At 36.6% G+C, this 113,457-nt stretch overlaps 4 protein-coding genes across 4 annotated transcripts; 3 read left to right on the top strand and 1 right to left on the bottom strand.

Annotated features, from left to right (window-relative positions):
- The first annotated feature begins 22,659 nt into the window (after positions 1-22,659).
- LOC123546725 (spondin-2-like) lies at positions 22,660-28,156 on the top strand. Its single transcript, XM_045333225.2, has 4 exons — positions 22,660-23,198; positions 23,850-24,061; positions 25,122-25,596; positions 27,119-28,156. The coding sequence occupies exons 1-4, from the start codon at positions 22,958-22,960 to the stop codon at positions 27,325-27,327; spliced, it is 1,137 nt and encodes a 378-aa protein (XP_045189160.2). The 5' UTR covers positions 22,660-22,957; the 3' UTR covers positions 27,328-28,156.
- A 6,557-nt stretch (positions 28,157-34,713) lies between these two features.
- On the bottom strand, positions 34,714-37,765 carry LOC123547827 (E3 ubiquitin-protein ligase TRIM71-like). Its single transcript, XM_045335076.2, has 2 exons — positions 37,251-37,765; positions 34,714-36,665 (listed from the first exon to the last, which is right to left on the bottom strand). The coding sequence occupies exons 1-2, from the start codon at positions 37,598-37,600 to the stop codon at positions 35,315-35,317; spliced, it is 1,701 nt and encodes a 566-aa protein (XP_045191011.2). The 5' UTR covers positions 37,601-37,765; the 3' UTR covers positions 34,714-35,314.
- A 4,964-nt stretch (positions 37,766-42,729) lies between these two features.
- LOC123547826 (uncharacterized protein DDB_G0287625-like) lies at positions 42,730-45,340 on the top strand. The gene is made up of 4 exons (XM_045335075.2): positions 42,730-42,886; positions 43,116-43,316; positions 43,913-44,028; positions 44,593-45,340. Exons 2-4 carry the CDS (start codon positions 43,163-43,165, stop codon positions 45,088-45,090), a joined length of 768 nt encoding a protein of 255 aa, XP_045191010.2. The 5' UTR covers positions 42,730-42,886; positions 43,116-43,162; the 3' UTR covers positions 45,091-45,340.
- A 4,708-nt stretch (positions 45,341-50,048) lies between these two features.
- LOC128559235 (multiple epidermal growth factor-like domains protein 6) lies at positions 50,049-61,385 on the top strand. Its single transcript, XM_053550464.1, has 4 exons — positions 50,049-50,085; positions 54,303-54,425; positions 57,293-59,846; positions 61,343-61,385. The coding sequence occupies exons 1-4, from the start codon at positions 50,049-50,051 to the stop codon at positions 61,383-61,385; spliced, it is 2,757 nt and encodes a 918-aa protein (XP_053406439.1).
- Positions 61,386-113,457: the final 52,072 nt, after the last annotated feature.

Below are 113,457 nucleotides of genomic sequence, written 5' to 3'. Positions count from 1 at the left end.
GAAAATATTGCCGGTTCATGATACATTAATTGTAGACAAGAATGACAATTAAGACGTTTAACAGAAACTCCTTACAGACGACCAGTACTGAATTACTCCGGAAGATGACTAGGTAGTGATTTTGATGACATTAAGCTTTCTTCACATATAAGCTAAATTGTACTCTACTTCGAGCGTTTCTAATAATCCGTCAGATTGTTTATCTAGTTTTGTACTTTGTACCTTTCTTACAGAAACGACAAACAGTACATAAAATTACCTGACGGAAGTACGAATTTCATACAGTAATCCTTGAAAAAAAAACACGGTTAAAAGTGAGGTCAAAGTGGAACATCGCATTAAATATACAAGAAAACACTTTTATAAGTAGTTCAAGGAAAAAGGATTTCATAAAACTTACACGTTCATTGACCTTTGAATCTTGTTTGCAATTTAATATGTCTGAATTAATTCCAAGCGTGTGGAAACAGAGGTGAGGAATCAATGTGAAACGTATTAGAATATGTCTCAAACTGTTAAGTACAATTCACTAAAAAGAAAAAAAACGGAAACAAAAAGATTGCATAAATTCACTTTTGTTTTATGATTCATACATGTATGATAGGACAGAAATGTGTTTTCACAATGACACAGGCTGTAACTGGTCAGTGACCTATTGCATGTTTATTATGTAACCACATATTAATAAATTTTATAGCTGTAGAGGTTTGTGGACTATACGGTTAGGTTGCAAAAGAAATGGCAGTAAAAGTCGTCATAAAATTATTTAGTCGTACATAGCATCGACTTTGCCAATCCTATGGTTTTATCAATTTTAAGTATCATTGTTCCTTTATCAACCCGATTCCTTTTGTATTTATGTTTGAATAGTACTTTTTAGTATTATACATGTACTTCTTTTTTAGATAAATTTTACCCATAATGTTTGTCACAGTACAGTCAATGTCAGTGTATCATTTACACCGCAATCATACGTGATTTTGGGTATAAGCAAGAACATGTTATGAATTCAGTGATGCATGGTTCATAATATATGTCTTATTTACAGATTCTGATTAAAATCTACTTGTACATGGTCAGTAAAATAACACTAAACCAGATAAGCTAAACTTTTAAAGATTAACTCTCATTTGAACCCATTGTTCTTCGGTACAACTGATCATTCAAAGTTCAGCAATAAATTGGAAACAGTTTTTGTTACTTATGTTTTCATAGATCAAGCGTTTAACTTTGATATTAACTATAAAATAATAACATGCTAATGAAAGAAAAACGTTGAAAGTTTATTTTCAAAGATACGATACATACAGATTTTATACATTTACAATCATGTGTGCACAGGTTTACTCTGTAACATTAAACGAGTATGTAAAGCATATCACAAATTTAAAGTAAAAATAAACTACAGACTTTTAAAAATGAATGAGTAAAAGATATGTGTCATTGCAAATTTAAAACAAGAATTCCCCCATTTATGTAAAGATCGCGACAAAACATTCTAATTCACTTAATTAATATTCTATGACAAGTCTATTTAGGGATGACATTTTACGGCTGTGACATCCAGCGCTCAAATGACAGCTGTAGAGGCATTTAATCAAATCTATAGGAATATCCTTCTGAAACACTGATGATCAACACAAACATGCGTTAGAAGATACTGCGCCCCTTTTCGCAGAATTATTTCTATATTGTTATGAAAAAGATTATGGTTGAATTTTTCTCCATTAGGCACGCAGACCTTATTACTGCATGTGTCATTACCTCGCGCTATCTGAATGATATATAAAATAGGGATTTTCTGTATTTTGCTCGTATGATAGATACTGTTTACCCCGGTATCTCCAGTCAAATAAAATAGCGATTCGGACACCACTGCATTGTTTTATTTATTTATTTAACAAATAATAAAGGCCTTCGAGCTGTTTATCGTCTGATTTACCACGGTTCAGAGTTCAGATGCGTAGGAATTGAACCACGAGGGCGTTAGCCCGAGTGGTTAAATACTGAAGCATCTGAACGATGCATACTTTAGCTGAAGTTTGTAAACGTAGAAATAAGAAACTATTCTGTTGTTTTGTTGACTTCCAGAAAGCCTTTGACTCTGTATGGAGAATCGGTCTTTGGAGTAAGTTAGTGTGCTATGATATAGATGGTAAAATGTTACGTATCATAAAAACATGTATAATGGCATAAAATCATGTATTTCTGTTAATAATAAATTGTCAAATTTTTTCCCTTGTGCAAGAGGTGTGCGTCAGGGTGAAAATCTTTCACCGATACTTTTTTCTCTGTTCTTAAATGATTTGGAAAACTATTTGGCGGGGCATAATAACGTAAGTGTAACTATATCAGATGAAAACTTAGATATGTATTTAAAATTAATAGTTATACTATACGCAGATGACACAGATGTCTTTGCCAATTCTGAAGAAGATCTCACGTCTGTATTACATACTTTTAATGAATATTGTACACTATGGAAGTAAGACATTAATTTTGATAAAACTAAGGTTATGGTTTTTAGTGATCGATTTCATAGAAATAGAAATATTGTTGTCAATAATCACCAGATTGAAGTTGTAGATACATTCAAATATCTTGGTGTGGTTTTCTCAAAAAATAGAAATTTTGCAACAGCTTAAAAGCATATTGTTGAACAAGCACGAAAGGGTTTATTTAGCCTGTATAGAAAGATAAGAAATTTAGATTTATCAATTGACTGAAACTATTTGATTCTACTATACTACCTATCTTGACTTACGGATGTGAAGTCTGGGGTTTCTCGGATGTTAACTTGTTAGAAAAAGTGCATACTGACTTTATGAAACACATATTACATGTTAAACGTAGTACTCCACACATTATGCTTTATGGTGACCTTTGTAGATACCCTATTTGAATAGCTATTAAAAAGAGGATAATTGGATTTTGGTATAATATTATTACAAATAATGATAAACTATCGTCTTATGTATTCGGACAACATCAAAAACGACAAAATGTACAGTTGGTTATCATATGTAAAATCTGTTTTAGATGAATGTGGTTTAGGTTATGTATGGCTTAACCAAGGTTTCAATGGTTCTAGAGAGCTTTTATTAGCTAAAATTGAAAAATGTCTTCAAGACCAGTATATGCAAACCTGGCATAGCAACGTTTTTGAATCAAATAAATGTTTAAATTACCGTATGTACAAAACCGAACATAAATATGAACATTATTTTGATGCATTATCACCATATTATGTTCAGACAATTGCCAATTTTAGAATGTGTAATAACCATCTACCTATTGAAAAGCTAAGATGGGGATGTATAGAACGTAATGACAGAATTTGTAATGTTTGTAATTTGCGAGAAATAGGTGATGAATTTCACTATTTATTTAAGTGTACTCATTTTAATCAGTTACGCAAAAAGTTAATTCCTGAACGGTATCTAAGAAACATTAATTGTATAAGTTTTGACTCTTTGATGAATGAAAAGGATGAAAATATTCTTTACAAGTTAGGCAATCTTTTAAATGTCGTTATGAAACATTTTAAGGAACCACCCGGCAGGCAACATACAACATAATTTAACTTTTAACTTGAAATAGTGTAGCTCAACTTGTTTTCTACTACTGTTAAGTGTTAACTTATATTACTCTCTTTTGCAATCTGTATTATATACAACCCGCAGCCTGGTTAATATGTTTGTAATTATTGAATTATTATACCTCTTATCTCATTTGTATGTGCTGAGTGTACTAATAAACTGAAACTGAAACTGGAAGTTTAAATCTTTATAAGGCTAGACTTCTGTAAAATATAAGAAAGGCACTTGTAGATGAAATAAAAAACGATTCCCATTACAGGCGTGTATAATTGTTGTTTTTATATTGATTTTATCCAGTAGTTGCCATTTTCCGTGTCTTCGAAGTATATACTGATGCTGTTAAAACGTAGGTCACAGCCACAGATCCTTCATGCACGGTGGCATAATAAAATAAAAGGGTCGACCAGGTTTTACAAAAAGCTTAAATTCTGAAGTAAACATGATGAACTCCTCCAACATTCGTCTCCCAGGAGACACGGTGGAAACAGTACCTTTTAAATTAACTGCAAAGACCAGCTTGTGTTGAACTCGCAACTAATGTATAATCCGTGCGTCGTATCCTTTCATTACGGAATGAATGAAAAGTCATAATAATAATAATGAATGATGGTCGGGGATCAAAATTGCTATACACACATTCATTCCGTGTTGATTATGACGTATTTTAGTCATCAGAAATACAAAGAAATACTATTACTACAATTTGAACATTCTGATTACCTTTACAACTTGATCGTATGCTCCTTGATTTACCTAAGTACCTATACGAACCCTATAAGTTCCATCGGGTTTTCAAGATTTTATCAATATATTCATGACTGTAATACTGTAGCTTCTTGCACTCATAGATGTGCATAACTAAAAAAGAAATATATACTTTTATAATCGATAACTTAACTTTGAACGTTCACATTCGGAGTCACTAAGACTTGTGTTTGGATGTCAATACTTATAAACTTATTTTATTCAGAAAATACTTCCAAAGAATTTTTAGAGTCTGCAACATAATGTGTGTAGACAGGTGACATCAACTCTACAACGATTATTCTGTCTGAATTTGCCATAATAATGTTTAGACTGGAAAAACTGTTTTTCCTACCCTTTTCGCAACAACACTAAAACCCAATACAAACTTTATTCTGTTGCTATGAAATAGACAGACAGGCAGACAGATTGACAGGAGGCAGATGTATAGAATTACATAGAGAGGTCACTTTTCATACACTACTTAAGGGAAATGTATACAGATATAAAAATAATTGTTTCGCTTTAGATTGTCAATATATTTATCAAAACAGAACGAAACATGGTTATATATCATCAACTATAGTTTCAACAGCATAGTTGCAGAGCGTCTGTTGCAAATACGGGGGATCAACTTTCAATCCCCTCCTGCAGCATTCACGTACGCGGAAAAATGTTGCATTAGCTCCCACTAGACTATGCAAAAGTTTTTTGGTATTTACTCTATGTTCAGGCCGGGAACACACCTTTTCCAAGTAAACACCAGACGACTTCACTCTTTGCGGTAGATCTGGAACAGACGAAAATTAGTTTAATGGCTAATCAAGTCCAATTACAGAATATGAAAATTCTACTCTACAAGGCCGATGACACACCTGCTTATCGTATTACAAAAAATCTGTTTAGCCTATTTGCAAGATTAACCCACTTTTTGATGGCCATTATCCAAATCTTTAGAAGAAATGAAATTCGTCATCAGGTGTTTTTGTTTTACAATATTAACAATTTGCATATATCAGCGGATGGTTTATAGTAAATTGAAAACAGATAGCGGTGCTTATGTTCTTCCAATACTGGCTTTCATGAAGGTCAAAAGTAAACCTTGATCGATCGTCGGCGTGGTAGGGAAGAGACAAACGTCTTTCACATTAATATTTTTACTAGTAAACGAGTGCATTAAACTATTCGAACATTGCAACTACGTAAATGTGCGAAGTATTAAATTGGAACTGTGAAGTATGCACAGTTGCACATTGTGAATATTGAAATAAAAGCTTATATTTGTCTGTTTATTTCTAACTGTTTGCAGTGCATGAAGAATAGCGTTATGGTGGTATTCCTATAAGTTGCATTGTACGAGTTGTTTCTGTGTATGATTTGTTCATATAAAAAAGTACAGTAGTGATAATGTAAAACAACAGGATAAATATCTGATCAGTTTCATGATAATTGGTATCATAAGCTTCAATACCTCAAATACAAGTATACTAATAATTTTATAGGTTTTAAATGCAAAATAGATTGTTTGACTTCAAAATTATCACCTTATATTTCTATAAGTCATTAATAAATTTCCTATCCCTACTAAACACATTTTATTGATCATGGTGTGGACTTAAAGTGATTACTTATCGAACTACGAAATAAGCAATTTTTGTACCAAATGATAACAGATTGTTATGACTTCAAAATTATCACCTTATCATATTTCTGTAAGTCATTAATAAATTTCCTATCCCTACTAAACACATTTTATTGATCCTGGTGTGGACTTTAAAGTGATTACTTACTGAACTACGAAATAAGCAATTTTTGTACCAAATGATAATCACATTTAACATATGTTATATAGATACAGTGTCATATTTGTTTTTCTCTCTCGAAGATAACAAGATATTTGGCGCCAAATACTTTGCAAAACACTAAGGATAGAACAAACCTTTTCAAACATGCAACATACATACTTTGAAACTTTTATAAATGTACTACCTGAAGTTACTATTTGTAACATCCGTGTGTTATACCACTACAATGGGTAAATGACGGTGTACATTATTTATGTTTATGCTAATACAATCTTTGACTTTTGATTATTGTATATTTTTGTGTATTTTCGTGCAAAAACATGTATGTTTTGGAGGATATCAGTATATATGTAAGCATACTGTTACAGGACATCTGATGTATTATGAATATAAAAATAAACCACTTTTTATGATACGATACGCCCTACAAATCTAGAATAACTAATTATTCTTATCAAAATTCATTAAATGAACCTTTGACGATTTGAAATGCTGACCTGTTATAGGCGTGATATCTTTTTTATTTTTATTGCAATAAACGAAAAAAGGCATAATTTAGTTTGTTCGCAGATAGCATGCTATAATTCATTTCAAACGATATGTTTTACATAAATATTCGGTTTTCTGATACATTTTTCAAAATTCTTCAATGTGCATTTTGTTAGAAATCGTTTATTACTCATGAAAAACTCAATACATACAGAAAAAATAAACATTATCTTTTAAATTCAGATATTAGTACAATTAAGACAAACATTAAACTGGTGTAACATAAAGCCAAATCTTTCTTGATTAAAAATTACATCGATAAAGGGTTTTATTAATTCACTTATCAATTCTAGTAAAGCTCACGGTGGCGTAATTAATTATATTGTAATTAATGTAGACGTGCTGAACTCCTCAAACATGATCTCGTCTGCTGTTGTCTGGCGAGAAGCCCGGAATATAGTAAACCAATGACGTCATAAGACAATTCCCACAATAAGCAGGTGATCTCTGTGAACTTCCACTGTCTTATTTAATAATGTAAACAAAATAAGCTAGACACAGTACAAAAGGTAAAGTTTTAAAGGTCAGATACAATTGATATAATTATACTCTCTGTATTTCAAATTGTCAAAAATTGCTTAGACATATATATTTTGTTTGCCCGTACAAAACTGGGCCACACTTTCCCTCCGAGGTACATGTAACAGAGACGAATTAAGAACTTTTGCAAGAGGCAGATAGTCCATAATTAGTCAAAGTCCACCGCAAGCAAATAGTTTTAACTGTTTCGAAAATATTCATGAAATAACTGATTTTTTAGCAAATAAATCTGCAACAAAAATGTTAACTAGAAAGAAAACAATTATTGTTACAACCGTTTGCTTTGAACAATCGCAATCTATTAAATTACCGATAAGAGGGTATTGGTTATCACGAAAGTAGTGCTTTTGATTTTTAACATCCATAGTCAAATCATTGAAGTTTATTTAGCCCTATAAAAGTACGGAAGGATAGACGGAACCCGTATAATATACAAATGGTAATAAAGCAGACACGTGGTATCTGATAAACGTGTGTGGAATATATTTTTTACAGTCATATCTTTAAAAAACGATAATAACTTACCCTGTTTGTATGTAATTTGGGCTTTTTTTTCAAGGAAGAATAAAAACCCTATTTATTGCACGTAACATTTATTGTTATTACATCTGTAATTCTACTAGGGGATGTGCTTCGACCCTTACTAGTCATTTGACAGAGCAAAAATTTTGGGTTACTTTTATGTAGGGCCCTAAAAAGTCAAATCAACATTGGTGTTATAAAACTTGTGAGATACTATCAAAAGTTGCGATTCATCATTTATTGAGCGTTAGGTTATGACTCCATAATGATCCAGCATGTCGTTTACTAACCGACACCACTAGTACACATTTTTAAAATAATTGTTGCGCACTGCGTCAGAAATAATATATATTCACAGACGACCTATTACATCAACAAATGGAGATGGCCACAAAGAGATTCACGAAAATACGGAACGTTTTGAATAACCTAATATTATGAATAAGTATTGCCTTGTTTTAGAAATCGACTATCGTCTGCATCATATTTAAAGTATATAAACACTGCCAGACAAACAGTTGTGCATTTGGTGCATTCAAAATGAAATTATGTGTATCACAATATCAAAGACCATCCGCCTTTAACTTAATTATTTTTATTTTATGTACCGAGCTGCTCCCAAAGGTTGGTCTACTGACCGACAAAGCGTATGCTCGTGTAAGCGTACCTTTAGAAGGTGGTAAATAAACATCAATTTTCTGACAAACAATCGGGACATTTGCAAGTAGTTATTCATAACTAGATCTTTTTTATAAGCTGATTTACTGTTATGGTTTCTTCCAACATTTCTCTCACTGCTAGGCTGCTAGCCAAGTTTGTAACCAATGATGACATCTCTGGGACACTTCGGTGTGCATCGAACATGTTGATGAACCCAGGATAGGTGCCACTAAAAGGAAGGTGATGAGAACTTAGACTTTTGATGCTCTACCGCTCTTTTATTGGAAGGAGAGAAAGAAAAGAGCGTGTAACGAAACACTTTTGAAATGTTACTCGTAAGTATACAACTGTCCATCAGTTTCAAATAAGCCGTAAGAACGGCATGACTGGACTAGACGGAAACGTGCCAAGTGTTTTGTCTGTAGTAACCTCTAACATATCGATAATACACTCACTTGAAAAGAAGACATTATTGCTATGCAAACAATTTGTAATAGAAAATCTTACGGTTGAGAGAATTAGGTAAATGCGATGTATAAGTCATGTTACACAGCAAATACTATCATTTTCAGGTTCAGTTAAATCAAAATATGTTACAAGCACATGTATAATAAAAAGAGGTTTGAGAAAAGAAATTGAGATAAAAAAAAGGAGGCCTTGCCAGTTTTTAAAGTTAAACATACAATTTTCTTGGAAAATAATTAGATAATAAGTCCGTCGCCAATAACTAAGATGTCTGATCTCGCATTTCAATTTTTCCTTAACTAATCTTAGTAAACGAAAACAAACATTTATTAGTATTTCTGTCATTTCTTTCTTCGTTTTCTTTAGCTTCAATGCGGTAACTGTTAGCCTTTATCATCTTTAATACTTATTTTTCCAGTTCCAGTCTTTATTACCATGTTAAACAATCCCACAAGAGGGAAAAAACCATAAAAAAGCAATAATCGAGAACAATTACTTTATTCTAGACACTTGTTAATATAGTGAAGGTACCAGACATCCAGTACAATTCTACAATTTTATGAGGTAGCTTATTTACAGAGGCCAAGTACATCTGGGTCTTGAAAACAGAGCTACAGTGCCCTTTGACGTTTTACCTGGCAAAAAAGTCGCCTATCTCTGCAACGTAATTAACATTCAGTTATGACGTAAACGTTGTCTAGTCATAACATACAGTGATACGGTTGCCAATATCTTATGCTAAGCAGGAGCGTGTTATGAGAACAACTAAAGCCAAAACTTAGCAGTACATCTTCTCGTCTTAATAGTAGCAAAGGGAATATCATGTTAACTATGAAATACTTTGTTTCTTCTATAAACAATTGACATGTAGATTCATTGTACACTTATTGGTAGGTTTTAACCTTTAGCCTGCTGGAGGCAAGTGGTTTTGCCTTTACGACCAGTGCAGACCAAGATCAGCCTGTATATCCGTGCAAGCTGATCATGGTCTTCACTGTTTGCTATTCAGTTTCAGTGAACACCCCTTTGAATAAGAAGTGGTACTTCCCAAACTGAATGATGGACCAGTCCATTTTAGAAATTTAGCAGGGTAAAGGTTAAAGAAACAATGCTGCATAAGAGGTTTCTCACAATTCTAGAACGTTCATCTATTTTACATTGTGTTAGATTTATGTCCTACATCGAAAGTTCCAATATACAAATGTAGTTATATTATCAATGATAATAATAATATTGATAATAATAATAATAATCGGCAATACTAATAAACTCTTTAGTCAACGAACGAGGACAACATATTTTTAAAGTCATTCTAACACATGGTCACATCAAATTTCAGTTCTTAGTCTTTAACAGAATTTTTGACAGGCAATCAGAATGGTTATTTGTTTCAAGTATTTATTACTTACGCGGTTGTAATGGAAGATAGAACATTTGAACAGCGCCAGACATAATTTTTGACAGCCACATCATGGATTTACTGTCTGATTGCAGAATGATTGCACTTACTTGCATCAGCTCTCACAAAAAGTTAATTATACAAAATAAAATGAAAGTTCCTCTCTATATTATGTAGAAATTACAGGATTCCTGTATTTGTTTTTGTATATAGGCCAAAGTTTGTCTTTGATACTGATATTTTCGAATAAAACACCAGACGATTCCACTGTTGATATCAGATTTGGAACAGGAAAACCACTTGACGAAAATCAGTTTAATGGTCTATCATGTCCAATTATAGAAAATGAGATATCCGTTCGAACAAAGCCGACACACCTGCTTAACGTATAACAAAAACAAGCATGCATAGCATTTCATTAATCCATATTTTAATGACCATTACTCAGCCTAATCCATTATCAGTTGTTTTTGTATTGCAATATTAACAATTTACATTTTCATAATTTACAATTTCATGGAGGGAATGTTTGGCAGTAAACTGGAAACGGATATTGGTGCTTATATTTTTTCTGCAGTAGAGGTCAAGAACGGAACTTTGATGTTTAACACAGAAAATATCAGAGCGGTAGAGAACAAACAAACGTATGAGGTTAATTACTGGTACACGTCATCACATATCTTGATAAATGCACTGAACTTAAACTGTTAATGTGCAAATAATACATAATAAAGCAGAAGAATATAGGGTTGCAATTTTGTTCACATATAAATAAAAGTAATATTCATCCCTGTATTCTTAAATGATTGCTTCATACGTAGAATATACTTGTATACAAGGTGTTTTACTGAAAAAAATAACTATGTAAGAAATGGAAAACTAGAAAATCAGCATTATTGACATAATATAATTTTTGCATAATAAGTAATTGTAAATTCTGGAAAATCGTTGTTTCTTTTGTATTCCTTTCGGAACTAGAAACTAGCTTGAACCGAATATAGATAGAGATGCAGTTTATGACGCTTGTTTTTCATAAAAAAAACAATTATGGTAAATTTCTATGAAATATTTCTGCTCGATTTTTGTCATCTGGAATCGCCATACAAGTATGTATATGGTAACGTAACAAATAACGTACCTAACTATAAGGCCAAAAGACCGACCTGCACATGATTTTCACAGGCATAATTTATCATATTAATAATTTCTAAAGGGAGGGTATAATACCTACAAATATACGTCAAGATGCATCAAAGATGTCCTTCTATTCAAAATGTTTCCATTTGAGCATGTCCCCTTACCTCTTTATATGTCGCAGCTCATCCATTCACAGTTGACTATGCCCATTGTAGCTCATCTATTGTTGAAAAATCAACATCTAATTTACAGAAATACGTTAATAGCAGATTTGAACTATTTTGCTTATTTCATATGACAATAGTGGTCCCACTTAGAAGATATAATTTGGGTCAATACCTTTTTATTTGACAGTTTAATCAAATATGTATGAAGACGATAAGGTTTGCATAGTTATTTCATATTATTAAACTGTTTACTCAGTACAGAATGTGTCTTTTTATCGTGTTTATTAGTATGTATTGTAATAATAAAGGCAGAACGAAGATACTTTTAAAAAAAGAAAACATCTTTTGTTGACTATGAACAAAATCTGGTCGTCAAGTTCTTAAAACATTTTGGCTTTCATACAAAGCAAATATATTGTTGGCTTCAAGAAAAATCCACTCCCCTAACCCCTAATTTTAAATGGTTGGCTCCTGCTAGCAGTCTTTGACGTCATTCGGAGAACTCTGACATTCTCACTGTAGTAATACATTAAGACATGTTGTTTCTGCCTGAAACGCTAAGTTTGTCAGTAGCTTTGAACTTAACCTTTGTCAAAACAAATGTTGTTTCCAGTTCATGCAGTCCAATTTTGCAAGAACATAATTTTACAAGTGTTTTGTGTATGTAACTCATTACTATGTTAATCACACAGCTTCATTTTTCTTCGATAATTATTTAAAGATTGCTGATAATACTCTAAGTTAATTACCGAAACATCTAAGAAAACTGCACAGAACTAGGACAGTAATCTGGATAATTTTCATATTTTTCACTAACGTATTCTTGATACTTCGCGTTTCTATCAATACAAAAACCTTAATTTTCCTGTCACTATTTTCGCACTCTGTTGAACTGTTTACATGAAGAATATCAGTTTCAAAGACGAAAATTGGTAGGATCGATTCCCTATATATAAGTTTTTAGGTCTTGCCACAAGGATTGTTTAGCGTACGAACTAAATCTGTCTATCAATGTGGGCTGTAGGCAATTTGATTCCTTCGGACGGATAAAGGTGTATATATTGGTCAGTTTGTATAGGTCCTGTCACAAGGTTTGTTGAGTGTGAGTATGAACTAAATTTGGTCATTTATGTGGACTATATGACCAGAAATGTTGTTTAAATTAAGGTTCAAAGTTTGGAGGTGAAGGTCATATGAGGATCAAGGTCATTTATGAATAAATCAGTTTTTAGGTCTTGCCATAAGGATTGCTGAGTCATTAATGTGGGTTGTAGGCAATCTGATTAGCACGAACAGATGGAGGTCAATGTCATCTATATATAGGTCAGTTTGTAGGTCTTGTCACAAGGTTTGATGAGTGTGAGTATGAACTAAATTGGGTCATTTATGTGGGCTGTAGGATCAAAGCTATTGTTTATTATTAATTTGGAAGGTTGCAGCAAAACCGAATAAAACAACAGCAGCTCTATGCTGAATAGCATTAACACTGCTGCATTCTTCATTTGACCAAATTATTGCACCCTATGCAATAATACGTACAGCAAAACATTTAGACGTTGGGATTTGCCAACATTCATGTATATGTAAATGAAAATACACCAGTTTTCAAGATTATTTAAAAGACAATTATAATATAATGTAATCACCATTTAACAGAACTGAACAGTTATACACTATCTATATCAATCTCTTGTTCAATAAATCGATTTTAATCGCAAGGTCAGTGATATAAAAATTAAATTGCATTGGTATTAACGTACATTTCTTAAGGTATTGGACCCCTAATAGTAATGTTTAAAAATGGCATTTGCTTGGTATATTCTTAAAGTTGACCATGTTTCACACTGTGTTGCAATTTTAAACAACTTTTACCGTGCCGTTTTTTGTAAATTTTGTATAATTTATGGTATTTCCTCACGCTCAAGAAGAGACAAAATTCAATGTGATGGCCACTGTCTAAAACGTTTGCAGAGAATTTATTACAGCATTAATTTTGATAAAAGAAACACCAAACTATTGTTAAACAGTTATAAAAAAAAATAAAACTGTAAAAATCATTTTTGTCTAGGGTGCCTCAAGTAAACAGATTTAATGAGACAGAATTCTAACTCCAACATTGAAAAATTAATGTCGAATCCTGTGGGTCTGTTTTGAAATTTGCTCACTTCATTCAAAAATAACCTTGGGGCAATAGTAAAACCTACCTGCATTTCTTCCACAATATGTAATCTAAAGAATGAAGGCAAAATAGAGAACTTTTACCGCACGTAACTCAGTATTTTTAAAGATGTTTAACTTTACCCCTCCTGATTCAGAGGTAAATTCACATTGAACAGCAAAAAATCGCATATAAAATGAAAATTTTCCACTTTTGTACAATTCATCCATAATTAGTCTTGAAAGAAGTAAAAACTTACTAGAAAAAATGGAAAACATGGAAAAAAATTGGTCCCAGTGGGGTTTGAACCTACGCCCTCCTGATAATTGCAGTCAAAGTAGGTTTATGGTAGGAATTGAATACTCTTCAAAAAGGAGATACTCTATTACGAGTCCAATACCTTAAGCGAGTTTTCACATTTTACATAGAACTAGCTTGTAAGATCCCATACGTGCATGAGTACGTTTACGTATAGAACGTAAATCCCTGTACTTTACAACAATTGTCCGGTAACCCTGATGGAACCGCTCGAAATAGGTAAATCGTACACATTTGTTTTTTAAAAGAAGAGTTGAACCTGCAGGGCGTACCCGTGCAAGTATAAAATCACAACCTCTTTCTTGTATATATTATCTTTTGAATTAAAGTGAAAATGTTTTTATAGAAATCAGTAAAATGTTATGAACAGAAATAAGATGGCAATTTCAATAAGCTTCTGTGCTAAAACGATAATTGATAAGAGATATCAAGCCAAGGCAACAGATACAGATATATGAAAAGTCAACCAAAATAAACCAAAAACTATCCCAGTCTAATTACCTTGTATATCTATACAAATATTCTTCAACCAATGAAATTTTCCTTATTTAAACAAACTTGATGCTTATTTTGTCTTATTTCCGAAGAAACTTTGTCTGATTTACACACTATTGTACATATATGAAAAGTATATATTGTAACTGAATATTGTAAACGACACACATGAGGCGTTCATTTTGTTCAATGTTTATAAATATTGTTTCTGGATACTTTGATTTACTCTGATATTACTGTCAATTAATGGAATGTATTAATGTAATTGGTAAATGCTTTACTTTAATTACAATACTACAATGTTTTGATATTTTAAACGGTTTTTGAAAAAGCACTCTCGTAATGTTTCTTTTCTTCACTCAGTCACACATTTTAGTTTGAAGTCTTCTAACCTTTTGTTAATGTGACATTTTGTAAAAACTAACTGCCATAAAGATTGCTCAGTATCTGCAAAAAGTAAAGAAACAATGTTTCAAAAAGCAAGTTACATTTTTCATATGTAATTAGGGATGTTGGTATGTATTCGAATGTTTCATTTTGTTTTGGCCTTTCTATACCGTTACATTGTTCGCCTCCAAAAACATGTACCAAAGGCTGTTTTATTGCTCATTAAATTATCAGTGTACAATATTGTTATTAAAATGCAATAACGTATAAAATTAATGGAATATATTGATGTAAATGGTAACCGGATATAATTTGAAATACGTATGCGGTGTCTGTGTCGGATAATGTATACAATCAGGTGTAAAAAGTGCCCTGAAAACCGATAATGATTATTTATTCTACCTGAAATTGCTGCAACAACGTTTAGACTGATTGGCGTATTGCTTCGGTCGCTTCCGTCTGAAGCATTTTGTACTCTCTTGATCAATCGAAACATTGTATATATTGATTACATTGCATATAGAAACGTATAACTATCTAAATTCAAATAAAAACGTCGTTGACACGGTCATTGTAAACTAAAAGGACACTCAAAACATTTAATAGAGAACTCCACATAGATGATTATTCATATGACATTCAAATTTTCTTCAGAATCGACAAACCGTATGAAATTCTGTTCAAGAGTCAGATGTAGTAAGTACGTTGTTGAATCCCTTTTGACGTTGTCGTTGGCGCTTAAAATGCATAAACATTTGTGGTTGTTTCTGTATGTCTGTCAGATTGTCATAGTTGTGTACCTTTCTTTTTGAGAGATCTTTAATTAACGACATACAGTACAGAAAAGTGCATCATGACAATACCAGAACCTATGATTTACTTGGAACTTCACATATTGAATACACACTTTCAAGAAACTTAATTGTTACAATAAATCATGAAATGTATATGTTTACTAAACTTTGAGCATTTACCCTACTAGTAGGTGAAAGGTTATAATTATTTCAGAACTTCCAGGTGTAAAACAATGTCATATGTTTATGAAGGAATAGAAATACGGGAATAAAAGCGATTGTCATTATTTACTAGTATGGGATTGAAATTATGTTCAAAACTATAAAGCACAATACCAGAAATTCAATCAGAATCATTAAATTATACCATATTAAGCAGGATTGTCATCTTTAGAACATAATGTTATAGAACCACTGGACCTCAAATTCAGAACTTGTGTAAACGAAACTTTCCTGACATAAAATCTGCAGCATAGGCATGATACACATTCTAACTCATTTACAAATGGTACCAGCACTCAGTGATTCCAGTTAGCAGTGCATCTAAATTGTCTTGAACTTTGTGCAGTACAGCTGTCAAACCCATTCGGGCCGCGAAATTACATTACAGTCACGAATAAATAATAAACGGACGAAACATTTACCACAATAAACAGATAAGATGTAAATCTATATCAGTACTTTCACTGCAATTATCCATTTTCGTGTATCATTTTGTAGAAAAGACACAATCTGCTGATGTTTACATTTATCGGAGAAATTTAGCGGAAACAAGTGCGGTTTCCAAGCAAACGACTAAAAACTACTGTAATGCAACAAAATTACCCTAAGTATGTTCAGATACTGTATCATCTGCTCAATATCGGACTGTAAATCAATTGTGCATTAATTGTATAAATGCAGAACAATCTTATTTTAGCGGAATCCTAAGCGGATCTATCTTTTCTGAAGGCGTAAGAGCCATGACAGTTCTAAGTTTAGCGTAACGTTTTGATTGGTCGATCGTTTCCGCTATCGTTGCTGATTGGACGAGAGTGCATTTAACAGTTTTACGGCGGGACAATTTCGGTTGTGTATTCCAACGCCTGAAAGCTTATAAATACGAGCACAGACGTCAGTTGTCAGCTTTCCATCCGTCAGACACAGACGCTAGGTCACACACTGTAGGTCAAAATCCGCCAACCGCCAAAATCCGCTAAAGATTCAACATATTTGTATATGCAGTAAATCCGCCTGCTTATTTATTTACATTTGGTATGTGTAAACTCTGGTTATAAAATCCGCCAAAACGAGATCGCCGCTAAAAACTCGAAATCCGCTAAAGCTTATATTTCCTTAATAGACATACGTACTTCCCCTTCATATCAAACATAGTTACACTGTGGAACATTGTGGAAGCTCATACCAAGGGTGACATTATATAATAAGTCTCATTAAATTAAAACATTGTTGTATTTTATTTAGTTAATACAATATTAAAAGTATAGAAATAAACATTTGTCTTTTATATGTGAATATTTCTAGGTAGTTTCGCATTCGGCCTGCATAAAAATCACTACCGTGCCATCTCTATACTAAATAGCCCTGCCATCCTGTAACTTAAGCCTGGGCAATAGCAAATATAACAATAATCGTCCTTGAAATTAAGACCCGACGACGACGATTACAATAAGTAAGATGCAGTCTTATATTATGAGTATCATAAATAAGAAATATTAAAAGTTAAACACTCTCCTTTACCATGGAAGACAACCGAAATAATGGCGTCACTAACTTTATATTGATTTGTAATTATATAGAGCATGCTATGCCTTTAAAAGTACGGACAATACTGTAATAGTTTATAAAACAAAATAAAAATACCAAGAATATAAAGTGACATTATTTTCTCAATTTATTTAAGCATCTTTGATTTCAAGACGCTTTTTGTTTTAGGTTTAGCAATGCATTTAAAACATAGCTAGTCCAATGGTACATGGTAAGAAATGCCGGTCCAATAACAGAATCTGAAAAAATATATTTGTACAAGGTCGATAAATTTGTTTGAAATATAGCAAGCCTGGGTTGAGAGTTTAGCTATAAACTAGAAACAGGTCAAGTTGCTTACGTTCTTCCTGAAGGAGAGATTGAGTGTAACTGCGTTGTTAAGCTGTAAAATATTGGCGATGTAATAAATCAGGCAGACTTCTGTTTAAGGTTCATATTCAAAGATAACATTTATACAAGTCCTTGTACATTCATAAGTACTCTGAACTCTGATCTTTAAATGTATGTGTATAATTCATTTAATAACATCTTTTATCGAGCGATATTCATATAAAATTATAAAGCACCCCAAGCGTAGAAAATACTGTTAATATAACGATTAAGTAAAAGATAGTATAAAGATGGATGTCATCGAATGTATTAACAACCGTCAACAATACTATTTATACATACATGCGCCCCTTCATTTTACATTTTATTCTAGCCAGAACCAGTTTTGCTTTTGCAAGAAGAATCCAATGGGTTTCTTTTATTTTGTTTGTCTTCTGCCCTCTGTGACGTCGGTCTGTAATAATTTGATTGACAGATTAAACTGATGAACAGGATACAAGATGTTTTGAATCTCTTAAATTGGTATCCTGCCTTAATTACCGCATTAGATTTCTTTCTTAGACAATTTAAAACATTCATAATTAAGAAACGTAAATGAAATAGGAAAAACACTAAACGTTTATATTAAAATAGAAAAAAAGCTATAACAGATGTTTTACGTTATGTGATTGGCTTTCATAATTAACATGAATAAAGTCTGAAAGATTTATCCGTTAATTATAACAAAAAAAAACTCATGTATGTAGACCTGGTGAACTTTAAGGCACTCTATTGGCAGACAGTCCGTACAACAATGACGTCATAACAAATTCTCACGGTAAAAACATAATTTCCTGTAGCGTTTCTTTTCCTCCGCCCAGTCAGATCAAATTACCTCAAGCTAGACACAGAAGAAAACGTACATTTTTCATCTTCACTTAGAGGCTTGCTGTTGAAATCGCATCGAAGTCATAACTATAGGTTTGGACACTTTGGTTAACATAATCATTGGACAATATACATGATAAAATGAAAACGCATGTAGATTATGCAAAATCTATAGGTTTTCTGTATATTTTTATGTAGACCAATGTTTAGCTTGAAGACAGGTGTTTCTTCGAGTAAACCATTAGGTGATTCCGCTGTTTGTAAAGGATGTGAGACATGAACCACTTAACGGAAATTAGTTTAACGGCCTATCATGTCCAATTACAAAATATGAGAAATCTGCTCGCATGAAGGCCGACGACACACCTGCTTACGATATAGCAAAAGAAAAAAAGCAGAACCTGCTTAGCTTATTTCAAAGATTAACCCATATTTTGATGGCTATTCTCCAAATCTTGTAAAGAGATGAAATTCATCCTCCGGTGTTTTTGTATTGCACTATCAGCAATATAAATGTATTAGTGAATGTTGAGCAAAACAGATATTAGTTTAAGTAGTCTTTCTGGGTTAAAAGTGGAACTTTGATCATCGTGTTAGAAAAGTGTAGTAAATGTAGACAAGCAACATCGTGTATATTGAAATAAAAACGTACATTCGTCTTTATATTTTTAATTGGTTGAATCGCATGAAGAACAGCCCTATTGTGGTGCCCTAGATGGATGGGTCCTTTATTTAGTTAGTTTGTCCTCGTTATTTATACCTTTTACTTTTTATCAATAAAAAGCTAAAATATGTTTACTGGTCGTGTAAAAAGATGATATTGCGAAAATGTATAAAAATCTATGTTGGATATCTGATCAGTTTAATGATTACTGGAATCCTATGTTCCATTGACATAAACCTAACTATAAAATTAATTGCTTATTTATCATTATTTAATTTCTTATTCCTACCAAAACAAGTTTTGACTGATCATGGTTTGTTAAAGTGAGTACGTATTGAAATATGAAATAATACGTTTTTGTACCATAAAAATCACAAAATATATTTTACATAGACTCATTGTCATAGTGTTTTTCACTCGAAGGCTTTCTAAATTCCAGTTTGTTTAGTTCTGCTCATTGTTTTCTCGTTTAGGGCAAACCCATTATTTTAACTGGGGACCATACGCCGCTTTTCATGGAATTACACACTAGTGTAGCATTGAAGGTTCCATGTGCACCGCCGTATGAACACATCTGCGGATGTCTCTAAATTGTTTTTTGTACTTTTAACATGTGTAAATGTTGAGTTCTGCTCAACCCTGGGCTAGAGGGCGTGGACGGTAGCATGCATTTCCACTACCGTCCATGAACAGCTCAATAAAACCGAGCCTGCAACATTTTCGTTTTTGTTGTGTTGAGCGACCTGTGGAGTTTCCACTACTTTTATTTAATATTTTTTCGAAGCGAACATTTTTTCAAAATGCGATACGGTAAAAGATGGCGAAAACCTGTGCAAACATAAAAGAGCATAATACCTGACCTATAGAGCTATCAACAATGTTTGATAGCCACATATTACTCATTATACTTTTATACTTTTGACTTTTAGATAGTTTTGAATACTGAAATGAAAATTCTTCTAGATTATACAAACAGCTGTAGGCTTTCAGAAGTACTTCTTCTAAGTAGGTTATTGTTTGTCTTAGAGACAGATACAAACCAACTTCTAGCAAAATGGTAGGCAATTTCACTCTTGGTGGTAGATCTGGTACAAAGAAAGCCACTTGACAAAATCTGTTTAATGGCCTATCAAATCAAATTATAGAATATGAGAAAACTACTCGTAAAATGCATACACACCTGCCTACGGTATAACAAAAACAGACCTGTTTAATATGTTCGTATGATTAAATCACATTTAAAAGGCCATTAACTAATTCTTTCGAAAAAAAATGAAAATCATCATCAGGTGTTTGTGTATTACAATATTGACAATTTACATATATTAGTGAATGTTTCTCAATAACTTATTAATATATATTGGTACTCGTGTTACTCCTTTTGTGGCTTTCGCAGAGGTAAAACCGGGGGCTGTTTAAAAAAAGAACAGAAGCACGTTCAAATCTCTTTTAGTGAGAAGTTTTTACTGGTAAACACATGCATACATTTATATGTACATTGAATTTATGTAAATATTAAACAGTCAGTCACGAGTGGCAGAAAACTTGTAGTGAACTGCCAGGCAACGTTGTGTTTTAACTGAAATAAAAGCTTGAATTTATCTTTTAATTTCTAACTGGTGAATAGTATTGCAGTGTTGCAACTACTTGGTTCCTTTATTTGTTTGTATTTTATCATCGCTGTCTGAATGTTTACATCTGTCTAAATGTTTCTGTTTATCTCGCCTTGCTTCTGGTATACCTACATTGTACTGTCCAAGAGACGTCACTTGTTGACCCAATATATTCTATGTCAAATTCAATATTGGTGGTTTAGATAACGTGACAAATGTGGGATAACTCACACCATTAAGTGTTCTGAAAGAATACTTTCATTTATTCCGAAAAATATGTTCCAGAACTGTCAGCGTATATCATTTTTATTCTGCATAAATTACGTCATATGTTTTGTGTTAATTTACATCATTAATAATAAGAAATCAACAAATTACAACAAATGAAAATGTTCCCATTAAAACTCAGCTTGTATCACAATAATAACAAATATATATCAGGTGCTTCACATAACATAAACATTCTTCATTAAAAATTATATCATTAACTTACCTATTTCTCAAAACAAAGCTTACGAGAGCGCCGTAAGTTTTAAAGCGTTTTATGTAGACGTGATGAACTTTTCCTGCATACTCTCGTCTGCAGTTTTCTGGCAGAAAGCCCGCATATAGTAAACCAATGACGTCACAGGCAATTCTCACAAACGCACGTGATCTCGGTGAACTTCCTCGGTTTAATTAGATCACGTGATCAGAAACTAGACACATTACAAAACACGGGTACAAGGGTCACTTTTCAAAATTATACTAGCTGGAATTTTCAAACAGTACGTGCAGATTCGCGTTTTGGCTTTAACACGTATTAGAATAATATATAGTGGTTTCACTGGCGTCATTGGAAACCGTAGCTGGCAGGACGACTTTACAACCGTTGCCAGATATCAATATGCATAAGGCAATAGTTCTCAATGTCTACCGGCCCCGACACCTAGTTACACAAGTTTTAAGAGTTCTGACAACTCCATAAAGTGAATGTTTCAAAGAAGTGAATGAAATTTAGTTTTTAAAAGAAACTAATTACTGTAACAACAGTAGGTGTCAGTAAGATGCGCCAAATTGGAAAATGTGGGAGGCTGTTAAAACAGCGTTATAACAATCAACACTGTCAAGTACCACTTGTAATCTAATTGTCATAATACTTTCAGTACGTACTTTCCTACCAAAATATCTTCCTCCGCTGTATTTAAACAGGTGATCTGATCTGTTACATCGTCAAATGGAGATTGCCACAAAGACAATCTTGCAAAGATTCGGAACATGTTGTATTACCCAATATGTCTAGTCCGTATTGCCGTCCTTCGAAAAATCGGTCATCATCTGCAGTAGTTTTAAAGTACATAGGCACTACCAGACAAACACTTGAGCATTTAGTGTATTTAAAATGCAATAACGTTCATAACAATATAATCAAAGGTTATCCACTACAACATAATTACATTTATTATATGTACCGCACCGCTCCCTAAGGTTGCATTACTGACCGATAATGCGCATGTGTGTGTGTGCGTATCTCTAGCAGGTGGTAAAAGCACCAATTTTCGGATATTAAAACTTCAAAAACCAAAACATCTGCAAATAATTATTCATAACTAGGTCTGTTTTTATAAGCTGATTTATTGCTGTTGTTTCGTTCGACATTTTTCTCACTACCAATTACGAAGGGCGTGTAACAAAACACTTCTGAAGTGTACCTGGAAAAGCAGGACTGAGCCTACCTATATAAACCAACTCCGGTGTTCTGTCTGTCAGAACCTATAGTACATCGATAGTAGAGAAAACGTTTTTGCTTAGCAAACAATTGGTGACTGAAATATTTACGGTTGCGTTTTAAGAATACTAAAACTGTTCGAAGAGTGGAGAAAATATACAAACAGTTGAACTGAGATAATAGTTGTTGAAATAAATATAGTAATTAATTGACATTTTATATAATTTTTGCGGTGACTTTTTAGACAAGTAAGAATTTGTGCATTGAAAATGAATTTCTCTAAGCGTGTACAAAGCCTCGTCTTTGTTGTCATAGTGATGTTGGTTTGCATAGAAGGAAAACGAAAATCAAAGGGATCCAAGAAGAGGGGTGGACAGAAATACAGCGGGAAATGCAAGCCGAAAATTATGGCCGAATACGAATTGGCATTCCACGGAGGCTGGTCTGAGAGTGTGTACCCAAGAATGTTTCCGAAATACAGACCTCCAGCGCAATTTTCAAAATTAATTGGTAAGTACAAACTTGATAAAAAAAAATCACACACAAGAAAAGGACTTAACAAAATAAGTTCTTCAGTGTAACGGTTAATTAAAAAAAAAAGAAATAGTATCGAGAAACTACCAGCTTATATTTTACTATCTGAAACTCCAAAAATTGACACACAAATGTTTTGTAGTGTAAGCGATATACATTTTTTTCATAACTTCTTAAAGCTGAGATTTTTTTCTAACCATTTGCATGTAAATGCCGACGACCATGCGAGTTTAATTTGCAAAAGACAAGAATTAACCAATTGTGAAATAAACGCCAAAATGGGCTTTCTTTAAAGTGACTTTGATTTTGGTACTGAAATGTGCACGTTCGCAAGTTTTCATTTCTGTTAATTTCACATTTATTATCCGGTGCTCTGTTTTTAGAAATACTGTCTAAAATAGTGTAACTGTGTTTTAAAATTGTTATTAAACTGTTATTAATGCATTAATTTTATGACTGAGTTTTCAAGTTTGTTTCGAGTACAGTTTAACCATGATATATTTTACTTCTTATTCATAAACTGACTTTATTTGTAATAACATTATCTGCAATCAGTTGCTGTTATTTATTTCGACTTCTGTTTTCAAACAATCCGATTTTGTAAGTAATTGCATATATTTTCCTTAGGTCGGACGCATTCTGATCAGTACACAATGTGGGACGAGGGCACTTTCGCTTCTGAGGCCGTACAGAAATTTGCCGAGGACAGCGACGTCCGAGGTTTTGATATCGAGGCTCAAGCTTACGGTGGAATAAGGGACACCTTTACAGCGGCACCGATAAGAGGTGGTCTAGGGAAGACAGCAACTAACTTTATCACTGACGGTAGTCACACTAAGGTTTGTGTACTTCTTCTAAATATTACATTTTAGCACTTCTGGGTCTGAATTTACGTCACAATTTTTGTGTGGTACATACGCTAAATATTAAAACGTTCGTTGTCACTAGCATATGTTTCTTAAAAACATCTCAGAAAAAGAAATTATTCTTAGTGTTAAAGCTTTCTGTAATTTACATATAGGAAACGGCCTTAAAAGTTAAACTATGCTTGCAAAGGAAGGGACTCGTTTGTAGCTTTAACCCATCCTGGTTCACGTAAATAAGAAACATATCTGTTACAATTATTAGACCATCTCGGTCATGTTTTCTTTCATCTTTCTAGAACCTCTACAACGGTTATGCCTGACCTTTCTTTATTTCATCTTTTACTTTCCTTTTTTTCTTGTTCCTGTCTTTATTACATTGTACACCCACCTAGTCATAAAACAACAATAATCGAGAACAATTACTTCATCCTAGACATTTTGTGTGGTAATTTCACCAGACTTTACAATTTACCGGTAATTAGTACATATGGTGTACCTTGCTATTCGAAGTCCCCAATTCACCGCTCCTCGCCCCCCCCCCCCCCCCCCCCCACACACACACCTCCCCCATCCCCTTCCCACAAACAACTTATGACCAGTCTCTTCAATGTTACTATACTTATGACGTAAACGTAATTTCTAAGGTATAACAATTGCCAATATTCCATGATATGCAGGAGCCTGTTAAGAGTTTAACTCTTATCAATTAGCAGCAATTAAAAAAATCTTCACCCGTCTTTTACAAAGTTGTAGAACGAGTATGTAAACAGCTAATCATTTTTACTTAAGCCTAGTGTTTCCAAGTAAATTGAATAATTGCAGACAATTGCCAGGTTGATTTATTGCACTAACAGCGAAATAATTCTCGCTGTTTTAGCTGTGGAAAATGCTATGTAATATTCAATACGTGAGACATTTATCACGTGCTTACATTTTTTGCGCGATTGTCTGCATTATATTGTGTTATTTTCCGTGGCCTACCTTGAATTTTATTTTGATATAATTAATTAATTCAGTGATTTTTATTCAACAGATGTCATTCATGGTCAAACTCATTCCGAGTCCTGATTGGTTTGTTGGCGTGTCATCTTTTGATCTTTGTGAGCGCAATCGATGGAAGAGCCATATAAAACTTGATCTGTTTCCGATGGATGCTGGGACAGACCGCGGTCTTACATTCACTGCACCAAACTGGCCATCTAATCCAAAACAAACTATTTATATGCTGTCTCCTACGGCGCCTGCTCACACTGCAAGCTCGTTCCATTACCCGAACATGACGTCACTTCCGCCAATAGCAAAAGTTTATCTTACGAAGGTTTCCGAATACAGACGTAAAGGAAAAGCACCACCGCCACAAAAGAAAGAAAGAAATTTGGTGATCTTTGACACTGTCGATACGAGAAAAGTTATTCCAAAATTAGAGAAAATCATTGACAGAGCCATAGCACAAAACAAAGAGGCAAGTCGAAATGAAATTGCTGCGCCAAAACTAGAAACGCTTACAGGTAAGGTCTAGATATGTGTATGTCCTTTATTCTTTAAAACGGCAGTACATTATTAGACTTAGTTCGAGATGTGCGAGAAGACTTTGCAATGCAAGAAATTTGGTTATAATAAAAGCTAAATTTGAAAAATATCGACAAAAATGGCGATGGTATGAGAAATCTAGAAACACTCTGTACATGACAACATTTTATTGGCTCAGTTTAACTTCGAAAACTTAACTAAATCGAACAAAGCTAAATCCAGACGGGTCGTAGCTTAATAACCATGATATACTAGTACTAAAATATTGAGTTCACATTCCAAATTTGGAACAGGCCATAAAATTGGTGCATTTTCTTCCCGGCAGTTTGCATGTAAACAGGAACATTTTGCACAGTGAAGGTTTTTTTTTGTTTAGTCTTGTGTTCAGGGTGGTACGCTTTCAGTATTGCTTTTGCAAAAACTCTTTTCGGATAAGCTATTAAACATTGTCAAAACTATGTGGGAAAATGCATTGTTGTTGACTCTTGCATATTAATTACAGCATCATTTACGTCAATAATGTTTGGCATTGTTTACAAAACGAGCTATGCAGGGAATATCGCACAGATCGTGCAAGTTTGATGCCAAGAAATTTTGCTGTTATGCAAAATCTGTTATCTTGATCGCAACTTGCTAATGACAGGTGTAATATCTTATGCTTATGTATACCCCTAAGCTCAAATATTATATCTATATTTTATCTAAGACGTACATTTTATTTGTTTTATTTGCGTTTTTGTCGGAGAGGCAATTTTTATCAATAATTTAATTGCCTTTGATAGCTAAAAGGGATTTGTTGGTGCACTCAAAAAGTTTTTAAAAAACGTGATCAATTACTCTTTAATTTTCAGAATTACGATATAAACAAAGTTATTCCAATATGATACAGACATAATTAAATTCTTAGAATTACTTCCCCACTTATATTCTACACTCGGCTTTGTCTAGTAAGATGCACGTTGAGATGTTCAAACACGTACCGCCGCAGGCGACATTAGGCTTTTTCATAGCTATATCTAAGCACATACATCTTAAAAGTTAGACATTTAATTCGAAATCATTACGGCGAGCAAGAAGTTAAGACTGATATAAGACCTTCTTAAATGATTTCTAGTGAATGTTTTATTCTTACAAAGCAAATTGTTATGTTCGCATTAGAAAATACGAAACATGTTTGATAAAAGCAAGTATAAACAGAAGCTGGATTTCTTTGAAACTTCAGACAGAGTTACTGTATTTCATTTTCTTATCAAATTATTTTTCATTATGGGGTAAACAACCTTTCAAATGGGTCATTACCTTTTTAAAAATACATTTTAAACTGGACTTAATTCTTGTAAAGATAAATAATGTGTGTCAAGAGCAATACACTTGGCCAAACACTTAATGCATCCTGTCATTTTTTTCTTTGCACGAATTCGGTCACTTATTTACTTATCTTCAGAGCGTATTCATGTATTCACTCGAACTAATTTAATATTTACTTATTGTTACTTGCAGAGCGGGATCCTGGTTGCGTAGTGTCGAAATGGACAGAGTGGACACCGTGTTCTGCGACCTGTGGGTTTGGACGTCAAGAACGACGGCGCACTATTATACGGCGGGCTGTGTTACCAGGATTTTATTGCCCGGTACTAAGAGAGGAACGGATCTGCGACCTGGCAAAATGTAAATGGGAAGCTTTTCAGTTTCTGAAACACAGCGGATAAGACTCTTGGGGATGTTACGAAAGTCAGCATACATTCCATCATTTTTGTTTTTCATTTCTTTTTTTTTTCTGCATACCTCAAAACTGGTTATTGTCTGTCATACTGCAAGTAGAATTAATCATACAGCACTTCTAATACATTTTTTTCATAGAGCTATAATCAGAGAGAAAGTTATGTGTCAATTTATTTATAATATGTTGAAATTGTATGTGTAATTTGATGATGAAAACTATTTTGGAGGCCGTCTTTCTTAGAGTTCTTTTACTCACGCTTTTATTTTAGGGGATAAGGGTCGCAAGTTTTGTAAACATATAAAATGAACATCACAAAGTACTATCATTTCAATCTAAAACTTTCCAAATTCAGTTTTAATATTTTATACTGATATGTTCATGTAAACACTAAACATGTATATATTCTTATTACAGAAAAGAATACAAAACGGTTGAATAATATACTTTACTGGGCATGATGGTTAAAAATTATACTCGGTCAAAATGAAAATGCATAACTGTTACACTTCCGTTTTATGTTAAGAAACTGATTTAGAAGCGTATTGATACGGGTATTTAAATTATCATTATTTATTTGTTGTGCGGTTGCGTAGATTAGAAACTGTGGTGTTTTTTTGTTCTTTCTCTGTTTTGTAATTTTTCACTCTTTATATATTTCCATTGGTAAAAATGTCAAATAGACAAGTAATTTTCAAAAACTAAGTTTTCAATTTTGAATGTACTTTTATTTTGATTTAATTGTTGTAATGTTGAATTCTAATTTTGAAATGTTGTTATTTTATATATGCAACGAACAAAGCCTAATTATAAAACAACAGACATGTTTGTTTTACTTTCTATTACTGCATATCCATTTACAATAATTATGTAAAGCACTTCTTGTCTATCTGGGATTCAATCTAGCTTTCCAAAGCTGTTAACGAATGACACAGCCATTGTTATAAAACAAAAATCAAACCTACTAACATCCCGCCCCCTTCAGACAATGCTTTGATTTACTTTGAAACTTAGTAACCCAAACGGGCATTAACATATTCGTACATAACACCGTATGTAAATGATCTTTACAAGATAAATGATAATAAAATCTATAAGAAGATCCATTGGAAACGCAGACGGCAACCAAGCAAAATAATAGTACATTCTAACGAGTGTTTGATTTCGACTGCTTATGAAATGTGCAACACCCCCATCATGCTCACCTTGCACCGGCTTAAGTAAAAGTCTTTATATAAAACATTGAATGGACCCCCATTATCCAAAAGGCCTATAAAATATAAATGCAATTTTAAACAAGAGGGTCATGATGACCCTGGATCGCTCACCTGAGTAATATGAGCTACATGTTTCAAATGTCAAACTGATGATAAAATATTAAGAAAGTCAGTAGGTTACATTCATGGTCAATGAAATTCAATTTTACGATTTGAGTGCAAAACTGTGTATGTCATCAAAATTTCAAGGCTGTATCTTAAAAAACAAGAAAGTAGGTCAGTAGGTCAAGGTCACAGTCAAGTGACATCATATTACTTGGGGTCATCAGGTAATTATAATTAAACAGTCTTGGAAATAGGATCAGATGATTTTTTAAGTATTTTTCCTATATAACTCACATAATAACTAAGTGACCCCAGGGCGGGGTCTCTTTTAATCCCAGGGGCATAATTTGAATAATTTTGGTAGAGGACTACTAGACAATGCATCATACCAAATATCAAAAGCCTAGGTCATATGGTTTCAGACAAGAAGATTTTTAAAGCTTTTTCCTATATAAGTCTATATAAAACTTGGAACCCCCAGGGCAGGGCCTCTTTTCACCCAAGGGGTACAATTTGAACAATTTTGGTTGAGGACCATAAGACAATGCTACAAACCAAATATCAAAGGTCTAAGTGTTGTGGTTTCAGACAAGAAGATTTTTAAACTTATTTTCCTTTATAAGTCTATGTAAACCATGTGACCCCCGGGGGCTGGGCCATATTTGACCCTAGGGGATAATTTGAACAATCTTGGTAGAGGACCACTAGATGATGCTACATACCAAATATCAAAGCCTTAGACCATGTGGTTTTGTACAAGAAGATTTTCAAATTTTTCTCTATTTAAGTCTATACAAACCATGTGACCCCCGGGGCGGGACCATATTTGACCCTAGGGGGATAATTTGAAAAATCTTGGTAGAGGACTACTAGATGATGCTACATACCAAATATCAAAGTCCTAGGCCATGTGGTTTTGTACAAGAAGAGTTTCAAAGTTTTCCCAATATAAGTCTATATAAACCATGTGACCCCCGGGGCCGGGCCATATTTGACCCTAGGGGAATAATTTGAACAATTTTGGTAGAGGACCACTAGATGATGCTACACACCAGATATCAAAGCCCTAGGCCCTGTGGTTTTGGACAAGAAGATTTTAAAGAAATTTCCTTCCGGTTGCCATGGCAACCAGAGTTCTGCATGGATTTCAATTCTTTGAATAATTTTGAAAGAGGGCCACCCAAGGATCATTTCTATGAAGTTTGGTGTAATTCTGCCCAGTGGTTTTCAAGAAGAAGATTTTTTTAGACGATGGACGACGCACGACGGACATCAAGCGGTCACAATAGCTCACCTTGTAACTTCGTGACAGGTGAGCTAAAAACACATCCATTTTGCATTTAGAATTAACTACGGCACATATCAAATACCATTATTAAACTCTGCTATTGTAGTTTTATTATCAGTACAATACAGCAGATACAAGTGTGTTTCTATCCTGAATCAAAGGTGATACATCTTTTGGTGGCAAAGACATTTGCAAAATCCTAAAAGTATATAGACTGACAAAGATCATTACAGAAATACGCTATAGTAGCAAAGACCTTTTCAGAATATAATAGGATGGGAAATACATGTTTACATGATACCAACCAGCCTTTGTTCTCTTAGAAATAACAGAAGATAAAAGGTAAGGGTATATTTCCCGGAAGCACAGAGTACCCCAAACACAGCAATAGAGCCATGAATCACAAAGTAGGCCCACAACATAAAGACGCTGTAACGGAAAACTATAGTAGACGGGTTGCTTTAAAAATCCAGCAACAAGTACATTTTAATTTGATGCAAAATACAGATAAACAAACTGACAAGAAAAAACAGTGGAGCTCCGGCCAAGACACACGCACGCACGCACGCACGCACGCACGTACACACACAGAAGCAGGAAAAACAACAGTGGGGCACCACCATGGGACGGCCGGCGGACAAAATTATTGTGGGCATGATAATTCAGTCACATTAAAAGGAGAGGGGTTGCAAATGCAAGGAGCACAAATGCACATTAAGAACTACCACTTTTAGTTAGCAATACCTTAGTAACGAAGGGCTAGCTATAAACATATCTCAAACTGTCTTTTCAAATGTAGAAATAAAACATCAGACGTCAAATAGAAAATAAACATTTAAAAATGTATTTTGAACTTTGTACTTGAAATTGCAAACCGCACTTACGTCGCAGTTTTAAACCACTTTATGTTTTTCATTCAAATGAACATAAAAAAGCGAGTATAATACATTTGAAATTCGCACGCCTTTCAGTAGGAATATATAACTTACAACAGAATAATATTCCATCGATAGAAAAGTTGGAATAGACGCTGTGGTCATTGTTTGAAATATTTCTGATAATTTAGAAAATATTCTTTAATTTAAAGGTCAAGTTATATTTTTCGTACCAAAAATATCTTTTGTGATATCCCCTTGCAGGCAAACATATAAATGCAAGATATTAAAAGGCTTATTTACGAGCCCGGCTGTTTGTGATATCCCCTTGCAGGCAAACACATAAATGCAATATATTAAAGAGCTTATTTACGAGCCCGACTGTTCAATGTATGTGCGTTAGTGCGGGCTTCCACCCGCTTCCTTCTGTACGGACAATAACATTGACATGCATAGAACTATCGTTTTCACATTTATCAAAAATGTTTACCTAAATGAGATGGAGTGTCGCGCACAAACCCCAGGTCTCTATCTCAAAGATCAAGGTCACACTAGGGAGTCAAATATCATGTCAGATCTTGTCCAGGCTATAACTTTGATATGCATGAAGTATTCAAATTTTATATGGCAGAAATGATTGCCTAAATGAGACAGAGTGAAACGCGTTAACCCAAGATCACTATATTAAAGGTCAAGGTCATACCTATCACCAAGTTTCCGGCTGTCCATTGCCTGTTAAATATTACGCTCAGTTTTACAATACAAATGTTATAAGTTATAGCGCCTAAGCCTTTTTCTGTCATAAATTGGTGCAAAATCAGCAAAACTTTTTCTGATTTGAAAATTTCCTTCAAAATCGATATTCCAAAGGAAACATTTACTGGCATTAAAAGACAACAAATATTAGCTTTTGAAAATGCTTTTCTATTCACTCGACAATTTTGTACAGTATATAATCCTCTAAAAGTAAGGAAATTAAATTAATTTACTTAGATTACGACCGATAATGAGGAATGCTTGAGCTTTATCAGTCTCGGGTGCGACTCCATAGAGGAAGTGGACCTGGGCTATAAGAAGATGCAACCGTCCTTTCGACTCGAGAACAGACAGAAATAACGTGTGATAAAAGTAGAGGAATTTATGTTCTCTTGAGAAATAAAGCTATGTTATTTTTCAGTAGGTACGCATGAGCTATAATTTCTGCTTCTGTTACTCTAATCCAGTCCATATAATATAACGTGCCTCGATTAATCACTTTCACGCACGAGCAGTTCACTGGTTGGGTCGTTTTGATCATTTTTATATTTCAAACCGGTTCATTCCTTCACAAATAACTAAGCAGGCAAGTCGACACTTCGTGTATAAAAATACCCACCCTCCTCACCCTAACAATTTTTGGAAAAAATTCTGCTGTTGTGTTATATACTGTGAAATCATTAAATTTCGTGGGCATGAAATTTCGTGGTTTTGGTCAAAACGGCAATTTCGTGGGGATATGAATTCGTGGATTTCAGCTTTTGAACATAAAATGAATGGGGATTTTACTTGTTCGTTGGGATTAAATTTCGTGGATTGACTCAACCACGAAATCCACGAAAATTAGTCCCCCGCGAATATTAATGATTTCACAGTATTTTTCAGCGCCAGTACACCAGGTCATGCCACATACTGCCACACCGGTATACAGTGCCTTTTATGGATAAAGACAATTATTCCTTCCAAGAAGTCAAAAGTTCGCCACCATGTATATGAAGGCTTCATTATGGATTGTTTAAGATATTGCTCATGCATATGAAAGTGTTTCATCTACGAAATTCAGCGGGTTTTTTTTTCGGTTTATTTAAGTATTTATCTGTATATTTAATTTGTCTAAATGTTAAGACCTGTATCATGTCCAATTTTCATTTTAATACCAGAAAAACGAATGTTATAGATCAAGGAAGTCGGGGAGTGGAGGCACCTTTCTGTTTGCAGCATTTGGATATCACTACCTCCCCCCTCCCCCTCCAAATTAAGATAAATAACTAAAAGATGAGGGTAAAAAAGATATATAAATAGGGGTTAGGCAGCCGGCTCGCAGTTTCCCGACTTCCCTTTGAAATAGTCCTGTTAACAAAATGAAATAGATTCAGTGAAACTTTAAGGTTGTGTAACAAAAGAAACTGTTTGTTTTTGTTCAGTAAAGAAAATATTTTATTTTGTAGAATATGATAATTATGTTGTATCAAGTAAACACGCGGGCAGCAGCGGACTTGTTTATTTTGCTGCAAAATATCATCTTCTTAAGAGCAAAAAAGTATCATTTGAAAGACTTAAGTTTTAATTGTTAGTCGTGACTTTTGTTCACATCGTGGCTGATATATTGCTGCAAAAACATGGCAAAATAAGGTATCTATTTGGCAGTTTTATTCTAATTATATATTCTCTTGTACATGCACTGGATTCATATTTTTGTTTCCTTTAAATCCATTATCATGATGTTGAGAATTCGTTGAGCATCTTGGCCTCGGAATTTGGGCAGCTGGATTTGCTAGCAGAATTTGCAATTTTACATTCTCCTTCCATTGTCTAGTACATGTGTACTTATCATAAATTTAGAGCTTCAGCATCATAGCGTTGCCTATTTTGTTTCTATACAATCCGGCTAGAAATCAATCATTTTCATGCTTCGTTTCATGATACTTCTATCTCATACAATATGCCATGATATTTCATTAATTTTCTGTAATGATATTATAATAATAAAAGTCACGGCCTTATCCCATTCAATCAGCATTTGTTATTTATTGTCAATAGTCAGAAGCGACAGACTGCTCTTACTGATATATGGTTAAAATCTAGGTCAGTTCTCGTCATGGTTAAAACAACATGTCTCTCAGAGTGCGGGCGAGTCTGTCGCTTCTTATTTTCATGTCCTACGGATACAATAACATTTTCACAACTTCTTTCATTATATAATATCTAAATGCAAACATTAACTTTCTGGTTCTAGCTGGCTGGTTTGACGAGGAAATTACAAATAGCACCCATGCTTTCACAATAATATTTTCAGCATTCACGAGACTTATACTCTTTGTGGTGAGGATATATAACGACACATAAAATAGTTTTGTGGAAAGATAACGTAAAGAATGGTGTTAATATTGTACGGCAAATACCTTCTGACAGTTCTTTATGCAATATTAATACGCAAATTCCGTTCATGTTGATGATGTATACCATGTAAAACAAGTTCAATTTGATTTATTTGCAATCTGTAGGACGAACTGAACTTTCAAATATTTCAAAGTCCAAAACGGGGCTATAATTCATTAAAAATTGAGCATGAAAGTCCCGGCAACATTAGCATGTCGAATATATGTAAATGGTGCATACGAAGTTTCATTTTAAATGGATGAAAACTGTTAGAATAAGGTACTGCTGTAAACATGATATTTTTCAACGTTGCACCGACACATTTATAGGTCATTTGGCGAAGTTTCATCTTTGATTGTGGAAGAAGACCCCAGGTGCCCCTACGTGCATTATTTCATCAAAGGCGGACACCTGGGTAGAACCACCGACCTTCCGTAAGCCAGCTAGATGACTTCCTCACACGCAGATTCAACGATTCAAGTAAGGCTCGAACCTACATCGGCGAGAGGCAAAGTCTTTATCATCCACATTATGTTACCTTTGACTTCTTAAAGGATGAAAAAAGACTGCATTGCTGGGTCTGTATAATATAGACACTTCCTTTGGTGCTGATAAAGCGGTCATATATATATTAAGAAGTATTTCTTCATGCATCATGGACATTTCAATAAACGTTCTCATAAATATTCATGAGTATGCTGCAAACTATTTTATTAACGTACAAAATACTGTGAATGAATGACAATTGTCCCAGCTCCATTTTGGTACCATTTCTATTCTTTTATCTCGATAACTGATACAGATATGGCAGAATCATCGTCTGTATGCGTTGTCATTTCTTAAAATGAACGTTTGCCACGGAAACAGTGAAAGAACTATAATATAGTTCAAACGAGATCAATTGGAAACTACTTTTCTAGAAATTGTTTTGAATCTGTCAAATGTATTGGATAATAGATGTATTTCAATAGTTAAGAGTTTTGTTCTTTATTTTCTTTGAAATATGACCAAGCGTCCATTTGATCGTGTTTATAAACCATTGATCTTTTCCATAAACCATTTTTATTTCATATAATGTGTCATATATACCGGTAGACCGAATCAAATACGTGCTTTCGATCATTTATAAAAATCATTTAGGCAGGTAAATCCTTGTGTATACATCTGTAATATTAATAAAGTTAAACAAATTTCATACGCAGTGTACAAAACTGGCAAATATTTGTGCAATTAAAACAGTAATTGTCTTAGCCTTTGGAAACACAAATGCAACCAAACAAAACATTAGCAGACTTGGTTTGACCGAGTCTGTTACTGGACAGTATAATTTGATTGGTTAACATTGATATTGTCGTATCATTTAACAGCCAGGTTGTAAACAAGTATTTCGTTTGAGCTACATCCAACTATCAGCCTAGAGGACGATTTATCATATGCCATTGCAAAAGGACGTTTGACTCCCTCAGAACCTGTGACTAACGTTGTAACTTTCCTGCCCTGTTTGTCAATTTGGATAATGTTGTTGGAACTCGCCCCACATACAAGGACTGCTCCATCTGGTAAAACGCAAATACCCCATGTTTCATTTAGTTCTGCACTAAAGACCCATTCTATTTTTCCATTTTCATTCAAGGCGATCAATCCTTTACCAGCATCCGCAATGTATATCCGGTGTTCTAAACTATCGAAAGCGACTTGTCTCAAAGTCGAAAATAACTGTCGATCGTTGCGATCTTTTTCATATGTTCTCAGCAAGTTACCTGTCTTACTATACACATTCAGTCGCGTTGTTCCATTGCACACCAATACTTTCTCATTTCTTACCTCGTACGAAATTCCATGACAGCCGCTTTCTATTTGAAACTGACTTGATACATTCATACTGTTTGCTAGGGAAAAGAATTGTATTTCGTTAAAACTATATAGACATACAGCAACTTTCGCTGGACCTACTTTGCAAATGTCACCCGGATGAGCAGGTAAGTTTACGTAATCCCGCACTGTATAATCTCTGTTAAGCCTCTTGAGAGTTTTATTTGTATAGTCGGCTATCACAATCTCACCGTTATCCATTACACACACGCCAGTTATCTCACAATGACTGGGGTTAATTTGGAATTTTCCATGTAAGGTTGCCATGTACGCCTTTTTACCTTCTGTCAGTCTTTTTTCTGTTACAGATCCTGTTACGGTACCTAATGACTTTAAGCTGCTCATGTTATCTTGTAAATCATGGTCTTGTTTAAAATATATTTCTGTACATGTTCTTCCAGCGCACAGCTCATTTAAGACAGATTCACTTTCTTCAATGACATTTTTACATGATCTGACATTAGAAAATACAACAACTTCATTAACATCAGACAACTTTTGGATGGCATTTGTCGCTGTGACATTAACAGCTCTGACAACTTCTATTTCAGACTCAAGACATTTTTTGCTTTGTTCATGTTCAGAGAGTATGTTCTTTCTTGTTGCTTCGCCTGCCTCTTTTATTTTCTTTATGATCTGTTGTTCAAATTCTTCCACTTCTTTTAGGAGTTTCTCTTTGTGTTGATTAAGTCTTATTAAATTATCATTTCTTTCTGCAGTCGATTGTCTGGTCTTTTCGCAAATGACACTAAGGGAATCTTTAACATTATTATACTCAGAAGTGCTCTTGATACCTTTGGCCACGTCAGTCAAGGGTTCAACATTCTTACATGACCTGTAATATAAAAGGCCTATTTGTAAATATTATATCGTAAAACGATTTCAGACTCCCATGGTCTGTTTACCGACAGCTCTCTATTACTGTGATAACAGGGTCTTATTAGACAACTTACACGTGTGCTAAGTAATGGCCGCGACGCTAATTTACGATGACTCACTATTTGGAGAGGTTGTGATTTCATACTTTTACAGGCACGGGTACACGTACATGTAGGATTTCTGAGATAGTCTAGGCAGTCAGAATTCAAAACGTTGCTATTTATTTACCTTATAAAGCCATAAAGTCCAAAACGTATTTTGAACATGCAGCGAGCAGCTCAGTTAAATTTATCGGAGGGATTTACAATACATACGCATATTGAAAAACACTGAAATCGCTACCTCTATATATTGCCTTATATTTTGTTTGGTTATTGAGATATTGCCTGATTATAAACAACTATGTTTATCATGTAACCAAGTACATGTTTTATTGAATTTTGCATAAATGTATTGAATATATTACACTATTACATTTTCTCTTTTCCTTTAAAGTGCGTTTCACTTGAAATATCAAATGTAATAAATAGATTAAAAATACCTGTGTCTAATAGTAATACAAGTTTGACAACAAATGGCATCATGATCCCGGCAGAACTTATCAAATATATTCCCATGATCGGCACATCGCTCCGTTGGAGAGTTATTTCCTTTCATGTCCAAAAGCTCTTGTCCTTCTTGTTTCGACTTGTCCAAAATCTGGTGCGATCTTAATGCTGCAAATTTGTTGTGATCCCGAAGACATGTGTCACAAAAATAGGATTTACAATCCACACAAAATTTCTTTGCTTCCTTTGTTTCACCTGTTTCTGAACACGACGTACAGCAAGTATTAAACATTTCCTCCGATCCTCGAACCGTTGTGTCAATAAATTCATTCTTTGCCGCCATGTTTTATGTGTATTTGACCGAGTTATCTGTATAACATTGACTTTTGAAGTTTAAACTTTGTCGACGTGTATGTAAACTGATAACCTAATTCAAACTATAAATCCCGCACGATAACTCAAGCGATAAATATGTTTGATAATTATGAATTTTTCTTCATTAAAACGTTTCAGTACAGAAAATCTTTTGTATAACATATAGTATGCACTTAACTTCTATAATGACCCCCTTTTTGAGTTCAACGATGCATGAAAACTATAACAATCAAACGATAATATAAACATGATGTCGTTTAAATTATCGTGCGGGAGTAGTATGTTGTAAGGATAATGTGTAAAATGATCACATAAACGTAAAGTACATTAAATTGTAAGGGTACAGGATTACACAATTTCCAAATTAAAAGTGTTTCCAAACTGCCTCAGAAAACAATGCGTAGCAAACGATTTTTAGGTCTCTTGTGTTGCGGCCGTAAAAATGTCACGTCTTGGAATCAGTGTTGTTATTATTTTATGAGTTACTTATCGCTTTCTAGAGACAGATTTTAGTTAATTCATAATTTAAGATACAGTTATTTAGACTAACCTTGAATATTTACTAATGCTGAAGCGGTAAGTAAATAAATCATTCTCTTATCTAAATTAAATATAACACATGTAAAGCACACTCGTATACTCGTATATAATCATTGCTATTGTGTGGCAGTAAATGTAGTCTTTGATGATTATTATTTCAGCACTTTGACAATCAATTCTAAAAAGTGGGGAGATCATGTTCAAACATACATGCAATAGAATAGAGTAGTCAGGTGAAGTTTGAATCAACGCAAAGTTATCAGTGATTTTAACATCACTATCAGATTTACATGGTATCGTTAGAAAAGAACTTTGTACTGCTTAATAATATAAACCATGTTGATAATACGCAACATAGATAGTGGGAAATGTAGACATCTTTGTGTGTATCGTTGCAATATATCAATGAACATGGTAATATGATGCCCAAGTGATCACTAGAAACACTATCAAATGTCTGTAAAATATTATACAAGAAGCAGGACTTAACAGCTATTGGTAGTACAGTTCTGGAAATGACAATATACAACACACACACACACACACACACACGCACGCACGCACGCACACACACACACACATCACTATTGTTACTTTTATGATCAAAATGTGTTTCCTAGCGCTGTTTAAAACTGACGTTACATTTGTTACAACGAAGTGTTACCTTTAGGACCTGGGGTTACCTTTATGTCTGGTGTTACATTTCAGGTTTTAATGCATGGTTTATTTAAAGAATCTCGTGTAAGTGCCATTTTCCACAACATTCTTCTTGTGTACCATTGTTTATTTCAAGAAAATCTATCTTCTCTTAGATAATCTGACAGCCCAGTTGCACAGATAATCATAATAGTCACAAATTGTTCACCAGTTAGATCTATTAATATCTTTCTGTTGAAAAACGGCGTTAAACCCAAAACAAACAAACAAACAAATCAAAATCATTCTAAGCAGGCGGGTCAGCCTTTGTACGAACAGATTTCCTCATATTCTGTAACTGGATTTGATTGAGAATGGTTTCCGTCATGTTGTCGATGCCGTTTGCTGTTTGACGTGAAGACAGTGCACACAAATCTTCAAGACAAACCTTGACGCACTTGAAGTTACTTTTATAAAGCATAGTGTGTTTGTATTTTTTCAAACTAACCTCTGTAATTATTTCCATACAGAATTGTGTTAAAGATTTTGGTAGAAATTTAAAGTTAAATCTCATGATTAATGTTGTGTTTTTTTTTTTTTTTTTTTTTTTTTTTTTTTTTTTTTTTTTTTTGGCAAATGGACGTTTGCAAATTTCCCTGCAAAGTATAATCTATTGAACACAATCAACATTCTACTTCGGTATTTATACATGTTTGATAAACGTTTTCACTTATTTTTGTTATTTCTCATCAATATACATTTAAATATCAAATTCTGTGTAAATAAACAAATTCGGTTTCTACCACAGCCAATAACAAGTAGCTTTAAATTAAGGGCAGATATTATGTTCATTGTCAGTTAAGGTAGCCGCACTAGGTGTTTCATATTGCAAATTGATATTTCTGTTCTATTTCTAAATTTCAGTTTACTCTCGTTTTCCTCTATACGTGAAGCACATCTTTATGTTAGCAAAATCGTAACGAATACATTAGAAAACACTATGAACTTAGTGTTTCAGGCAGTTTGTTCTGGGAAAAGGCTTTGCGTATATTTTAAAACTCAGCACATGAGTTACAAAAATGTACCCCTCTCTCTTATTCTTGCATTTGTGTTTATGAAATCTCATCAGATGGCAAAGTGCCATCTAGTAATTTGCAATCAAACAAATAGTCTCTAATATCACAATAAAAAGTTAATCACGCACTACTTACTTCGAGACAAAAAAACAACAGTTCATCATGATATAATTTTATTGCAAAACGTAAACCATTTTGTATGTCGTGTCAGGCTTTGATGACACCGTTTAACATTTTCTTAATTTTGCTACTTCAGTAAGGTTTCCCCTTACATCACTACAGTTTTGCATCTACTTGATTAAGGAGAAGTTTCAAATAGTAGTTTACAAAAAACACTTTTTACTTGCGTTTGCTGTTTTAAGGTTAATGCTGCTCGTTTTTATTAAACGATTATCATAGGAAGGAACAAAAGACCCTTTATTATTGTCATTTAAAAGTGCCGTGGATCAACAATAATCTTTCTTAATTGTATATTTTGTCTAAAAGAAAATATAATATAGCTATATTTTCTGATCCACTCAGAAGCATTGAAAACACTAACAGATTGAAGCAGTAATTTCGCTACTTTTAACATTGTTACAAAAATTTCAGAGATAATAAATCAAGCACCAACCTAGATTTTCAGGGCTTTTTACACCTGTTCACGCAGTAATATAATGCATATTCCAATTATAAGCAGTTACTGCCTTTTTCATCAATATGTTTCATTGATACCTCATTACTGCATTTTAATAACAGGATTATGCGTGTGTTTGATAATTTAATGAGCAATAAAAACATCTTTCCAATACATGTTCTGATGGAGAACTAAAGCGATATTAATGTTAAAGCTTTCAATCAAAAACATTTGGTGCACATCAATAAATAAGTGCAATGTATATTTAAATCTAGAAAATTTGGATTATTCCTTCACATAAATAAGAAGTTCGAGTTGAAACATAAGTCGTAGTTAGTACTGTTACAAATTAGTGGATCAATACCGATATTTGAATGATTTCAAATTTTTCAAATGAAAAGAAAACTGTCTAAAATGGTCTGAAGATGCGCCTTTACACGTCTATCCCTGCTGTATTTATCGAAATAGTTTGACATTTTTCATTCCATTTCTGTAAATTTACACTTCCAATAACCTAATTCACTTGAAGTTTCCATACTAGCAATATATTCAAGCTGGCAAAAAGAAGCAAAACATTAGAAACAAATTCACAATATAATAAAAGTATATAACCCTATAAAAATAAAAGGTAATGGTACATTTCCTGGAAGCAAAGAGTACCCCAAGCACAGCCAGAGAGCCATGCATCGTAAAGAAGGCCCGCAACAAAAAGAAACTATAGTGGAAAGATATAACAGACAAGTTGCATAAAAAGTCCAACAAAAATACATTTTAATTATATGCAAAATACAGAAAAGGGTAAGTGGTAGATAAAAGGGTGGGTTGTTGGGGGAAATGGAGAAGATTGAATATTCAAAAGGGAAAGCCACGCTCCAAAAACGCAGTCTTCCTAAACCGCGTACCGCAGCAGCGCAACCACGTACGTGCATCACGCACGTATACATACGCACATAATTATACGCACACACACCATTATCAACAACATAAGAAACAAGTAGCATCTTGACAAAACTGTTGAAGTCAATAGGGCAGTATCTGTTGCATAAACAGATTTATACACTAAGACGAAAACATTGTCAATCTAATTCTTTTAGACTTTTACATTAAACCAAATGAACTAACGATAACACAGAAGCGCTAAGTACATGTATTTGAAATACATCCATCAGTTATTCTGGAGGTAGATTTACATCACTCCATTTCTTAGGTTTTAATCGCTCCTTCGGGTGCTGCTTCTAGAACTTGCAATTTTGGTCCCCATTATGCAGTTGGAACTTGCCCCGCTAGCCAGAATTGACTTATCAGGTATCAGGCAAACTCCCATGCTCAATTTCCAATCCGCCACCTTTACGAACAAAGGCGCAAGTTTTTGTTTAATATGTTAGGGATTGGACTTGGCAGCAGCACGAAGCTTCACACCAAATAGCGTCATCGCTAAATGTTGTGGCGTGTCAGACAGAGCGGTATATATACCTTAATGTTGAAACTTTTTAAAACAATGAACAATATAACTGTACATAAAATACAACTTTTATGGTGTATTGCAATATTGACGATTGTAATGGAAAAAACAAAAGCAACAAAAGAAATACCCAATCATAACTGACTAAAGCTAAAAGCAATTTTTATACTAAATATTAACATGTAACCAACAGATACACTCTAAGACATTTGATTCCTCAGAGGACGCGTCTTAAGTTGCCACTTTCTCCCCCGTCCCCCGTCCCCTCCCCGAAATTGCATGACATTCTTTAGAGTATATTGTCAGTAACTTTGAAACAATTGAAGAATTTCATTGGCGGCGAAATGTACCAAAATCAAATCAAACCAAATCAGATCATTTAATTACTCTATGCTGTTGTAAATTACATTTCATAATTGCTCAGGTGCCTGCTGTGGACTTCTGGCAAGATGCTTTGACAAACGTTGACACCTACGTCTGTTTAAAAAAAACATTATCAGGTCATTGGTCATCGTGAAGTTATTCGACAATTAATGATAATTTTGCGTCTAGCCAATGAAACGTGAAATTGTGGCTAGTGTCGGTTATTGAATTATTGACAGGTTTTCTCATAAAAATGAATTTTATTTGCAACTATGTGACTTACCTAGTAGTAATTAAACCTGTTAGTAATATTTTATTTTGAAACACTGGTGACTAAACGGAAATAAACAAAATATTTTTAAATTTTAATTGCTATAAAAATATTTTGATTCGATTTTGATTAATATGCGATCACGAAATAACTAGAAAGTCATACTGAGTAATTTTCGGAGAGGAAGTATTAGGGGGTTTGGAATCGGATGTGGGAGTGATACATTTTAATATATAAGGTCCAACATGTCTATGTCAGACATTACTACCAAACATTTCACAGTTAATCAGGTAAGGATCATATTTTTGCAATAACAACTTTTAAGTTATCTGTTAATTCTATTTAACAATCTGGTAAAAAACTGTTTTCTTTTTAATTTTGATATATCTACTGCAGGTTGGAATTCACAGATTCCGAGCTTATTTATGTAGTTTCCAACAGAGTTTTCTAATTTAGCTTACCGTTTCAGAAATAATTTCTATGAAATATATTAAATTTTACTTATTTGATATTTTATAGGATCGTTACACGAGGTATAGCTTGAAATTCACAGAAACGCTGTAAAAATGAGATACCTGTTTGCTTATGCTATGTGTTTGATGATAGTGGTCAAGGTGCGTGCTCATTTACCAGGGCCAAGCAGAATGTTACCTCAACCCCTTGTCCCAGTCGGTTCACCACTGATTGACCCATTCAGAACAGGTCCTGGTATGTTAAGAGGTGAGTTGCAGATAAGCTTACGCTTATGGTATACGGCACTTCAAGCTCACATATTAACTACGTATATCATAGACTTGCATCGTCTGTAATAAGTAATTGAAATTGACTTACTAGTATATGTTTTTCTAACTTGTTATTACTTTGATAACTCATGTTCAAATCATTTTAAAATCATGTTCAGATCAGCGGTACGGAGGTAAAACTGTATGTTTTACACATAGTGTTGAGATTTTGGGTTCTGTATGTTTTCATACAAGTGTTAGTGATATTGTTTCATATATTTTACTAGATAACTCGGCTATCGTCGTTAGGTAGTGTGTCATGTAGAACTCCTTCTGCAAAATTAACCATGGCGATCACTTTGCTTTCAAATAATGATAAAACATTTTTTTTGCATCTGTCTCTATTTGCAACAGCAAGTCGGTCAGCTTGTTGGCTTATATCTGTTGGTTTACGAGAACCATAGGACGAAACCAGATGTTCTTTAAAGAAGAACTGAAATTTATAACTAACTACACTTGAGCAAAATGAATCATTATTATATCATAGTAATGCAAAAGAAGCACGTTATACAAATACACATTTATATATTTTAGGCGGATGGAACAATGTATTTCTACCACAAGGACACTGGGGCAATTTTGGCCAGTGGCCACAAACTTGGGACAATCGAAATACCTGGAATAATGGTATCTCCGCTATTGAAAACAGAGTGAGTATTGAATAGTAATGTAATTTTCAAAAATGATTGTTATGTATATTTATTCATCTGCATCTTGCTATAAAAAATAATTAATCAAGTGAGTGTAAAGGGGGATAACCTCCTGGAATATTTGAAACGTTCTTGCAGTGATGCAGACAGAAATATGACAGATAATTATGGCAATGGAAAAACAAGTATTGCTTCCTATAAACAATAGATGTTCATAATAAAAATGTGCACCAGAACAGTACAGTGTACTTTGTCATTCCTATTGGTTGTTATTCAGAAAACTACTCAGAAATTTTAGAACAGAACAGTGTTCGGGCAATCAAAGGAATATGGCCTTTGATCTATAATGTTTAAGACTGACGTCGTTTCCTGGTCTTACCTATATATCCTGTGGCGGCAAAGTCGAATGCCACTGCTGTGAAAATGAACCTTAATGTTTAAACATGTTTCCGTATATACATGGTGGAACATTAAGTTATATTATGCGAAACATTTATTATTTAAACGTGCATTGTATGTTTTAAAGTATATGAGTATTGTGTTTATAATATAAATATTTTTCAGATGGATGGTTTTAACAACAATGCTGTGGGAAGCACAGATCCTTGGGAGCAATACAGACGGTTTAACTCAGGAATGAGAGGCTTGGCTGATGGTATAGATACTTCAAGAGGGATTTCAACTAATGTAATGTCATCGCGAAATCAGCTTACACAGGGTCCAGGCAGTAACAATTATCCCTGGAATACATTCGCAACACAGAACAACCCATTGAATACATTTCCAACACAGAACAACCTTTTGAATACATTTCCAACACAGAACAACCCATTGAATACATTTCCAACACAGAACAACCTTTTGAATACATTTCCAACACAGAACAACCCATTGAATACATTTCCAACACAGAACAATATTCCAGCTGTAACTAATGGTATCAACCAGGGTTTTGTTAGTCCTCAGTTGCCACCGAATTTTAACAATCAGTTCCAGAACCAACCCTTCCTTTCCCAGGGGTTTCCAAACAGATTACCTGCAACAAATGGCGTATTTGTATAACTGATTTAAAATACCAAACAAATGGTTCTTCTTGAATCACTGCGTTTTAATTAATGTAAAACTAATGCAGCAAACTATTAACATTTGAGAAAGAGTTATTTATTAGGCACACCGTGACAAAGTCAGATCACATATCTGATTCATTAATACAAAATTTACTTTGATGATTATTTGTTTATATTTATGCTATTTATTAGTTTTGAACATTTTTATACATTGTTGTTTTGTAATAAAAATAACGAAGATACAATTTGTTGCCAGTTGTTTTTCCTCCCACGTATGTCTAGGTATAGGAGTAAACCTGACATTTACACAACTAGCCACCATAAGTAAAAAATATATTTCAAAACATTTTCAAGAAATCAAAGAAATCTCACTGAATTAGGAAACACACTAGTGACAAACATATCCTGGAAAGTTGACTGAATAATACTTGAAAATAATAGAATTTCAGACTTTAGAAGAAAATCTCCTCCCCTACCTAAAGAAAAACGGCCCCACCCACCGGAATCGGAACGGAACCGGCAGGCTGAAAATGTCAGATGATGAAGTGATAAGTATATGGAATACATCCGCTCTACCCTTCCCTGATATTTCTCAAAATTGGATGTTTTTGCGATTTTTTTCACCCTGGTATCAACGCAAATTTGTGAAATATTCAAATTTACTGTCCCTTGTCCCCTAAGATTTGTATCAAGTCTCTCTCTTTCACTGACATCGCGAAATTTTCTCCTTTCTTTAAAATGGCAAAATAGAATTTTCACAACCAAAAGGGTTGGGATTACTAAATATTCAGTTTATCAACTTCAAAGAAAGAAGTATTAGAATCATAAAAACAGGATTGAATAGACTGTGTACATGAATAAGGTTCGTCTGCAACGAATTGCAATGAAACAGGATATATTAAATGTAACACGAGTCAACTTTAGAATGTTTACTGTAATAAATAGAGGAAAATGCGATTTTATTTCATATACATGTATCTACAAGAAAAAATAAAAAACGCAGGCGTATGTTAGTTCATATTTTTTTACAACACTGCGGAGAATGAAACTGTAGTTTTAAATGAAATACAAAGAATTCTCTAAATTTAATGCAATAAGTGTAAAGAAAATATACGTTAACAATGCGCATAAAGCTATCATAATTAAGGTATATTTGCATAGGTTATCCATTAATAATGAATAAATAATGAATAAAATTAAAAGACTAGTAACTTGTGTAACTAAATTTAGTCTTAGTTATCCCGGGTTATCCCTCTTGTCAGTTTCTCAAAAATTTGGGAAATTAGTAGGCACGAGTTAGATAAGAAATACCCTAATTCAAGAAGCTTCCCATTGTCCTTTGCGAACAAGGAGGACACAAAACACACATGGTAATGTTTAGCCTAAGGAGAGGGTGTTTGTACTCTCCACTCCTTGTATTAGGTTAAAAGTCACTAATTCAAATCCTACTTTGTTTCATTTAAAAACTGACAATTTCAGGTTTTATTTAGGTGTCTCTATGGAGTTTCACTTTTTCCTATACCTATTTACCATGGAAGTTCTATCATAAGTGAACGAAAAAATACGGGGTTGAATAGTTCCAAGTGAAATGTCAGTTAGTGGTCTACCCTAAAAATGACGCATATTTGCTCTTTTCCATACAATAAACCTTAGTGACGGTTTCAATCCGAATAGCTCGCGATCGTTGGAAAAACGTCTCATTCCATGCAGAATGCATTCTAGAAGTGAAAACAATTGTGATTAAAGCACCTGTTCTACATGAAATCGCGCAAATTAATAAAAAACAAACAAAAAAAAACAACCAAACAAACAAAAATTAGGGCGTATTTCCTTTGGACTTCTTTCTTCACTACGAAAGCACATTTCCTGACCGAATTTCTGACCAATATTAGGTGGGTACTTGGAAAATATACATAATTTTAAATAGCGGGAGCTTATGTCCAGAGGTAACGCTGTCTCACTACCAAACCAGGGGTCGTGAGTGGCATTTTGGTCAAAAAAACGGACAAGGGGGTGGCCTCTGTAAAACGCGAATTTCTCGACTCTTATACGTCTGCGAACTGGAACTGCACAGATTGTCTTTAGAGAAGGTTTTCTAAGTAATAAATGTAAAAGTTGCCGAAAATTAAATAAAATAGTTCCCTTTATAACAAACGAAATGCAGCTAAAAATGATATATGAAAAATGATAGCAGTTGAAACGTAATATCTCGAACTTATTTGTCTCAAAATTTCGGCTATCTCGAAGACATTTTCAAGTCCCGTCTCCCAGTCCCGTCTCGCAAATACGTGCACAATAATATCATTTTAAGTCGAATTTCGGTTATCTCGAGTTTCAACTGTATATAGGTATATAAAAATTGCAATTGTCTAAATCTTTCAAAAGTTACAAAGCGACTTGTATTTCTGTTCACAGGTTCACCGTTTTTAAAACTCCATTCTTTAAAAAAAAGAATATTTAGCCTTAACAGTAAAGACATAATGTTGCTGGCATAATGTTTCCAGAAATAAACCCGACATAATAGATAAAAAGTAACAAAGCGACTTGCGTTTCCGTTTACAGGCGGTCCATTTTAAATGTAAACAAATTTAGCCTTAATCTGAAAGATGTAATGGTGCTGATTTTAACTTAAAGACAAACGCAGAAATAATCGAATTTTAAAACTTTTGAATCAAACCCTATATAATCTATAAACGGACATTATTATTTGGTACAAATTTGACGAGGCGCACACAAACAAGATGTTATCTCGCCACTTTAAAATGTGCACGAACGCATTGTTTCACTTTGATACCTGTCACCCCAAATTCATTGTTTGTGTATTTAAGGAAAACTAAACAGGCAATTTAATAATGCATGCCAACATCTTCAGAACATCTATAAATAAAATATACTGAGACTACTGTCTATGAAAAGTACATTAATGTTATGTCACAATATCGTTGTATGAGTCACCAAAGACATAATAGATGTTGCTTTTATAAAAACACGAATAAATCATTAAAACAGAAAAATCTTAAAGCTGTAATCATATCAGGACAATAGAAATCATATATTCAACTAGTGATTTTGTATTTGTTGATATTTACTAGCTTACCGTTAGATTTTTAACCGTTTTTCGTAATTTAAAATTTAAGTAGTCTCTCTATTAAATGTTCAGATTTTCAAGAACATGTACATACTAACCGACAGTAATTATAACTAGTGTCCGGAGTCTTTGTCTTACTGTGCCTTATACCACAGTCACACATACGGCGCGGATAGCTACGTCTAGCCACGGACAGAAACGTAGTAATTCGTATCAATCCGTACCTGAGCCGTACCTTAAAGTAGTTGTCCGTATCAATCCGTACCAATCCGTACGGCTCAGGTACGGATCGATACGGATTACTACGTTCCTATCCGTAGCTAGACGAAGCTATCCGCGCCGTATATGTGACTGTGGTATTAAACAAAGTACGGTTTAAGGTGTTGTTTCCTGTTCCCGTGCTCTAAAATGACACTCTACTTCAAGTTATATGTTTAATCTGGTAAAGAGCTGAGAAATGGCTTTGTTTTGCTCAATCTAAAACAGTTGGGTCATAACCTGTTTTAATAAAACGTTTATATTAATAACTTTACTAAATACAATTGGAAAATTGCCATGAATCAAAATCTTACGAAGTTTGTAAACCACATCCCCATAAAAATCATCGGGTTTGATATACCTTCTCGCAGAAGTGTCTTTAAATTACTATTATATTCTAAAATAAAATCTGAATTACGATAGTAAAATTTAGCATAGTTTTTACGTAATTTATAATGACGGTAGCCTTGTTGAAGAAGTTCATTTCTAATATTACGTTCATTGAAATTCTTAACTTGACTATACGCTCTTGCAAACCGAATTAATTGAGAAATATATATCCCATAAGATGTTGCCTTGGGTACATCCCCATCCAAATGGTTGAAATTTACAATAGTAAAATTAAAATCATCTCTCTTGTCGTAAATTTTGGTATGTATAAAATTGTCATAAATAGAGAGATGTAAATCTAGAAATGAAGCAGTAGTATCCGAATTATTAGTTTTATTTAACTGGAGCTCACGAGAATAAATAGTATCCACCAACTGACCAAAAAAAACCAACGGATTATTCATATTAAGAATATCATCAAGATAGCGTGGTGTTTTATTAAATGCAGTAATAATGTCTGCCTGTGCATCTGGAGAAAGGCCCAACATAAATCTCTTTCAAAACAATATAAAAACAAATCTGCGTCAAGGGGTGCACACTTTGTTCCCATGGGAATACCTTACTTGTCTGAAAACTGCATCCCTAAAGCTGACGTAAATATTGTTCAATAAAAAGGAAAGGGCTTTACAAACTTCGTCACAGGTCCACATAGTATAATTTTACATTGCAACTGGTAAAAAAATGCTTTATCAAAATTACACGCGAGAAAAGTAGCATTTCCCCTAGGAAAAATCTTTTGAATTAGGGCAATTAGTTTTTCATTTATTAAATTATGTGGTAAAGTGGTATACAAAGTAAAACAAAATGGTATGTACTGACTGAAGACACCTTGTAATTATTAATTCTAAATTTATCCAGGAATTCGCCAGAATTTTTACCGACCAAAATAAGTTTTACCAGAGTTTTCGTATACTTTGTAACAATATCTTTTTACGTGGGCTTTTACAGTAGTAAGGCATGATGTTAATAACTTGGAAATATTTGTAGTGGTACAAGAGCTTAAATTAGCTATAAAACGAGGTGTATACGGTTATGTAATTTTGGAATCCAGTACATGGTTGGCTGGAAGTTTTATTTGCTGGTCATCTATACGAACTTTCAGATTTGAAACTTCAGTGATGTGACCAGTGATCAAATGTTGTTCAAGAGAAGTACTCGGTGTATAAGCTTTAGTACTATTTAGTTCGTAATACAATGTAGGGCTAAGCCTTATCGTAATGAATCGACGAAAAACTAAAGAAAGTCGGACCAAAAGTAAGAAAGTACCATACCGATCAATTAATTCCATTTTCCGTCCAGATTGTATGAATTGCGCTTCTTTAATTTGCATTAAATCACCTAGACTTACAGAACAAAACCTCATTCCATTCTGATACAGCATAAACCAGAACCTTTAAATCAGAACAAACAGTCACGTTATTGAGCTCTTTGTTTGCAACCAGGAAGTAAAGCGGAAGTAAGGAAGGGCCAATGTAGCCGTAGCGCCACCTACGTTACGAAAGGGAAATAATCCACCAATGACCCCTCATTAGATGCTTTTCGTACCATGCATTTTACGCAGAACATGTGTTTGGACAGCCACTCTATCTACTTAAGATATGAAATTTAAAGTTTAAGGGAAAGGGAACTTTAAGGACTCATCAGTAGAGTAGATATTCCTATGTCACTTTCATACAGTAGGAAGATGTTCATTTTATATGATTTATATTTAGAACCAAAGGTTGAAGGAAATCAATTTAATGGGTTCAAAACGTCAAACATAGCAAAATTGCTTTGCAACGAGTTTTACTGTGACTTACATCTTAAAGTATGTGGTAATATAATTGATATTATGGTAACTGAGTCGCAGACTAGCTGAAATATGTTCTGAATATATTTTATTAAACTGCGAGGATTGAAATGATAATTCAACGCATTTGGTTTCAGACTGACTAAATGATTGGATGATATAATCAATATTAACCTAAACCTTGACCAAATACTTTTATTCCCAAACGAGTGAAGTAACAACATTTGTACTTCTACCCACAGAGAACCCTAAACCTGGTGCAAAATCTGGATCTAGGTATTTACTGTGCGATCCTTCTGGCTGCGATAACCGTACTCCGCTACAGAATGAAAGAGAAGAGATAATAAGAGAAAATCTACTTAAGAGAATTTTATGCTAGAGCTATTTATTTCAAAAGATCTCTAATAACTGATGCTTGTCTTACTTCATGCCAAGAGCATTTTAACAGGGTGGAAACTTAGAGTACTCCGCTGCAGAATGAGAGGGAAGAGATAATGAAGAAAGTCATGACTTGAATATTGTCTGTCAGTGGCTTGTTTGTAATAAGCTGTCTTTGTATCCTGGCGAAACAGAATCAATTTTATTTGGGTCCAAAAAGGTTAATATCCCAGTCCAATCTTGATATAAACTGCAATGGTCAAACCATCGAATCCAAAAGAAACAATTAAATATCTTGGTGCCCCCCTTGATCAGTGTTTGTCCTTTGATTCTATGGCTAGATCTGTAATTAAGAAATCCAATCCAATGCTAGGTTAAAATTGTTGTATCGTTGCTAATCGTTAATTAAAACCTTACATAACTCAGGACCTAAAATTGCATTAAAGCTGAATAAAGAAAGGAAAATGAGATGCTGATACCTAATCTAACATGCATTGAAAATAAGAAGCTTACAGCTCAATTACAAAGAAATATAAATCCCTTTAACCTTTACCATGCTGGACACGATTGATTCTGCCTTTCCGACCAGTGTAGACCGAGATCAGCCTGCACATCCGTGCAGTCTGATCATGGTCTGCACTGTTCGCTATTCGGTCAGTAAGTTTTCTGTAAACAACCCTTCAAATGATAAATGGTACTGCTCAAAATGGAAGATGGACCAGTCCATTATTGAAATTTAGCATGATAAGGCTTAACAAAAAGATAGATCCAAGACAACTAAATGTCACCTTAGTAAGATCATAAGAAATCGGATTAGCAGCAACTTCTTGTAATGTACAAATTATCATACATGTGAAAATACTAAGTTGTTTGGACATTGTTTACATAGATAAAACATTCTTCTATTTAAGATGTTATAATAGGTTTTGGCACTTAATCTAATTAACCTGGAATCACTGAGGAATAGTTTCAACTTATCCGTATCTGTAAATGTTAAAAAAGTCTGGTTCAACTTCTGTTACTTTTTGCGTTAACTGCAAACGTATATCATCATACAAATTACATTTTATCAGTACATGTCTTTCTGTTTCTATGTTATTACAAAACGGACATTTGTAAACGCAGTTCAATTGCAAGGTTCTCATACCGCCCAATCTCTATCCGTATTGGGGCTATGCCACAACGGAACTTACTTAAAGCTGACCTGTGACTGGGAGAGGTGATAAGCTTACAATAGTGTTCTACAACAAAATCTGTTTTAAATGTACAATATGTTGTTAACTTATTTACACCTCTACAAGAAAAACGGTCTGGTCTATTTATTGCCGTTTTCCATTCTGTAACAACACAGTTTATAATTGTATGTTTTGATACAGGATCTTATATGTCAGCAAAATTTGCTAATTCTAAATTACACACAAAATACACAAAACACCTATTTTTATGTATGTTTCTTGATTATAAATTCAAAATGAAGGGTTAAAAGCGTTTAGTTAATTACTATGCATGCAATAAGCGAGTGCATTTATCAAACAAATGTGATCTTTAAAGCTATTGTTTACTATTTTGGTCATTTATTTCGCAAAACAGCCATTATTTATTAAAAGTAGCATCTTGACAGTACAATACGAAAAAAGAAACGAATGCCCTGAGACATTTCGTCTGCCATTGTACATGTTAGGTGAGGCGCCGAGACTTTTCATAATAAAAGGCGCCTATACTGCTTATAAGGTGCCATTCCCTTGTTCCGTTCGCAAGTCTGTGAGATGATGTAGGACGGCAATGAAAAAGGAACTTGCTTTATTACTTTTAGCTGTATCAGGTTTGTTCTTACATTTCTTTAAATTATTTTTCTTTTCTTTTTCGCAAACCGACATTCTATGCTTGAAAGTGTTGAAATTACAGCATTTGGAAATAAAAATATTCTAAAAGATAACAGAATGAAATTCGATTAGCTGTAACAGTATATAAGGTTAAAGTAAATTGAAAATACCTGTGAATGATTGTAATAACTGTGTTTAATATAAACTCGGAAGAGCTTCTGCCATTTTTATCTTATAATCAAAATTAATCAAAATTTCGCAAATATGTTTTCTATTTTCAAATAAGATTCATTCTTAGTCTTTCAAGCGGTCACTTTCCTTGGAGTACTTAATAAAAATCAGGGCAATAAATACCAACATGCTTGTTTCAACTCCTTTACAAAGGCTTAAAGACTTTAACTGAATGTTCGATGCATCGTGAAAAAATATGCAAAAATCATTAGGACCATGCTTAGTACTAACACATGGTAATATAATCTTTAGAGAGATATTATGTTTTAGTTTTTGTAGGTATATTTTACAAGACTTTATATGAATCATATTTAATAATTTATTCCTTAGGAGTTAAAAGTGTATGTAATGACCAGGTTATTGGTAAATTTCTTTCCACGGTGTTTGTTGTTTTAAATCGTATTTATCCATTTGATCTAATTGAAAAATTATGACGTGCAATGAAACCAACATATTGTTTCAACCACTGTACAAAGGCAGCTTCGATGTCGGCACTGTCAAGATCATGACATGTTCTAACGGTTTTTAGTATTAATAGTTTTACAAGCGAACATATGATCTGACAGAAAAGTGCTCGGTATACCGGTATGGTTATTCAATGTGTGTCGAAACCACTATGTTGGTATCTCACTGAACATCATATATTATGAAGAAGTGTTTTCGCAGGGACAATGTCTTGGATTACAGATCACGTTGTAGGAAGTTAAAGTTTTCAGCACCAAGATGAGAAGAAAACTCTCATTTAGTAATGTTAATCTTAATTGTTCGAAACATACTGTTTCCACAACTTTACATTATTTCTGGGGAATGGTGGCAGTGCCCGTTACACGTATGGCTGTATTTTATTTGTAGAAGCTTTTGAATAGATGTTAAGTCTTGACATTCGAATAGCCACGATCGTTCGCGTCTGACGCAGTTCTTAAACGATGAAACGACAATGTAAATGATCTCCCCGAGAACCGAAACATACTTGCATTGTGTGTTGTTGGCGGATATTTAGCAATACCATTTTTTGTTGAAAAATTACATGCTATTAGCGTGAAACGAAGCTTGCCGTAAAATACAGCACGACCTTGATTCAATAAATATATAGTAAATGGATGCTGGATTTATTTTTGGGTTCTGGACTGTCTATTGATGTTCTATATTACATTTTGCATCATTGTTGAGCAAACAAATGTGTCGAATGCCTATGACCTAGAGTCTAGTTATATTATATACCACTGAGCAGCAATATGGTATTTTTTTAGTTGCTGCTGTGAGCGCCGGACCACGTAGATCAGGAACCACCTGCAGGAAGTTTTGTTGGAAGGAAATCAAATATGTATGTTCTACCGAAAACGTTTGCTATGACAACGAGTGTTTGCTGATATGCGAGTATGTATAAAGCTTTTTGCTGTTTTTCACTCTTTTGTAATATACTATTACGTAGTATTTCTATCTAAAAAAAGGGGAAGGAAGATTTAGGAAAAAACCGTGTAGTATATAGTTTACTATTACATACTCATTTAAAAATTCCGTTAAACATTGGAACCTGAAACGTCAATATTTTTCCATATTGACTTTCAAATTTCATATCGGGTGTGTGACGTCATTTATGACGTCAGTTTCATGTATAAAAGTTCTTAAAGGACGATATTTTCAATTTTACACAGGCTTAATAACAAAATTGAATCATTTACATAATAATTTTAAGTGTAGATGCGTATAGATTATTAGATTTGCATCAAGAAATATGCACTCGTTCTTTCGTGGAATAATATTGCGCTCCTAAAGTCGCGCAATATTTCCGCTGCAGGACTCGTGCATATTTCTCGCTACAAATCTAATAACCTATAAATATAGTAAAATTACGACTTAAAAATACCAACAGGTTTCATGAGTCATCAGGGGAATGGTTATAATGACTTCGTCGTCAGGCAACGAAGTTCTTGATAATGACGTCACTTATATTAATAATAAAAGTGGTAAAACTGATACATATAGGCTATATCAGAATACCTCTAAAACTGTCCCAAATAATCTGAAATGTCAGCTTTACAATTCTTAAGGCTGATAAATCAAATAAATCAATAATGAAAGAATCTCACAAAGAAGGCACTACATTCATCAGGAATACAGAATATTACAAGAATACGGTTGATAATACAATATGCTACACATATACGCCATAATTCTTCAATATGTGTTATTATCTCCTGCAAGTTAGCATTTGCGATTATAATTTAATACCTATTAGCTAATCTTTACGTACTCATTATCACTCCATTTCAAAAAACAAACAAAAAATTCTCACGAATTCACAGTTTAATAAAATAGCTTATTTCAATGTAATGTATTTCAGACCGTAAATTCAATGCCTGCAATCATTGTATGTAATATAATAAAGTCTCAATTCTAATATGACTAGCAATGCTGAAAATCATCTCAGCGATATCATACGTTGACGTCACGCCGACTTGACTTTTAGCGCCAGGTATGCATCTAGAAATAGCGCTTAAATATTTTACTTCATAGCATGACTAAAACGAAATGTCACATTGCACAACTGTCTTGATTAATTTACACACATAAAGTGTCGGTTATTCGCTTTGCAGAATAATTCGCCATCATCTTTGCCAAAACTGAACTCCTCTGCAAGACATATTACCATGTGTATAAACAAAGGAGAGTGTCAGACGACCTACCATTTGGCGCCATGCATGCGCGAAGAAACAGTTCTATCATATTTGATCCAATTTTACAATAAAAGACATACTAGTACTAGAATCGAAATAATTTTTATCAAACCATGTTTTAACACTATTCAGTTATACGGCGTTCGAAATAAAACCGACGTATAACTGCCCATCGTGTATAAATAGTGATAAAACAGGGTTTTGCTATATACTATTTCTTAAATAAATTTAGTAGAAGATCTACACATTAACCCAAAGATTGCAGAAATAGATTTCATAATGACATTTTATGTAATGGCCGCTTCAAAAGAAGACCAAATATTCTAGACCAATAGCTGAATGGCTTGAATTCAGATTTACATTCAGATTTACGATTAGCACGTGAACACACGTACAACACAACTACTATGATAAGATGCTTTTGTACAAATGAAAACTTGCATTTCCTATAAGCCTACAGACATTTATTTTCTCATGCCATCTATTACACAATTGCCTTATTATTCCATTTTGTTTGGCCAGCCGCAGTAAAGTTTCGAAGTTCACTCATCTGCTTAAGTAAACATTACCAAACCGAGTCTTATCTCGTGATAAAATGGCTATAAATGCATGGCCAGATCTTCAAAACTGTCATATTGTTGTGATCAACTATTCCATTTTCCCAAATAAGCATAAAAGAACTTGAATTCAAATCATTCACTGAAACACTACCCTTGCACTGTTTGGGTAACTGTTAGACAAGTTGACATAATGGTCACATGGTCCAAATCCACTGAATGTTACTATTTTTGTCTTGGTGTCATATTGTCCTCGTACCATGTATAAGTATGTCTATGTGTCATTTTTTTTTGTATTATTTCCATTAAGCACGACCCTATATATACAGAAATTCCTATATCATTATTCAATTCATTCATCGATCTAACATTTTCTAAGATACTACCAAATTATGATAGGCTTTACCTATATTTGCATGACGGGCCTCATTTTATTATATTTTTACCAGGATGTAACAACACGCCTGCGCATTTGTAGAAATATTCTTCAATGGCTTGCGCCTGACGTTGTTGTTCTTGCCATTTTCCAATTATCAAGGTTTCGCTTTTGTGGCTTTACGGGCCGAAACACCATCATCGAGATAGAGAACACGCGACATAAGCATGAATCTTTTCGCGCGTTTTCTCTGTATACAAATATGGTTAGTCCTACAAGCCATTTCGCCTTCCTATTTTTATCATTCTGTTTTGCATCAGAAAACGATACCGAATTGTCAGAACAAGTTCAGTGTTTTTCAAGTTTTACAGATACTATAATTATCATTTAACAATATTATCTTGTTTCATTGTTTGTCGATGCTTATTGATGCTAAATATGAATCATTTCTTTCAACTAACATCCGTTGGCTATTTATTTCATGTATTTACAGTTTGGCCGTAAAAGCATGTGACGGAAGATGCCCGTGCAAAACGTCTGCTCCACAAAGGTTTTTGCGTCCGACATACATGCAACCTTGCCACCGACCGATAAGCCACCAACCACAGGGCGATGTACATGCATTCCAGGTGATTATGGATGCCGTTGCCCTACGTATCCGCCACCAACCACAGGGCGATGTAAATGCGTTCCAGGTGACGTTGGATGCCGCTGCCGTACGCGTACGCCACATTCAACCTTGCCTCCGACATACAAACCACCTACCATAGGACGATGTTCATGCGTTCCAGGTGATTATGGATGCCGTTGCCCTACGTATCCACCACCAACTACTGGGCGATGTAAATGCGTTCCAGGTGATGATAGATGCCGCTGCCCTACGCGTACGCCGCCTTCAACCTTGCCACCGGCGGACAAACCACCAACCATAGGACGATGTACATGCGTTCCAGGTGATTATGGATGTCTTTGCCCTACGTATCCACCACCAACCACTGGGCGATGTAAATGCGTTCCAGGTGACGTTGGATGCCGCTGCCCTACGCGTACGCCACCTTCCACCTTGCCTCCGACCGACAAGCCACCAACCACAGGGCGATGTACATGCATTCCAGGTGATTATGGATGCCGTTGCCCTACGTATCCACCACCAACCACAGGGCGATGTAAATGCGTTCCAGGTGACGTTGGATGCCGCTGCCCTACGCGTACGCCGCCTTCAACTTTGCCTCCGACATACAAGCCACCAACCACAGGGCGATGTACATGCATTCCAGGTGATTATGGATGCCGTTGCCTTACGTATCCATCACCAATCACAGGGCGATGTAAATGCGTTCCAGGTGACTTTGGATGCCGCTGCTCTACGCGTACGCCACCTTCAACCTTGCCTCCGACCGACAAGCCACCAACCACAGGGCGATGTACGTGCATTCCAGGTGATTATGGATGCCGTTGTCCTACGTATCCACCACCAACCACAGGGCGATGTAAATGCGTTCCAGGTGACGTTGGATGCCGCTGCTCTACGCGTACGCCGCCTTCCACCTTGCCTCCAACCGACAAGCCACCAACCACAGGGCGATGTACATGCTTTCGAGGTGATTACAGATGTCATTGCCCTACGTATCCACCACCAACCACAGGGCGATGTAAATGCGTTCCAGGTGATGTTAGATGCCGCTGCCCTACGCGTACGCCGCCTTCAACCTTGCCACCGGCGGACAAGCCACCAACTACAGGGCGATGTACATGCATTCCAGGTGATTATGGATGCCGTTGTCCTACGCGTCCGCCACCAATCGCAGGGCGATGTAAATGCGTTCCAGGTGATGTTAGATGCCGCTGCCCTACGCGTACGCCTACTTCAACCTTGCCTCCGACCAAAAAGCCACCAACCACAGGGCGATGTACATGCATTCCAGGTGATTATGGATGCCGTTGCGGTACATATCCGCCACCAACCACAGGGCGATGTAAATGCGTTCCAGGTGATGTTAGATGCCGCTGCCCTACGCGCACACCACCTTCAACCTTGCCTTCGACATACAAGCCACCACTCACAGGGCGATGTAAATGCGTTCCAGGTGATGTTAGATGCCGCTGCCCTACGCGTACGCCTACTTCAACCTTGCCTCCGACCAAAAAGCCACCAACCACAGGGCGATGTACATGCATTCCAGGTGATTATGGATGCCGTTGCCCTACGTATCCACCACCAACTACAGGGCGATGTAAATGCGTTCCAGGTGACGTTGGATGCCACTGCCCTACGCGTACGCCACCTTCAACTTTGCCTCCGACCGACAAGCCACCAACCGGAGGACGATGTACATGCATTCCAGGTGATTATAGATGTCGTTGCCCTACACGTCCGCCATCTTCAACCTTGCCTCCGACCTTCCAGCCACCACCCAAAAGAGACTGTAACTGCAGACCAGGCGACGAGCGATGCCTTTGCAAAAAGACTCCATCAGATGACCACTCGCCTCCAAGCAATGAGCCTCCACCCAAAAGTGACTGTAACTGTACCCCAGGCGACGAGCGATGCCTTTGCAAAAAGACTCCATCAGATGACCACTCGCCTCCGAGCACTGAGCCACCACATAACAGAGAATGTAACTGTAGCCCAGGTGATGAGCAATGCCTTTGCAAAAAACCTCCATCAGATGACCACTCGCCTCCGAGCACTGAGCCACCACCCAACAGAGAATGTAACTGTAGCCCAGGTGATGCCCAATGCCTTTGCAAAAAGACTCCATCCGATGACCACTCGCCTCCGAGCACGAAGCCACCACCTAACAGAGACTGTAACTGTAGACCAGGCCATGAGCGATGCCTTTGCAAAAAAACACCATCAGATGACCTCTCGCCTCCGAAACATGAGCCACCACCCACCAGTGGCTGTAACTGTAGCCCAGGCGATGTGCAATGCCTTTGCAAAAAGACTCCATCAGATGACCTTTCGCCTCCAAACAATGAGCCTCCACCCAAAAGTGACTGTAACTGTAGCCCAGGCGATGAGCAATGCCTTTGCAACAAGCCTCCTCCACAGTACTTCTGGCCTATATATCCAAACAGCGAGCCACTAGAACAAAATAACTGTAGCTGCAGTTCAGACAAAGAATATGTCTGCACAGACGATGGAGAAACCTACGATAACGAGTGCAAAGCAAACTGCGAGTAAGCCAATTTAAATCATTTATTTTAGCATATAATCGCAGTCCCATATTGTGATTTCATTTTTAAAAAAATGTTAACTTCATTGACAGAAGGATTGTTTTACGCTGAGGTGAAAATATCTTGCTTTCCGTGTGAATTTATTATTTCCGACAAATTAAAAGTAAATATTTGAATTCATGTAGTTACACAGAAAACGAACATTTTTACCGTTCAGTAGAACTCGCAGGTATACAAAATGTATACCGCTTTGCTAAATTCAGCTTTCGAGTACTGGCTCAGTTAATTGTGCCAATAAAGTTATATTGGCACTTCAAGAAAACGTCATGTTCCACTTTACTTCAGAATTTAAAAACTGACACCCAAGCAGAAACTTTACATAAACCTGTAAGCATGGTCCCTGGAGCATTTACATTAAAGTAAGCAGGTAGTGTAATCATAGTAGCAGAGGAAAAGGTTTGAATGACTGTCACCATAGCTGTTAAGTAACATGTCAAATTTTACATTTTGACAGTGCAACTCATAACCAGGTATGATTTCTCTACTTGACGTATGATACAATACTTTTTCATTACTCTTTGATTTTCTCTACAATCCCTGAAAGTAAATAAATACTGGTCATATTATGTCATATTATACAAAATTCTAAAATAATCTCCATTATGAATTATAGACACCTTTAAGATTCATTATTTGAGCCATGCCATGAGAAAACCAACATAGTGGTTTTGCGGCCAGCATGGATCCAGACCAGCCTGCGCATCCGCGCAGTCTGGTCAGGATCCATGCTGTTCGCAAACGGTCTCTAATTGCAGTAGGCTTTAAAAGCGAACAGCATGGATCCTGACCAGACTGCGCGGATGCGCAGGCTGGTCTGGATCCATGCTGGTCGCAAACCCACTATGTTGGTTTTCTCATGGCACGGCTCATTTCTTCATTTGTTTTGGATGTATCGTTGTGATGAGATACTTTCCGTTGTAAATTGCTGCTGTCTTAGACACAAAAGCACACATTTGTGTTTTTGCTATTGTTATTTGATTGCTGAAAAGAACCCTCCAGGATCTTAGTTAGCTCAAAAACTACAATTTCTCTTTTTTTGTTAATAAGTTTGTGTAATTTTAATAAATAAAAGTTAGTTTTAATTGTTTTTATATAAAACTGACACTAAAATAAACTGTTTTTAAAGGATCATATTACTTCTTCTGTAGACCTTAGAATGACATATATTATATCTGGATCTTACTATAAACAGCCGCACTTTACGAAACGGATCTTGCCGGGGATCAAACTGTAGGCTGAAATCATTTCAAATAGCCAGGTTTAAAAAATGTATGCTTTTGAGTGAGCTTGTGTATGAAAACAAATGTGACGACAGTTTAAAAAAAAATGTTATGTGTAACATAATTCTAGAAATACCGAGTATTGACACCTACATTGTCGACACCTCTGTTAGTTACAGCATGATGTGTCTAATGTCAAAATAACTTTAATATTTTCAGCGGAAAATACAAGAAGTGTGACGGCCAATGCCCATGCTCGTAGACGAACAGTCACTGTGGATCACTGATGTGAATATTTCCCGTGTCTACGATATCGCAAGAATATATAAAACACCATATATAAAATACAATATATAAAATAAAATATATAAAATACGAACTGTGTTTTTAACTTTTACTGAAGCCTTTTATCACTATAAGTTGTAAATATAATATGAAAGTTGAAGCATTATTATAATTTTTGGTTATCCGGGTTTATTGATTTCAATCAATTTTACTGTATGTGCTAGGTGGCGTATATGTATGCTATTAATATACAAACTTTATAACAAATTTTACATTTCTTTTAATAGAAATGATTTTAAGTCCGATGTAGAAGTAATTAAAAGTCAGCTGTATATGGAGTCTATGTTGAAATCATTTATGGTCACGTGGTATTATGGCGTCAATTAAATGTTACTGTTAATTAGTATTCGTCTTAAGGCGGAGCTGGGAGACGTAAGAGTTGTTGCACACTTTTTTGTTCCTCATGAACACAGGCAATCACCCAGCTATGCTAACAGTTTGTTTTAATATCACACTTATTTTCAAAAGAGACGTAGGAGTTGTCGCACACTTTTTTGTCCCTCATGAACACACGCAATCACCCAACTATACTAACAGTTTGTTTTAATATCACACTTACTTTCAAAAGAGTTTAAAGTATTTTAACCCTTAGCCTGCTTGCGGCAAGTGTATTTGCCTTTGCGACCAGTGCAGACTAAGATCATGGTTTACACTGTTCGTTATTCAGTCGGTAAATTTTCCGTGAACACCCCTTTCCAATCATAAAATTGCATCAGTACTAACACTCATTATTGATGTTTTTCTTGTCCTCTAACGGACAGATCTTTGAGTCAGTTCAGTATTGTTTGTAATAAGGCTCATCTCAAGTCGTTCTGGTGAGGGTACACTTTTCCGTGAACACCACTTTGAATTATAAGCGATGCTGGACCAGTCCATTTTAGAAATTTAGCAGGGTAAGAGTTAAGGATCGAGCAGCAATCATAAAATGGCATCAGTACTAACACTCATTATTGATGTTTTTCTTGTCCTCTAACGGACAGATCGTTCTGGTGAGGGTACAAGGGTTGTTAGAATGGACAGTCTCAACCAAACTGAGAGCTTGTAGCATTCTATGGCTCCAAAGGTTATTTTTGTAGATTTCATTTTATATTCTCTTGTAAGGGGGTGGGGTCCATATTATAAATTTGTAGATGCAATACTTATAGAGAAGAGCCAGCAGCAAACTTCAAACAAAACAATTTATTCGAAGAAATTTACAGAATGCACTTTAGATTAGAATGAATACTTGAAACAAAGTTCTAAAATATTTGATATCTAGGTACTGAATGTAATCTTCACTGATCCTGGCTTTGTGGCTGAGGAGAACGGTGGTCTAGTGGTTAATGTGTCGGCTGCTCTACCCGGGGGTTGTGGGTTCGAGCCCCACTGGGGTCACGGCCATGACCTCTTATATGACACCAGTACTGTTTTTCCAGGAAGCGGACTCGAGAGTGGTTCAAAGAACTTTAAAGCTTTCATTACAACCGAGCTAAAATAAATTAGTATAAACTAAGTCAGATACAATAGTTTTAAAGCGTGTAAATGTTGTCAGCGAAAAGTTTCGTTGAAAAACTGATTGAATGAGTTTTCTTTTCAATTCAAATCTTTGTAATTTTGTGATGTTTCGAAGATTGTGCGTTATGTCTTGTTATCAAGTTTATTGTATTTGAAAGATTTAATGTGATTTTATTCTTAAACTGGTATGGAAAATTAAATAGAAATATAATGAAATACTTTGTAATATTAAAGGGAGGTAATTAATATATAAAGGAAATGCATGACATTTACATGGTACTACAAAACTTGTTTTTAAATTACACACCAGAAAAATTTAATTCTACTATTTGTTAATGCAGAGCTGCACTACATATCAACCTATAATAAATGTATTGCAACTAAAGGAATTCTCTATTTACCTACAGTATATACTATAAAGTTATATCATGTGTTTGGGTTTTGCGTTCTGGATTTCTATGTACAATTGTTAATATCTTTTTCGGCGACGCCGTCTAAATTCGTTTTCGTTACCTATGCCACGTGACTTCAGTTTGCAAATCAAACTACTTGATAACGCATTATAGATAATTTATCAAAATGGAAGATTTATGCAACACTCTGCCTGATTGGACGAGAGTGTCAATTTCTTCCACTCTGTTGATTGTGCTACGCTGAGTGAAATGTAGACAACGCGTTTATCCTAAACTACGCTGTTCACAGTTTTAAAGCTAACTTTGGCTCAGTATATTTAGCAAGAATATTGATATATCTCAAAATGATAAGTAAGTTTAATAAATATGATAAAAAACCTGTTCAAATACCAACATATATCAAATTGAAGAAAGAGCTGAATACGGTCTGCGTATCACATAAATAAGGGTGTGATAAGAGTCTTTTATGTAGAGAAGTGCTTTTTAAAAGATTTTCCTTGTAACAATTGTCGTCTGTATATGAAAAGGTTTCTTGCTTTTGTGACTTATTCAGATTGCATATTAAAATGAGTACTTGTTTGCTTTGATATATTTGTTATAAATTATTTAACTGATTTATTATATATGAATATTTTTCTTTAGTATGGTATGCAAATATTGAACTCAGTTGAAATCTGTTTTATTATATATATGCTATATAATGACTGAATCTCATTACACTGAAATAAAGGTACGCTGCATACAGTTTATCTATGTGATATGACTAGGGTCAAACTTTGCTTATGAAACAGAAATATTGAAATAATTACAATTGTATGTTTTGCTTGACCTTCACTTTTTTATAGGTGTGACGTCATTGTCCAAAGATTCATGAATAGCGAATATGCTATTTGTTAAAGCGGGATCAGTTGGCCTATTTTAGAAATAAATAAAAATAATAAATAAAAAAATCCTTTAATTGATTTTTTTCTCATGTATTCTAATCAAACTTGATTTGTAGCATCTTTATTAGGCCCGCAGCCAACTTTGTTCAGCTGGGACATTTGACCCCTTTTAGGGGCTGCTAGAGCTAAAACTAGAAATGCCTTTATACAGCGTCTCATGAACAGCTTGGTGGATCTTTGTCATACTTGGTCTGGAGCATCATTATAAGGTCCTCTTCCAAATTTATTTATATAGGAACTTGGGCCCTATTAGGGACCATTATAGCTAAAAGTAGATATGCCTTTCTTCGCATTAACCACTAAAATGTAATGGATTTTTATCAAACTCGATGTGTAACAATATCGTAAGGTCTCCTGCTATTTTGTTACAAGTGGGGATAGGGACCAATTTAGCTAAAAATATAAACACTTTTAATGACCTCTTCTCATGAACCGCTTCATGAATCTTCATCAAACTACTGCTGTAATTATTCGTCTAAGGATAAACGAAACAAAATTGCAACCCTACGAAACCTTTGCGAAAAATTAAAAGAGAACCATTTAAATTGTTAAAGTGCAGTGTTTAGTTTTGCAATTTGAAAAATGTTAGATGAAAGATGAATGTTAAATGAAAAAATCATAAACTTCTTTCCTTATTACAATTCGCCGACCATCATTTTTAAAGATATTTCTTGTTATATCTATTAATACAATCACCTTATCTGATAATAAAAATTTTGATAAAAAATACACACTACTGGTGAGAATAAGTACTTGGAACAAACAAAATGAGTAACTATTTGTTAGATATATTGTTGACTGTGCCTCTACACAACAAACACAACAACTGAATTAGTATCTAACCCAGTGACAAAATCAGGCTATGTATTTTTCATGGAATTATATATGATTCGAATATCACAATAACAGTTTACAATACAAACGCATTCTAAAACGACAGAGACATTTTTGAAAAGGTGCATACGCCCGCCCAGACCCCCCGCCCCGCCCTGCTTCAGTTGTATGGAAGTGGTAGCTGACATGTTATATCTTGGGAATTGTTTGAAAGTGGTAGCTGACATGTTATATCTTGGGAATTGTATGAAAGTGGTAGCTGACATGTTATATCTTGGGAAATGTCTGGTCATTTTATAACGTATATGTTATGGACCAGACAGGGAAAACACTCCATTGACATTTGACCTTAGAGTGTGACCTTGATCAATCTGTGTTGTGCATCACAAGTTGACTCATTCTGAGAAACATATTTTTTTTAATATTAAAATCCCTTGATGGATGGTAGAATGACGGACGGGAAGAAACTATTGACCTTTGACCTCTGGGTGTGACCTTAACCTTTTGGCTAGGAGTCTGAATGTTGGGCATGACACCATCTTATTATGGGATATATTTGTGATATATAATATTAGAATGTGTTCAAGGATGACAGAGTTATGGACCGGCCAGGAATATAATACGTAATATTAAAATTTCTTGATGGATGACAAAGTTACAGACTGGACACGAATTTGGGACGAACGAACGAATGAACAAACGAACGAACGAACAAACGAAGGTGGGCATAATAAATTTGCTTCATCTACTTAGATCTATAAGAAAATAATACTAGATCTGGTGGCACATTTTTTTTATAAAAGTAATGACTCAGGCATGCTTGATATACTCAATATGCATCTATCCTGTCTTTGTATTAAATCTGTCTGCCTCAGTTTTTGTGCCCCCGAAACAAGTGCGAAATTTTACATACATATATATTTAAAACGTAACTTGCTCAAGACAAAACCCACAGACAGCTGCCTCGATTCTTTGACCCATTTCTCATATTCTCCTTCAGCTTTTAAGGCTTTGACCTTCTGAACAACATCAGCTACCTCTTCCTTTGTTGCAAATGTCCAGTATGCACGTGTTGCACGTAGGGACTTATCTAAAATATCATCTAAGTTGTAATAATTTTTATAAATATCTGAACCCATATATGTTTAGTTTTTGAATACACTTGATACCAGCATCTTCAAACATTTGTTCAAACTGCTCCAATGAAGGGAGAACTGATGCGTTAAATCGATTCGTAAATTCCATATTCAGCTGCGAAAACCACGCGACCCTAGAAAGCGCTGTTGTAAGGACTGTTGAAATAATAATCAACCCGTCTGGTCGCAAGATTCTAACAGACTCTTTTAGTGTCTTCACACTATTCGGAAAAGCAGGATTATCTCTGTCTAGATGATTCAAAACCTATTTTAAATAGAAAAAATATATATTCATTCTACATCGAAGTTCTATGTCTTTTTACAATGCATTACAATCTAATGTGTGTTAAGCAGCCATCCATTGCCATGTAGTCTGCAAGTTTGGATTTAGCTTTCTCTAACATTCCAGCTGACGCGTCCAAAATCGTTATATGACCGACGCCCATATCAACGAATTCTTTTGCATAATTAATAATAACACGATATTTTCAAATTGTATGTATAATTATATTTACACACTTTCTATAATATTTCCCCAGTTAACAATTGCTGATGATGTTAGAACTGCGGTATTTGGCCTTAAGGGTCATAATGATAAATTCACAATTTTTTTATTCGTTTCTAAGTTATATACATGTAAGGACGTATGGTATTTTTTGTAGTATTTAAGGAAGACCCCTATCTGCTCTACACTTCCAGCAATTGTCTGGTTGTGAGAGAGGGCGAGATACATAGTTGTTATCTTCTTCATGATGTACACGACCCATAATGACAATCGGCCCTTTCCGTTCTGTTACGTATGCTCCGTATGCGATATCGGCACTTTCCGGTTGTTACGGAAACGCAATTTTCTGTATGGCCAAAAGATTGAGAATTTACATAATATTTAACCAATATTGAAAACTACTGTGATTCTATAGAAATGAAAGTAGAACGAGATGATGACACATCGTTTTGAAAGAGCTTAAAATATTGTTCCAGAAGCTTTTTAAATGATTTATCCGTACGTTAACAAACTGCACACCTGCAATTTTTTACCGCTGTAGAACTGTAACATGGCAGCCATAACGTCTGTTCCAACCGCCATTCTCTGGTCGTCATAGATACGAGATGATTGGTTGTAATCTTCGTACGTACTCATACTTATTCGGTTTTCTTCTGCAAATAAAACGGGAACTATCCGTTTCATTCATTTGTTACTGTTTTGGTTCGGTTGGGTTTAGGGTCAACCGACATAATTTAGGTCATATGCGACGTTTCTAGCTTTTGATGGTGAAATAAAGGCGCCTGTCTGACAATTGCTTCAGGCATAGGTGGACACCTGGATAGAACCACCGACCTTCGGTAAGCCATCTGGATGGCTTCCTCACATGAAGAATTTTACACACAAAACAAGGTTTCAAACCTATATCGGTTTAGGTCGAGTGATTCGAAGTCAGCGAGTCTAATCGCCCGGTCAAAGACGTTCTTCATCATTTATAACACTACGTAAACATAATTTGACAGTAAAGACCACACTTGGGAAATGCAAAAAGTGGTCTTTGTTGACAGGTGGTCTCCAACGCAGTAAAATTCACATTGATTATTTCTAACTAGGAAGAGAAAACAGTGGCCATTTTCACGCGTGTTTATTAGCACAGGCCTTTACTCGGAGACGGATTTCACAACAGGTTAAACTTTGAAAAAAAAATCGAAGTGAAAGGTTGTTTAAGGAGTTTTCAGAATATCCCATTTATAAAGAATAAAAACGTCTTCAATATGTATCTTAATCAGTATTCGCGGACGAGGAGCACTGATTTTTAAGGTCAGGTGGAAGCAACTCACAAGGCTTCTGATTGGTTGAAAAAGTATAGGTATTCTGCGGTGTATATCTACCATGTAAAGTGATCTCCCATTGGAGTAAAATAAGCCGCGCCATGAGAAAACCAACATAGTACATTTGCGACAGCATGGATCCAGACCAGCCTGCGCATCCGAGCAGTCTTGTCAGGATCCATGCTGTTCGCTAACAGTTTCTCTAATTGCAATAGGCTTTTAAAGCGGACAACGCGGATGCGCAGGCTGGTCTGGATCCATGCTGGTCGCAAATGCACTATGTTTTCTCATGGCGCGTCTCAAATTGTTAGAGATTTCATAAATTCAAACTCTAATTAATGATTACTGGCTAAAATTATATGGAATGATGCAAGTGTTGTGCACATAGCAGCCGACGCATTGGTCCAGAAGGAACACTGTCAGACTAGGAAACCGTGGGTCCTCTGCACATAGCTGCGGAGGCATTGGTACAGAAGTTACATTATCAGAATACGAAACTGCGAGTGTTTTGCACAAAGCAGCGGACGCAGTGGTCAGGAAGTGACACTGTCTGACTGCGAAACCACCTTGGCCGCAGTGGTCCAAAAGTAGCTCTGTCTGACTACGAAACCGCGGGTGATGTGCACATAGCAGCGGCCGCAGAGGTCCAGAAGTAACACTGTCTGAATATGAAACCGTGGGTGATATGCACATAGCAGCGGTCGCAGTGGTCCAGAAGCAATACTAACTAACTACGACACCATTGGTGATGTACACTCCGCACCGTACGCAGAAGAAACACTGTCTGACTACGAAACCGTAGATGATGTGTACATGGCACCACGGCCGCAGTGGTCCGGACGTAACACTGTCAGGCTAAGTAACCGTGGATGATGTGCACGTAGCAGCGGCGGACGCAGTGGTCCAGAAGTAATATTGTCAGGCTATGAAACCGTGGGTAAGGTGCACATAGCACAGACCGCAGTGGTCCAGAAGTGACACTGTCTGACTACGAAACCGCGGGTGATGTGCACATAGCAGCGTACGCAGTGCTCCAGAAAAAACACTGTCTGGATACGAAACTTCGGGTAGTGTGCGCATAGCACAGACGCAGTTGTCCAGAAGTAACACTGTTTGACAAAGAATCACATGTGATGTGCACATATCAGCGGTCGCAGTGGTCCAGTTGTAACACTGTCTGACTACGAAACCGTAAGTCATGTGCACGTAGCAGCGAAGGCAGTGGTCCAGACGTAACATTGTCAGACTACGAAACTGTGGGTCATGTACACATAGCAGCTGCCGTAATAGTCAAGAAGTAACACTGTCAGACTACGAATCCGTGGGTCGTGTGCACATAGCAGCGGTCGCAGTGGTCCAGAAGTGTAACACTGTTTGACTGCGAAACAGCTGGTTACGTGCACGTAGCAGTGGCCGTAGTTGTCCAGAAGTAACACCGTAAAACCGTGGGTCGAGTGTATATAGCATCATACGCAGTGGTCCAGAAGTGACACTGTCTGACTGCGAAACCGCTGGTTACGTGCACGTAGCAGTGGCCGAAATGGTCCAGATGTAACACTGACAACGAAACAGTGGGTCGTGGACGCAGTGGCCCAGAAGTAACGCTGTCAGACTGCATATAGCAGCGGCCGCAGTGGTCCAGAAGTAACTCTGTTTGACTACGAAACAGCGGATGATGTGCACATAGCAGCGGACGCAGTGCTCCAGAAAAAACACTGTCTGAATACGAAACTGTCCGTAGGGTGCACATAGCACCGACCGCAGTTGTCCAGAAGTAACACTGTTTGACAATGAATTCGTGGGTGATGTGCACATAGCAGCGGACGCAATGGTCCAGTTGTAACACTGTCTGACTACGAAACCGTAAGTCATGTGCACGTAGCAGCGAACGCAGTGGTCCAGACGTAACATTGTCAGACTACGAAACTGTGGGACATGTGCACATAGTAGCTGCCGTAATAGTCAAGAAGTAACACTGTCAGACTACGAAACCGTGGGTCGTGTGCACATAGCAGCGACCGCAGTGGTCCAGAAGTAACACTGTCTGACTACGAAACCGTAAGTCTTGTGCACGTGGCAGCGAACGCAGTGGTCAAGACGTAACATTGTCAGACTACGAAACTGTTGGAGATGTGCACATAGCAGCTGCCACAATAGTCCAGAAGTAACACTGTCAGACTGCGAAACCGCTGGTTACGTGCACGTAGCAGTGGCCGCCTTGTCCAGAAGTAACACTGTCAGACTGCGAAACCTTGGGTCGAGTGTATATAGCATCAGAGGCAGTGGTCCAGAAATGACACTGTCTGACTGCGAAACAGTGGGTCGTGGACGCAGTGGTCCAGAAGTAACACTGTTTGACTATGAAACTGTGCGTAGTGTACACGTAGAAACGGACGCAGTGGTCCAGAAGTAATACTGTCTAAGTACGAAACCGTAGGTTGTGTGCACATAGCAGCGGACGCAGTGGTCAAGAAGTACCACTGTCAGACTACGAAACCGCTCGTAGTGTGCACATAGCAGTAAACGCAGTGGTACAAACGAAACACTGTCTGACTACGAAACCATTGGTGATGTGCACGTAGCAGCGTTCCGAAGTGGTTCAGAAGTAACACTGTCTGACTACGAAGCCATGGGTTCTGTGTACATAGCAGTTAAAGCAGTGGTCCATTAGTAACACTGTCAGAATACGAGGCCTTGGGTCGTGTGCACATAGCAGCGGACGCAGTGGTCCTAAAGTAACACTGTCTGACTTCGAAAACAGGTGTCTTGTGCTCATAGCACCGGATGCATTTGTTCAAAAGCAACATTGTCGGACTACGAAACCATGGGTAATGTGCACTGTCTGACTGCGAAACCGCTGGATATATGCACAAAGCAGCGGACGCAGTGGTCCAGAAGTAACACTGTCTAACTACGAAACCATGGGTCATGTGCAAGTAGCAGCGAACGTAGTGATCCAGTGTAACACTGTCGGACTATGTGACCGTGGGTCGTGTGCATATAGCAGCGTACGCAGTGGTCCAGACGTAACAGTGTTAGACTACGAAACCGTGGGACGTGCACTTAGCAGTGGACGCAGTGTCAAAAAATAACACCGTCTGACTTCGAAGCCATGCGTCGTGTGCACAAAGCAGAGGACGGAGTGGTCCAGACGTAACACTGTCCGACTACGAAACCGTGGGTCGTGTGCACATAGCAGTTGAAGCAGTAGTCTAGAAGTAACACTGTCAGAATACGAAACCATGGATATTGTGCACGTAGCAGCGGACGCAGTGGACTAGTTGTAACACTGTCAGACTTCGAAACCGTGGGTCTTGTTCACATAGGGGCGGTCGCAGTGCTCCAGTTGTAACACTGTCAGAATACGAAAATGCTAGTCGTGTGCACATAGCAGCGGTCGCAGGGGTCCAGTTGAAACACTGTCTGAATACGAAACCGTGAGTCATTTGCACATATGAGCGGTCGCAGTGGTCCAGTTGTAACACTGTCTGAATACGAAACCGTGAGTCATTTGCACATATCAGCGGTCGCAGTGGTCCAGTTGTAACACTGTCTGAATACGAAACCGTGAGTCATTTGCACATATGAGCGGTCGCAGTGGTCCAGTTGTAACACTGTCTGACTACGAAACCGTGAGACATTTGCACATAGCAGCGGTCGTAGTGGTCCAGTTGTAACACTGTCTGAATACGAAACCGTGAATCATTTGCAAATAGCAGCGGTCGCAGTGGTTCAGTTGTAACACTGTCTGAATACGAAACCGTGAGTCATGTGCACATAGCATGGGAGGCAGTGATCCAGTTGTAACACAGTCTGACTATGAAACCGTGGGATATGTGCCCATAGCTGCGGATGCGGTCGTCCAGTTGTAACACTGTCCGACTACGAAACCGTGAGTTGTGTGCACATAGCAGCGGACGCAATTGTCCAATTGTAACACTGTCTGACTACGAAACCGGGAGTCGTGTGCACATAGCAGCGGACGCAGTTGTCCAGTTGTAACACTGTCTGACTACAAAACCGTGAGTCATGTGCACATAGCTGGGGACGCAGTGATCCAGTTGTAACACAGTCTGACTATGAAACCGTGGGATATGTGCCAATAGCTGCGGATGCGGTCGTTCAGTTGTAACAGAGTCTGACTACGAAACCATATGATATGTGCACATAGCTGCGGATGCGTCCGTCCAGTTGTAACACGGTCTGACTACGAAACCGTGAGATATGTGCCCATTGCTGCGGCTGCGGTCGTCCAGTTGTAACACAGTTTGACTACGAAACCGTGGGATATGTGCACATAGCTGCGGATGCGGTCGTCCAGTTGTAACACAGTCTGACTACGAAACCGTGGGATATGTGCCCACAGCTGCGGATGCGGTCGTCCAGTTGTAACACAGTCTGACTACGAAACCGTGGGATATGTGCCCATAGCTGCGGATGCGGTCGTCCAGTTGTAACACAGTCTGACTACGAAACCGTGAGATATGTGCCATAGCTGCGGATGCGGTCGTCCAGTTGTAACACGGTCTGACTACGAAACCACGGGATATGTGCACATAGCTGCGGATGCGGTCGTCCAGTTGTAACACGGTCTGACTACGAAACCACGGGATATGTGCACATAGCTGCGGATGCGGTCGTCCAGTTGTAACACAGTCTGACTACGAAACCGTGGGATATGTGCACATAGCTGCGGATGCGGTCGTCCAGTTGTAACACAGTCTGACTACGAAACCGTGGGATATGTGCCCATAGCTGCTGATGCGGTCGTCCAGTTGTAACACAGTCTGACTACGAGACCGTGGGATATGTGCCCATAGCTGCTGATGCGGTCGTCCAGTTGTTACACAGTCTGACTACGAAACCGTGGGATATGTGCCCATAGCTGCGGATGCGGTCGTCCAGTTGTAACACAGTCTGACTACGAAACCGTGAGATATGTGCCGTAGCTGCGGATGCGGTCGCCCAGTTGTAACACAGGCTGACTACGAAACCACGGGATATGTGCATATAGCTGCGGATGCGGTCGTCCAGTTGTAACACAGTCTGACTACGAAACCGTGGGATATGTGCCCATAGCTGCTGATGCGGTCGTCCAGTTGTAACACAGTCTGACTACGAAACCGTGGGATATGTGCCCATAACTGCTGATGCGGTCGTCCAGTTGTAACACAGTCTGACTACGAGACCGTGGGATTTGTGCCCATAGCTGCTGATGCGGTCGTCCAGTTGTTACACAGTCTGACTACGAAACCGTTGGATATGTACCCATAGCTGCGGATGCGGTCGTCCAGTTGTAACACAGTCTGACTACGAAACCGTGAGATATGTGCCATAGCTGCGGATGCGGTCGCCCAGTTGTAACACAGGCTGACTACGAAACCACGGGATATGTGCATATAGCTGCGGATGCGGTCGTCCAGTTGTAACACAGTCTGACTACAAAACCGTGAATTAGGTGCACATAGCAGGGGACGCAGTGATCCAGTTGTAACACAGTCTGACTATGAAACCGTGGGATATGTGCCCATAGTTGCGGATGCGGTCATCCAGTTGTAACACTGTCTGACGACGAAACCGTGAGTTGTGTGCACATAGCAGCGGACGCAGTTTTCCAGTTGTAACACTGTCTGACTACGAAACCGGGAGTCATGTGCACATAGCTGCGGACGAAGTTGTAACACTGTATGACTACAAAACCGTGAGTCATATACACATAGCTGGGGACGCAGTGATCCAGTTGTAACAGAGTCTGACTACGAAACCGTGGGATATGTGCACCTAGCTGCGGATGCGGTTGTCCAGTTGTAACACGGTCTGACTACGAAACCGTGGGATATGTGCACATAGCTGCGGATGCGGTCGTCCAGTTGTAACACAGTCTGACTACGAAACCGTGGGATATGTTCCCATAGCTGCGGATGCCGTCGTCCAGTTGTAACACAGTCTGACTGCGAAACCGTGGGATATGTGCTCATAGCTGCTGATGCGGTCGTCCAGTTGTAACACAGTCTGACTGCGAAACCGTGGGATATGTGCCCATAGCTGCGGATGCGGTCGTCCAGTTGTAACACAGTCTGACTACGAAACCGTGGGATATGTGCCCATAGCTGCGGATGCGGTCGTCCAGTTGTAACACAGTCTGACTACGAAACCACGGGATATGTGCCCATAGCTGCGGATGCGGTCGTCCAGTTGTAACACAGTCTGACTACGAAACCACGGGATATGTGCCCGTAGCTGCGGATGCGGTCGTCCAGTTGTAACACAGTCTGACTACGAAACCGTGAGTTATTTGCACATAGCAGCGGTCGCAGTGGTTCAGTTGTAACACAGTCTGAATACGAAACCGTGAGTCATTTGCACATAGCAACGGTCGCAGTGGTCCAGTTGTAACACTGTCTGAATACGAAACCGTGAGACATTTGCATATAGCAGCGGTCGTAGTGGTCCAGTTGTAACACTGTCTGAATACGAAACCATGAGTCATTTGCATATAGCAGCGGTCGTAGTGGTTCAGTTGTAACACTGTCTGAATACGAAACCGTGGGTGATGTGCACGTAGCACCAGTTGTAGTTGTCCAGAATTAACACTGTCTGACTACAAAACCGTGAGTCATGTGCACATAGCAGGGGACGCAGTGATCCAGTTGTAACACAGTCTGATTATGAAACCGTGGGATTTGTGCCCATAGCTTCGGATGCGGTCGTCCAGTTGTAACACTGTCTGACTACGAAACCGTGAGTTGTGTGCACATAGCAGCGGACGCATTGTCCAGTTGTAACACTAACTGACTACGAAACCGTGAGTCATGTGCACATAGCAGCGGACGCAGTTGTACAGTTGTAACACTGTCTGACTACAAAACCGTGAGTCATGTGCACATAGCTGGGGACGCAGTGATCCAGTTGTAAAACAGTCTGACTACGAAACCGTGGGATATGTGCCCATAGCTGCGGATGCGGTCGTCCAGTTGTAACACTGCCTGACTACGAAACCGTGGGATATGTGCCCATAGCTGCCGATGCGGTCGTCCAGTTGTAACACGGTCTGACTACGAAACCACGGGATATGTGCCCATAGCTGCGGATGCGGTCGTCCAGTTGTAACACAGTCTGACTACGAAACCGTGGGATATGTGCCCATAGCTGCGGATGCGATCGTCCAGTTGTAACACAGTCTGACTACGAAACCGTGGGATATGTGCCCGTAGCTGCGGATGTAGTCGTCCAGTTGTAACACGGTCTGACTACAAAATCGTGAGTCGTGTGCACATAGCAGTGGACGCAATGGTCCAGAAGTAACACTGTCTGACTAAGAAACCAGGGGTCGTGTGATCCTGCCACCGCTCTTCCAACGTATAATTACTTATATGGGATAAGAGTCCCGTGCATTGGTGCCTTAAGTACACCTGACACGCTAAAGTACCCGGGAAGCTTCTGGAACTGAAGTGCATTCTGTAAAGGTATTGCACTGTCCCCTACAAACATTACTAAAAGTCTTCTTGGTGAATAGCCCATATGGGTAACTGGTAGCGGCAATAATTATTTAGCTTGCAAACGAACACAGATATACGCAGATCTCGCATACTTGACAATATCCATTCGTATATTCGGTTTTATCGCTAAGAAAATACTTGATTTTCAGCCAGCGCTTTAAGACATAAAATGTCTATTGTTATATACATTAAAAAAGAGTGAAACGTTTTTAAAAATTGTATATGTAATAACTTTTTTTATTTTTAATGCCACCTAATTTATCCACATATATATAATAGTATTTCTTATATGTGAAAATTTACCTACACATGTAAATACTGTTTGTCGTATAGAAAAACCAGATAACTAAAAAGAAAATTAAATTTGGCAGTAGTTTTCTTTCATATTCTTTAGGGCAAGAGTGTGTATTCAAAGTCCAAAATCGAACGTGCAATGAAGAATGCATAAAATGTATTATATGTTATTGTATACTATCCCTTCGGATCAGTGTTATGTTTTTATCATAGGCGTAGGAGCAGGGGGACCTGAGGCCCCGCCATCCCCCCAATTTTGAGATACGGGGAATCATATGCTTCCCCCACCCCTTTTCACCCCCTCCCCCCACCCCCATCACCCAACTTTTACCTCAAAAACTGATTTTTGTCAGAAATAACAGTAAATAAAGGAAAGAAGCAAATCTGATACAGCATTTAGATGTACTGATAAGCTGATAAGGAGGTGTGGTGTTATATGTATTGTCAATAAGAAAAATATGGATAGGGTTAGCTGGCCGGTCCCCCATTGCCCCAAACCCCGCCCCCCCCCCCCCCCCCTCGACTCACCCCCATTATTGAGATCGCTCCTACGCCAATGTTCGTTCCATTTTACAAATTGCAATATCATCTGGGCGACTTTCCAGTAGTCTGTATGTAATTTTAGATGGAGGATAGTAAAAGGTAGAGAAGACGCTACAATTCCAGGAACTTCCCTGGTTCTTTAGCGCACCATTTATAAAGCGCCCATACACGACATTCTTATCCAAATGTTAGTAATTTTAGTAGAGGAGCGGGTGCTCGAACTCACGACCCTTGGTTTCAAAATCAGACAGTGCTACCATTGGACAACTGTGTCCGCTTTTCTTTGCGAATGGATACTTGCTTTTATATGTCATAGGCCGGCGGAGCCGCGTAACAAACCAGTATGATTTATACGCTTTCAACTTCTTTAAACCGGATAGACTGTTTACAACGAAATTATGTGTATTCATTTTGGTACCCGGAACATGCGCGATATAGAACAAGGTAGTATTCTGAGTAATAATAATAATAATAATAATAATAATAACTTTATTTTCTGAAGGTGACATACTAAGTGTACAAATACAGATATTCTACAACTTATTTCCAGTATGGCCTTCAACTGATATACATTCACATATACACACAATCATACAGTCAATTTATAATTTAACATTTATACAAGAATACACATATCAGAATTACTTACATTTTCTCGACAAACACGTCTCAAATTAAAGAAGTCTTAAATAAACGTAATATAACAATAACTATGTTTTAAAAGAATTACCATGCGTCACAAAGATTATTCATGACAATTAAGATACATACAAAAAAGAAAGTCTGTCCCATAAGATAATAAATAGTTACAGATTTGAATAATAAGACAATATGAATATTATTATTATTGGAAACGAAAACAGTAACATCAATTCAACAAAATTCTTGTAATTACAAGTAATTAATTGCTAAAAACTATTGTAACAAGAGAAAATTCTTCAAATCATGCTTGAAAGCAGTTATATTATTATTATGAAGTTTAATGTAAGAAGGAAGTGAATTTCATATGTGTGCAGCTTTGTAGCTAAATGTTTGTTTCAGGTAGTTTGTTTTAGGTTTAACAATAGAAAGATCCATGTTTTCGATTGAGCGCAGACTGTAATGATCATTATGAACAAAATGTAGTAAATCTGAAATGTATATAGGACAATCTCCTGTTTTACTTTTGTACACTAATAATGAAATATGGTATTTACACCTGTTCTCAAAAGATAGAAGTTTAGAATTTTTTAATACTTCATCAAAGTTGCTACACTTTCAATGTCAATATCAGATTTCCCATCTTGCAATATAAAGAGTACTGGCGGTAAAAAATTCTTCTGAAAACATGCTGAAATCATAGCAAAATATTGTCTGTACCCTCCACCTGTGCTCAGTTTATCTTAACCTTTACCCTGCTAAATTTCTTCAATGAACTGGTCTCTCATTCAATTTGGGAAGTACCATTTATTATTCGAAGGGGTGTTCACTGAAAAATTTACTGACTGAATAGCGAACAATGCAGACCAAGATCCGTACAGGCTGATCTTGGTCTGCACTGGTCGCAAAGGCAGAATAACTTGCCGCCAGCAGGCTAAAGGTTAAAATGCTAAAAGATCTTGGCTGACAGTTGGCAGGGGCGGTGTAGAGGTGGTCCTGACCCCAAGTCCTGTGAGGAACTATGAGGAAATCGCAGCGTCCAGCTGTAAAAGGCTGAACACTACTAAACAAGCGATGTTGGCAAAACCTCTTTTAAATCATATTCCTCCAAACTCACGAAACTTTCGTAAAATAGTTTAAATAAGCCTAACGCGTAGGTATTACATTTGTATTTAAGGTAGTGGACCTGTTATGACAATCGGCAGTTTCCGTCCGTCTACGTAATCTCCGTACACGATGTCGGCATTCTCCGGTTGTTATGAAACATGTTTAATATTATGGCCGAAGGATTCCGAAATCACATACGGAGATTACGTAGTCGCACGGATATTGCCGATTTCATCACGGGTCCATTACCCACCATCCAGTTGATTATTAACTGTCCGATTCCTAACGATTCGGTGAGGCGGGTCGAGGATAGGCAGTGTTGGTCTTGTAAGTCTTAAAAGTCCAACCTGTCCAATCCCAAACTTACAGAGATAAGATAAGATAAGATAAGATAAATTTTATTTTGAGTCGGCAAGACAAGTAACAATACAACATAAGCACTCCAGGTGCTTTTGAACCGACTAAAGACTGATCAAGAGAGAACTTGACCAGTTGCTGCAACATTCTGAGATATTGTACATGTGACCTTCGGCTGCGTATCGCTACCTGAGACAAGTCACCGCCAATACAGGTCGAAGGTATCGCCATATGAGATACAGCAACTACAATCCGATGCGCAACTGCTGGTCAAAGTCTATCAGTCATGCATTTATATGAACTTTCTCCGCAAACGATGTAACACGAAAAGATCAACTTGTTCATTAGGAAGGTACAAATTGCCACGCAGAACAGCGTTGCGGTGCAATGACCCGGCAACTCTTATGAACTCGTACAAAACATGTTTCGACATAATCCTACACAATTCACTCACCCTTTGTTAATTAATCAACACGTTATTCCCGGGGCGCTGTTAATGCTCAGTTCAGTTAGCTCGTGATTATCATGACTACATATTGTTAACGTCAGAGCTAGCGCGGGTTTTCAGAGGGACACATCAAAAATGGTATGTTGTTTTTCTTCCTATTTTCTTTTCTATTTTCTTTCTATTTCTATCGTTCTTTCTTTTCTCATTTCTTCAGTTATTAAGCTATGAATGATTTATTTTGTGTTTTACCAATTTTTACCTGCGATTATCTTTCACAGATTGCTGTACTTTTAGAGAAATAGCTGATGCTGTTTTTTTAGCTCATCTGATTTTTTGAAAAAAAAAATGATGAGTTATTGTCATCACTTGAGCGGTGTCGGCGTCGGCGTCGGCGTCGGCGTCTGCGTCAGCGTTGCCTGGTTAAGTTTTATGTTTAGGTCATCTTTTCTCCTAAACTATCAAAGCTATTGCTTTGAAACTTACAACACTTGTTCACCATCATAAGCTGACCCTGTATAGCAAGAAACATAGCTCCATCCTGCTTTTTGCAAGATTTATGGCCCCTTTTGTACTTAGAAAATATCAGATTTCTTAGTTAAGTTTTATGTTTAGGTCAACTTTTCTCCTAAACTGTCCAAGCTATTGCTTTGAAACTTGCAACACTTGTTCACCATCATAAGCTGACCCTGTACATCAAGAAACATAACTCAATCCTGCTTTTTGCAATAATTATTGCCCCTTTTGGACTTAGAAAATCATTTTCTTGGTTGAGTATTATGTTTAGGCCAGATTTTCTCCTAAACTATCAAAGCTATTGCTTTAATGCTTGCAACAGTTTTTCACCATCATAAGCGGACACTGTACATCAAGAAACATAACTCTATCCTGCTTTTTGCAAGAATGATGGCCCTTTTTAGACTTAGAAAATCATGGGTAGGACAATATTTCTATTATACAAAAACATCAGATGAGCGTCAGCACCCGCAAGGCGGTGCTCTTGTTTTCTTTGGACTGATAAGAATGATACCAAAGATTCATAGCTTTAATGTGTTTTACTGAAAGTGAAATCCAGTCTGTTTTAGAGCTTTTTATACATACATACATTTTGTGGGACCGAAGCCATGATTATGCCTAAACTGGATACATTATTACATATGACAGAATTTTGCTATTATCTATTATCTTAAATGAACGGTTGCTATGAAAAGAATAAAATTATGAATTGTGTAAGGTTTTGTTTTCAATGAGAAAATGTCAAAGTCTCATTTATTTGACCGTATCAACAACCTGAAATCCATGAAAAATTGTGCTAAGGGGAACGCATGGTATGGCTTACAGACAATTGGTCTACCATCAAAATACTAGATTATTTTGAAAATATTGACTTAAAGTCAAGTTTCATACTTTTCTGTTACTCTTATCCCTTCGCGCCATAAGTTGTCAAGCAATAATAGGCAAGTTAACCTAAATTGATTTATTTCCGCGTCAACTATGAAGGTTACACTTAGGCCTGTCCTGGAAATGAAAACTGTTAGGTCCGAAAAAATTTGTTAAAAGTATCACAAAAAAAGATGTTGCCACGAAAATAAATGTTTAAAATTGCCTTGATAACTTTGATCGCAAGTGAGACATTTATGTTTAACAAAACATGTTGTTTTTTTATCAGTTTTCAGGTTGCCATGGTGACATAGATGGAAGACATACATACAGAACATCGAGGTGTTTTACAGATTTGGAGCATATAGGACGTGTATGTATTCTTTTCCTTTTTGTCTGAAATGTCTAAAGGCAACACAATGATAAATGTTTGTTTCTGTTTTATACACTTCTTTTTGTGTTTTATACACTTTACATGCAGAGCAAGGGAGTCGTATATGAGCCGTGCCATGAGAAAACCAACAAGTGGGTTTTGCGATCAGCATGATCCAGGACCAGCTGCACCGCGAGTCTGGTCAGGCCCCATGTTATTCGCTTGTAAAGCCTGTTCGGGAATTGGGGGAGAAACTGTTAGCGAACAGCATGGATCCGACCAGACTGCGCGATGCGCAAGCTGTCTGAATCCATGTGGTCCAAACCAACTTGTTGTTTTCTTGGCACGCTCATATCTACATATACATAATGATAGACATGGATAGCCAACGTTCAGTTACTTCTCTTGAATGTTGTTCATGGATCGCATGTATTGATTTTGAGTCATTTGTCTCATACAAGTGGTTCATTTGATGAATATTGAGGACTATTCTACTCAGCTTGACGTCGGCGTCACACCATTGTTAAAATTGTATGTGCAAGGCCATATCTCAGTGACCATTGCATGTGTTGGATTGAAACTTTACACAACGTTTACAAGTCACCAAACCTACTGATATAGCCAAGATGGATGACTTGTCTTGAATTTTATAGTTTTTTGTTCCAAAATGAAATTTGACCTTGATTTTGACCTAGTGACCTACTTCCACATTTCTCAAGCTACAGCCAAATTTAAATTCAAATTTAAACCATAAGCATAGTTTTGTGTACTGAAATGAACTTTGATCTTGAGATTGACCTAGTGACCTACTTTCACATTTCTGAAGGTACAGGCGTCAAATTTGGACCACTTGCATAGTTTTGTGTTCCAAAATAAAATTTGACATTGATTTTGACCTAGTGACCTACTTCCACATTTCTCAAGCTACAGCCTTCAAATTTGAACAACATGCATAGTTTTGTGTACCGAAATGAACTTTGGTCTTGTGATTGACCTAGTGACCTACTTTCACATTTCTGAAGCTACAGGCTTTAAATTTGGACCGCATGCATATTTTTGTGTTCTGAATTGAAATTTTACATTGATCTTTATCTATTACCTACTGTCACATTTCTCAAGCTACAGCCTCCAAATTTGAAGCACATGCATAGTTCTGTCTTGAAATTAACTTTGACCTTGAAATTGATCTAATGACCTGCTTTCACATTTCTAAAGCCACAGCTTTCAAATTTGGACCACATACACATTGTTTTGTACCGAAATGAAATTTGACCTTGATTTTGACCTTGAACTAGTCTTGAAATTTGGAACATTCAAAAAAGGCTCAGTGGATGGCACCAAGATCACTCTGTAATCTCTTGTTAAGTTAATAAGTTAAAGGTCAAGGTCAGATTAAACCAGACTGGTAGAACTTTTGTTTACAGTAAGCACAAAATTTCTGTTCCTTGTGCAATTACTGAATGCATCAAGGGGGGCATTTCGTGTTCGACGAGCTCTTGTTTCTACTTAGAAATTCCGATGCAATTAACCATCAAGCTGCACCTCAATATTAAGTTCATGTATTGGGTTTAATCTTCACTAAATGCTTTCCAGTCGTCAAAATTACTGTAATAATAAAATAGATAAAACTTGGCTGAATTTGATACAAAATGTGACTGTATTGGATTAAAGTTTGCCTGAAAGTAACCTAATATCTGAATGTACTGGACTGAAACTTCGCACAATGCTTTTCAGCCATAAATCTTACTAGAGTAACCAAGTTAGATTACACTTGCTTGATTTTAGTTCAAAGTATCAGCTTTTTAAAAGAAAATTCGATGCAGTTCAAGCTGTATTTAAGTAACCACAACACTTATTGACTGTTCCCAAACATACTGAAATACAGTAACCAAAGTTAGATAATTCTTGGTTGAACTGAATTTAAATTATGGTCTTTTTTTACTACGTTTCGTTCATCAAGCTGTACCTCAGTAACGATTGAAAAAGCGCCCAAGACATCCTTCTCATCAAAATAATTTCCAAAACAAAGTTAAAGAACTTTTGTTTGAAATTAAGTCAATTATGTCCCTTATATCACTTAGAAATTTTAGTTTTGCATGCTTGTTCAAGTTGTTGTTACCATAAAAAAATTTTAATTTGTAATACGTTATAATAAAATGACTTAGTTATGAAGGTCTTGCCAAATTATAGCTCTTGTTCAACTTTAGTTGTCGAATAGTCAAGCATGCTGTCTTATGGACAACTCTTGTATATACTAAATTTGATCACCATGGAAACGTATATGTTCATCTTGTTGGCAGATAACCGACGTTCAGTAGCTTGGCTTTAATTGTTCATGGATTCCTTTTACTGACTTTGAGTCACTTGTCTCAAGCAGGTGATGCTACAATAAACCTTTGTTTTACATGCATTTTAGGTTTTGCTTAAGCGTTTAGAGGCAAAGATAAAGAAGAACACAGATATAAATCATGGACGAAGGCGATGTCATATCTGGAGCAAAAATGGTGTGCATGTTGTCTTTGTCTGAAATTTCTAAGGTACCACTAGAATGTTTTCTGTTCTTACACATGCCTTCCTGTCTTAAAATGCTCAACAGGGTTACCATGGAAACATACGTCTACATCTGGGCAATGAAATAAATGGACGACAGACGGTCAGATATCACAGTGAAACAACACAGTTTAGAGCATAGAAGGTATGTATGTTTGCATTTTTATCTCGAGTTTTCGAAGGAAAAGTAGAGCTATGTCACTCACCCCGGTGTCGGCGTCGGCGTTGCCGTTGGTTAAAGGTTTTGATAAAGTCAAATATCTCTGTTACTAATAAAGCTATTGACTTGAAACTTAAAACATTTATTTACTATCAAAGTCTACATCATTAGAAACAATCCCCATAACCCTGGTTTGCATTTTGATGGATTTATGCCCCATTTTAACTTAGAATTTTCGGTTATAGTTTTTGATAAAGTCAAATATCTCTGTTACTATCCAAGCTATTGACTTGAAACTTAAAATAGTTATTTACTATCTAAGTCTACACCAGGAGAAACAATCCCCATAGCTCTGATTTGAATTTTGATGGAGTGATGCCCCTTTTTGACTTAGAAACTTTTTGTTAAAGATTCTGATGAAGTCAAATATCTCTGTTACTATCAAAGCTTTTGACTTGAAACTTAAAACAGTTATTTTCTATCAAAGTATACACCAGAAGAAACAATCTCCATAACTCTGGTTTGGATTTTGATGAAGTGATGTCCCTTTTTGACTTAGAAATTTTTTGTTAAAGTTTCTAATAAGTCAAATATCTCTGTTACTATCAAAGCTATTGACATGAAACTTAAAATGGTTATTAACTATCAAAGTGAACACTTGGAGAAACGATCCCCATAACTTTGATTGAATGTTATCAGAATTATGCCCCTTTTTAGCTCGACTTTTCGAAGAAAAAGTAGAGCTATTGCACTCGCCCCGGCCATCGGCGTCGGCGTCGGCATCGCCGTTGGTTCAAGTTTTTGATAAAGTCAAATATCTCTGTTACTATCCAAGCTATTGACTTGAAACTTAAAATACTTATTTACCATCAAAGTCTACAATCAAAGTCTACACCAGGAGAAACAATCCCCACAACTCTGATTTGAATTTTGACAGAATTATGCTCCCTTTTAACTTAGAATTTTTGTTAAATGTTTTTATAAAGTCAAATTTCTCTGTTACTATTAAAGCTTTTGACTTAAAACTCAAAGTAGTTATTTGCTATCAAAGTCTACACCAGGAGACACAATTCCCATAACTCTGACTTGAATTTTGACAAAGTTATGTTCCTTTTTAACTTGGATATTTTTTTACTGGCAAAGCTCTAATTCAGAGTCAAGCACTGAGAAAAGTCGAGCGCGCTGTCTTACGGACAGCTCTTGTTAACTTAGAATGTTTGTTTAAAGTTTTTAATGGCAAAGCTCTAATTTTGAGTCAAGCACTGAGAAAAGTCGAGCGCGCTGTCTTACGGACAGCTCTTGTCTTTCTTGTGGCAACAATTTGCTGTATTTGTTCCCGTTGTTACACATGCCGTTCTGTATCTGTACATGCAATCTCAACAGGGTTACCATAGAAACGTACCTCTACATCTAGGCAGCGGTATAATGGATGATCGACGTTCAGATGTACATAGATATACAGTTGATTTTGGAGCTTATAGTTTGTATGCGTTTACTTTTTCTTTCTTGTAGCGCGGGAATCATGTTATCATTGGAGTTTAGTAGCTGCAAAGACGTACCATGAAATATGCAGACGACAGACATAAGTGCAGACGGCATCTTAGTAAGCGCGCTCAACTGTTCTATTTTATGTCTGATTTTATTCTTTTTAGCTCGACTATACGAAGTATAAGGAGAGCTATCCTACTCGCCCCGGCGTCGACGTCGGCGTCGGCGTCTTTCCGCGTCCCCACCTTGGTTAAAGTTTTGGTGCACTTTCTCTTTTTTCAACTTATCTCTGTAATTACTTGATGGATTTGATTCAAACTTGAAATACTTATTCCTCATCATCATCCACATCATCTGACATAAGGGCCATAATAATAATAATAAAAATAATAATAACTTTATTTTAAGAAGGTGACATATTAAGAGTACATAGTATACATACAACTTATTTCCAATATGGCCTTCTACATAATGTTAAAACACAGTATCTACAACAATAAGAGTATCAGTAGCACAATTTTAACGACAAACACACTTTAAAAACAAACTCGATTTGAAATGGTTTTACCAGGAGAATAAATCAGTGTAATTCATTTTGCATACATGTACATTCATCCATCAATATCATAAAGTTTAAAAGCTACCCTATACGACATAAAATGCATGATAATTGATGAAGATTTGAGAAAAAGAAAATGAATAAATAAATAAATAAATAAAAAAATCTCAGTATTAGTAACGTTGTTCTTGTAATAAATAATCCTTAATTTTTCGTTTAAACGTTAACAGATTATCTTGAAGTTTGATGTTTGATGGAATGGAGTTCCATAAATGTGTGGCTTTGTATGAGAATGTTTGTTTCAAGTAGTTTGTTCGGGGCTTTAACAAAGAAAGATCTTTAACACTGGCACCAATATTTCATGAATTATCTCTCCCCCCCCCCCCCCCCCCTTTTTTCACTTAAGTTTTCAGGTTAAAGTTTTGAGGCACTTTCACTCTATCTCTGTTATTACTGAATGGATTTGATTCAAACTTAAAATAGTTGTTCAGCATCATCACCCACATCATATGACACAAGTTGCATAACTCTGGCACAATTTTTTCATGAATTATTCCCCCCTTTTTACTTAGAATTTCAGGTTAAAGTTTTGGTGCACTTTCACTCTACCTCTGTTATTGCTGAATGGATTTGATTCAAATTTAAAATAGTTGTCCAGCATCATCACCCACATCATATGACACAAGATGCATAACTCTGGCACACTTTTTCATGAAGTATTCCCCTTTTTACTTAGAATTTCAGGTTAAAGTTTTATGCACTTTCACTCTATCTCTGTTATTACTGAATGGATCTGATTCAAACTTAAACAATTGTTCAACATCATTACCCTTATCATATGACACAAGGTGCATAACTCTGGGACCAATTTTTCATGAATTATTTCCCCTTTTTACTTAGAATTTTAGGTTAAAGTTTTGATGCACTTTCGCTCAGTCTCTGTTATTACTGAATGGATTTGATTCAAACTTAAAATAGTTGTTCAACATCATCACCCACACCATATGACTCAAGGTGCATAACCCTGGCACCAATTTGTCTTTAATTATTCCCCCTTTTTACTTAGAATTTTAGGTTAAAGTTTTGATGCACTTTCACTCTTTCTCTGTTATTATTGAATGGATTTGATTCAAACTTAAAATAGTTGTTCAACATCATCACCCACACCATATGACACAAGGTGCATAACTCTGGCACCAATATTTAATGAATTATGCCCCTTTTTGCTTAGGATATACTTATATAGTGTTTTGATACATTTTATCTTTACCTCTCTTATTACTTTAAGTTGATATTTTTAACATTGACTCAGGCTATTGTGCAATATTTTCATCCAGACTTGGAGTCATTAAACACTCCAGTGACAGCTCTAGTTTCCTCAGATGTGCCCAGTTTCACTATCCAGCATCGAAATAGTCGAGCGCGCTGTCTTCTGTGACAGCTCTTGTTTGTTTTGTATTGCTAGTTTTTCCTCTAGAATGTTGGGGTACTTGGAGAATAAAGTCGCAGACGGATATAGAGATGCAGATCAAACAAAATATTTATCAGAAACAGTTGTTTATTTTGCTACATAGGTTAACCTATTTTGCGTGCATGTCTCTGCAGATTTTTTTCCAAAGTGTTGGCTGATGTAATTGAATACAAGCCCGTGTGAAGATATCATGTTGCAAACATCACAATGGTTAGTGGACGTGGCAAGCTTGACTATACCAGCGCATGCAATGTTGCCAAGTTGTAAATTCTACAATGGCATAGTGGACGGTGCAGCCTAGTCCTTTTTCTTCAGGCGCAATGAGGTTTCAACCAAGTAATGCATATTCATTTTCATTTAAAAAAAAATTCTACAAGTTTGTTATGAAGGACTACATTGTTTTAGTTTTTTCCATAAGTTTATGATTTTAAACCCAATTTTGTTACTTGTTAGTTAATGTCTACCAGTATTTAGTCAGCAGTTCATAAATTTAAACCTTTAAATGCTTTGTTTCTGTTCTTACACATGCCTTCTTATTTCTTAAACGCTCAACAAGGTTACCATGGAAACATACTAAGTACATCTACATCTGTGCAATGAAATAAATGGATGACCGACAGTCAGATGTCACAGTGATACAACATAGTGTGGAGCATATAAGGTGTGTATGTTTGCATTTTCTTTCATGTGGCAACACTTTGATGTATTTATTCTCGTTGTTATGCATGCCTTTCTGTATCTGTACATGCAATCTCAACAGGGTTACCATGGAAACGTGCCTCTACATCTAGGCAATGGTATAATGGATGACCGACGTTCAGATGTACATATATACTTATACAGCAGATTTTGGAGATGTAGGGTGTGTATGTTTACATATTTTTAGCTCGACTATTCATAGAATAGTAGAGCTATTGCACTCGCCCATGCGTCGGCGTCCGCGTCCGCGTCGGCGTCCGCGTCGGCGTCTGCGTCGGCGTCCGCGTCGGCGTCCGCGTCCCGATTTGGTTAAGTTTTTGTATGTAAGCTGGTATCTCAGCAACCACTTGTGGGAATGGATTGAAACTTCACACACTTATTCACTGTGATAGACTGACCTATATTGCACAGGTTCCATAACTCTATTTTGCTTTTTTACAAAATTATGCCCCTTTTTCGACTTAAAAATTTTTGGTTAAGGTTTTGTATGTAAGCTGGTATCTCAGTAACCACTTGTGGGAATGGATTGAAACTTCACACACTTATTCACTGTGATAGACTGACCTATATTGCACAGGTTCCATAACTCTATTTTGCTTTTTTACAAAATTATGCCCCTTTTTCGACTTAAAAATTTTTGGTTAAGGTTTTGTATGTAAGCTGGTATCTCAGTAACCACTTGTGGGAATGGATTGAAACTTCACACACTTATTCACTGTGATAGACTGACCTATATTGCACAGGTTCCATAACTCTATTTTGCTTTTTTACAAAATTATGCCCCTTTTTCGACTTAAAAATTTTTGGTTAAGGTTTTGTATGTAAGCTGGTATCTCAGTAACCACTTGTGGGAATGGATTGAAACTTCACACACTTATTCACTGTGATAGACTGACCTATATTGCACAGGTTCCATAACTCTATTTTGCTTTTTTACAAAATTATGCCCCTTTTTCGACTTAAAAATTTTTGGTTAAGGTTTTGTATGTAAGCTGGTATCTCAGTAACCACTTGTGGGAATGGATTGAAACTTCACACACTTATTTACTGTGATAAACTGACTTACATTGCACAGGTTCCATAACTCTATTTTGCTTTTTTACAAAATTATGCCCCTTTTTCGACTTAGAATTTTTTAGTTAAGGTTTTGTATGTAAGCTGGTATCTCAGTACTCACTAATTGGAATGAATTGAAACCTCACACACTTATTCACTGTCATGATTTGACATGCACAAAGCAGGTCCCATAACTTTATTTTGCTTTTTTTCAAAATTATGCCCCTTTTTCAATATAGAAATTTTTGGTTAAGTTTTTGTATGTAAGCTGGTATCTCAGTATCCACTAATGGGAAAGGATTGAAATTTCACACACTTGTTCACTTTCATGATATGACATGCAATGCAAAGGGTCAATAATTCAACTTCGCATTTTACAAAATTATGCCCCTTTTTCAACTTAGGAGTTTTTGGTTAAATTCCTATGTAAGCTGGTATCTCAGTACCCACTAATGGGAATGGATTGAAACTTCACACACTTAGCACTATGTAGGTTCCATAATCCTATTTTGCTTTTTTACTAAATTATGTCCCTTTTTCGACTTCCGTATTCATTCAATCGACAAGGCTGTTGAATAGTCGAGCGTTGTTGTCCTCCGACAGCTCTTGTTATCGTGGCAATACTTTAATATGTTTGTTTCTGTTATTTTAACACATGTACCTTTCTGTATCTGTAAACTCAACAGGGTTACCATGGAAACATACATCTAAATCTAAGCAATGGTATAATGGATGGCCAACGCTGAGATGTACAAAGTTATACAGCAGATTTTTCAGCATAAAGGGTGTGTATTTTACTTTTTTCTTTATTGTGGCAATACTTTACTATATTTGTTTCTTTTTTTACACATGCCTTTCTGTATCTATAGACGCAACAAGATTACCATGGACACATAACATCTACATGAAGACATTGGATATTTGGATGGCCGACGTGCAGATGTACACAGTGATACAGCAGATTTTGGAGGATATATGGTATGTATGACTGACTTTTCCTTTCTTTGTGTAAACACTATGATATATTTTTTTCTGTTTTAAACATGCCTTTCTATATCTTTACACTCAACTTAAACAGGGTTACCATGGACACGCACCTCTACATCTAAGCAGCGGTATAAATGGATGGTCGACGTTCAGACGTTCAAAGTTATACATCAGTCTTTAGAGCATATAGGGTGTGTAAGTTTGCTTTTTCTTTCTTGTAGCAACACTGATATATTTTCTATATTTGTTTCTGTTCACATGCCTCTCTGTATCTATGCAAATTATAGGGTTACCATGGAAACATGCATCTACATGTAGGCAATGGTATGAATGGATGACCGACGTCAAAGTCTACATACAGCAGTGAGAGAAATCCTGCTACAGACAACGTTGTAAACGCTTAGCTTTAAATAGACTAAGCCTTGCTAAGACCTGCGAAATAATTCAGGCAAAACTTGAATTTAAACAAAATCTGGATAATAGGTGCGCTTCTGGAAAACTCAATCTATCTGCCTTGGTTTTGTTTCGTAATGATTTGTGTTCGGTGTTTGTTGTATTGATAGTTGGTACTTGGTTCTGTTTGTGGTGGTGTTTGTGTGTTTGCTGTGGTGTTTGTGTGGTGTTTGTGTGTTTGCTGTGGTGTTTGCGGTGATGTTTTAATGTTTGTAGTGGTGTTCCTGTTGTCTGCATTGTTTTCTTCTCGGTTGTAAATGATGTGGTTTCGTTTGTGTTGTTTTGTCAAAACGGGACTTTTTTTGTGTGCATTGTTCGTCGAATTGGGTTTTTTGTCTTTCGTTCCGTTAGAAATATATTTTTACCAGACTTATTGCTATAAACAATTATAAGAATAAGTTAAATATTGCGGTGTGTTTTAATAAATTGCTTGTCTCATCAATTTTAGATATCTACAGAAACATACCATGAAATATGCAGACGACAGATATAAGGTGCAGACGACATCTGGGTAAGCGCGCGCAACTGATCTATTTTATGTCTTCATTTATATATATTTTGTTTTGTATTGCTAGTTTTTCCTCTAGAATGTTGGGGCACTTGGGGAATAAAGCCGCAGACGGATATGGAGATGCAGATCAAACAAAATCTTTATCGTGAACAGGTGTGTATATTGCTACTTAGGTTATCCTATTTTGCATGCATTTCTTTGCAGATTTTTCCAAAATGGTGGCTGATGTTGAATACAAGCTCTTGTGAAGTTATCATGTTGTGGATATCGCAATGGTTTAGTGGACGGTGCAGCTATGGTAACTGATGTTGACTATACAGGCACGTGCAAGGTTGTCATGTTGCAGATGTTACAATGATTACTGAACGGTGCAGGCTGGACCTTTTTCTCGGACGCAATGAGGTATGTAATTTGTCTGTACAGTTCGTTTGTTTCTTTGGCTATCTTTTTTATTAGGCGTGAAGTTTTAATGTACTTGAAGAATAAAGCCGCAGGTGAATATGGAAATGCAGATCAAACAAAAACTTTATTGTGAACAGGTGTGTATATTACTACTTAGGTTATCCTATTTTGCATGCATTTCTTTGCAGATTTTTCCAAAATGGTGGCTGATGTTGAATACAAGCCCGTGTAAAGATATCATGTTATAGATGATGGTTTAGTGGACGGTGCAGCTATGGTAACAGATGTTGACTATAAAGGCACGTGCAAGGTTGTCATGTTGCGGATGTTACAATGATTACTGAACGGTGCAGGCTGGACCTTTCTCTCGGACGCAATGAGGTATGTAATTTGTCTGTGCAGTTAGTTTATTTCTTTGGCTATCTTTTTAATTAGGCGTGAAGTTTTGGAGTACTTGAAGAATAAAGCCGCAGGTGAATATTGAGATGTAGATAAAACAAAATCTTTATCGTGAACAGCTGCATATATTGCTACTTAGGTTATCCTATTTTGCATGCATTTCTTTGCAGATTTTTGTCCATAATGGTGGCTCATGTTGAATACAAGCCCGTGTGAAGATATCATGTTTAGATATCACAATGGTTTAATGGACGGTGCAGCTATGGTAACTGATGTTGACTATACAGGCACGTGCAAGGTTGTCATGTTGCAGATGTTGCAATGGATTACTGGCCGGTGCAGGCTGGTCCTTTCTCTCGGGCGTAATGAGGTATGTAATTTGTCTGTACAGTTCAGTTATTTCTTTGGCTCTCTTTGTATATTAGGCGTGCAGTTTTCAACCAAGTTATGCATATTCATATTCATTAAAAAATCTACAAGTTTGTTGTTTTCTGGTTATCATGAAAGTCTGCATTGTTTCTTTTTAATCCATTTCTTTTAATTGTTAAATATTGTCTACTAGTATTCAGTCAGCAGTTCATGAATTTAAACCTTTAAATTTTTTTCTCCCAGAGTAATTCAAAAGCGTAGGAATTCGCATAAAGTTTCTGGTTTTGGTGAAAGTATAGGCGATAAGATTCACCGGAACTATCCAACAAGAAGCAGTTTCCTGGACCATATACTTTTAATTCATAACATACTTTAAATACAAGTTTGTAATTCAGTTTAGTGTTGTGGTCTAAATGAGGCAAGCGTTTGTTACCATATCAGCCTGAGACGTGGTTCGAATCCGCGATTATCGAAGTGTTAGTTTGAGACTGTCCATTACATTTTCAGAGAAGGTTAAAATTTTCAGCTTTCATGCCTGACAATCGATTGTCAATCACTATGCGATACTTAGCATATTTTCTTTGAACTGCATGGATTTCGCTGCTGTTGGTAGCATCAGGTCTATAAAGTATGATTTATTTCAGGTTTAAAAAGACAAGAAGACAGTATTTGACATCATTGAAAGATAGAAAAAGAATCGATTGTAGAGACCAAATATCGTCATGCCGACCTGTGCTTGTTGTTTCTGACAGCTGACAGTCCGATGCATACCAGGTAATACCTTTCAAAACTTTTGTTTGAAATTGACTCTATCTGTAAGCAATTTAGAATTAATTTGCGGCATTTATGCTGCAAACGTTTGTTTTTAGCACGACTATATGAATTATATAGAGAGCTACCCTACTCACCATTGCGTCGGCGACCGCAGTCTACTGCCATTCTGAATTCTTGTCTAAAGTTTTAATGCACTTTCACTATTTCTGTTGTTACTTAGACCTAAAATACTTGTTCCTCGTTATAGCCACATCATATGAAATAAGGTCCTGGCACCAATATGTCTTGAATACTGTCCACTTTTATTTATTTTTTTACGCCACAGGTCTCGAAGACCCAGGAGGTATATAGAGTTTAGACTGTCAGTATCTGTCACACTTTCTTGTGTTTTCAGCTCCTCCTACTGTTCTCTTCAAGTTCAAACGAAACTAATTGGACTTAACAATATGACAACTATGTCTGCCCGGTATACATCATCAACATGAAGTAGACGCACACATATTGTCAGGACTTTCATGTTCATTTACTGTTTCTTGAGTATTTAGCTCTACTATTCGGAGAATAGGGGTGCTATTTTACTCGCCCTGGTGTTGGTGTCGGCGTCGGCGTGACATTTCTTGGTTAAAGTTTTTCGGCAACCGTTGTTTTTTTCTGTCATATCTTAGTCACCATTGCTTATATCTTACTGTAACTTCACATAAACATTGTCAAGCATAAAACAAAGTATGTGCAGATGCTGGGCCCATTATATCCAAGGTCAAGTTCACCAAGGTGTTATACTTGAGTTATTTTTAAGGTTAAAGTTTTTTGGCAACCTTTGTTTTTTCTGTCATATCTTTGTAACTGTTGCTTATATCTTACTGTAACTTCACATAAACATTGTCCAGCATACAGACAAAGTATGTGCAGGGGCTGGGCCCATTATACATAAGGTCAAGTTCACCAAGGTGTTATACTTAGGTTATTTTTAAGGTTAAAGTTTTTCTGCAGCTTTTGTTTTTCTGTCATATCTTTGTTACTATTGCTTGTATCTTAATGTAAGTTAAAATAAACATTGTCAAGCATACAAACAAAATATGTGCATGGGCTGAGCCCATTATACCCAAGGTCAAGGTCACCAAAGTGTTATACTTAGGTTATTTGTAAGGTTAAAGTTTTTTTTAGCAACCTTTGTTTTTCTGTCATATCTTTGTTACTGTTGCTTATATCTAACTGTAACTTCACATAAACATTGTCCAGCATACAAACAAAGTATGTTCAGGGGCTGGGTCCATTATACCCAAGATCAAGGTCACCAAGGTGTTATACTTAGGTTATTTTTAAGGTTAAAGTTTTTCAGCAACCTTTGTTTTTCTGTGATATCTTAGTTACTGTTGCTTTTATCTTACTTTAACTTCACATAAACATTGATTGTCCAGGGGCTGGGCCCATTATACATAAGGTCAATGTCACCAAAGTGTTATACTTGGGTTGTTTTTAAGGTTAAAGTTTTTTGACAACCTTTGTTTTTCTGTCATATCTTTGTTACTGTTGCTTATATCTTGCTGTAACTTCACATAAACATTGTCCAGCATACAGAGAAAGTATGTGCAGAGGTTGAGGCCCATTATACCCAGCAAGGTCATCAAGGTTTACATTAGTCATTTTTAAGGTAAGTTTTCACAACCTTTTATCTCAGTCAGGTCACAAGTGTTACTTGAATATTCATGTAATTTTCGAAGCTTCGTTTATAACTAAGGTACTTAAGATAGACTGAATGAAAAATATTTCTTTATAATCATCATCTGCATGTGTGGTTTTAATCCCCATAACTATAATTGTAGTTTTCACAGAATTATGCCCCTTTCATCTTTAAAGATTTTTTTTGCAATCTTTGCTGTCTGTATATACCTTTAGTACAATATAAAATAATGACTTGAAACTTAAAAAAATGTATCTTAATCATCATCATCATCTGCTATAATAATAAATAAAATAAATAGATAAAATAAAATAAAATAAATCTAAAATAGATAGAAATATAATTTGAGTTCAGCAAAGTCTTTTTACTTTATGTGCATATAGATTCTTGGACTGTTTTTTTCTGGTATGATTTAAAGTAGAGGTCTCTTATTGAGACTTAAATTCATTTTATTGTCAAATCGCCGAATAGTAAGAAAATTCTAATTGTGATTGTCGGCGAGTTTGTTTTTGTTGCAACTATATGAAAATTCACACACTTCTTTTCCACGGTAATACCAACTAAATGGCATAGCTTTCATAACTCTTACTATTATTTTGATCATATGGCCTTTTGTTTAGCTCGACTTTTCAAAGAATAGGTAGAGCTATTGCACTCGCCCATTCGTCGGCGTCGGCGTCGGTTTCGGCGTTCCAAATTGGTTTTCATTTTGTAAGTTTTTGTGTGTAAGCACGTATCTCAGTACCCACGCCACGAAGGGGAATGAATTGGAACTTCACACACCTGTTCACATGCAATGTGCATGACTCTACTTTGCATTATTTTTTTAAAAAACATTATGCCCCCGTTTCGACTTTTAGTTTGATTTTGTATGTAAGATGGTACCCAAGTACCCACTAATGGAAATGGACTGAAACTTCTCACAGTCATTCACTGTGATGAACAGACTTACAATGAGCAGGTTCCATAACTTTAGTCTGCTCTGTTACATGCCCCTTTTTCGACTTAGCAAAGTTTGGTCAAGTTTTTGTATATAAGCTGGTATCTCAGTATCCCGGCACATTTGGGAAGGGACTGAAACTTCACACTTTTGTCCACTGCGATAAGCTGATATGCACAGTACAGATTGCATAACTCTGTTTTGCATTTTTTTTTCAAAATTGTGGGCATTTTTCGACTTTTGTATTCATTTGATTAACTTTCATTTTTGCGAGGATGTTGAATAGTTGAGCGATGTTGTCCTCCGACATCTCTATTTTCAACAAAACTATGTTTGCAGTTAGTATCTCAATAACGACATTATATATGATATATATATGAGCCGTGCCATGAGAAAACTAACAAAGTGGCTTTTCGACCAGCATGGATCCAGACTAGCCTGCGCATCCGCTAGACTGGTCAGGATCCATGCTGTTCGCTAAAGGTTTCTCTAATTGCAACAGGCTTTGACAGCGAACAGCATGGATTCTGACCAGACTGCGCGGATGCGCAGGCTGGTTTGGATCCATGCTGGTCGCAAAGCCACTATGTTGGTTTTCTCATGGCGGGTCTCATATTATAACTGAAAAGACAGTGAATGAAGCTTCGTATAAGCTTTCACTGAATGACACTACTCTTAATATAATTTTGATAAAATTATGTACCTTTTTTCTTGCTGAGACATATTGTAACAGTAAACAGCCTTTCAGCAGACGACTTAAACGGAAACTGTTAGGATGCCTTCGATTCTTAACGCAAACAACAAATGCTCCTGTCTTGGTTTTCTTGTCAAACATTTTGTAGAAAACGTAGCATACAAATTCAGCTTCGTCTCGAGGTTCAGTTTGTTTAACACCATATTCGTCTTCCTCCGATAGAACATAATATTCTTTCGAGTTGTCCTGTCTTCCGCATGTTTGGCCGTTCTTGTAGCTCATAAAGTTAATCGATCGATGTGCAATATAGTTGAATCATGATTTCACAGTGTTTGGAAGTTTTGGTAATAGAATTGAGCGATTATTTACTTAACTATTTTGTTCTACGGTGTTCACTTATGCGTCCTAGTCCGCGTCATACAATTGTGAATCTGCAATAGCTTCAATACGCCGTTGTTACCCATGAAAGATCTTACATTGAAGAAAGCCGTGTGAAACTACACATCCTTTTTTTTATTTGTTGTTTTGACAAAAACAGGCTTGCTTGGTTACATCTTTGTTAAAAAAAATTGACCAAAAATTGATTTTGTAGAATTTTTTTTAACTATGGATTTCACATTTTTTACCTTTTATAGCTCGACTATCAAAGATAGTAGAGTAGACTCACCATGCGTCGCTCGCATCCGATTTGTGAGTTTTGATGTGAATTCCTTGATCGTCGGCATCGATGTTGGTTAAGAGTTTTTGTTAAAGTCCATTTTTTTTCTAGAAAACTATAAGAGCGATAGCTTTAAAACTGTGCACAATTTGTTATCATCTTCAGGCGGATAAGTAGACCAAGAACCATAACTTGCGCTGCTTTTGTCATAATTATGCCGCATTAGATAGAAATTAGAATAGATTTTTTGGTTATTTTTGTATTTGGTTAATTAACAGCTACGCTTTGAATCTTGTTTTTATTATTCAGTTATAGGTAGGTCACAAGAATCATCATTGCTTTTTGCATATGAAGAATATGGCGCGTTAATTTGATTAATCTGGTTATTTGTCATCGTTTTCATTGAAACAAGACTAAGATTTGAAACTTCATCTTTTTATACGCCTGTTTTGAAATAAAATGAAGGTTTTATATGATGGTGCGTGCGTCTGTCTGTCTGTCTGTCTGGCTGCTCGTCATATTCCGTGTCAGAAACATAACATAACATCCATTTAAAGTGTTGACTTTAAACTTGGCATACATGTTGGTTGCGATGAGACCATGTGCAGAGCGCATATATCAAGTCTTTAGGTCAAAAGTCACGGTCACAGATGGAGCTCAAAGGTCAAACTTGTCCTTCATATTTCATGTCGAAGCATAACATAATAACCATTCAAGATTTTAACTTAAGTCTTGGCATATAGGTTCGTTGAGATGAGACGATATGCGAGCGCATAGGACAGATCTGTAGGTCAAATGTCAAAGTCACGGCAAGGTCAAGTCTCTAGTTTCTAGTTGTTTTTATGTTGCTTTGACAGATATTTCAATTTACAAATTTTTTTTTGCATGCTAAGGATGAGGAGAGACTATTTTTACTGAATTTTCTAAAAAGAAAAAAAGCAATGAAGATATAGTTTAATCTGATTTGACCTTACATCTTGAAGATTTTGTGCCTTAATTATTTATATCATTTTCAGATTGATTTCAAACACAAAAAGTGAGAAATATCTGCAGAAGGAAGAACCAAGTATGATGACTACACGACAGACCTGGCGCAAGCATAAAAGCATGACACCACCACAGCCGCCGTGACACAAGCATAGTTCAACAAATTAGACATAAGCTGATATATAATTATAACCCCACGTACAAAGTATATGGGGCTATATTGGAGTCACACATGTCCGCCCGTCTGTTCTTCCATCCGTCCATCGTGCCCGCTGGGAAGACTTTCATGAAACTGGCATCAATAACCTCATCAAGACATGCGCAAAACGCACAACCTAGGCCCCTAGGCCAAAAGTCAAAGTAACTTGGAGGTCAAAGGTCAAATAGCTTAACTTCATGTCCGCTGCATATTGTCTAAACCGTTGCATTCAAGTTAAAATTCTATGAAAAGCTTTCAGTGTCACTCTATCTTCTTAACTACTGCCCCTATTAACATCAAACTTCATATTTATAAGTGTTTGGTAAGGGACATGCATGTATTAGCTTACAGTCAGACATCCTAGACGTCAAGGTCAGAGGGTCAAATATCTTAATAGAGCTGGTTAAAGTTTTATGACAAGCTTCTCCATTTCAATATATCTTATTTACTGCTCTTTAATCATTAAATATCACAGGAGAATTGATCCTAGAAAGGAACAGAAATCGTTTGGTTTAGGGTCAGGTTTCCTACCTATACTTCCTCTACACCAGTTCCAACATCAACCCAAATATACCGTATACCTCATATTCCCTTCACCTTTGCTATCCACCTGTCTTCACCTACAGCAACTCTCGCCCAAAGCATAATAAAAAAAAAATATTTTTAGCTCGGCTATACGAAGTATATGGAGAGCTATCCTACTCACCCCGTCACCGGCGTCTTTCCGCGTCCCCACCTTGGTTGAAGTGTTTTTACACTTTCTCGTTTTTCTTCTTATCTCTGTAATCACTTGATGGATTTGCTTTAAACTTAAAATAGTTATTCCTCATCATCACCCACATCATATGGCACAAGGTCATAACTCTCACATTAATATTTCATGAATTACCACCCCTTTTTACTTAGAATTTCTGGTTAAAGTTTTGATGCACTTTCATTGTATCTCATTTATTCCTAAATGGATTTGATTCAAACAGAAAGTAGTTGTTCCATATGATCTCCCACATCATATGATACAAGGCCCGTAACTCTGACACCAATATTAATGAATTATCCCCCCTTTTACTTAGAATTTCAGGTTAAAATTTTGATGCACTATCACTTAGTTATGACTAAACGGATTTGATTCAAACGTCAACAACATCACTCACGTCATATGAGAAAAAGGCCATAACTCTTGCACCATTTTTTATGAATTATCCCCCGCTTTTTACATAGAATTTCAGGTTAAAGTTTTGATACACTTTCACTCTATTTCAGTTATTACTAAATGGATTTGATTCAAACTTAAAGTAATTGTTCCACCTTATCACCCACATCATATGACATAAGGTGCATAACTCTGGCACCAATTTTTCATGAATTATGCACCCTTTTACTTAGAATTTAAGGTTGATTTTGATGCATTTTTACTATATCTCAGTTATTACGAAATGTATTTGATTCAAACTGTTCCACATCAGTACCCACATCATATGACAAAAGGTGCATAACTCTTGCACCAATATTTTATGAATTATGCCCCTTTTTGCTTAGAATTATACTTATATAGTGTTTTGATACACTTTATCTTTACCTCTCTTGTTACTTAATATTTTTGACACAGACTCAAGCTATTGTGCAATATCTTCATTCACCATTGGCGTCATTAAATACTCCAATGACAGATCCAGTTTCCTAATATGTGCCCAGTTTCACTGTCCAAATAGTCGAGCGAGCTGTCTCCTGTGACAGCTCTTGCATATTTTCCTTATTGATTGTATATCTTGTATACCATATGTTTATATGATGTTTAAGTATCTCATATTCCCTGAGTTCTACTCCCATCCCCACCCACTTCAATTCTTTTTTAATCTCTCTCACACCACATCTCATCCCCCATTCTCTGTTCTGCAGATGCACCCTCGCTTTCTTTTTATATTTCTTTTACATCTTTCACACTTACTTCCATTTCATGTGGAATCTTAGTATCCCTCACAACCCCTATCCCTACCCACACACACTGCTACACCTAGCAATTTCAAGAAAATCTTTTTCACACTAGTTTATATCTCACATTGTTCTACAGATTTTTAGATTCCCTTATCCCCCACATCTACCGCCACCTACATCCCTAAAAATAATATCTTTATAAACATTTTCGAACAGTAGAGAAAAACGCAGATCACTAGGTCCAAGGTCAAGGTCACACTTGAAGGTCAAAAGTCATGATGTCAACATCTTACTTTCCCTTTATCAAAGCGGCGTCTGGGGGTATTAATCAGTGACTGTGAGCTCTAGTTTAAGCGGCTTAATGTGTAATATAGGCATAATTGTATCAATTATTTGACAAGTGTTTGCTAAATTGTAGGATAAATATTTTCAGTAAAATTGAGGAAATTTATTTACTTTCGGATCACTGATAGTCGAACTATTTTTAGACGAAACGAATATTTCTTGCTTGGTTGTTTTGGTCATGAAATAATACATCTTTATTTTTATGGGTGATTTTTTTCTTTAAAAAAGATATTTTTATGAATACAAAATGCACATTTGGTTTTGATAAATAAAATATCTGGGACAGCCAATATTTGTAAGAAGCCACATAGGATACTGATTTTATTAATTATAACAAAAGCGTCTCAAAATTTTACTCCTTTATATTAATAATTTTTAAACTGCAAAGTGATAGTTTTCAAAAAGACATATGCGTGGGTCAATTAATGTACAAAAAACCCACTTTCACAAATAAGAAATTTTGGATCGAGATATTAACTTTGACATTCGTTTGTTTTAGTGTAAGATCGAAATATCGAATCATTCTAGATGCAGCTCGTAAAAATGTAAACTCTAGTGTTCACGCGTTAAAATAATTCAATTCTACATAATAAATAAAAGGAATTTTATTTACAGCAAATTTTATCAGTGTTACATCACATGCAGTGCACAACGTTACGCTTAGTCTTATGGCATATATATAGGAAAAAGAAATATAGTTCTACGAGATTGATTTCTTTTTTCATTTTAATACAATTATTTTCCATTGTTTTATTTCGTTAAAAACTATCCGATTATGTGTAGTTCATATTCTTTCGCGTTAAATTGATGTTGCGTGCAAGTAAAAATTATATTTGGATTTCTCACTTATAAAACAATGGGTTTATCAGGGTATAATGTATCGTTATTTTTCAGTAATACTATGGATTTCATACTCTGGTAACTACAAAATGTACAGATAAAATCATAGCTCTTTGATTCAAACGCCAAAACTATAGTCCTTTGGGTCGTGTTAATGTAGCTTTTAAAGTCATTTTGGCCTCATTTCTTGTACACTGAATTTTACACTGTTTGACATAACTGTTTACCGACACCTAACTCGGAGCACTAACATTAACTCTTGGGGGCTGTAATGACTTTAAAAGCAAATTTGTCTTTTATAGGAACAACGTGTTAAACTTAAGACTGGTATACCTTTAGGAATGATGGGTAAAAAAAGATGCTCTCATCTAATGTTTAGTAGAATTGTGGGCAAACTTTAAGCTTTTAAAGGATTAGTGGAATATAACGTTAGATTATAACATGATAAACTCACTGTTTCAAACGGAGAGAAATCCAAATATGATTTTCACAAGTACGGAACTACACTTGAACGCGAAAGGATATGAATTGTAAGGACTAGAAATGTGCTTCAAAAATACAAAGATGTATAGTAAAGCTTACAAAAACACTAAAATACACATCAAACAATTAAAATGGAAAAGAAACATATACATCTCGTAGACCTATCTTACGTTTTTTTTCCAACAAAAACGTTGTGACGTCATGAAACCCAGCATGACGTTACGCATTGCGCAAGTCTCTGCGCGAGTGAATAATAATAATAATAATAATAATAATAATAATCATGATAATAATAATAATAATTTCTTCAGTTAAAGAGGGTAACACACAAAGATATATAACAGTGTTAGAACATAATAAACATCTTACGTTTCAATTTGGCCTTCTGTAATATAAATAAAACAGTTCAACACACAAAAAAAAAATAGATAAAAACTGATTATCTAATTACGATATAAGACAGAACTTACGATAAGATAAATACATTTGAGCCGTGCCATGGGAAAACCAACATAGTTGGTATGCGACCAGCATGGATCCAGACCAGCCTGCGCATCCGCGCAGTCTGGTCAGGATCCATGCTGTTCGCTAATCGTTTCTCCAATTCCAATAGGCTTTAAAAGCAAACAGCATGGAGCCTGACCAGACTGCGCGGATGCGCAGGCTGGTCTGGATCCATGCTGGTCGCATACCCACTATGTTGGTTTTCTCATGGCACGGCTCATTTTAACTCGAAAAGATATAAAGCTCTGAACCGACCAATGTAAAATAAAAAATTAAAACGGTGTAATACTAAAATATCTTTCACTCGTGAATACCAGATTTAAGTTTACTCGGTTACAGATGTTTCGATCTTATACTGAACCTGTCTATATCATGTTACACCAGAAGCAGGAAACAAGCAGCAATACTTTTAGGGGAAAAAACAACTAAAATTAAGCGGAATCAACCTAGGACATAAATCAATATAATTGTTGTTAGATATTTTTTCTTTTATAATTCCAAAAACTGTGCCCTTTTCGCTTTTAAAAATTAAGTATTTCCCTCTCTTACCTATCAACCTTGTCTGTCTTCCAGGTATATAAGTTATATACACTTTATACTTTTGTGCTATAGTAATGTATGTTTTTCCTTCTAAATGTCATAACTTCAAATATATTCATAAGCTTATCATTTTTCTCAATGTTTGAGGTGAGAGCATGGTTCAGTTCAATGAATTTTTGTTCATGTGTTATGTTTTAGAACTTTAACACTATATTTATACATTACAATGTCATTTACTATTTGTGCTATTCATTGTAGCTTGAAAAATGAATAAAACGCCATACAGTTGTGTTGTTTATTGTATATGAAAATAAAAGGTCATACAATTGCATTGGTTACTGATGTTTAAGAAAGCTAACCGACATTAAATGTCACCTTCCTTTAGTAAGCACTTGCAAAATGCATGTGTGTTCAGGTGGTCATACTTTCTTGTAATATACTGAATACAAGGTAGGGTATCCCTCTTATGCTATGTCACTTTACCTTTATGCCATTTACAAAATGTGATGTTTCTTTCCCATCCCGCCTTGGTGCCATTTGCAAAATAAAGGGGATACCCCTATAGCCATCAACTTTTGGTCAATATGTACTTCATATTCTATGACGACATTTGTAAAGTACAGAAGGAGTTACTATAACCAACTCGTACTTTATCATCCAAAGTTATCCACCCTTTTCAAAATAAAGTGGTAACTATCCTGCATTGACACCACTTAAAAGCTTAAGGCATTGCAACCAAACCCGGCTGCTATCTTCTATCCAAAGTTACATCTCCTGGGCAACATTGGCAAAATAAAGCGATCTATTTTCCAATCTGTAACACCGCCACCACTGACGTCATTTGCAAAATAAAAGGAAGGGTACCTTAACTGACCACATTTCTCCAACAGAAAGTTACTTCCACTACCTCCGTCGACCCATTTCTAAAATAAAGGAGGGGACACTAACTGTCCCTTTCTCCATACACAGTTAATTCCCCTACCTCCCTTGACGCCATTTGCAAAAAGGGAAGGTCACTAACCGCCCAACACTTTCCATATACAGTTACTTACCCTACCTCCCTTGACGCCATTTGCAAAAAGGGGAGGTCACTCTAACCGCCCAACCCTTTTTCCATACACAGTTACTTCCCAAACCTCCCTTGACGCCATTTGCAAAATAAAGGAGGTCATTCAAACCGCCCCAACCTTTTTCCATACACAGTTACTTCCCCTACCTTGCTCGACGCCATTTGCAAAAAAAGGGGAGGTCACTCTAACCGCCCAACCCTTTTTCCATACAAAGTTACTTCCCCTACCTTCCTCGACGCCATTTGCAAAATAAAGGGGAGGTCACTCTAACCGTCCCACGCTTTTTCCAGACAGTTACTTCCCCTATCTTGCTCGACGCGATTTGCAAAATAAAGGGGAGGTCACTCTAACCGCCCCAACCTTTTTCCATACACAGTTACTTCCCCTACCTCCCTTGACGCCATTTGCAAAATAAAGGGGAGGTCACTCTAACCGCCCCACCCTTTTTCCATACACAGTTACTTAGCCTACCTCCCTTGACGCCATTTGCAAAATAAAGGGGAGGTCACTCTAACCGCCCAACCCTTTTTCCATACACAGTTACTTCCCCTACCTCCCTCGACGCCATTTGCAAAATAAAGGGGAGGTCACTCTAACCGTCCCACCTTTTTCCAGACAGTTCCTTCCCCTACCTTGTTCGACGCCATTTGCAAAATAAAGGTGAGGTCACTAACCGCCACAACATTTTCCATACACAGTTACTTCCCCTACCTCCCTTGACGCCATTTGCAAAAAGGGGAGGTCACTCCGACCGCCCAACCCTTTTTACATACACAGTTACTTCCCTACCTCCCTTGACGCCATTTGCAAAATAAAGGGGAGGTCATTCAAACCGCCCCAACCTTTTAAGATACACAGTTACTTCCCCTACCTCACTCTACGCCATTTGCAAAATAAAGGGGAGGTCACTCTTACCGCCTCAAACTTTTTCAATACACAGTTACTTCCCCTACCTTGCTCGACGCCATTTGCAAAATAAAGGGGAGGTCACTCTAACCGCCCAACCCTTTTCCATACACAGTTACTTCCCCTACCTCCCTTGACGCCATTTGCAAAATAAATGGGAGGTCATTCAAACCGACCCAACCCTTTTTCCATACACAGTTACTTCCCCTGCTTTGCTCGACAACATTTGCAAAATAAAGGGGATGTCACTCTTACCGCCCCAAACTTTTTCCATACAAAGTTACTTCCCCTACCTTGCTCGACGCCATTTGCAAAATAAAGGGGAGGTCACTCTAACGCCCCAACATCTTTTCATACACAGTTACTTCCCCTACCTCCTTGACGCCATTTGCAAAAAGGGGAGGTCACTAACCGCCCCAACCTTTTTCCATACACAGTTACTTCCCCTACCTCACTTGACGCCATTTGCAAAAAGGGGAGGTCACTTTAACCGTCCCACGATTTTCCAGACAGTTCCTTCCCCTACCTTGCTCGACGCTATTTGCAAAATAAAGGGGAGGTCACTCTAACCGCCCCAACATTTTCCATACACAGTTACTTCCCCTACCTCCCTTGACGCCATTTGCAAAATAAAGGGGAGGTCACTCCGACCGCCCAACCCTTTTTACATACACAGTTACTTCCCCTACCTCCCTTGACGCCATTTGCAAAATAAAGGGAGGTCATTCAAACCGCCCCAACCTTTTCCATACAAAGTTACTTCCCCTACCTTACTCGACGCCATTTGCAAAATAAAGTGGAGGTCACTCTTACCGCCTCAAACTTTTTCAATACACAGTTACTTCCCCTACCCTGCTCGGCGCCATTTGCAAAATAAAGGGGAGGTCACTCTAAACGCCCAGCCCTTTTTCCATACACAGTTACTTCCCCTACCTCCCTCGACGCCATTTGCAAAAAGGGGAGGTCACTCTAACCGCCCAACCCTATTTCCATACACATTTACTTCCCCTACCTTCCTCGACGCCATTTGCAAAATAAAGGGGAGGTCACTCTAACCCACGCTTTTTCCATACAGTTACTTCCCCTACCTCCCTTGACGCCATTTGCAAAAAGGGGAGGTCACTAACCGCCCCAACCTTTTTCCATACACAGTTACTTCCCCTACCTCCCTCGACGCCATTTGCAAAATAAAGGGGAGGTCACTCTAACCGCCCCAACCTTTTTCCATACACAGTTACTTCCCCTACCTTCCTCGACGCCATTTGCAAAATAAAGGGGAGGTCACTCTTACCGCCCCACCCTTTTTCCATACACAGTTACTTCCCCTACCTTGCTCGACGCCATTTGCAAAATAAAGGGGAGGTCACTCTAACCGCCCCACCCTTTTTCCATACACAGTTACTTCCCCTACCTCCCTCGACGCCATTTGCAAAAAGGGGAGGTCACTCTAACCGCCCCAACCTTTTTCCATACACAGTTACTTCCCCTACCTCCCTTGACGCCATTTGCAAAAAGGGGAGGTCACTCTAACCGCCCCAACCTTTTTCCATACACAGTTACTTCCCCTACCTCCCTTGACGCCATTTACAAAATAAAGGGGAGGTCACTCTAACCGCCCCAACATTTTCCATACACAGTTACTTCCCCTACCTCCCTTGACGCTATTTGCAAAAAGGGGAGGTCACTCCGACCGCCCAACCCTTTTTACATACACAGTTCCTTCCCCTACCTCCCTTGACGCCATTTGCAAAATAAAGGGGAGGTCATTCAAACCGCCCCAACCTTTTTCCATACACAGTTACTTCCCCTACCTTCCTCGACGCCATTTGCAAAATAAAGGGGAGGTCACTCTAACCGCCCCACCCTTTTTCCATACACAGTTACTTCCCCTACCTCCCTCGACGCCATTTGCAAAATAAAGGGGAGGTCACTCTAACCGCCCCACCCTTTTTCCATACACAGTTACTTCCCCTACCTCCCTCGACGCCATTTGCAAAATAAAGGGGAGGTCACTCTAACCGCCCAACCCTTTTTCCATAACAGTTCTTCCCTACCTACCTTGACGCCATTTGAAAATAAAGGGGAGGTTACTCAACCGACCAACCTTTTTCATAACAGTTACTTCCCCTACTTTGACGGCGATTTGCAAATAAATGGGAGTGTCACTCTAACCGCCCAAACCCTTTTTCCATACACAGTTACTTCCCCTATCTCCCTCCGTGCCATTTACAAAATAATGGGGAGATCACTCTAACCGCTTCCCCTTTTTCCCATACACAGTTACTTCCCCTACCTCCCTCGACCATTTGCAAATAAAGGGGAGTTGTCACTAACCGCCCCCCTTTTTCCATACACAGTATTCCCTACCTGCCTTGACGCCATTTGCAAAATAGGGAGGTCACTCTATCGCCAACCCTTTTTCCATAACATTACTTCCCCTACCTTCCTCGACGCCTATTTGCAAAATAAAGGGGAGGTCACTCTAACCGTCCACACTTTTTCATACACAGTTACTTCCCTACCTCCCTTGACGCCATTTGCAAATAAAGGGGAGGTCACTAACCGCCACCAACCTTTTCCATACACAGTTACTTCCCCTACCTCCTTGACGCCATTTGCCAAAAGGGGAGGTCACTCTAACGCCAACCCTTTTTCCAAACACAGTTACTTCCCCTACCTTGACGGCCGATTTGCAAAACAGGGCGGCATTAACGCACAAATTCTTTTCATACACTATTTCTATCCTCTTACTCTCTAGACGCCATTTGCAAAATAAAGGGAGATTCACTTATCGCCCAAACTTTTTCCATACACAGTACTTCCCCTACACTTGTACGACTCATTTCGCAAAATAAATGGGAGGTATTAACGCCAACCCTTTTTCCATACACATTGCTTCCATAACCTCCTCGAACGCATTTGCAAATAAAGGGGAGGATCAACTCTAAACCCGTTCCACCGGTTTTTCACACAGTATTCCCCTACTCCCTGACGGCGTTTCTATAAAGCGGAGGTCACATAATCGCCCAACCTTTTTCCTAACACAGTATACTTCCCTATTCCTCCGTGCCATACAAATATTAGGGAGATACTCTAACCGCTCCCCTTTTTCCATACACATTACTTTCCCTACCTCCCTCACACAATTTGCAAAATAAAGTGGGAATATACTCTAACGCTTACTCGTTTTTACATACACATTACTTACCTGTTCGAGGTCATTCAAATATAGGGTTCACTCTAACCACCCATTTTTTCGGAATCCATATACAGTACTTCCCTACTCTCGACCATTAAATTTTTGCAAAATTAATGTGGGGGTCACTCTAACCGTCACATCTTTTTTCATACACTTCCCCTACCTCCCTCGACCCCATTTGCAAAATAAAGGGAAGGTCACTCTAACGCCCTCACCCCCCCCCCCCCCCACACCCCACCTTTTCCTATACAGAGCTACTTTCCAGGGGAGGTCACTCTAACGCCCCCTTTTTCCATACACAGTTCTTCCCCTGCCTATTTTTTATAGTGGCTGATTTGTGCAATCTCGCAAATATTAAATTCGCAAATAGTTCGTAGTTTCGTATATCGGATCGCCCCGTATCCCGCTAGTGGCCCCTCGCTTAACTTTTCTCGATAAAGATTTGTAACACTAGCAGTAAAGTACAAAAGAATTTATCAGTTTATCGTGTACAATCAAATTTTGTACCTCACTATACAGAGCCATGTCCCAAACATTAAAGCAACTCTCCATGGATAAACGCAGAAATTAAATTAACCTATCTACAGAAATCCGCAGAAATTAAAATCGCGGAAGTAAGTATACCCATTTTTATGCCCTAAAAGCAAAAAATTGCATCCGCAGAAATAACCAGTTATACGGTAAAATACGAGATTTAATAAGTCAAAATGGCGATGGCGCAATGTGTGTGATAACTAGCTAAACAGTAATGACGCGGGCAAAATTCCGCTAATCAGATTGGGTACTGGGCGAAACGTCTTTTTGCAACACGAGGTCGGCATGATGTCACCTTAATCTCGTTATGTTGTCCTACACCAATGCTCATTAGCGTCTTTTCGTACCACCCACTGTTTAGTGAGTTTTCGCTCCAGGCTCCCGCATTTTTTCATAAATCTCGACTTCTGCCCTGCTTCCTCCTTATTCAAACCTCTTAAAACTCGCGACCCCGTCGAGGAAAATACAAATGAATAGTCTTACTGCTGGATAAGGCTTTAAAACACGATTATTGAGAGATCGAGGAATCAAGAGAGCGCTAACTGGCGTCCTTCCTCTCCACAACCCCGCCATTGTATTTCTTAACTCTCGATCGTAAACGCTACTGTCTACTGTTTATATTATTCATTCAATTTTATGACATCCTTAATTCGGTACTTCATAAACAATAGTATAGTTGTATGATTTTAATTTCATAACTTTACAACAGTAATACTGATATTGCTATAACATTCCAGCACAATAAACTTAAACAAAGATTCATTTTTTGTTTGTCAATTTTGTAAAACCAGATTCGTGACTTCATGACCATTTACTTGCTTTTATTTCATGGCTCCTTTCAAATATTGCCGGTCCATAGTTTGTGCTGTACATGATCGGTCTATATTCAACACATTTTGACAGGGCTGATAATTTAAAAACTTTAAAAATAAAACTGTGAAAATTAATTTCTAATGTCATCAAAAACTAACTTGAATATCTTACCGGTAAACAGTTAGAAATATTGCCCGATGTATGAAAAATAAGTGTATAATATAACAGAACAGAACAGAACAGAATCTTTTATGACACGTAAAATCATTCTTAACATTTTGCCAAACTGTATTTGTGCTACAGCAGTGGAAGTCTTTAGAAGATGCAGGAGTCCTCTCTTGTTTTCTTCACATTAATTTCCGTATATGTAATACCTTTTTCGGGGTGTTGCATTTTTCATGTGGGGAAACTATCCAGCTGGCTTACTGAAGAACGGTGGTTCTACCCTGGTGCCCGCGTGTGATGAAATAATGCACAGATGTGCACCTGGAGACTTCCTCCACCATCATACCTATAACCGTGTCTATGCGACGTTAAACCAAACAAAGCGTACTAATTGTCTTTTTATATGTTTAATTAATTGAACAAAATAAATAATATATAAAAAACTTGTCACGTCTCCGTTTTAAACTTAAGTTATTATTCAGTCCGTCACTGCTTGTTTTTTTATTGCTCACAGGAAGGTCCACCTTGATCGGACGTGGTCTATGCATGGTTGGGTGGACACAACATTTTAGCAAATGTTTTGTCTTAAATGGACAAATAGAATAAAATTCTGCCGAGTAGAAAGGTCTGGTTTGCAGACGACATTCGTTGAATTCAGATTTGAAGAGTTTTAAGAATTCGTGAGATATCAATGTCCATGTGGCTTTCAGGGTTTTCATATTTACTGTCAATACATGCGCAGTATGGGAAGTTACAACATGACTGCAACTGCGGTAGCCATAGCATATTCTTTACAGAAAACTGACTTTCTACAGGTTCCACAGACTGTATATGATTTACTAATGCTTTGTTCATACTATCCGTGATCTTTTTAGTTTGTTCATTAAGATCAGATCTGATTGGATGATTTTCCTGCGGGTCCGCTGTTAGGTCATACAGCACGGGCGGGTCAAGGACGCGAGCGAACCTGCACGAACAGCCAAAGTGACACCTCGTCTTATTTGGCAGATAGTCAGGTTCTTTAAATGCCACTTTCCAAGTTGTTAATCCTAGTGAAAGAGAAAATAAAATAAAAGTAATAACAAAGATGTCCGTTGACACCACACAAAGGAAGGTCCACAAAGTTGGTTCCATTCTATGGGTGAAAAACATGTAACGGTTTCGTGTTTTTTGTTTAGATTATTTTTTTTTCTTCTACGTATACGTCATACAAACAAGCTTGATACTCTGAATTCTGCTGCAATTTTACTTACTTAATAATGTTAGATTAAATCTAATAGTGGAATCCGCATCAGCAATGTGTGCGATCAGTAATAAAATCTATCTCTATGCGAATATGTGTTATTTGTAACAAAGGAGTCCATAGTAACTATTTATTTTGACTATCAAAAACATTTTCAACCTTTTTGACACGTGACCAAACGAAAGTGACTGTTAGGTCATGTGACCACGCCGATATTTTGAAAGTCATAAGGGCAATTAACTGCTTCAATTTTAGCTATATGATTGCCTCCCTTGTACACATATAGTAGATCTAGTGACGTTGCTATTTTTAAAAGTTGTTTTATTAAAATACTGACTTTTTATGAGACTTTCTATTTATTATCACAGCAGCGTTGTTTGTGCCGTGTAGCGGCCGTAAAAAGTCTCCCCGTACATTCAATCAGGGTTGTTATATTTCGATCTTCTCAGATCGTTCAGCACAACTTTTATGTCGTGTTATTGGTACTGTTTAGTTTCTGAACATAGCATTTCGGCCTGGGTGGTTCCAATACTCCCGCTTTTATAGCTTTGGGTATTGTATAATCACCCCTTGGATATGGCACCGGCTTTTTAAATTTGTCTTTTGGCAGTTCCTGTGATATGCAGGCTCCATAACCTCAGATCCCCTTTCTAAATTCCAGTTTGTTTAGTTCTGCTCATTGTTTTCTCGTTTAGGACAAACCCATTATTTCAACTGGGGACCATACGCCGCTTTTCATGGAATTACACACTAGTGTAGCATTGAAGGTTCCATGTGCACCGCCGTATGAACACATCTGTGGATGTCTCTAAATTGTTTTTTGTACTTTTAATATATGTAAATGTTGAGTTCTGCTCAACCCGGGGCTAGAGGGCGTGGACGGTAGCATGCATTTCCACTACCGTCCATGAACAGGCTCAATCAAACCGAGCCTGCAACATTTTCGTTTTTGTTGTGTTGAGCGGCCTGTGGAGTTTCCACTTTTTCTATTTATTATCACAGCAGCGTTGTTTGTGCCATGTGGCGGCCGTAAAAAGTCTCCCCGTACATTCAATCAGGGCTGTTATATTTCGATCTTCTCAGATCGTTCAGCACAGCTTTTATGTCGTGTTATTGGTACTGTTTAGTTTCTGAACATATCATTTCGTCCTGGGTGGTTCCAATACTCCCGTTTTTATAGCTTTGAATATTGTATAGTCACCCCTTGGATATGGCGCCGGCTTTTTAGTTTTGTCTTTTGGCAGTTCCTGTGATATGCAGGCTCCATAACCTCAGATCCCCTTTCTAAATTCCAGTTTGTTTAGTTCTGCTAATTGTTTTCTCGTTTAGGGCAAACCCATTATTTTAACTGGGGACCATACGCCGCTTTTCATGGAATTACACACTAGTTTAGAATTGAAGGTTCCATGTGCACCGCCGTATGAACACATTTGCGGATGTCTCTAAATTGTTTTTTGTACTTTTAATATATGTAAATGTTGAGTTCTGCTCAACCCGGGGCTAGAGGGCGTGGACGGTAGCATGCATTTCCACTACCGTCCATGAACAGGCTCAATCAAACCGAGTCTGCAACAATTTCGTTTTTGTTGTGTTGAGCGGCCTGTGGAATTTCCGCTTTTTCTATTGAGTATACTCAAGAAAAATTCAATGAGATCCAACAGCTAATATTTAAAATATATCGTTTTCATCATTTTTATTTTAGTGTTAACCTCCTGTATATAAAAGTAGTATAGAAAATACCGAAACTGGCGCAGTTTGACCTCATTTTGACCACTTGCCCTTAGCCCAAACTGACCAATGCTGACCAATTCAAAAAACCACAGGTTTGACCAATTAAAAAAACACAGGTTTTAACAAATTACTGTGAAAACCTCTGGTTTGATAAAGTACTGAGAAAATATATATTTAACTTTCAGAATATCTTAAAAACCTTAACAAAAACTTTACACCCGGACTGAAAAACAATTTACAAAATAGTTTTAGCCTCCAGTTTAAAGTCAATATGAACTTTACTAGCTAGCCTTTTAATCAATATCTTGTTTCACAGCAAGCGTAAACAATATCGGCTTTCCATTAGAGTATTTCGCTATATTGCATCAGCCAGTTACGGCTAACTGATAAGAAGTGGAATTTAAACGACTAAATCTAGAATGGGCTACAACATTTGACATTTTACTTTGTTTAACATTATAACAATGTATGTTAAAACCTGCGGTTAAACCATTTATGTACTGGCACTATAACCTATAAATTTATCCCGTTGTAAACACCACAAGTTAACTGCTTAGCAGCCGATTTACTAGTATCGTTTTGCTGAACAGGTGGTTATTGATTTCTCTCCGGAAAGAATTAATGCTCTTGATTTTTAGTTACTATATAGGTTTGACTGTCTAGAGTTTTGTCCCTTTGACCAAATGAAAACGATAAATCAGAGCAGCTTTAGTAAAATGTGAAATATGAAGTGATAGTGTTTTTATTTAGTTAGTAGTTCTTAAAATAATTTATAATTGTTTGGGAGTAGTATAGAATATAACGTTTCTGACACATTTTGACAGTAGTATAGAATATAACGTTTTTAACCTTTTTTATTAAAATAATTTATAATTGTTTGTTCATTTGTTTTATATTGTTAATTTTCAATTTTTTATACAATAAATCATAAATGTTTATACCATCTTGTAACATTTTAATGAAAAATAAACAATAGTAACCGCATAATACACTTATTTTGATATTGTATGTTATTGTATTTTACATCTGGGATTGATTACTTCTTTTGGTGGAGGAAGTCCAAATGGGTCAAGATATATTTCATTTACATAGCATACCCAATGTGTTCCAGGTCCAACAGAGTCATCCAATGCCACACTTGTTTTTTTATTGATGTTTTGGTAAATTATTTCCACTAAATACACCCCTAAAGTTTTTAATTTTCAAATGTTTTACCCATTGTTCAATTTCAAAGTTAGAAATTGGTTTGTTTATAAATTTTATGTTTTTTTACAATAGGAATTCGTCTGTAGGGTCTTCCTTGAGAATCAATCTGTATACCTTTTCCACTAAGAAGGGATGTAATCAAAGGTATTCCGAGACTAGCAGCCAGCA

This window comes from Mercenaria mercenaria, chromosome 9, assembly GCF_021730395.1.
Source record: "Mercenaria mercenaria strain notata chromosome 9, MADL_Memer_1, whole genome shotgun sequence".
Taxonomy (NCBI): domain Eukaryota; kingdom Metazoa; phylum Mollusca; class Bivalvia; order Venerida; family Veneridae; genus Mercenaria; species Mercenaria mercenaria.
Note: the sequence above shows the minus strand (reverse complement) of the source record. Positions and strands in the feature narration are given on the sequence as shown.

Excerpts from the sequence above, each read along its gene's own strand:
- LOC123546725 (XM_045333225.2), top strand. The coding sequence starts at position 22,958 with ATGAATTTCTCTAAGCGTGTACAAAGCCTCGTCTTTGTTGTCATAGTG. Across the intron at positions 23,199-23,849 it reads GCAATTTTCAAAATTAATTG|GTCGGACGCATTCTGATCAG; the intron begins GTAAGTACAAAC and ends TATTTTCCTTAG. Across the intron at positions 24,062-25,121 it reads CTGACGGTAGTCACACTAAG|ATGTCATTCATGGTCAAACT; the intron begins GTTTGTGTACTT and ends TTTATTCAACAG.
- LOC123547827 (XM_045335076.2), bottom strand. The coding sequence starts at position 37,600 with ATGGCGGCAAAGAATGAATTTATTGACACAACGGTTCGAGGATCGGAG. Across the intron at positions 36,666-37,250 it reads TGTATTACTATTAGACACAG|GTCATGTAAGAATGTTGAAC; the intron begins GTATTTTTAATC and ends TTTATATTACAG.
- LOC128559235 (XM_053550464.1), top strand. The coding sequence starts at position 50,049 with ATGAATCGACGAAAAACTAAAGAAAGTCGGACCAAAA. Across the intron at positions 50,086-54,302 it reads TAAAGAAAGTCGGACCAAAA|TTGCTGCTGTGAGCGCCGGA; the intron begins GTAAGAAAGTAC and ends GTATTTTTTTAG. Across the intron at positions 59,847-61,342 it reads GAGTGCAAAGCAAACTGCGA|CGGAAAATACAAGAAGTGTG; the intron begins GTAAGCCAATTT and ends TAATATTTTCAG.
- LOC123547826 (XM_045335075.2), top strand. The coding sequence starts at position 43,163 with ATGAGATACCTGTTTGCTTATGCTATGTGTTTGATGATAGTGGTCAAG. Across the intron at positions 43,317-43,912 it reads AGGTCCTGGTATGTTAAGAG|GCGGATGGAACAATGTATTT; the intron begins GTGAGTTGCAGA and ends TATATATTTTAG. Across the intron at positions 44,029-44,592 it reads TCTCCGCTATTGAAAACAGA|ATGGATGGTTTTAACAACAA; the intron begins GTGAGTATTGAA and ends AATATTTTTCAG.